Below are 144,179 nucleotides of genomic sequence, written 5' to 3' on the forward strand. Positions count from 1 at the left end.
AGTCTTGTTTTGCATAATTTCAAACTACATATAAATGATGTAAGGCTTGTATATCATTCTATTAAGATCATTTTTGTTCTTCCTCTGAATTTTTAAATAAAACATAAACACGTATCTGATTCCATCAGACCACTTCTACTGCCACCACCTTGGTCAAAACCACAATCATGTTTTACCTGCATTATTGCAATAGCATCTCAATTGGACGCCCTTCTTCTGTTTTTACCCCCTACTCCTAAAGCTCTGTTATTTTTTTATTTTTTAACTTACGAGCTTTTATAACTAAAGTTAAATAGTTCCCCAACCCTCCATAGTCTCCCATCTCACAATCTGGAAGCTCTGACCTGTATGACTCTTTGATTAATGTCCTCACTCACTCTGCACAAACCACATGGCATCCTTAATGCCCCTCAAACCCTCCTTGTTTGACCTTTCTATCTGCTGTCCCTTTTGCCTGTAACTTATTTCCCCCAGATAACCACATGGCTCACTAGCTCACCTATTCCAGGCCTTTCCTCAGTTGTTGACTCCTCAGTGAGGCCTTCTTTGACCACCCTAGTTAAGGTGGGCTCCCCCTGCTTCCTCACCCCATTTTGCTACCAGAACTCTCTATCCCTTCTTCCCATCCTCACCATCATCTGACAAACAGTTCTAAAATCAGTGTTTTTGTTGACATTTTGTTTGTTGATTGGTTGATTTTCTCCCTCCAACAGTGTCCCATTTTGCTAAAGCTTCACTGAAGAAAGGCTAATGGCATCCAGAACACCTCTGTCAGCTGGGAAGGCACGTGGCTGGAGACTGCTGGTCCTTTGCTCCCAGGTAGCATTACTTTCAGCTTCTTATTCCAGTGGCTTTCTCTTTAAGCATCTGTGGGTTCTCACTTAACTTCTCCAGGGCAAACTCTGGGCTTCTTCTCTTAGCTTAGTATCTCCAAATGTCTTTCTGTCTGCATCTCCAAGCTTCTGCATCTGTGCTGGCTCTGAGCTCTCTCTCTCTCTCTTTCTCTCTCTCTCCTCTCTCTCCTTCTCTCTCTGAGCTCTCTTAAGGACTTAAGTAAACTAATTAAGACCCACCTTAAATGGGCAGGGTCACATCTCCATGGAAATAATCTAATCAAACAGTCCCACCCACAATAGGTCTGCCCCCACAAGAGTGGATTAAGAAAACATAGCCTTTTATGGGGTACATAACAGATTCAAACCAGGACAGCCACGAAAATATGAGCCTCATGAGGACAGAAGGGTTTTATTTATTGCTATACCCCAATCATGTAGAATAATGCCTGCAATATAATAGCTGCTCAATAAACACTATTGAACAGGTATTCAAAATATGTACTCTGCAGCTTGCTTTGTTTCTTCAACCCCATATTTATGAGGTTTCTGAAGATACATGTAGCTCTACTCATTCATTTTTAACCACTGATGTAAATGATTACATTGTATGAACATACCAGAATTCATTAATCTGATTTCTTTTTGATATTCATTTAGTTTGTTTGAAAACTATGTATTACCCTTTACATTTTAAGTTGACATCCATTTTTTAATGTTAAATTTAAGAATTGCAAAGGATACACATTTCATCATTTTATATATTTTATTTCTGCTTTAAATATATTTTGGTCAAAACCTGGAAACAGATTTACCTGATCTGATTTATGGAAAATGTTTATCATTTAACTTAAATGGCAAACCAGTCCTCATTGTCAAAACAAACAGCTAAATCAGACTTATTTTCTGCCAAGAATATATGACTTCATTTTTCAATTCAAATAAATGTTCTTTCATACTCATCTCCATGACAACCATCTCATTTTTGAATTCTCTTTCTAAGATAAATAGGAAGAAAGAAGGGCAGATAAAAGCATAAGGGCATGGGGGCTATGCCTTGATTTTGTCTTTTGGATGACAAACCAAGTTTACGAACCAAATTCTTAACTGAGCTTAGTGCTTGCATCCTTGGGCTCTCCCTCTGGAGCTATGTGCATTCTTAAAATGCCTCCTTGGGACACCAGAGTTTTTTTTGTTTTTTTTTTTTTGTTTGTGTTTTATTAACACCCCAGGGCAATATACCATAGTAAGATTCAAAAACGGGAGAGGAGTTACTTTCTTCTTGAAAAGGATGATTGTGAATGGGGAGGTAAGAAAATAGAAGAGGCAGACCTGTGTTCTAAGGACTGTAAATTTTAAGAAGAAGAACTTGGAAGTTGAGGATCTAAAGGATGTTCCCTTTAAAACCATCCATGCCTGCTTAGCCACTTAAAAGCCTTTGTATACTCCCAGTTGTATGGATATACAAGCAGGAAGGAAAATGTTCTTTTGTATTTATTTAGAGGAGGAATTCAGGGTTGAAATTAATATTTTAAAATAGGTTTCCAGAACATTTGTACCATTTCACTCCACAATTAGAGCATGAAAATAGCCATTTTTCTGCTTCCTCTTGTATACTGTCAGATTTAAATATTTCAAATCATGTGGTTTATATGCAATTATATCACATGGCAATTTAAATTAGCATTTCCCTCATGAATAGTGATGTTGAGTCCCTTGTACTATGTTTATGGCAATTATTGTTGCCTAGTCTGTGAATTGATGGTTTATGTTCTTTGCCAATTTTTTTCTTTTGGATTATATGCTTTTTACTTATTGATTTTTTGTTGTACTTCACAAATCCTAGATGTTAATCTTTATCTGATGTACATGTTGCAAAACTTTTCTCCCAGACTATGGCTATCTTCTTTTTTTAAGCCAACTGTTAATTTTAGAACAGTGTTAGATTTACAAAAAAATTGTGGAGATAGTGCAGGGAATTCCCATATTCCCCACATCCAGTTTCCTCTACTATTAACATATTGCATTAATATGGACATATATCCAAATGATTGAACAAATGTCATACATTATTACAAACTAAAGTCCATACTTTGCTCAGATTTTCTTACCTAATGCTTTTTCTTTTTCTGTTCCAAGATCACCTCATGGATATCATATTACACTTGGTCACTATGTCTCCTTACACTCCTCTTGACTATGTCAGTTTCTCAGACTTTCCTTTTTTTGATGACGTTAACAGTTCTAAGGAGTATTGATCAAGTACTTGGTTAACTTTTATACATGTATCAGTACCAATGGTTAATTTCATTTATCTAAAATTATCCATGTATGCATATATATCATTTATAAGTAATGACAATTTGGTCTCTCACTCTAATGCATATAAAATATTTATTTTGTTATTATTTTGTTGCATTGATTAGTATTTCCATTCAATGATGGTGTTTTATTCCCAAATATCTGGGGAATTTAGACATATCTTTCTGTTACTAATTTCTAAATTCATTCCATTGTAATAAGAGAACATACTTTGTATTATTTTACTAGTTTAAACTTTGAGACTTGTTTTATGGCCCAGCATATGTTCTATCTTGGGGAATCTTCCATGTGCCCTTGGAAAAGAATCTGTACTTTGCAGTTTTTGGTGTAGTGTTCTATGACTGTCACTTAGGTAAATTTGGCTGATAATATTTTTTAAATCATTAATATTCCTATTGATTTTCTATCTATTTGTTTTATTGATTACTGAAAATAATATTAAAACATTCAAAATATTTGTGGATTTATCTATTTCTCTCTTCAGTTTTTTCAGGCTTTTTTTCAAGTTCTTGAAGGTTTATTTTCAGAAGCATACATTTTTAGGAAAGCTATGTCTGTCTTCTTTGTCATTGTGAATTGCCTTTCTTTCTCCCTGATAATATTTTTCATTTGGAAGTCTATGTTTTCTGATATTTATATAACCACTCTAGTTTTCTTACGAGTGTTTGCATAGTATATCTTTTTGCATCTATGTTTGTATCTACTCTATATTTAAAGTGAGTGTCTTATAGGGGGCATGTAGTTGGGTCTTGCTTTCTTTTAATCCAGTCTGACAATCTCTTCCTTTTAATTGAAGTGTCTTGTCCTTTTATATTTATTGGAACTGTGCTTGCTGTGGCTGGGTATATATCCTCAATGTTGCTCTCTGTTTTCTAATTTATTCTAGCTATACTTTTTTATGTTTTCTTTCTTCCTTTGCCTTATTTTGGCTTGAGTATTTTTATGAATCCTTTTTACCTCACCTACTGGCTTATTAACTATACCTCTTTGTTTTGCATTTTTTAGTGTTTGGTCTAAGATTTAAAAGGTGCATGTTAACTTATTATGATTTACCTATTATTTGAATACTATACCTCATTATTGGCATGTAGGAACCTTACAAACATTTTACTACCATTTTTGTCTCACATTCTTTATGCTACTGCTTTTATACATTTTACTTCTACATGTTATAAATTCCATAAAACATTGCTATCCAATTTTTTTTTTTGCTTTAAATAATCAATATCTTTTGAGGAAAATTTTAAAATGAAGAAATAAAAGTCTTTTACATTTATCCACGTTTACCATTTCTGACACTGTCATTCCACTGTGGAGTTCCAAGTTTCCAATAGTATTATTTTCCTTCTTTCTGAAGAACTTTCTATAAGATTTATTGAAGTGAAGATGTGCTGACAAAAACGTCTCTCAGTTTCTGTTTCTCTAAAATTACCCATTTCATTTTCATTTTTGAAATATTTTTTCAAGTGATATGGAATTTCAGCTAATAGCTGTTTTTCTTCATTACTTTGAAGATGTCATTACATTGTCTTCTAAACTGCTAAGATTCTGACAAGAAACTTGTTGTCACTCTTACCTTTTTTCACTCTACACAATATGCTATTTTCATTAGCCATCTTTAAGATTTTCTTCTTATCAATGGTTTTCATTAATTTGATTATGTGTGCCTAAGTGTGTTTTTGTTTGTGTTCATCCTGCTTGAAGTTTATTATGATTCTTGAATATCTCAACTTATCTTGTCATTAAATTTGAACATTTTTCAGCCATTCTTTCTTCAAGTATTTTTTTTTTCCCCACACTCTCTCCCCTTTCCTTTGGAGACATATCTATCTATCTATCTATCTATCTATCTATCTATCTATCTATCTATCCTGTATATAGACATATATATATATATATTCTTGTTATCTCATAGATTACTGAGGTTCTGTATTTTTTTTTTTTTATTTTTCTTTGTGAGCTTCATTTGGATAGTTTCTATTGTTATTGCCAAATTTGCTTATCTTTTTCTTCTGAAGTATCTAATCTGCTGTCATATCACTTAGTGATTTTTTTGGTCAATTATTCTATATTTCATCTCTAGAAATTCTACTTTGGAAGTTTGTAAAACCTAATATTCTTTTCTATAGTATGTTCCCATTTTCAATTAAATGTTTGTGCATTCTGAGTATATATACTTATTTTAAAACCCTGTCTGCTAAGTCAATTATCTCTGTCATTTCTGATATTGTTTCTATTGATTGATTACTTTCCTGGTTATGGGTAAAGTATTCTTGTAACTTCTCATATCCAGTGATGTTTTATTGCATGCCAAGTATCATGAATTTCATGTTTTGAGTGTTGGGCATTGTTGAATTTCTTTCATGAACTGTTAAGTATCTGAGGATCAGTTTGATCCTTTGAAGTTTTTTTTTTAAAGAGTAAGTCTCATGTGAGCTTTTCTCTAGGCCAAGTTCAGTCCCACTAAAAAATTGTGACTCTTCTGGGTTTTTTATTGAATTCCCCATTTACTCAGTGAGGTTTCTCCACTCTGGCTGGTGGAAACTTGAATGATTTCCTGCCTTGTGTGAGCTCTGGGAAATATTTGTTTTATAGGTATCCAGTAACTGTTTTTTCCCTAAAAGTTGCTTTTTGCCTTACCTCATGGAGCTTCTATCTAGGCATGTACAAATTAATATTCATTCAAAAACTCAAGGGGACAAAAAAAAAAAAAAAAGAAGAAAACTCAAGGAGCCTCTAAGCAGATCTTTAAAGTCCTATCTGTATATAACCCTCCTCTTTTGTACTCTATGTTGAAAAGTCTAGCCTCCTCAGCTTCCCCCAAAAGCTGATCTCTGTCTTCTCATCTCTGTAAGAACTCCAGTGTTTGGGTTCTCTGTCATCCCATTTGCTCTACACCCCCCACCCAATATCATGGTCTGGAAACCATCACCAGGCAGAAATCTGGGGTGTTCATAGGCTCATTTTGTTAATTTTTTCTTTTTCTCAGGAATCATAGTCCTTTTAATGCCTGATGTTTAGGCTCTAAAAACTGCTGTTTTACATGTTTTGTTCAGTTTTCTAGTTTTTTTATAGTGAGAGGGTAAGTTTGGGCCCTCTTTCTCATGGCCAGAAATCAAGGACCATCTGTTATAGGGTTAAAGTAATTTTTGTTGTTTTTGTTGACATGGCTCTCCTGGAGAGTTTAGGTGTAGCTTCTTTGCTTCAGCCATAGCTTTGATTTGGTAACTCTGGACAAAAGGGATTAGGTTAGCCAGAATACGTTTTCTTCAGATTTTTTTTTTTTTCTGTTGTGGATATGTGATGAAGTCTAACAAGGCTTTTCTTTAGGGAAGCTAAATAGTGTTTATTTTGGGGATAAGTTAGATAATAAAACTTCTCTTTTAATTGAATGTCTATATACAGTCATATAAATAGTTTTTGTTCTAGTTCTTAAATTTCAGAATCAGAAACTAAAAAATTACCTGTGAGATACTATTTTGAAACTAGCCTTTATGATATTCTGCTAGAGTTCTGAAAGCAAAGGAATTACAACTCCATAGTTGATATTGAAATGTAAGCATGAAATGTTGCTTTGGTGTCTAAAGAGATGCTATCAGTGCCATTCATAAAAAATTATAAGCTTTCTTTTGCCTCAGAATGTTGGTTGAAAACAGTTCTGGAGTTTCATTCTTTCCCTAGTAGAAATTCAAGTTTTGTATAACTATTTCAATAACATCCCAAGGGATCAAAATCTATTTTAAATAAAGACATTTTGAGGCATAATCTCATGATAGCACAATCTAAATGAATACTATCTTTCATAGACAGAATCTATTTTAAAATTATAACTATAAAACAGATGAGGAAAAGTTATAAACATGCATTCATTGAGTTATTTTCTTTGCCATTTAGAAATTATTAACTTTAAAACCCACTTTGTGTTAGGTACTGAAATAATTTTAGAAAGTGTATATAGCTTTACTTTCAAAGGTCATGAACAGGTAAAAATATACACGTTATTGCAAGAAAAAGCTTTCCGTCATTCTTAGTTATAATCTTCCCCACATCACACCTCTTCCTCTGGTGCTAAAAAGTAAAGTTTAACTAAGTAATAACATTTCAAGTAGCCACTCATTTCCTGTCATTGAACAAAATTGGAAATATATAAATTGCAATAATTGTGTTCAAAGAGGAAGAGATGAAATTTTATTTGTGTTGGAGGATGACAGTGAACATACTTGGATGCTGCTTTGACTTAATTCCAGAAGCCCACTTTTGTTAGAGGATCATGTCATTTGAATTCAGTCTCTCAGATCCCTTTAGTAACGATATACCATGATCCCTCAAGATGCATTGTTACGTCTAAGAAAAAAAACAATAATAATGATAACAATAATAAACAAAAGCAAACAAAAATAAAACCTGTATACAGCAACAAAAACAAGCAAATAGACAAACAAATAAAAAGAACTAACACAGAAAATACACTAGGTAAGCAGCCAGAAATCTGAAATAATTTTCCACATAAATTATAAATTTCCTTTGACTCCCATCATCATATTTTTTGTTTCATAACGCTGTTGATTACTAATGAGTTTCTGGCTTGATCTATTATTTGGAATGATGGTAGGAAGTGAGAGGAGTGCTTGGAAGAAGTATAGGTTTGTATATGTTAATGTATGAAAGTGCATTGTGATGGAGGGTCCCCAATTTAGAGCAGCATAAGGAATTATGGATTACTTCAAAGGGCATTCAAACACTATGTATTTTAAATCTGTGATAAGACACTCTGTACTTTCTTAAGGGACAAAGTTTTCAGGTAAAATTTCTACTATTTAGATTTTCACAGAGAAGTATTTTGAAACTGGATGGCAGAAAATGTGCAAACTAGAGATATGCTCATTCTCTTGCTTTTCTATCTTTGGAGACTAAAGGTAGTATAAGATGCTTTCATATTTGGTTGAAATCCCAGAGAAAGCAAATATTTTTAAGAGAGCTGCTTATCTGCTGCTTTTTCAACCACTCTGACACTCCTTTAATAGTTTGGCTTTTAATTTCTTCCAGCAGGATACTCCATTCTGATCCCCTTACCTGTGCCTACTAATCCTGCTAGTCCCAGAACACTAGATATCTCAAAACATTAACTCGGTATAGGACCCATTTTACTATATAATTAAAATTACTGTCACTGTGAATATGTTATACTCTTAGAAGGATCAGAAAGAGTTGGTCGTCTGCTTTCCGTATATCTGAGAGTTCTAAAAGCACACTGCAGAGAGTCAGCCCAAAGCCAAGGTCAACCATTTTTAAAACTACGCGTTATTTTTATCTGCTAAGAATGGTAATATATAAGCATTATAGAAAAAGAAGAAAATATGAAAAATCAAGGTTACCTCTTCCTGTCCCATCTAACCTAACTTTATCCAATTAAGGTCTGATAGTAGAAAGACTATCCAATTATTCATTCTCATGGAGTCTCTTAGTTTTTAGGGACTCTGCAATGTACTATTTCTGAGCAGAAGTGAAAGACTTCAGAACGTCAGACTGGGCAAACCTGAACCTCATCAGTAGCCCCCAAAGTTCTGAAGTTTGCATAATTTCACCACTGCAAACAATTCCTGAAGCCTTAAATGCATGCCAGATGGGGGAAATATTTATCCAGACTAGATGAGGTTAGACGAGCCATAGAATATAAATTTTAAAATAAAATTCCATGATTAAAATTCTCCAAGCTCTATTGGAGTCTTTGTTTTGGTATTACATTTGACTTTGGAATCTGTAGTCAATTTTGGATAACACATTTCCATTTATTTGTAAAGAGAAAACAATCACCCTATTTGTCTCTGATAGAAAATTACAGTGAAGGGTGGTGGACAGTTTTCCTCTTCTTTACATTAACAACAACAGGCTTGTTCTGTAGCAGAGGAGCCTTAAATTATAAAGAAAAAGTTTGTCACCAAGAAGTGAAATACTAAATTGGGATTCTTAATACAGTAGTAGGTGATTCTAACAAGATGATGGTTTTGCAAAACTATCGAGACTTCATTCTCTAGTAAATCTTTTGAACATATGGAAACTGCATAGGATTGCCAACTCTGTTTTATCCAGGATAAGTATGTTAAATAAAAGCAACATTTATTTACTCAAAAAAAAAAAGCTGTTATTGAAGGTCTATTCTGAGCCAGGCTCCATGCTAAAATCTGGGGCTGCCATGATGGATCCCTTTCCTCTTGACATTATAGTTTGGTTGGCGAGAGGCATTAATCACACAGACACGTAAAATTTTAAGTGTGGTTAGTGCTATAAAGCCTATGCATATATAAAAAAGACTCTAATTTAGTTACTTTAAAACTAAGTATTATGAAGGAAAAACTCCTCATCAACATCCTTGTGGCTAACAGTTATGAGTACATATTAAGGAGCAGGCACTGCTCTGAGCATCTTGCATGTAAAACATCATTTGATCCCCAAAGCAACTCTATGAGATGGTTTATTTTATTATCCCTATTATAAGTATACGAAAACTCAGACACAGAGAGATTGCTTAACTTGTCCTTAGATTTATAGTTTGCCAGTGGTAGAGCCTGGATTTAAACTCTGCCAGTCTGGCTCTGGAGTTCATGCTGTTAACTACCAGAATGAAGGGCAGTTTTCATAATTCTTATAAAATTATATTTATCAAAATCTTACTACATTGTTGTTAATTTTCTCTTTTAGTGGCAGAATGCTAAAAACTTGGAACTATGGCTAATCATCAACCAGTCATGGAAAGCCACTCTTTGAAGATTGCTTTGCCAATGAGGATACACTGGATGGGATGGCTTAGTGTGATTTCCTGCCCAAGATAAGGGAAAAAACTAGATTGTATTTAAAAGACAATTTCAGGGGGCTAATGCCTTAGTTTTAAATGGATTTTCAATAATACTATATGGAACCTTAATCTGACTCTTGAAGGTGTTACATTTTGTGTCCCATTATTTATTATAAACAAACAAAAAATAAAATGCCAGAAGCAAAAGATACAACCAGGTCTACCATGGTGCTTCTAGTCCAAAAGCAATTTGTAATTTCCTTTGTTTAAAAAGTATTCAATTGTTTGTTTATTTATGTATTTATTTGTTTATTGTTAAAAGGCATCTAAGCATGCATTTTAATGGAAAATGATCCATATCACTTGTAGGTTTTACTCACTTTGAATATGGTTACTAGATGAGCAGATGCTAGAAATAAGAAAAAGCTCTAACACTTTCCAATAAACATTTAATTTGACACTTTAATGGAAAGTATTGATGTGAAGGAAATGAAAATTGATCACCAGATTCCTGAGGATTAAGAACAATCTGAGGAAGAGGCCTTCTGTTTCTATGGATCTGGGATGGAAATGTCCCTCACAAAGAGCCTTCTTTTGGCAGACTTACATTCATAGACCATTTCTAGGACCCAACTCACTTGTCAACAGCCCCAAGGAAGACTGTAATTCTTTATAAAAGCAATTGGGAAAGCATAGGTTTATCTCACTACAATGGAAAGCCAGTTTTATACTGATATCAACAAGCCCTCTGCAAGCCTTGTTTCTAAGATACCTTACATAAATGACTGCTTTTCCCAGTTGAGACTGGCTGCCTATGACATCGATGGCATGGTCAAAAACATGGACTGAGGAACTGAGGTCAGGCCTTAAAAAGCTAACAACAGCGAGTGTTCACTTTGCTTTTGCTCCATGAAGGGAAGGTACAAGCTCACCAGGCAAAACCTGGGAAGGTGGGCTGGCAGGTCAAACGCATCATATTGTTATGGTTCCTTTCTGTATTTTGTATTTGTTGTGGATTATAAACCATGATGATGCCATAAAGGGCTGGGGCCATGAATTCCAATTGGCTGTGTACTGCTATTTCATGGAGGGGCAAGTCCGACTGTAATGAATTCACACAATATAATGATTTCGGTTTCACTGCATTGCTCTGCTCCCTGGGAACCTGAGGAAGATGAGTGAGTGGGCCCCTATCATAAATCCAGACAAAAATACAGCATGAAAATAGCTGGTGAGGCTTTAAATCAATGCAGAATGTTTAGACCAATAAATATGTTTACCATACTATTTGGTGAGAAATATTAATTAACCAAGGAAAGTTGATAAAATACATGTTTTAAAAAGATGAAACTGCTCAAATATCTTCTTTGTGCTTATTTGTATCTGCATGAATATGAAATGCCGTTGGTTTTTTATCTTTAATACCTAAGGGATTTATAAGCATATTGCTTCAATAAAACTTGGTTCATCTGTACAGTATATGGCTCAGATATGCATATTTAATTACTCTAAAAGTAATTTACTTGTACAGATGGTGGTATTAGAGGGTCTTACTTCAATTTAAATTACTTTCAGTGGAAGCAAAAAGTGTTCCTTGGCTATGATTTCCAAGTAAAATTTAACTTTTATAACATATGGAATATACCTGCCTATAGTAATTATACAGGAATAATCCAACACATGCAAAATAAACATTATTGTAACATTTTTGAAACAACTCACAGGGAGTAGTATTATAAGGAGATAATTCAAGAGTCTTTCAGATGCAAAGCTCAGAGTGTGGCAAACTCTAAACTTCAGCTAAAGTATATAAATGAGCTTAGAAAAAGGCATGGGGAATCTAATTTGCAGCTGAATACAGGGCACAGCCCCCTCTGCAAGCCCCTGCTACCAGTTCTTACATTCAGTAAAATCTATCAAACGCCTCCTCCCTGCATGTAACTAAAGAAATTAGGAACTAATATGTGAGCCATATCCCTGGGCAGATCTCAGAGAATCACATAGACCCAGATGCTTCCTTAGCAGAGATGTGAGTCCTTTTGCTCTTTCCTCTCTAGAAAAGGCAAGACTGCCTCCCCCCACCCTTACCCCATGCAGCTTGGTGCCTTCTGAAATGCAACATTCATCCTGTTGAAACAAGCATCCAAATAAAAATCATCATTTTCAAAGGCAAGCCAGTCACAAAGAAAGACAAATGGCTTGTAGCCACATTGTATTGATTATCACACAGTAGCTGCATATTAAAAATCGGAAAAATATAAATGCTTTTGCAAAAAATATTGTTTCCTATTATGAGATTGTAAAAAGTGCCCATGTGTTTGTTCATTCTTCACTGCAAGTATTTCTTTATTAAAGCACTGTATCTCAGAGGCAGCACATGTACCATCCACTACTCCGGTTGCTATGGCAAGGAGTCATGTTTTATTGAAGAGTAAATGGCCACCACCCACATGAATGGCTCCCAGGTGGCCTTAACATAAGTTCCCTCCCCCACTCTTTTTTATTTTTATTTTTTGAGCCATTCTGAGTTTTTTTTTTCTAATAAACACAGATTTTCCCCTTATTTAGAGTAAGACAAAATCCTTTTTGCTGCCTTCTCTCAAATCTGTCTTTTGAAATGACTCTATTCATTCCAGGCTATCAAGAACAACAAAAAAAAGAATCCAATTTAATAAAGAAAACACTATAAGTGTTTTTCTTCTCATTGCAAACTGAAAGAATTTTTCTAATGCTTTATATACATCATTATAGTTTATAATGCTGTTTAATATGCCTGGTTTTATTTAATAATCCTTGCTTTTATTAATCAAGTCACGTCAACCCTAAGAATCTTTGTGATTACACATCCATATATGCACAAAATAAGCATATGCTTAAATACTTTGGGAATTATTTTCCAGGGTTCATTTTAAACACAGAACCTAGAATACAGATAGAAAAATATTTTGGTGCTATGCACACACTTGCAGATTCCATTATAAGGCAGCTCTATTATGTGAAACCATATCACATAATTTTTTAAACCAGCTGTACTATTTACCTGTATTTTGGGCTTACATATAGCATGGAAATATTTGATACATAGTGATAATCTGATTGCCTTGAAGCAAAGTGAGGTTTGAGTGAGGTCCATTCTCTCTTCAAGTCATGACTATTTTGTGAATTACCCAAAAGTGCCCTACCAGAAATATTTTACCAAAAATGTTTGGCTTAAAATTCTAATAAGAGGGAAACAGATCCTTTGAATTAAAAACTCTGCAACCAATCAACAGCATCCAGCTTCCTAAACAAATGCAGCTAACAATTTCTGACCTCTGCCATTTTTCTATTTTTGATTTTTCTGCCTCAAATTCAGCCAGAAAATGACTAGGCTGGATTCCTGACTTGGACCACATCCCTGTGACTTGGTGCAAAGTTTTACTATCATTTGGGGTTAGCTGAATTGTTATTTTCTCACCAAGACTGAAAACTACTCCCATTTCATGAAGAAGAAAAACACAGGGCAAGGTGAGAAGAAAAGATAAGGGAGAGCAGTGGGATGAGAAGCGTGTTACTTAATTATGCTGTAGGCTCTCTCTAACAGATCCTTTTCCTGTCTTGCACTGTGCAAAATAACTGGCACACAATGACTTTTACCGACGGCTCAGCAGTGGCACACACCCAATGGAGCTGTGCCTGTGAGGCAGACAGGAGGTGTCCGCTTTTATTTTTTAAGAAGAAAAGGTAAAGAACGGGAAATAACTTTGACCAAAAAGTTTCAAGATATTTCTTTATTTTACTCTCGTTCCTGTTTATTAGCTATTCTCAATTGTAAGGGGATTTCCCCCCATATAATTCCTTTTATTGATTTTTATATTAAAGCAATTGGAAGCAATGCAGAATCATTTTCTGGTATAATAGAGTCATAGAAGCATGACAGCAGACACTTCACTGGGGAAAAGAACTTGTAAACTGTATACAAATTAGCCTCTTCTAATGCAGTTAATAAAAGAAAATAAACACTTGCAGAAGGAATGGAATTAAATAATACGTTAGAGCTCAGTGCACAGGTTTACTGTAGTTTTCTGCTTTTTATTATAAATGACCATCACTTTTATGCTGTGGTAATGTAGTTTTATAGTTTATATACATTCTAAATACTCCATTAAGGAAAACTTACTTGCCAATAGGTGAAAACTACAGAGGCAATAGAAAGTGTAACTGAGGAACTTGTGACCTCAACTACAGACGACTGTATTAGTATGCACAACCAAATACCAGTGTGTTAAAAATGTGTTAATCCTTAAAAGTGAAAAATACATGTTCACTTCATTCATTCATTCATTCATTCAAATTTTATGCATTGCTTCATATGTGTAAGTGTTAAATGCTATGGAGGGAAAAAATAGGGTTAATAAGAGTTATCGTAGTATGGGTAATAGGATTCTTTGTTTGCCATGTAGCGTAGACTGCTTCTTTAAGACTGATAAAGGTCTGAGGGACCCTGAACCTTCAAAAGAGAACTCAAAAGGGCAATGAGAGTCCATCCATGAAAATAAGTCTGAAGAGAACAAGTGAATACCATCATTACTTCCCACGTTTACCTTTTATTAGCTTCCTCCCAATGTGACCTCATGTTTCTCCACAGACTTTGACTCCCACACATGCTCTCTATTGATTTAATGTTTCTTGTTCCATTAGGCACATCTTCAATTCTGCTTTCCACCAAAGGAGCATGAATGTGGCTTTGCATTTTGATAATAATTCTTCAGTATCCAATTCCTGACCCTCCTCTGATTTTCAGCTTCATTACCCTCACATTTTGCTGACAGGTGGGAGAGGTTTGCCCTGAAATGCCATCGAGATAAAATAAATGAAAACAAATGTGATTCAAGATGCAACACGATAAGTGCCATTAGAGATATATAAACAGAATGCTATGGGGTTTAAGAGCTGGAAAATGCCACCGTCAGGGATATCAGGGAAGACTTGATTCAAGACATACAATATCAGAACTTATATCTGTGAATCCCAAAATGTGTTCCCAAAAAGCTGCCACAAAACAGCTAGGTGAAAATCTTTTATGTGCACAACAGACAATTCTGACCCACAGAGTTTTTGACAGCTTAAGAATGCTTTACATACATAATACCTAGGCCCAAGAAAACACATACAGAGAATTCTCATGTTCTGTTCAGAGGAATTAAAAAATCTGTAAGCCAATTATTTCAGCTTGAGTGGATTCCTATATGCAAGTTAAAATTGTTAATCAAATTGAAATTAACCCTACTAGTACCGAATCTGAAGCAGTTATGTGGTGTTTTTATACTCACAAACACCAGAGTAAAGCATATTTCAAATATAGAAAATGACATACATGTTCTCATGCATTTAGATTGTCCTAGTTTGCTAATGCTGCAGAATGCAAAACACCAGAGATGGATAGGCTTTTATAAAACGGGGGTTTATTTCACTACACAATTACAGTCTTAAGGCCACAAAGCATCCAAGGTAACACATCAGCAATCGGGTACCCTCACCAGAGGATGGCCAATGGCCTCCGGAAAACCTCTGTTAGCTAGGAAGGCAGCTGGCATCTGCTCCAAAGCTCTGGCCTCAAAATGGCTGTCTCCCAGGACGTTCCTCTCTAGCAAGCTTGCTCCTCTTCAAAACATCACTCCCAGCTGCACTCCGTTCCTTCTTCTCTCTGAGTCAGCTCATTTATATAACTCCACTGATCAAGGCCCATCCCGAATGGGTGGGGCCACGCCTCCATGGGAACATCTCATCGAAATGATCATTACCCACAGCTGAGTGGGGCACATTCCAAGCAAATCTAACTAGCACCAAAAATGTCTGCCCCACCACAGACTACAAGATAATGGGCATTTGGGGACACATACACTCAAACTGGCACATAGATGTAACCCTAAATTTTACCAGTTTCATGTTTCCTGGGACAAGGGAGGTGGGCATCTTCATTTTCAGATCACTGCAGGTGATTCTGAGCCAGGAAGTTCATGGGTGCCCTGTTGAGAAACAATGCTTGATAGCCTCCATTTCTGCCTCTGGGACTGGGCTGGCCTGGTAGGGACAGCAGATGACAAGGGCCAGTGTCAGACTGAGCAGGTTTGGGTAGAGCTGTGTGCTGGTTTGGATGTGTTATGTCCCCCAAAATGCCATGTTCTTTGTAGGGGCAGATATATTGCTGTTGATGTTGATTAGATTTGAATTCATTGATTATTTCCATGGAGATGTGACTCGATCAATTGTGAGTGAAATGTTTGATTGGATAATTTCCATGGAGGTGTTACCCCACCCATTCAGGGTGGGTGTTAATTGGATCACTGGAGTCATATAAAGGAGTTCACAGAAGAAGGACCTCAGAGTAGCTGTGAGTGACAATTTGGAGAGGAGCTTCAGCTAAGAAAGGACAAAATGCCCCCAAAGCAACATTTTGGAGAACACCATTTTGAAGTGCAACCTGGGAGCAGACAGACGCCAGCCATGTGCCTTCCAAGCTAACAGAGGTTTTCCGGACGCCAGTGGTCTTTCTCCAGTGAAGGTACCCTTTCTTGATGACTTAACTTGGACACTTTATGGCCTTAACACTGTAACTCTGTAACCAAATAAACCCCCTTTATGAAAGCCAATTCATTTCTGGTATTTGCAAAAGGGCAGCATTAGCAAACCAGAACAATCTGTCTGAGGAAATATCCTACCAAAAGGAGAGAGTTTATTGGGAATCCAAAAGAATGGAGTTAAGGGTTAAGTCCCAGAGTCGTAAATGGAGGCATGGCAGAGGAGGAAATGGAGAGCCAGTCTGGTATGGTTGGTGAGGGGAAAGTGAGCTGACTGGAGCAGCAGAGAAAGTGGGGTGGAACGGTGCTGAAGATAGTCGCTGAACTCTTGCTTAGCTCCTAGCACACCTGACAGTTCCAAGATTGAAGTAGGGCTAGAACCAGGGAGACAAGTCCCTATATATTACACATAAATAATAGGTAGAAATGCTAGGGAAGTACTTTTGTAGACTTTAGTTAGCTTAGCAGAGATCCAAATAAATCATGGAGGAGGATGAAGAATGAATTAACAAAAGCATACTGTACCCCAGGAAAACTTGATTGAATGGTTGAATGTTTAGCACAAGTTGTAAGCACTCTGGTAGACCATGGGAATCCAGTAGATGAAAAGATTGGCAAATGAACACATTGTTAGCTGTCAAAATTTGTTTTTAAGTATGATGATAATAAAGCTGATTTGGTATAATAGGATGTAGTTCCATTTTGGAAACACATTAATGAGTCAAAGCAAAGTATTGTCAAACAGTAAACAAGTACTACAATTCAGATTTAATTGCCAACTGAGTCAATTATCAATTAATTTTGAAATGAAATTAACTTTGAAAAAATATAGATTATTGATATCTGTAGGCAGTCTCAAATAGTCTTTTTTTCCTCTCCCAATAAAACCTTCCTTGGAACTGAACAAGTAGTGAAATTACAGCATTGCAATATTGTCATCTATATAACTGTTATAAGTAGAAAATCTAAAATTGTGTCAAAAAAATCTAAAAAAAATAAAAAACCCAAAAAAAAAGTAACAAAATCTTTTTAGATTTTTTTTTTTTAAATAAATAAAGGGGTCAAATATGATGGGGTCTTTTGACAGGAAGCAAGGTGATAAAGACCTGATTATCTTGTGAGCGGTGCTCCCAGTTTATGCCTAAATGGTGTCTACTGCTAACAGGAAGATGCTTAAAGGCATGGCTCATGACCTGTCTGGGTTAGACATCCCAGGAGTCTATTGGTTGATGGGACAGAGGAGGCTGGTAAGAACCAGCACATCTGCAGGGAAGAGGGAGTCAGGCAGCCTAGATTTCCCCAATTACTGACATGTCATTTGTCAGAGGGATTCTGACTACAGCAGGGTCTCTGTCATTTATTTAGTTTCCTATCTGTGGCCTAGGGAGAAGGAAGATTGTGAATAAAACCTGAGAGATCTATGTTCACTAGAAACTTTGTCATAAATTAAGGAACAAGTATCACAGCTTGGTAGCCTGTTTTAACAAGGCATTGCATTAAAAATGAAGAAGAAGAAAAAGAAAGAAGGGAAGAAAGAAAGAAGAATTCAGCTCCATAAACACTCCAATGTATTAGAAGCACCAGCAAAAGAGGCAGCAACGGTACTAGAGGATGAAGCAGGGAAGCCTGGCATAGCCAGCCGTGTTGATGGGCTTGGATCATTGCTGGGAAGTCACAGACATCTCCCAGAATTCATTTCCCAACCCTCACCTATGCCCTTCCTTTCCCCCTCTTGCTTGCTTGCATGCAGGTGTTTGCTGTTTCCCCTCTTGCTTGTTTGCAAGTGGGTGTCTACTATGTTTCCATTTGTGATTGTTTGCATGCAGGTGTTTGGTCTGTTTCTATTTCCCGAGAGATCACAGGCAGCCATGGGAGATATTAAATCTCGACTATTCCCAGCTTCTTGTCAGGGCACACAGGGTCCCTTTCCCTGGAGTGTATAAAAGCCCATCAGTTGGGCAGTGCAGGTGTCCTTCATCTCCAAAACAAAGCCAGGTGTGTGGAGCTGCCCAGCAGTTAGCCTCCCCATGGGACCAGCCACAACTGGTCCTTCATCAGTGATGTGAAGTGGGGCATGAGGAGCAGCCATCCTCAGACCCTGACATGAGAAGTTGGCCTTCCTGAGGGACAAGCCATGATGGGATCTTTCCTCTGCTCTTTTGGACCCCCTGAGTTGTATAAATAATAAAGTGGTAATTTGTTGGGAGTTTCTGATGTGCTTGAGCCTGTGTTCCCACAATGCACTCTGTAGCTACTCACTCCACAACGGCAGAAGGGGCACAGTCCAAGTACCATACAGGCGGCATTTAAGGGGAGTGACTGCAGTGCCTGACAGAGGCCATCTTGTAGTTGAAGGATCTTATTTCCAAGCACATGTGAGAAATCCCAGAAATTCTTAAGTGATGGGGAAAGGGTTTACAATGCTTGAGGGACCTATCCTAGCAGGCAGGGACCAGAGCAAGCAAGCCAAATATTGGTTATTAATGCCCAAATGACCCATTTTTTTTAAATCAATATGCCCAATGGCTCTCAATATTGATTGAAAAAATTTGTACCACATATTACATAATCACTTTCTAAATAAACGAAATATAAACTTTATGGTTTCATTGATTAATGTAGAGAAACTATTACATAGATGTTTTGAAATAAGTTGAGCAGAGAGCTATAGAAGCTTATAAATACCTTGGACTTTAACATCAAGAACTTTCAGTTTCTTGCTAAGATTTGCTTATTATAAAAAAGGGATAAGAGTCAGAGAATGAAAAACAACAGTAGGCAGCAGATGCTAGAATAAGTGAAAAAAATAATTCTGGAAACAAACAAATAAGCACATAAAATTTCTATAATTGTTAATGCCAAAAAGACCTGTGGCTTATAGAGGTCAAAAGTAGACCTAAACTCAGGGCATTTTTAATGACCAGAAGCTTTGTAAAAAAGAAAATTAGAATTTGCTTGGGAAAAATGGAGAGTCAAAAGTTATTTACGTAGCAATTGATAATAAATATGTCAGAGTCATTATATCCAAGTATGCTGTTTCTTTTAAATTTGGCCAAAAATCTGTTATCTTTCTCTTTCTACATCCTTTTTTCTCTTTCCCTCTCCCTCCCTTTTTTTTCTCCCTCTTTTCCCCTGTCCTTCTCTCCCTCTCCTCTCTCCACTTTCCCTCTTTCCTCCCTCCTGCCTTCCATTTTCTCTCCCTCCCCCACTCCTTCCTTCCTTCCTTCTTTCCTTCCTTCCTTTTTTCCTTCAGAAACACTTAATCAAAGGCCTGAATCTTCTTGCTTACCCAAAGGTCCTTGAAGTGACAGTTTCACTCCAAATTTCAGGATGCCACTACAAAACTATTATGTAGTATTGTGTAATGACCAGATAGTTTCAGGGTTTAAAGAGAAAGAAACAATCCCTGGATGGTCATGATTGGGAAAAAAAAAAAAATTGTCTATGCAAAACTAACTTATTTCAATGATAGTTAATCCCAATGACATTGTAATATAGTTTCTAAGGAATTGAACTCAAATATTTATTTCTAAAATGATTAGTGTTGTCCTATAGAAGGAAAAGAAATAAAAACAAATAATTATTTTTTTTATTTTATTGATTGCAACAAGCTATATGAATTTATATCTTTTACACATGTATTGGGGTCCTCATTATCTTTCCAAGCTCTCCAAATAGTCCTGGCAGTATTGAAGCATTGAAACTTATATCCATGTGCTTTCAATTCAACTTAGTCTCCATCATGCTTTTTCCAACAATTTAACAAATGCAGAAAAGCTAGAATTACTAAAGAAACAGGAAACGAAGGAAGTAAAGAATTGTAAAATGAGACAAACAGTAAAGTCTTACTAAATTGAATTTATTTTGTCACCAATTTCAGATAACCCTTTATTGTTTTACTTTTCTTCATAGGACCTATCACCATCTAACATATTATATATTTTATTTATTTATTTTTAGAGTTTTTTTATAGTAGTTCTCCCTACTAAGAAGCAAGCTCCATGAGGGCAGGGAAATGTGTTCACGGGTAAGTGCATAAGTATATGTGTGTTTGTGTGTGTGTGCTAACCACTGCATCCATAAACACCTAGAATTTTATGTAACACATAACAGGTGATCAATAAATATTTGTTGAATAAGTCAAACTCACTTTTTTGGAATATATGATTATTCTAATGTATTAAAACCTTTTCTAAGAAAATTATTAATACAAAGATTAATAGGAGAAAATTTACAGATAATAGCAAAAAATTGCTTTCAAGCACTTCAGAGAATTAAAGTTATTTAGAAATCATTTAATTCATTATCATGTGTTATTTTGAAAAGTGTGTTTTGTGCTGGGACATAAACTGGGGACTCACTTTTTCAGGGTTGAGAGTAGCATTAAAGCCAAAGTGTCAGTAGTTAGGTTACAAAGCGATATTAATTCATCAAATGTTTCTGAGTGTCTACTAAGTAAAAGGACTTTAGTTGTGCTTTATGGGGAATAAAAATGATAAAAGCATATTCGCTATCTTTAAGGATCTGTTACTGTATAGTAGGCAGGTGGCTAAATAGCTATCATCAAATGCATGAGATGATATGTCATACAAGAAAGGTACAAATGACAAATGAAGTGCCCAGGGAAAACAAAGTAGGAGGCAAGGAATTCATCCTGAAACGAAGTAATATTGAAAAAGGAGGAGGTAATAATAAAATAATGCTGATTATGTTATTAGAATTAGAATGAGTTGAATTTTAACAGAAGGATGCAAAGGGCAAGGACCTACCAGATTGAGGAACCAGCATGAACAAAGACGTGGAAAGGCAAGAGTCCCCGGAATTATTTGAAAAAATGGGAAATAGTATTATATATGACTGGAACGTGGACTGTGTGTAGGCAAGTAGAGTTATTCAAAATGGAATCACCTTTCTTAAATGTACAGGGCATTTGAGCAGAGATTGGGTAATAATCCACCTCAGGGACATAGAGAAGGAGGCTGTTCTACGTTGTCTTCTTACTCTAAGATATTCTGAGACCCTTTGGTAAAAGCATACAGAGAACAAATGCATTTTGCAATCATAAGAGAATTTAGGTTGAGAGATCTGGAATTCTCGCAAGCAAAAGTAATAGTTACAAATGTGTGAAGGCACTTTACAGGTGGTCAGCTTTTTGATTACCATGTTAAAGACCTGAGTGGTTGCAGAGGTATCTGTCAGTTGACAACCTGTTAGAACTGCGGAGTACAAATGAAAGACAGGTCTTCATTCCCAATGGAATCGAGCAGTCTGAGATCCACGGAGTTTTATTATTCTCTAGGTCTCCAAATTTGAGCTTGAAGTAATGACTGCATAATGAAAACGGGCTATTATGTTTCTAGTCACCACCATTCTAGAATCAACAATGTTATTTTTTTTTTAGCTAAATTAAGTTGCTCTCTTCATAAGAATTCATGATATGCGAGATAAATCTCCGAATTCTCATCTTACAGCTATCATTCTTGTCAAATTTATCAACAGAAATAGTTCACCTTTCACGGACTTCTTCTTAAAACATGTTTTATTGTTTTTTTAATACTGATTATGTTAGTAATACATAATGACTATATTAAATTTTGAAAATACAAATAAGTTTTATAAGTTAGGAAAAAACACCTGTAATACCACAGCTGCTAGTATTTTGGTGTATTATCTTCCCTGTATTTTTTTGTGTGTGTGCGTGCGAACCATGTATCACATCCTCCCCACCCCACCCCCCCACTGGGATGGCAAAGGGTTTTATTTCAAATGAATCACGTTTTAACTGAACATGAGAGTGATTCTTTCTCTGAACACTTTCCAACACGTGATATAACTGAAAAAAGAAAAAAATAAATGGGATGTTATCTTAATGTTTGTTTGATTAGTACCTTTATTAGTACTCACATTTCATTTGTAAAGCAGGTGTCTACTGGAGAACTTGTATTTTATTGAGTCCTATGAGTTTTTTAAATGTTAAAGATATTAAGCCTTTATTTGTTATATATGAATTCTTACTTAGAATCACAAAATCTGTACTTCTATCCATCACAGATACAATAATATCTGGATATATTTTGACATTTCTGTTAGATAAATTATTTTACAACATAATTTTTAAAAATAGGGAAAAGCAAATTTTAAAATAAGATATATTCTGCAATTCTCCTGAGCAAACAGAGTCTTAATTGTTCCACTAGAGGTTTTAATACCAGTCTTTTAAGCTATAAATAGCAATAAAAAGGATAATGCACTCCATAAACCTGCTGGCAATCAGAATGCAAATCAGAGGACGAGATATTGCTTCATCAGGAAAGCCACTGACTAGGTTTTTAGTCGACACACCAAAGTTCACACAAATCTGGGAAAATTTGACTGACAGCACATTGGAAATATGCACAACTGGGAAAACCAGGCCTTTATGTAGATAGAATTAATTTTATTTTTCTTTCAGACCTTTGATCAATATTATATTAGTCTAGGAAAAAAGCTCATAAATTAAAGAGAAATGATTCTGATAGCTTTTATTAGAACATATATATTTAGTTATGAGCTACCAAGACATTTTTTAACCTACTAGATTTGGCTGTAGGTCCTTACAGTTGGTTTTTGCTTTGTCTTTCTGCTTATTTGGTTTACTTAACTTTGGATATTAGTACTTGTGGAAATTTAACTTCTAGGAACAAGATATTCCAACAAAAATATCAGGACCTAAACCATCTTCCTCCTTAATTACTTTCTTCATAAGAAAAATAAACTTTTAGAACAAGAAGAAAGCTTTATAGGTGGAGAATATTCTGAACTCATGTTTTCATTTTTGAGTCCAGTTCAGACTCTTAGTTTAAAATATGCATCCAGAGCAGTTAAACAAACTATGGTACTAAGCGAAACTACTCAGCAATAGAAATGAATGAACTATTGTACATGCAATGGCTTAGATGGATCTCAAGGGCATTGTACTGAGTAAAAAAAAAGCTATGTAAAAAGCTACAAACTATATGATTCCATTGATGAAGCATTCATGAAGGACAAAATTATATATAGAGAGAATAAATTAATGATTGTCAGAGGCTAGGGATGGTGGGAGGAATGGAGTTGATATAAAGGAGTAGTATAATTGAAGTGACGGAATAGTTCTGTATCTTGATTGCAGTGGTTGTAACATGAATCTACATATCTGATGAAATGAACTATATAAATACACTGTACTGATGTCAACATCCAGGCTTTGCTATTGTACTATAGGTATATAAGATGTAACCTTTGGGATAAACTGGGTCACAGGATCTCTGTGTACTATCTTTGCAACTTCCTGTGAATCTCTTATTTGCTTCGAAATAAAAAATTTTAAAAACACACCCAAATTCAGGACGGAGTAGAAGAGAACTTTTCTGGAGGTTCAAGGGTGAGCAAACAATTTTTGAGAGTGTAGAATGCCTTTCTATTTTTAAAATAACAAGAAAAACAAGCATTGCATTTAGAAAATACTTACTGCCCCTTCAAAAGCTTGTGCTCATAATTCTCAATCTTGAGGTTTAGAAAAAAGTGTGTGTGTGTGTGTGTGTGTGTGTATACATATATATATATATAATTTTTCTTAGCAAATTTACAATGTATACTTTATAAACACACATATTCTTTTCCTCAGCAAATTTATCTTTCTAAGCTTCAGAGAAGTATCATGGTAAACATAGAAATTCTTCAAAATTCTAACAGGTGCTATATATAGGTGCTGAGTGGCATCAACATCCCTAAAATATAGCTGAAATTATATAAACCTGAAATTCTGATTTGAAGATGTAGTTCAGCATGTTATTTGGCTTTCAGGTAGAATGAATTTAAATAAATTTGAAATCTAGATTTGAAACTATAGATTAGGATATAGGCTGGCTTTGCATAAACTGAATTTATATAAACTTGACTCTTGATTTGGAAAAGTAGTTTAGAATGTTAGTTGGCCTTTGGGTGTATTTGTGTTTAATTTGCATAATGTGGCCAATTAACAAAATTTGCATAATCCACCACTTAATAGATAGATGACCTCAGGCAAGTTAATGTAAACACTCTATGTTTCTGAAATATGTGGATGATAATAATACCTGTCTTACCTTCTTCACAAGGTAAAACACTAAACAAAGGTTGTTATTGCTACTAACAAAAATAATTGTAACAGGGCTGTTCTGTCAACTTGTGGAATGTGATCTGTTAGTAAAATGTGTCTTTTCCACCTCTAAAAAGGAATTTGAATGAAACAAACCAAAGCTCCCTCTTATTAGATCAAAGTAAATACCATCAAATGAAATCCCTAAACAGAGAAATAAAAAAAGACACATATCTAACAACAACATAAAGCAAATATGTTCCTTCTTTTGTGGTAGCTGTAATTTCCTGCACCCACTTGCGAAATTATTTTCCTCTTTCTAGCACCCAGACTTTCAAGTTATGTTGACTCATTTGAAAAGTGCTTATTGATTCTAACTTTAGGAAATAATGGCAGCATTGTTTATAATAGTAAACAAACAAACAAAAGCAGACTAAATATTCAACAAGTAGAGAATGGATAAACTGGTATATTTATTAAAATCACATTATGGCATTTTTGGAAATATAAGAAGATTTAAAGTGAAGACAAGCAGGATATGCAAGTTGTCATCTCAACTATATAAAGGTGTTTTAAAAATTATACTGATCTACTCCAGAACATTAATTGGTTTTCCTTGGGTGGTGGAAATACAAGTGGTGTTTTCTTCTTAACACATTAGTTTCTACATTTTTGGCATTGCTTTTATTATTGAAAAAGACTCACTTGAAACTGCTAATTGTTATTGGTAGGAAGCCTCAAAGATGACCTCCAATGATCCCCTCCTCCTAGTATTCACACCCTGTCTTTGAGTGTGGACTGGATCTAGTAACCTGCTTCTAGAGAGCAGAATATAGCAAAAATGATGATATGTTATTTCCATGATTCAGTTATGAAAAGACTGTGCTTTCCATCTTTGTGCCCTCTTTTGCTTTCTTGTTCATTTTGAGGGAAGCCAGCTACCACGTTGAAAGCTGTCCTATGGATTGGCCCACATAGCAAGAAACCATCAATAGCCAGTGAGGATCTGGTGCCTCACAACAGCCACATGAGTCAGTCTGGAAGTGGATCCTGTCCCAGTGAGCTATGGGATGACTGCAGCCCTAGATGGCACCTTGATTGCAGCCTCATGAGAGACCCTGAGCCAGACTCACCTAAATTCTTTGGGATTCCTGACCCAAAGAAACTTGAGCCAAGAAATGTTTGTTATTTTAAGTCACTAAATTTTGGGGTGGCTTGTTATGCAGCCATATAGAGCTAAAAGAGTCATTTTAAGAATGAACATTTATTGGGTATCTATTCTAAGTTGTTCTCAATGGTGTACTTGATTTTCATTTTTAGCTGTAGTCATTCATCACACAAAGTTTGTTTTAGCTTTTAACTATGCCATGGTTTGTGCTTATGAACTGAAGAGCCAAAAATAAGTAAGACGTGTTCATGTTATCAAGGAATAAATAGTCTGGTGGGGGTGGGAGTGAGACACATAAGTAGGTAATTGTAACAAAACTGAAGGATAATAATAGAGACATGAATAAAGTGCCATAGGAGCACAGTGGAAGGAAGGACCAATTTCCCCAGAGTAAATTAGAAAACAGTCCGCAAAAGATGCTGCATCTGAGCCAGGTCTTGTAGGAACAAAAGTCCATAAGGGGTGGGAGATAGGTTGTGAGCTAATATCAAAAACAGGTAACAATATGTGAAAAAAACAGGATTGCTATTGTCATTGCCATGCCTAGGGTTTAGAGTACATAGCGGAAACAGTAGGAGATAAATTTGATAAAGCATATTGGAGCCAGAATATGAAAAATATTAGAGGTTAAATAAAGGAGTTAAGATATTTTGTTATAGGTATTAAGACATCATTAAATATTTTAATAAAGGGAGTGATCTAAGTTATATAAAGATAGTTGTGATATAAAGTGGAGGGTGGATTGTAGTGAAAGTGGAGGTAGAAACCAGTTAGGGGGCAATTAAAATAATACACTACAATAATACCCTGCTATTGTTTTAAAACACTCTGTAGAAAACATTACATGCATTTAATCTTCATAATTATCTTGCTTCCAAGCAATAATTATGTCTATTTCCCTCATGAGGGATCAGAAGCTAAGAGAAATTAAATGCCTTGTCCAGATCATACAGCAACTATGAGACAGTATTAGCTCAGAGAAATATAAACTACATGAAAGAATCAAATGGAAATTCTAGAACTGAAAAATGTAATATCTGAAATAATAAATTTACTGAATGGCATCAATAGCAGAATAAAGATAATAGAGGAAACATAGTTAGTGAACTTAAAGATAAATCAATAGAAATTATCTAATATGAATAAAAGAGAGAGAAAAGATCTAAAAATATTTAAAAAGCCTCAGGAACCTGTGGAAAAATATTGAAAGGTCAAACATCTATGTAATTGGAATTTCAGAAGGAGAGAAGAAAGAGTATGGGGCAGAAAAAAAATTTTTAAACCACAGCCAATTTTTTTCCAAATTTGGTGATTGACATAGCTTTACAGATTCAAGAAGGTCAATGAACACTAAGTGGAATAAATACAAAGAAAACTTCATCTAGGCACATTATAGTCAAACTGTAGAAAACCAAAATTAAGAGAAAATTTTGAAAGTAGTCAGAGAAAATGACACTCATAAAGGGCCAATGATACAAATGAATAACTAGAAACAACAAGACCAGCAGACAGTGGACTGATGTTTTAAAAGCTCCCCTTTTCTGTACTCTATTAGTGCTCCTTCCTTGTTGCACTAATCACAACATATTTTTTTAATGGGCTTTGATCTCCAAAAGGGCAGGTACTGACTTAATTATTTTTTTATTCAGGGAACAGTTCTGGCACATAGTGGACCTTAAATATATTTTTATCAATTAAACATTTTTAAACAGATTCATCAGGGCATATTGATTGATTAAATCATTTAAGAAGATTTTGGTTGAAAGTAACAGAAATTCCAAATCAAACAGGCTTAAATATTCAAGAGAAGTTACTGGCTTATGCAACTGAAAAAATCCAGAGGGAAAGTATATTAATCAATGTTCATTACAGAGGATGAAGAAAGAGGTATATTGAGAAACCTAGGAGGTATCCTCATTAGTAACTGGAGGAATTTTGATTGAATTAGCATACATGTTCCATTTTTTATTTATATGGCAACCAGCAGAAAGGAACCCTTTACTTCCTTCATACTTCCCAGAGTCTAATGCACACAGGTTATAAAGCCATAAATATTATTGCTTGAAGAAGAATAGCCAGTATGTAATGGTTTCTGATAAATGAATATGGTAATATTTTTCTTTCCTTATTTAATGATCACAAAGATTAGGTGCACTTAATGATGACTGGGTGGGGGGGATAATTACTATATTTCAAGATCCCACTATGTCCTAAGTAGTGTACTAAGAGTTTAACCTACATAATGTATCATTCTTGAGGCAACCCTGAAAGATAATTAGATCAGCCTTAAAAAATATGAAGGTAGCAAACATTTAATAATAATAATAATTTCTCACATTTGTTTAGTGCTTACTAGATGTCAGAAACTGTTTAAGCACTGTACATATATTAATTTATTCTTCATAACAACACTATTGGTTGGTCTTATTGATATCCTCAGTATATAGACGAATAAACTGAGGCTCAATGAGATTAAGATTCCCCCCCAGTGTTACGGGTATTTTAAGTGCCAGATTCTAGGCTTGACCAAGAAGTCAATCAGTATTCAATTTATTACAAAAGTCTACCACTCCAAAAAGAAAAAAAAAAGCAAAACTATATATCTATTATCTCTAGATCTATCTCTAACTCTGTATCTCTCATACATTTCCCCAGGAATCATAATTCTAGCCTTACAAAAACTTTAGTAAAGGAAAAAAAAAACCTTCTAGATAATATGAGGAAATCTTGTTAGTCAAATTTAAGAAAATTCATCAAAATTTATATCCAAATAAAATTTTCAAGAGGTGAAAAAAATGTGCTATATTATATGTCATACATAAGTCCAGCTAAGGAAATCAGTAAAAGGAGATTGTAGGTGAGAACTGCATAGCAGGCCTAAAGAGCAATGGATAGTCATTAAAGTAGGATGATTTATTGGTCTAAGAAGAAAGTCCCTGGTGGGAAAGAAGGGGATGTATTTGAGTGAATTTTCCAGCCAGTTAGAAGAAATATAGAAATCACAATAAAGGCACAGATTAAAAAAAAGAAAAAGAAGGGAAAGGTAAAGAAACTACAGAAATAAAACCTGTGCAAGGTCCAGTTATAAAGTCAATAAAGTATGGCATGGTAAGGAATAATTTGTATAGTATAATAAAAGACAATCCATTTGAACTATATACTTGAATATTGTCCTTTAAGTAGCAAATGGCTCATGATTTTGGAACTGTGGAGAAAAAATGCAACCATAGTACACCTCAGGTCTCTGTAGAGATTAATATTTATATCAGTGTAATAATACAAATACTTTTGGTTTTCAATTGTTGAAATCAATCTGTAGCCAAATTATAAATGATTCAGTTATTGTTCAAAGCAGCAAGTCAACAGATAATTTCTAAAGTTGATAAAAAATGTTAGCATAGGCATAACTTTAAATAAGAAGGAGGTTATGACTAGAACTAAAATTAAAAGTTAAATAGCTTCTGGAGGTTTGGGATATGGGATACAAGAGCTTCACAAAGTAAGCTCTTCTCTGCTCTTTAGTTTTCCAATCATATCCACACACTTATTTGATAAAAATAAAACATTTTAAAAATTAAATATATTTTTTTAAAAAAAAAGCAATGTCAAAGAATCAGTGTAGACTAAATAAGCCTCCAAAAAGGATAGTTGGTAATCAAACCTATTCCCAAGAGCTTAATCTGATCTGCACGGCTCTGGTATCTTGCCTGAAAAATGATCAAACTCTTCCTTTGGTTTCTGTCTCTTGCCTGCTTGAACCTTGATGACCCTTGCTGCTCTTAGTTCAGTATCTGAACACTAGTCCTTGACTTTGCCCCTTCATGGATTCAGCTTTGGTCTTCCACTGACCCACTGGACCCATACTTCTGCCTGTCCCTTAGCATTTGAAGTATCAAGTCTTCAGCAATTGAATTGAGGCTCAGAGGTTAGTGCAGCATGTGCCATCTTTGCCATCTGAGAATTATGTTTGCTTACTTATTCAGCCTTATATTTTATAAAAGATCATAGCATCATGATGAAATCACACTTTAGATTTTCCTGACCATCTCTAACTTCTCATGTTAAAATAATTTTTTATGTCCTCAACAGAAGATGGAGGCAAATTAGAAATGCTACCTCAAGGCCACCTCACGTTCAAACAGGGGAGCAATCACTGGTTATTGATGAACAATCATTGTAATGCCTACAGCTCTCCTCACACCTCCCATTCTCAGGGGACATCTGCTAAACCAACACTGTGGTTTTATTTATAATAGAAAGGGTCAGTAACACAATCTTCTTAAATTCAATTCACAGCCAGGCCAAAATAAAGGGCACCAGCTTCTGAGTGCGTCTGATTTGATTTCTCAAATCCTAATAAGCCCACTTTTAATAGTTAGCAAGGTAAATCCGCCATGTCCATTGAGATTGTAGATGATGTTACAAAATTACATTGAAGGATATGACACACAGCACAAATATTTACAGCAGACCAAACTACTTGTTCCAAGACTCATTTCTAAATGAATTACCTTGTAGGTAATAGTAAAGCTGAAAACTAAGAAATAAGGTCAGATTCCTCCTGTGAAATCTCCTTTGTAAAATTACGCCAAATATAATAATACCACATTATTGACTTAAGCACACTTTTCAGTGACATGCCATTGCTGACCTGTAATTTTTATCCTACATGATGCCAGCCCCAATAAAATGACACTCGTGAATGTAAATTAAGCTTGCAAAGGGGACAGATTGCATGATTCCGGTTTCTCTCAGATGCCTGTAGGCTATCACAGGTTCCATATGTGAAGTAATTATGTTCACTGAAGGAAAGAATAAATGCTGTCAAATTGTATACTGAGAGAGAAAGCAGCTATTATATTTCAGTAGTCGCTAGAGTATTGCCCCCAGACAGTAGCAAGATGTATAAGAAAATAAAAACTATGCTAGTCATATATTACACATCTGCCTTTACATTTGTAGCTCCCTTTAAATGTATATTATACAAAGTCAATGACTTCCCAATGATCGTTTTGGCTGTCTTTGGCATATTTTCTGTGGATCCATTTTGGAATATGTGGCATGATGGTTATAGAAGGGATAATGAATATAGATGCTTCTCAGTTCTGTTCCCCCTTATGTTGTGCAAAGAAGCAACAACACTGATGGATCCCTGACATTTGGACTTTACCTTTTTCCCTTGAATCATCTCTCAGTTCAAGCCCAGCCCTGCACACAGCTATTTCCTTTATAGCTGATGGGAATGGGTGAGAGATGTCTGTTCTAAAACCTCCTTACCTATCAAGGGCATTTTAAAAATGAATTTTAATAGTTAGGATAATAGCTAGAAATGATTTGGTACTCATACTACAGTGTGTAATTTATTAGATGGATTCTCATGCTACTTGTGTGGCAATGATAATTTTTCCTACACTGTAGATGAGACTACAGAAATAGAGAATCTAAATATCCTGCTTTGTAATTCAAGTAAAGATGTGAATGGGAAAGACATTTTTAAAAAAAATGTGTATGATTTCCAGCATAGGGCTAATGAGACATCTCTAAATGATCCTGTCCCTTTCCTACAAGAAAGAGGAGTACTGAGTGACACCATCGACATGCTTAAGGGCTGGACAATCACTGCAAAAGGAAAGTTCTATCTTTTCTTTGGATCTTGTCCCTACCTTCCAATCAATGTAGGTAACTCTGAGTTTGATGACCTCTTATCTCTCTTCTGTGCCCCCTGCTCCCCAGGAGTCTGCTGCCCATAAGGCAGCTTCCCGATTGACCTAAGACACTCATAGTCAGACTTTTCTTCCCCCTAAACTATCTCATGCTCCATTCTTTCTTCCCATCTCTGAAAACAAAACAAAGCAAAACCCTTCAGAATAGATTATTTTAGTTGGATACTAAGATTAAAGTCACAAAAAAACAAAACCAAAACCAAAACCTAAACCAAAAAACCCTGATGCATCAATGGGCAGGTGATGGTTATTAAGTATTTGCAGGTTACAAAGGATTATTTGTCAAGCGAAGTGAATGATTCCAGACTGGGTGATAAAGGAAATTGTGAAATCTCAGGTAGAATAAACATTGAAATCAAATAATTCAACTTGCATTTGTTATAAATCCCTATACAACATTTAGGAGACAGTATTTATCAGTTTCAGTGTCAACAGTTCCAGTGTCTGGGAATGTGAAATCTCAAGGAGAAGCTCATCCTATCCTTAGAAAGCAATGAATGCTAAAAAAGTTCTTCTTTATGATGAGGTAAAATCAAAACTGACTTTGGTAACATCTAGCATATGATACCTGTTTTGCCTTTTAGAGCAGCAAAGAAAATCCAGCTCCCTCTCCTATAACCCTTCAAAGTCGGAAGGCAGTGACCACATTCCCACTTCCTAGGAAGATTTCCCAGTTCCTTCAAAGCTTTGTATTGTAATATTGTTTATAAGCTTTCCCACACTGTGAATGCATTCAGCGAATACAAGGGAGACAATTTTGGAGAACATTGTGTCTTTTAAATTACACTACCTTATTACTCTCTACCATAGAAATACTAGCATTTTGTGCTTTTATCTATCTTGTGTTGTATCAGTGAATGCTGGATTCTGTGAGAGTAATGTGAAGGAAACTAGACTATTTTTTAAACATCCAATTGGCCACCTCTTATTTTTTTTTAGTATCTGTAACTCAAGTAGGATAGCATGCTGGCATGTATGAAAAAACAGTGATGTGAGGTGCCCACAAAAATGTCTACCCTCTTAAAGTCACAAGAGATAGCCTCTGAAAATACATTCTGTCTTGGTAACAAGGAAGAGGTCAAAATCTCTGCTGTTAAACTATATTTTCCTAGTTTATCAAATACCATATTTCACTTTCCTGAAAAAAAAATGAATAGGATGGTCTGTAGTATGTGGTTAGTGATGCTAGTTGACTCCCTGTTGACTCAGTGAACCTCTTGCCTGTTTTTTCTGGGTGAGCTTCTAAATACTTAATTTCAAATCACCCCTGCAATGGAAGTCAGATGGATAATAAAAAAGGGCAGGAAGAGTCTTATTGGAATGAAGTTGAACTTTTCCTGATGTTTTGCATTTCCTATTTGGCATCAAGCATTCAACTTTACAAGAGAGGAATTATCAACCAAGGCTGTCATGGGCAAGAAAGGTCTTTGCAAAAGCATTAAGAACTCAGTAAAATAAAAGACAATGAAGTTGTAGAGCTTGAGAATGGATGTCCCCTAATTTCTGGTATAGAATTCTTTTTAAACTGCTTTATTGAAATAAAATTTATATACCATATAATTTACCCACTTAAAGTGCATAATTCAATGGTGGTTAGTATATTCATTGAGTTGTACAACCATCACCACAATCAATTTTAGAGCATTTTCATCACCCCCAAAAGAAACCCTGCAAACTGTAAAAGAAACCAGTTAGCAGGCACTCCTCATTCCTCCTAGTAGCCACTAATCTAATTGCTGTCTCTATAGATTTATCTACTCTGGACATTCATATAAATGGAATCATACAATATGTGGTCTTTTATGGTTTGAGTTTTTACTTAGCAAAAAAGCAAAATGTTTTCAAGGTGCATATATACTGTGGGTATTATCAATACTTCATTACATTTTATTGCCATAAATATCCTATTTATGGATATTCCACATTTTGTTTGCCAGTCAGTTAATGGACATTTGGGTTGTTTTCTCTTTTAGGTTATTATGAATAATGCTGCTATGAGCATTCTTGTACAGGTTTTTGTGCAGATGTAAGATTTGCTTTCTCTTAAAATTGCTGTTAAAGTTTATATGGCAACTCAATGCTCAACATTTTGAGGAACTGCTAAGCTGTTTCCCAAAGTGGCTCCACATTCTACATTCCCATCAGCAATGAATGAAGCTTCCAATTTTTCTATCTCCTTATCAACATTATCATATATCCTTTTGATTATAGTCATTCTAGTGATATCTCATTGTAGTTTTGATTTACATTCCCCTAATGACTAATGATATAAAGCATATTTTCATGGGCTTATTGGCCATTCATTTATCTTCACTACAGAAATGTTTATTCAAATCTTTTGCCCATTTTAAATTGGCCAATTTGTCTTTTTACTGTTGAGTTGTAAGGGCTCTTTATATATTCTGGATACTAGTACCTTATCAGGTATATGATTTGCAAATATTTCCTCCCATTCTGTGGGTTGTATTTTCACTTACTTGATAGTGTTTTTTGAAGAACAAAAGTTTTTAATTCTGATGAAATCCAATTTATGTATTTTTTGTTCCTTTTTCTCCTTGTGTTTTTGCCTAACCCAAAGTCTTTGCCTAGCCCAAAGTTTCAAAGATTTACTCCTGTTTTCTTCTAAAGGTTTTATAGTTTTCACTTTTACGTTAGAGCTATGAAACAGTTTGAGTTAATTTTTGTGTATGGTATATGGAAGATATCCAGCAGCATCCTTTTGTATGTGGATAACCAATTATTATAGCATCATTTGCTGAAAAAACTATTCTTTCTTTATTGCATTGTCTTGGTACCTTGTTAAACAAAGCATTTGACCATAAAGGTTTTCTATGAACTTTTGACTCCATACTATGAGGGACTGAAAAGGAAGGAGGAAATATTTGTTATGAGTTAGCCAAATTATTAAAAAAATAGATCTAATGTAGAGCTATTATTAGGGTGAGGCAAGTGAGGTACTTGCCTCAGGCACAAAATTAAAGGAGGTGCAAAGCAAATTAATATTTTAATGCAAAAATTTTAAAATCAAAATTAATGCAAAAATCCATGATGAACAAAGTATCAAAATTTTAAATAGGAACCGGGTCAGTTTTTACTGCTTTTTCCTTTTAGCTCAGGCTCCAGTATGCCTCAACAGAACATTATTACTGATCTCATCTTTATTAAACTTTTGATACTTTGTTCATCATGGATTTCGCACCCAAGGCACCTGCTTCACTCCTCTCACTCCCCTTACGTTGGGCCTGGCTCTGCGATAACCACAGATCATAGGTGCAGACCCTGACTAGCTAAACAAGTTGTTTGCAAGCTTGACTAGCTAACCACAAAAAACCGTCCCTTCATCTAGTTAGCTAGACAAATTTCTTTATTTAATAGAGAAGATGCTTTATGCTGTACAATATTTGTAATCTATTCATTAAAGTGACACTCACTATTATGACACCTGATACAGTTTGTGTCGCTGTATAAAAATGCACATTATGTAGATCAAAAGGAGAGGCTAATCTCAAGTTGTATGTCTTGATTAACTCTTCTCTACAGAACTTCAGTAGTTCATTCCTCATTACTAATTATCTATTTGGGCTGACCACATACTGTTCTATGGAAAAGGCCACAGCAATGATATGAAAGCACATAGTAAGAGTGTGCTACCCCTAGGCAACTACACCCCTTGCCCCGGATTACTCTGGGATTCTTAGGTTAGTACAGAAGGCCTCTGCTGTGTTAAACATATATTATGGAGTGTGGCTGGAGTTATGCTTATAGTGGGGAGAAAAAAAGGTTTTTCAATACCAGGAAAAAAACAGATGAAAATGATGGAGTAAAAAGAGATGTTTGTCTTTTCACAGTCAAGTCTTCCTCCAGTACCACAGTAAAACTTCAGTTTTTCTATTAAATTTCCTTGGTTTTATTTGAGCCAACTAAACTATAATTCTTTTTGCTATTGCTTTCGGGCTAGGCAGCCATGACTGGAGTTAACAGAGCTAATGGTAATTTCTAATAGCTATTAACAAATATATTTGATTATTTTCAAATAAGAATAATAATTGTCCAAGTGCCAGAGGCATCTAATAGGTCAGCTTAGATGTGGATATGGAGAAGTTGAAGACAAAGGAAAAGATCTACCAAGGAAAAAGTGGTTCTGAGAGTAGGAATAGCCATGGGAGAATGTGGGGTCTACAGACAGTACAATGACAGGACATCTGAGAAAGGAGGGAGGTCTGAGGCCACAGTCTGGCTCAACCTAAAAAATCTCACTTTTGTACTCAGAGATGGGTTTGCTGGTTCACGGTCAAAATAAAACACTCTCGAAACAAGAACTGGATCTCATCATCCCCACTGGTCTAGTTTCTTCTTTGGTATCAACTCACTTTTAGCAGGTTATCCAGTTTCACTCTTTTAAAATTTTGAGACCTGAGGAAACTAAAAGCAAAACAAAACAGAAACGACAACAAAAAACACTTCTCCCCAAAACTCTTATTACTCCTCATAACATGGCAATTACCAGTTACAGCAGCCTCTTTTCAATGTTTTCTAAAGTGTGTTCTTACTCAATTTGTCAGTCATATACTTTTTGGGAAAGAGAGGTGGAGATTTTTTTCTTATTACTGCAGGGTATCTGAAAAAATTTAACATGTATTGAGAAACTTCAGAGGAGTTAGTGGTGCTGCTGGTGGTGCTAAGAGGGGTGTATACAATATCTTCCAAAAATACTTGACCATGGAATCTTTCTTCATGATCATTTTGGTGAGAGTGTGTTTAAGGTGGACAAGATTGTAGGACATTGCACTGCTTCTGGCCCCGGTTTGGATCATGTGTTCTATCCTTTCTCAAATTTCTTCCATTTTAAAAGATTTAAGTTTCAGAAGTTTGAGGTGAGACTCCTAAAATTCCCAAACCCATTCCCACCCCCAGCCTCATTTCTTATACAAATTACCCTTCCACATTGGGTTCCTGTGAAAATATTCTATTGTTCAGTTGTATTAGTTTTCTCTTGTTAGGTAACAAATTTATCACAAATTTACCTGCTTAAAACAACACACATGTATTGTCCCACAGCCTCAGTGTGTCAGAAGTCCAGTAAGAGTTTAGCTGAGTTCTCTGCTTCAGGGTCTTATCAGTCTTCCATCCTGGTGTGGAAGGAGCCTATGTTCTCATCTGAGGCCCCAGGTCCTCTTCTAAGCTCATTTGGTTGCTGGCAGAATTTATTTCTTTACAGCCATGGAACTCATGACGGCTTTCTTCAAGGTTGGCAGGCATCTCTGAAGTCAGGGAGACCCAGTCTCTTTCAGGGACTTTAACCTGATTAAAACGGGTCCACATAGGATATACTCCCTTTTGATTAACCCCCAAATTAACTAATTTGGGATCTTAACTACATCTGAAAAGAAATCCCCTCACCTTTGCTCTATCCTATTGGCTAGAGGTAAGCCATAGGCTCTGTCTGTGCTGAAGGGGAGCAGATTACAGAGAGGCAGGCGGGTCTCAGCGGGGGTAGGGATGGGAGCCCCGCAGGATGTGCCTGCCTCATCAGCCAAAGTCAATTTTTCTTTTAAGCACAATTTTTTATGTTTCTTGAAAATTTGTTTTCTCCATTTAGTTTTTCTATGAATAAACTAGTAATTATTGTAACCTGCTAAAACCACACCTATGGGTGAAACAAAGCCTTTTGTCAATTCCTATTAATATCATTTAAGGGCCTATACTAAAGCTTGAATTGGATTGTTCAAAGTCTGTAAACATGAGACATAGTCCTATGCTTGCATGTCAATTATGCAAAAACAGACATTGAGGGGAATATCATATTTTGTTATTTAAAAATGTTTCTGTTGGCTTCTGATGAAAATTAAAAAACACACATCAACAACCATCAGCCTTCAGTTTTTGGGTTGCTGCTGCAGTCTGTGAGTTGAGAGAGCAAAGACTGAGGTGATGTTCCATTAAAATGAATGTTTAAACAGAGACCAAATAGGGTTTAAAAAAGTTCTTTTGAGCAAATGACCACTCAGTACAATTTTTTCACTATATTCACTTGTTTGTTTATTGTTGTTGATCTCACAGACAGATTTGCCTCAGGGGAGAAGTCCTAAATAAATTCTTATTGTGTATTCATGGCATAGTTACAAAATAATTGTTTTTTATTTCCAGTTCAAGACCTGGAATTATTGAACCTTTGTTGTGTTCTTTTCCTAAAAAGACCAATTCTATATTTCTATAAGGAGTTTTTTAGGCAATTCAGCATAACAGGTAGTCAAGACAATGTGTGCAAGTGTGTGTGGGTACATAGGCATTAAGGGTTGAATCAGGGACAAAAGGCAAATCACTTTTTACTGCAGTAGTATTTTGTTTTATAAGCAAGAAGGTTTTCTCAGATTCCGTACAGGCAAAGCCTTGGGAAACATGGTCCTAGGTCTGGAAGAAATATGTTGAATTTTCAGATTTTCTGGTTTTTAGAAGGCTGAATTCCTGGATGGTAAGAGATTTCCTATTTTCTGGAAAGAGGAAAGAATTTGGTCCTTTCAAATTACAAAACTGGCTGTCACTGAAATATATGTGGACTTACTGTACGAAACATAGAGACAATAATCTAGTGATGCTCACCAGACAAAATGGTTTGGGCTAAAAAAAAAAAAAAGACATATTAAAAATCAACATGGTGGCAAAAGCAGAACAAAAGAGATAAGCCGCTAATGTGCAGATTATCGTCAGAATTGTGGGGCACTCTTGTTTAGAGATAATATAGTGAGATTTTAACACTCGTAACTACAACTAACTCACTAGATTAACTGACCTTTAAATATGATTGTCCCTTTCATTTGACCAAACAACACTTACCTCATAAAAGAAACTATTCATTCACTTTAGAAAACCAATATATGAAAATATGCTAAACTGACATTTAGAATTATCTCAAAACACCTCAGTAATAACTTATGTTGTTATTTCCATATGATTTGCATTTGAGATGTTAAAATGCACTTTATATCCATTAGAAATAATAGCCAGATATCACGTAGCTGGTAAGGTTATCTGATAATGATATTAGAGTTTTTCTTAATAGATAAGTAATTGCTTCTTTACCATGCTGAAGGCAAGTTGAACTCTCCGCCCTTACATCTGTATTGTATGAGGTAAAGGGGCACAAAGCCTCACATTTTATATACCACAGCACTGTTTTATAATAAGGAGAACAGCTCTGCTCCATTGTCTGGATAATCTGGGAAAGAGAGAGCAAAGCAGCAGAGAGTTATCAAGGTTGCAGACACTAGCTGACCCCTGATTCAGAGCTGCAGGCCTGCCAGCCAGATTCTTTCTTTAGGATATCATTTTACTACACATTCTGCCTCTCCAGTACCTCCTCTGCTTCCTAGAATCTTGCAAGTTATTCAGAACACATTAAATAGAGCCGAGCTTCAACGAGCTTCAGCACTGTGGATATCTGCCTTAATTTGACATAAATAAAAAGACATTGGACACCTTGTAGCTATAAATACATCAAAGAAAACAGAGGCAACTTCTTGTGGAAGTTGAAAGGTAAAGGCCTTGGTATAAAGAGGAATCCAATTGGAAGTGTATTCCTGAATCCCTTACCTCTTAGAGGAATATTTTTCTACATGGTTTTAGCATACTTGACACTAGTGACTTATTGCTCTCACCCTCCAAACACTTTCAGAAATAGGAAATAAATAGATAGATTTACGATTACAGTATATTAAAAAAAAAAAAAAAGCTCAGCCATCAGTCCCTAGAATCTGAATGGATTTGAGTAAGCCAATCACTGCTCTATTTCAGCTGTAAACATGAGATCTGGGCTAACAAGTACAGCCAATAAGGCCTCCTGGGCTCTTTCAAGGTGCTTGGTTATCCTAACAAAGTCTTGGGGGTGGGGGGTGGGGGGTATTCCTGTGCTACAGGAAGGACTCCTGTTGAGTCTCATGAAAAGAATACCTAATTTTAACCATCTAATGAGCTTGGTGGGGTGAGCCAAGCTTGTAACTATTTTCATAGACTTAGAGCTAATGAAAGCCAAGTTGTGAGCTGATTTTTATCAGTGGGAAGCTCTGCTCTTAGCTTGTCTAAAGGATGGGAGAGAAATGTATAATGGCTTTTGCCTTCAGGCTAGCTTTTCACTTAAGTAAAGGTCGTCTTTGTGCCCACAGGGATTCCTACAGAACTATTATATATGGAGGCTTTCTTAAAGTAAGATTATTTTTAGGTTCACAAACAACTGCTTAGAAAGAGAATATTTTAGTCAAATCTTTTTATTTGGATACAGACGCATGGAAACTTACTTAGTTTTATCCCCATCTCTTCATATCCAACTCTGTTTTATTATTATTTTTTCATTTGTAAAGAATGACCTTTACAAATATTCTAGAGAAAAGCATTCAAGGAGTAGATGCTTCAAGCGTGTCTAAGAAAGTGACTTCACACCAGCGTCTGGTCCTGCTGTCCCTATCCTGGAGTTGGTGAGGTTGAATGTTCGTGCTGCTGACCCAGCTCCCCAGCTGGGTAACGCTGCATCTGTAACATTCTCCTGTGTCTTAGGAGCTCAGGAGGCTCTCTTCTTTCAAGTGGTACAGGTGACAAAACTGTTGGATATTTTGAATAATTATACTTCCATATGCTAATGTGGCTGGCAAATCTGCAGCTTCAATTAAAACAAAAAATAGATTGTCCTCTGTAACGACTCTTTCCTATTTGGGGATCCAGAGGTACTTTGCCAAGTACAGAGATCTTGGTAGTGGGATCTGAGAGCTGAAGTTGCTTTACATTTAGGGCAGATGAAGCTGTTCAGGTTCTCCACCACCCTGGTGATGAGCAGCTTTACCTTGTGCTAAAAGCTGATTTTTTCCCGGATGTACGTCTAGAGGAGTGGTGATGATCACCGCTTCATCCTTGGTGCTGAGAGTTACTTGAGGAGAGGTGTTCGTTGGCTGTCCCTGGCAGGGTGTCCACAAGGAGGTCGTGAACTTCTCCCTGAGGCAGGCTAGAGGAGGGCACTCTGGGCTGGTCAGGGGCGTCAGTCAGTTCAAATAGCGGGTCAGCAGACGGAGAACGAGAAGGAGGGGCTGAGCAAAAGGAGGACCAAACCTAACTTCTCAGAACCAGCTGAGACAGACAGGCAGAGGGAGAAAGGAGAGGCTGAGTAGAAAGAACCAAACCCTAATTCTCAGAATCAGCTGAGATAGACAGGCAGAGGGAAAAAGGAGGGGTTAAGCGGGGGTCGAGGTGGGGGTGGGGGGCGGAGAATGGGAATTTCCACCTCCAACCCTGGCCTAAAGCAAAGCAACAGGCTAACATATAAAGCCTGGGCATAGCTCAGCCGGTGCGTCCCCTCTCTTGGGCGGGCTCTCAAGCGTGTGTTCCTTCTTACCAACCTTTGTTATTTCCCTATGTGTGCCGGCTTTTCAAATAAACTTTACTGCTTGCTACTATTCCTCTTGTCCCTGAATTCTTTCTTGAGACAAGTAAACGAGCCTGCACCAGAGCTTACCTTGGGTGCCAACAGGGCTCCAGCAACATCCCCAGACTGTTTTGAGAAGAAACTACTTACTTAGGCCATTTTTCTTTCATCTCCTCCAGATAATGGCATCATGGGAACTGCTGAGCAAAAAACCCACTGGCAGTATGGATGAGTAGAAAAATGGGGATAAAAACTAAAGGACAAGTGGGGTGGGATGGGGGGATGACTTGGGTGTTCTTTTTTCACTTTTATTTTTTATCCTTGTTCTGTTTCTTTCTGATGTAAGGAAAATGTTCAGAGATAGATTGTGGTGATGAACGCATAACTATGTTATCATACTGTGGACAGTGGATTGTATAACATGGATGATTGTATGGTGTGCGAATGTATTTCAATAAAACTGAATTTAATAAAAAAAACAACAACAACAACAAAAAACCCACTGGCATCACCTTGAAGTTGTCTTCCATTTACACTGGAAACCAGCTCGAGCCACCCTGGAGAACATGTTCTCTCTCCAGTCCCAATATGTTAGAAATTGAAGGTCCACATATATCAATGTCTAGAAGAGTAACCTGTGCACTCTTATCTTCTGCCAGGCCATGGCGAGGTGGGCACTGAATGTGCTCTTTCCAACGCTGCCATTTTCAGACAACAAGATTTTACAATTCAGGGTTTCAATTTGCTGTTTGATTTTCTCTATGGGCAGGTCTCCAGAGAGTGCTGGCTCACAGCCACCGGTTGGGCACCCCTGACCTGAGGCCCCTCCGCCCACTAGTATGCTGCAGGTTGGTCAGTCCTGCTCGCTTTGCCGCAGATGCAGTCGCTGGTGTGTATGTGTGTGTGTGTGTGTGTGTGTGTTTCAACTGATCTTAGCTAAATTAATGGGTTTCAAAGACACAGCTTTCATTCATAAATGTGAAACATATTCAGTTGCTTTTAGCTTTCACTGTAACATATTATCCAATTTATGATACATAAATTATTTCTTTCTGCCCTTTGTTGTGAGTTATTTAATATCCAATTGGTACAAATTGGAACCATGGAGTTTCCATGAAAAATAACCATTGCCTCTCTGTGGGTATTGGCATTAAATTTAGTAATATTAACAGCATAATAACAACAGGGACAATCAGAATTATTTTGAGCAAACCATTATCCAACAAGACACTGTGGGATTGAGCCATTTTAGTAGCATTAAATACCTGTCATTTTATTTGCATCACTTTTCAGTGGGTGGTTGATTGGAATTAGTGGGTAGATTAGTCTTTTTATGGAAATGCTTATATGCATTCAAAAAGTACACCCTAAATGACTGTCTGAGTCCTACACTCATTTATATTTAATAGTTATTAAGATGGTTGTCTCTATTGTTTAAGGGAGAAACAACTAGGAGTAGGATGCACTTCAGAGAGTTTTTGGTTCAAAAGATGAATTGGTCACTTACGTTTTTTTCCTCCCTGTTTCTCCCTCCTAAAACCCCAGTAAATGGTAAAAAAAAGATACAAAGGACAATTAAAAATGGAAAGGATACTCTCAGGTGAGAAATGGCTAAAGCAATTTTATGGCAGAAAAAAAAGCAGCTGAAGGAAAGGTGATAGAGTAGAGAATTGACCCAGAGAGGAGCCTACTTGCCCGGTGGAATCCAAACAGCTCAGGATTCAGAAAAAGCAGGTGTGAAGGGAGGTCAACCAGAGAGAGTGCTAATTAAAAGTCTGCCTTATGGGTTGAATTGCACACCCCAAAAAAGCAACATTGAAGTCCTAATTCCCAGTATCTCAAAATACGACCTTATTTGGAAATAGTGTCATTGCAGATGGAATTAGGCAAGTTAACATGAATTCACACTGGAGTAGGGTGGATACTTAATCCAAAAAGACTGTCGTTATAAGGAGAGAGGAGATACAGATAGACCCAGAGAGAGAAGATGGCAATGTGATGACAGAGGCACAGATTGAGTTATGCCACAACCCATGGAGCTCAAGGATTGTTGGCCACAACCAGAAGCCTGGAGAGAATGATGGGATGGATTCTTTCCCACAGACTTCAGAGGGAGATGGTTCTGAATGGCACCTGGGTTTTGGCACTTCTAGCTTCCAGAACTGTGAGACAATTGATTTCTGATGCTTTAAGCTGCCCTGTATATGGCAGGCCAGGAAACTAGCACAGTTTGATTATAGAACCTTTGGACTCCATCACCACCACCAAGCCCGTGCATGGAACATCTGGTAGTTAGGTTTCTTCACAGGACGAAAGAAATTAAATGAGCTGTTTGAGGAGAACTAATGCATCTAATGTGAACATTAGAACACCAGAGAAAAGCTCTGGCATTAGGGGTTCCCAATGTGATAGTGGGTCCTGGCAGTTGACAGAGTCTGCTCATAAATATAGTGCTCTTAAGTAGTGTTTTAGAATCTCATTGTTCATTACAAAGCTAAAAATCATCATTTTAGGAAATGAAAGACCAGAATAAACATCTAGAAAAAATGCACCCTGGAAAATAAATAAATAAATAAATAAATAAATAATAAAACCTCCAAAAAGATAAATCCTTCTAATTTGAACACAAAGAGATTTGAAAAGAAATTGAAAAAAAAAAAAAAAAAAATCTGTAAGATGTTAGACAAATAAATAATCAGAAATTTAGATATCTCTTGGAAAATAAAAATATGACACTGAAATATGAAATTCAATTGGTGTTGAGATTTAAATACTACCCCAGATCATAGAATGACAAAAAGAGGTATAAAATATGTGAGAAAATGTGACACAGAAGATCAATCTAATATATCCACCAATCTAGTTAAGAGAAGTTGCAGAAATATAGAATGGTAATCTGAGGGCACACAATTTATCAGAGGAATAATACAAGAGCATTCTTGAGCGAAAGCATCCATGTCTTCAGATTAAAGAACCCACAGAGTACTTAGCATGATTAATGTATAAGGACTCATACCCAACTACGTCACTGTGAAATTTCATAATCCCAAGGAAAAAGAAAAGCTTCTGAAAGCTTCCTGAGAGAACCATCATATCGTCTACAAAGGAATACTATTAAATTGGTGTCAGGTTTCTCATAAGCAAAATTAATGACACAGGAGGTAAGAAAGAGTTCCCCTTGTTTCACTTCTCCTGAATCTAGAACTAAACATATGCAATCAAACTATCAACAAGTATGAGAGAAAATAAAGGTATTTTCAGATATGCAAGGACACAGAAAGTTTTACATCTTTCATTCTTAGGAAATTACTTGAGGATGGACTACAGAAAACAAGGTAGAAACCCAAAAACAAACAAACAAACAAAAAAGACAAAGACATTTTATCTAAGAAACAATGAACCCAATCCAATTGGACAGTGAAGGAAAGATCCAGGTGACAGCATGGAGAAGGCCAAGAAATCAACTAGCCAAAATCTCTGCAGAAAGAAGGTCCAGGTAGGAGGTCTGCCGGAAATGGGAATCAATCAAATAAACTGAATAATTGAAAAGCTGAAACAACTTGAAAATATGGAGTTCCCTAGGGAAGAGTCATTGAAACCCTTCTCTTCTTTTTCTGTACTCTTTCTGTAGGTCATCTATGTACCTGACCATTTATATAACCGACTGCTTACTCAAAATCTACAAAAGTGTCTAAAAGTCACCTTGTAAGTAAAATGCCCCCAACTGAACTTGTCATCACCACTCCTTTTCCCCTCCAGAAATACGAACACAAAAAACAAGCAACAACAAAAAACAACCACCACCCTGCTTCTTTCCTAGTCTTTCCCAGCTCTATAAATGACAGCTACATTCTACCAAAATCTATAGACTTTGGAGTAATCCTTACCTCTTTCTTTTTTCTCCACATCTCTCTTCTAATACATCAGAAAATAGTATTGGCCCTATGTTAATGTACCCAGCTTCCTTCCTGATCAAAGTCACCAGAATCTTTCACTGAATCCTTGCAGTATCTTCCTAACATAAATCAGATTATATCACTCTATTGTTTAATATTTTCCCAAGGCTCCCCATATTGCTTAGATTAAAATCCAAAACCCACAAGACACTTTCTGATCTAATCTTCTGTTACCTGTCTGACCTTAGTTCCTCTCACTTTCACCCTTTTCATTCTCCTTAACCAAACTGCCTTCCCTTCTGTTCCTTGTGCTCGCAAATCCCTGTCTCCATAGGGCCTTTGCACTTGCTGTTTCTTTTGCCTTGACTTCTCTTCCCATCAATAGCCACATGATCTTTTCCCTCACCTCCATCAGGATAATTTTAATTGTTATTTTATCATAGAAGGCTTTCCAGGCCACCTGATTTAATAGCAATTCTTGCTATTCTCTTACTCCCAGTTATTTTCTTCACAATACATCACGACCTAACATACTAATATAGTTATTATATATTTGTTTGTTAACCCTGCCCCTCCCAACACACACACACACTACAACATAAGATCCATGAAAGCAGGGGCTTAATTTAATTAAGTGCTTGTCCCCCAGAACCTATAACACTGTTTGGTCTATAGTTGGTGCCCACTAAATATTTATTGGATGGACAAATGAAAGATCAGTAAAGGAATTTACTGATGTAAGAAACGTAAGAAAAGGAGAAGCCATTCACACTTGGCTGCAGGAAAATTCACTTTAAGTACTACAGGATTTCTGTTATTAAATCTGTGAATGGAACATAATTGCTGTAAACTCCTTGGCTCTGAAAGGAACAATATTTACATGACCTTAATGCTATAAATGATGATTAATGCTTTTCAGAAGGCTCAATGCACAGACAAATAACAAAAGACTTTCTTATATAAAAAAACAAATCTAAATGAAACCAACTTGGACAATATAAAAGTAAAGCTAGAATGTGAGAAGTGTTTTGAAAGAAGTTGAGAAAGAAAGGTAGAGGAAAGTGTGGATGGGCTAATGTCATTGTTTTCAAAATTTAGACTTAAGAGCTACTGCTATGGGGTAGAAATGGAGGTTAAAAATACTGTTTGAAATTGCAAGGGCGACCGGTGGAAAAACTGAGAATAGTGTTTTAACTATTTGGGGGGAATTAAGGAGAGGGAAATTGGGAAGTTGTTTAAAAGCATTAAACGCTCATCCATCATAGTTTGACGTAAGAGATAGTGTTTAAAGTAGGTAAGTCAAAATAGCAATATAAGTATTCTATTTAGAGGGAGGTGGTAAACACCAGGAGAACAAATCCAGAAATGGTTAAATGTGGAGCCTCTGGGAAGTAGAACTAGGGCAAGGAGGGGTTAAGCAAGGGGAATATTGTTCTCTGTTATTATCTGCCTGTCTTTACATTTTAAGCAATATGCTTCTGTTAATTTGATAAATTAAAAACAGAACTTTATTTTTAAGAAGCTTTCTGTAAGAAGAGAATCATCTGATGGAAAACATATGAGATGGTCACTCAAGATCCTAAGAAAGGTCAGATTTTAGGGAATCCGCTGCTAACTTTCTAGGTGGCCAGAGGTGAGTTATTGAATGATATAAAGCCTACTTCCTCAACTGCAAAAGTCTCAGAACTTTTTCCAACTCTATGATTTTCTGTGGTTCTATGATTTTTTTTTCCTTAACTTTGGGAAGCTGCATAGCTCCTGCACATATTCTGAAGGAAACCCCCAAAGTAAAAAAAATAACCAGCACTTTGGTAATTGCAAAGCAAACCCTGCTCATTCTTTGATACTCCCTTTACAGCTGTAATACATAGCAGAGGACAGACATTTTTGACAAAGTTGTGTTTTTTCTTTTTTCTTTTTTTAAATGCAATTTTATTGAGATATATTCACATACCATACAATCATCCATAGTGTACAATCAGTGGTTCACAGTATCATCATATAGCTGTGCATTCATCACCACAATTTTTGAACATTTTCATTTCTCCAAAAAATATAAAAATAAGAATAAAAATTAAGATAAAGGTAAAAAAGAACACCCAAAACATTGCACACCCCCTATACGTCTATTTATTCATTTACTTTTTGTCTCCATTTTTCTACTTAGCTCACCATACACTGGATACAGGGAGTGTGAACCGCAAGGTTTTCATAATCACACAGTCACACTGTATAAGCTATATAATTATACAATTGTCTTCAAGAATCAAGGCTACTGAATTGCAGTTCAACAGTTTCAGGTAATTCCTTTTAGCTGTTCTAATACACTAAAAACTAAAAAGGGATATCTGTATAATGCATGAGAATAACAATATTTCCACATTGTTTCCCCAGTCCCTCAAGGAGATTTTGCAAATAATTTTTTATTCTCTGCCCAAATTACTCTGGGATATATTGGGGCTTCACACTAACCTGCACAAACAAACCATATCTCACTCCCTATTCAAGGTTCCATGTAATTATGGTGTTTGAATAAACTGACAATATAAGTTAAATGATATGGTATGCTACAGAAAATATAGATTTTGCATAAAAAAACCTCTTCCTTTGGTCTCATACATTGAAGTTTTAAAACACAATCAATATCATCATTTACCCTTTAGTCTGATTTACTTTATTCCTAACCAAGTCCATTTCATTCATATCTCTTATTGAAGTCTGATCCCTTTTTCAGCTTCTTAAACTGTATGGGGTAATGCTGACATTCATAGCTGTTGAATTCTGGCTCTAAGTGTCAGGTGTCACACAAATACCTGAAGTTACAGGGACCAACCAGGTTATGCACAAAAAGCTCAGCATCTCAGAATTTAGAAATAGCCATTACACCTCAGGAATAGATGTGACTGCTGTCAGAGCTTACAATCTAGGAACTTTTACAATAAGCCTTCCCCTGATAACCTATGCTCTTAGATTCAGTTCTCAGAGTTTCCACGTTATAATTAGTCCATAGTTGTGAGGTATTATAATGTTTATCTTTTCATTTGTGGCTTATTTCACTCAACATACTGTCCTCAAGTTCCATACAGCTAGTTGCATGCCTCACAACTTCTTCCTTCTTGCAGCTGCTCAATATTACATTTTATGCATGCATCATAGTTCACCACTCTGTTCATTGGTCAATGCATCCTTATAGGCCACCTCCATCTATCGTAAATTGTGAATACTGTCACCATAAACACCAGTGTGCAAATGTCCATTCGTGCCCCTGTTCTCAGCTCTTCCAAGTGTATACCCAATAATGGGGTGGCAGGACCATATGGCAACCCCATGCTTAGCTTCCTGTGGAACCACTGCACTGCACTCCAGATGGGCTGCACCATTCTACTTCCCCACTAATAGTGAATATTACATCCCTCTCTCCACATTTTCACCAGCACTTGTATCCCTCTGTTTATTTTTTAACAGTTTTATTCATACTCCATACAATCCATCCTAATTAAACAACCAGTGGTTCTTGGTATAATCACACAATTATGCATTCACTACCACATTGAAATGAGGACATTTCCATTTAGCTCTTCATTGTGACCTCAGCTGTTCCACCCATTCCAGACTGGTTTACTGGTCACAGAAGTCCCCCAAACAGTTGTTCCAGACAGTTTCTGGCTATTTACCAGCTTCCCTAGAGGAGTAACTAAATTCCACACCTCACCACTCTGCCATCTTCATGTTTTTTTCTTTTTAAAAAAATAACATTACCCAAGTTCTTTCAGAAATGTAGATCTGTTGTTCATTTGGAGGTGAAAATATGAACCCAGTAGCACAAGCTAATTTCAAGTTTTGGATGGCTAAAATGATAAGTATGTTTGCTTATTTTATAAAAGGCAAAATGTCTTTGACTATGTACCACCACTGTATTAGTTAGAAGTCTCTAGGGAAACAGAATCAACAAGAGATATCTATAAATATCAGATTTTATAAAAGTGTCTCATGCAACTGTGGGTATGCACGACTCCAAATTCTGTAGGGCAGGCAGCAAACTGGCAACTCCAATGAAGATGTTCAATGAACTCCTCAGGCAGCAAACTGGCAACTTTGATGAATGTGTTCCATGAACTCTTTAGGAAACAAACTGGCAGCTTCTATGAACTCATCAGGAAATGCTTCACTGGTTAGGAGAAGAAGAAGTGAAGGTCCTCTATCTGTTTCACTTAAAAGTCTTCAACTGATTGGATTAAATCCAGCTGACTGAATTCTCTCATTGTGGAAGACATGGCCTTTGTTGATGTAATCAGTCACAGCTGCAGCCAATTGAATGATGATTTAATAAACCAGCCTTCTGGTTTATTAACCAGCCACAAATGCCCTTGCAGTAATGGTTAGGCCAGTGCTTGCTTGACCAGATACCTGGACACCATCACCTGGCCAAGTGGACACATGAACTTAACCATCACAACCATACACACAGTATTCTGCAGTTGGCTTTAAAAGACATGCCCTCTATTCTACTAGCGATAATAATGGAGTCAGGCAACACTTACATGTGCACACCTGAAAAGAATTAAGAATTGAGAATTATATTGTGGGAGAGGAGTCAAGATTAGTGTATTTCTGTCTAAGAGCTTTCTTTCTAGTTGCTTGCTGACTTCAGTAGTTAAATGCTTGCTTTTCTGCCAACTCATAAAATAAATTGGAGTTAAACATTCTTCCCTGTGAAACATTTTTTTAGGATGGAAGCTTTCAAACAGCCCTGTGGTTAAGAGACCCTTTTCACACCCAACGGCAGATGTCACACCATGGTCTAGATTCTTTTCCTGTGTGCTGGAAGGTTAAAACTGCACATAAATGCTTTCTTACCTTTCACGCTCCTTCACATCGTTTCTGAAGATAAATGCAATGCATGAAAGGTTAAATCCCCCAAAACTGGTTATGGCTAAGCAGTGTGATGGAACTATGTTGCCTGAAAAGAACGAAATCATTTGAAATAATCAAGCTAAATACATAATATGATTGGTACCAAAAATTACTGAAGTCTCAGTAGTATTCAGCTGTTAATAGATTCTCTTTTAATCTGGCCCTTCAATTTATAAGCTGATTACAGAGAGAATGTTCAATTAATTTTAAAGAATATTTATTGCTATGTCCATCATTTGAATGACTAGAATGGATTCCATAATCCTGAGATGAAGAACCACCCTCAGAGACATATCACAAGTGAAAATACTTAAGAGGCTCAGGGTTTTGGTAATTATTACATGTGAGAACTAAATAATCATTTGGAATCTCTCAGAAGAAAAGCATATGAATCTCTCCTACAGGTTATCAGAATGAGTATTTTCATTATTTCTTTTCCAGGCAATCACTATATCTGAGAAATCAGATTAGCAAATGAATGACTTTGAATTTGTAAGGATATTTCAGAACTTTCTATACTCTAAGGGTCTATAATTGAGATATTTACTATTTGATTGCTACTGTAATAGCACATTATAGGTAGTATATATGTCACAAGAGTAGAAGGACATTGATTATTTAAATACTTTATAAACGAAAAAAATCCTATTATATTATTACAGTATGAAGAATGGCATTTGCATAGACAGATAAAATATTCATAAATATGATACAATAAAAACTGTCTTTAAAAAATAATGATACACATGGTGGCAAATCTTCATTTCTCCAAATTGAAACCGGAGATGCCTTCAGTACATTTGTGTCAAGTTATTGACTGAAAAGTCAATATAGGTTTTCCACATAGAGGACATGCTAAGAGGGATTTTTTTTCCCATTTTTTTTTAAATTGAGATTGTTCACATACCATACAATTATACAAAGATCCAAAGTGTACAATCACTTGCCCATGGTACCATCATACAGCTGTACATCCATCATCAAAGTTATTTTTTTTTCAATTTTTAGAACATTTTCATTACTCCAGAAAAGAAAAAAAGACACACAAAAAAAGGAAACTCAAATCCTCCCATACCCCTAACCCCCCCTCCATTATTGATTCATAGTATTGGTGTAGTACATTTGTTACTGTTGATGAAAGACTGTTAAAATATTGCTAACTGTAGTATATAGTTTGCAATAGGTATATATATTTTTCCTATATGCCCCTCTATTATTAACTTCTAGTTACAGTGTCATACATTTGTTCTAGTTCATGAGGGAGATTTCTAATATTTGTACAGTTAAGCATGGACATTGTCCACCACAAGATTCACTGTTTTCTACACTCCCATCTTTTAACCTCCAACTTTACTTCTGGTGATATATGTGACTCTGAGCTTCCCCTTTCCACCACCTTCACACACCATTCAGCACTGTTAGTTATTCTCACAATGTGCTACCATCACCTAAGAGGTATTTTTTATTTTGCTTCTGCCATGTAAAGAGCCTGTCACTCTTTGAGTCTTGTCTCTTATACCACCACAGCCAGTTGAATACTGTGAGAAACCCTACAATCTTGCATTCAAAGAAGTAGCCCTTTTAAATTGTTGAAACTTATTAAATATTGCCCTACAGTATTTCCTAGTGCCCAAAGAGAGCATCTGTTGCGTGGCTTTATCTTGTTTTCCATTCTGTTTTTTTCTCTCTCTTTCTCTTCAGTAAAACAGCATTGCTATTAAAGGTCACACTGTAATGGAAAATTCAAGTAGCCCTTAAAACCCTGTTCACTTTATGGGGATAGAAACAATGACATTATGACCATGTGATGATCTCATTTGTCCACCATTCTACTGAGCACACTTCCAGTTTAACATCAGGGTGGCTGGGGAACAGGGTCATTAGAGATCTCCTGAGTGTGGTCTTAAGTGGTGATCTGCCTGCAAGAAAGGGTAGGAGCAGCCACTGTGCAATGTGGTAGTGGACAATGGTGCTGGGAGAAGTTTTTGTCACTTGATGTCACCCACATAAAATATGTGACTGTTGTCTTCCACCCAACAAAGATATGTATTTTCCCTCAGGGTTTAAGAAGTGAAAATATTGTTTATCTATTTCAATATACTTATTTCTGGAATATAATGTCTCCTTGAATTCATAATAGATTAAAATTGTTTGTCAGCTTGTATTTTTAGTGGGGGTGGTGGTGTGTGATGGAGTTAGGAGAGGATTAAATTTTCCTTGCTGCATATCACAAATATGATAGCCCTTTGTGTTTTTTCCTTTTTACTCATAAAACTCAGTTTTAAATCTTGGTGGAAATCTGGAACTACCTCTGCTGACCCTAAAGTTTTTATAGATTCTCAGACAACAGGAAAAAAGATATTAAGTATAACGTTAGTGCTAATATCTGAAGGTGATTTGAATCGTATATAGTGACTATAGAAATTAAGTGTTTGAGGTTGTTTCCTTAATCAAACCTAATATTGGTGAAGACATACCTTCCAGAAAAATTCAAATATTTATCATTGGTTGGATTAAAGTTCTATCCATTTCTAAAGAAAGAGACAATACAACATGGTATTGTAAATTTTTGACATTTAAAAGTGAGCCTGGCTCTCTCATGAGGCAGGTGTTTTGGAGGGTCCTAGTGGAGGGCTGAGCTCAATGACATAAATTCCTATTTTATAGTCGTAGAAAGCAATGACAGGAAGGCATCCTGAAGATCATGCAATCCTGCATTCTCTTTTAATAGATGAGGAAAACAGAGCCCAGGCAAGTAAAACAATTGATGCAAGATCCTATGGATAGTAGAACAGAAGAGGGCTAAAAAGCAGTCTCCCCATTAGCACTTTCTGGTGTACCATATACTCTGTAAGTGTGCAATTAATATTTGTCTTTGCTCATCTCTATTTTTCGCTACTTTGTTTCCATTTTCCTCTTTTCTTACTCTTCTCAATAACCTCCTACACATCCTTGTCTTGCAAATATCTTCTATTTCCTTTACCCTTTTCACGAACTTTAGAAAGCAAGGCCTTTTAAAGAAGACATGCTGATTATTTCAGGAATAGGCAAAACCAAAGTAAGGCAGTCATTTTATTTTTTATCATTGGCATAAAATACATTACATATAGATATTATGGTTTATAGTAAAATTTCACATATATTTTCTATTTAATCCTCTAAGGTTAGATAATTTTAGAGTATAAGGCCCATGAGGAAGGGGCCTTGACCAATTTTGTTTTCATTGCTGTATCTTTAGTACCTAAAATAGTGCCTGACATAATAATAGCTCAATAAAGCATTTGCTGAATGAATAATATAATCCATCCCTATTTAGAAATGAGTATTTTCTTAAGGATGCATAATTTAATGGAAGAGCCTGGACTCAAACCCTGGACTTTTGATTCTAAATCCAAATTTGCAAGCTGCAAATCAAGACAGTTAGATATCCAAAATATAAAGAGACGATGTGGAACAAAAGCGGGTGTAGCCCCTAGAGAACTTCTTTTGTTGCTCAGATGTGCCCTCTCTCTCTAAGCCCACTCTGCAGGTAAACTCACTTCCCTCCCCTCTATGTGGCACATGACTCCCAGGGGTGTAAAGCCCCCTGGCAAAGTGGGACATGACTCCTGGGGATGAACCCAGAACTGGCATTGAATGACTGAAAAGGCCTTCTTTACTGAAAGGGGGAAGAAAAATGAAACAAAATAAAGTTTCAGGGGCTGAGAGATCTCAAATGGAGTCAAGAGGTCATCCTGGCTGTTATTCTTATGTGTTATATAGATATCCCTTTTTAGTTTTTAGTGTATTGGAATATCTAGAAGGAAATACCTGAAACTGTTGAACTGCAACCCAGTAGCCTTTATTCTTAAAGACATTGTATAACTATGTAGCTTATACCATGTGACCATGTGATTGTGAAAACCTTGTGGTTCACACTCTCTAGCCAGCGTATGGACAGATGAATAAAAAAACGGGTTCAAAAAGTAAATGAACAATAGAGATGAGATATTTTGAGTGTTCTTTTTTACTTTATTTTTATTCTTATTTTTATTTTGGGGGGAGTAATGAAAATATTCAAAAATTGATTGTGGTGATGAATGCACAACTATATGATGGTACTGTGAACAGCTGATTGTACACCATGGATGACTGTATGGTATGTGAATATGTCTCAATAAAACCAACTTTAAAGAAAGCAGGTGTAGGAAACTACAAAGACTAATGGAGAAGACACCTAAGAACATTGCATCTTAGGTCCTTACTGCGCAGGGCCCAATGAAGAAGGATGATAGTAATGAAATGGAAATTCTGGGTAGAGGGTGTGGGGAATGCAGAACTCAGGCTGGGGAGATTTAGGGTTGAGCTCACAGGAATGTGACAGTGAGAGGGACTCAGAAATTGGAGGAAAGGGTCTTGATTCTCCTCCTCTGCTCCTGACTCCTCACAAGATTTCTCCACAGAAAGAGCAAAGCCACCCAGGTCTAATTTCAGACATCAATGAAGCCTAAACAAACAAATAAGCGAGCAAGCCAAGCGACCAACAAAAAACAAAAGGGAAAGTATATGGCTACAAAAATATTTATTTATGAGGCTGCCGCATCAATAACTCTAATTATACTGTAATTGCCAAGAACTGAAATTAATGTGATTTTGAGGAAATCCACAATCAATCTCAGGCCTAATTTCTGTAAATGAATGCACTCTGAACAAAATTTCAGTTTAGAGAGCATATTTCTTTCTTAGAGTACTTGGCAAAATGACATTGGGGAGGAGAGTTATAAGACATAATAGTATACTTCAATCCTAAACTATGAAGGCTATAAACTCGGTCCATTCAATACTGCTTGATTATAAGGCAGTGCCTTAATGGTTACAGAGTGAAACTGGTTCTGAGTTATCAGACCTTACCTCTAGCCGTGAGAGCATTCTCAAAGTAGCAGACTAAAAGGCTCAGTGATATCAGCATTGTAATAATATTCCCCCAACTATACATAGAGCTACAGTAAAATTGAATTATTTTCTGTTTGGATAACAAGCATAAATGGGAGAGAGACAAAGACGTTCTCTCAATCTGTTTCAGCACATGGAAACTAAATATATTTTGGGGGGTACCTAAAGTAATTGTTATATTCTCTATCTTTGTGGTTCATTTTGAGCACAGTGGGGTCTTGCTTAAGGTTTTATAAATCCATCTCACTTTCATTTGTGAATGTTCCTCATCTAGTGTGTTGCTCTGAGATTATGGAACTGGGATGGAGCTAGACCTCTTGTTTGTATTTCAGAGACTAAACAAGAGCTGCTGAAAATAAGGGACCATATTCTCAACATTCAATTTTAGCATGGAAAACACTGTTTACACAGTCCGCAGTAATGGCAGCTGTTTCAGCTATTTAAATAGTATAATTACACATTTCATTCCAGAGTATAACAGTAACAGTTAGTTTACTAGTAAATCTCAAATTGAATGTACCCATTCCTATATAAACATGTACAGGTAACCTATCAATAGTTACTGCCAATTATATCTGAACTATAATTTGGTCTTTATTGGAGCGGCAGTGCTTGAAAAGAACGTTTTACTTGGGAATGTTGAACCATTCTCCACCCCCCCAAATGATGAAAAAAAAACAGTTGTCAGCCTAATGTCTCGACATTCATGATGCCAGCCTGTCTTTACTGGTGTCAGATGTGAAAATAAATAGATATTAAACTGTCAGTCAATGAAATTGCAAAGTCAAGAACAGCTCTAGCTGTGATCCTGTGTGTTCTATTTGATGGACACAAGTGTTTAAGTGTTATGAATTCAACAGGACCGGGAAACAAGAGAAACATTTTCCAGCAGTTTTCTATTTGCTAAAACATCTGAAATGGACTTTCCTACATCTCAGGAACTTCAGCAGAATCTTGGAGTCTTGAGAAGGTGCCAAGAATTCCACCACTGTTTTTAGTGCTAAAATGTGAAAAATCCGTCCCAATTCCTGGAAGTATATTCTGGCTATGCCTGTGTGTTCAAGGTCTCCAAAGCCAAATAATGGCAGCTCTGTTGGCCTTGAATACAAATTGTGACAGACATCAGAAATGAACCTCATTTATTTATTATTCATAAGACGGTTAAAGCCAATCATCTGACACTAATAAACATTAACACTATTAAAAATTAATGAACATCTTATGGCATGCTGAGACCACTTCTTTCTGCTTGATTACAGAAGCAAAGCCCATCACATTCATTTATAGGCACTTGTAAACATTTACCTTTTGTTGTTGTTGTTTTATTATTATTAGCAATATCATGATATTGGCCCATGTCAGAGGTCTCATTCGCTGCATGTTACAGACTTCTGACTTTTCAACAAGTATCATTAAATTAGCTTGCCTACAAGAAAAGTTTGCTTATAATGGCATCATCAATGAAACCTATATTTGAATACTAGTTGGGGCATGAGGAAAGAACTGGATCCTTGTTACTGCAGTATTCTTATGCTCTCTCACTGACCAATTCACAATGTAGTGTTCTTGAAAATTCATGACTGTAGTAGGGGATGTCTTTGGTGCTAATCAGTTAAGTTTAAATGTCTACATTGGTCAAATGGTAATGTTGCTCAAAGCTGATAAAAAAACATTTATGTGCCTGTTATTAATTATAATTATATATAGAAATCCTAGGCTGAGAGTTTCCCCAATAATTCTCTTGCACTTGATAATCCTATTTTGGCATTTGCTTCTCTAAGGACCTGAACTACATGGTAGGAAATAAAGTTTAGAAAGCTTACTCCTGTGATTAATTGGAAAATGAATTTGACAGAAATGAATCTTACCAGATCATATATAATGCCTGGTCCTGATTTATGTCTTCAAATCAGTATTCATGTTCAGGCACTTCCAAACTTGAGAGTGAATAGTGTTTGTGATGACTTGTAATTAAAAGTGAGATAAGTGCTGAAGGTAGACATAAGCACCAAAAACAGTTGATGATGCAAAACAGCGAAAGACAAACGTTATTCTCCAGCTTACGGGACTAAAAGACTTGCCATAAACCTCCTTTTACATCATTTTACCATTATTTTTACATTGGTAATGGCGGGCAATATTGACTATTTTCACCTCCGCATCTCCCTCTCTTTGGTAGGTTGCAAAAATGGCCACAATTCTTTATTCATCCCTGTATCCTTTTGCAATTTGTGTTTGCCATTCCTCTCATCAAGAAGTGAAGCCCATTTCCCCATCCCTGGAATCTGGCTACCCTTGTGATTTGCTTTGGCTAATAGACTGGGACAGTGATGATAGTGTGCCAGTTCTATGCTGTGAACTTAGTTGTCTCTCAGGTCCCTGAAGAGCTGCCACATGAACAAGTCTGGGCTAGCCCACTGGATGATGCAAGACACATGGCTCAGTTGTCTTCCTCACACCGTCACAGACAACCACAAGAAGGCGACTAGCAGCTAAGAAAAGCATGAGTAAGCCCAACTGAGTCCTGAGAACATCACCCAGCTGAGCCTGGCCTAAATTACTGTCCCACAGCATTGTGAGCTATGAAAATGTTTGTTGTTTACTGCACAACAAAAACCAACTGATACTCCCCTTTTAAACCATTGCCATGTAGTGTTGGTCTCCATCAATCAAGGTCAATTGTTGTAATCACTGACCAGTGACTCCTATGCCAATTTTAATGACCTAATTATGATTCTTGCCCTATGCCCTTCCTCTGCAGCACTGTTATTGTTGACTTCCATTTTATCATGAAGCTCTCTTTCCTTGGCCAGTTCTAGTTATTTCTTCTGGTTGCTCCTTAAGTGTTGGGGTTCTTTAGGGATCCAGTCTTAATCATTTTCTCTACTTCTGTATGTTTTCTTTGGGTGATTCTATTCACTTGGGTGTCTCAAAATGTGTGTTTACTGATGACATCCACCTTCCCTGTCAGGTATGTAGGAAAGCTCAGTCGGGATATCTAGCAAGCATCTAAAGCTTAAAATAAGCTTGAATTTTAACTCATACTTTGCCTTCTCTTCAAATGTTTTGTGATCCTAATAGTCCTAAATTTCCAGTGAAGAAACCTCAGTTACATCAAAACTGCCATCTTTCCTTAGCTTATTACCACAAATCATCAGCTCAGATAATTACAAAAGCCCACTGGTCTCTTTGTCACTGGTCTTTCCCCAGTTCAGCTTAAGTTGTATTTCCTAAAGGACAATACCATCAAAACATTCCCCTCTTTTAAAGGTAAAGTCTAAACTCCTTAATGTGTGTTTTAGAATCAGAAAAACCTAGTTTAAATTCTTAGCCTCCCAACAACAGACCTATGAGTTTGGGAAACTTTGTAGCTTCTTTAATCAACATTTTCTCCAAATGAATGATGTCTTTCATAGTCACTGAGACTGGCATAAAGGGGATAAATTAACATTTTTCACCTAACTTTCACAGTCTGTCTCTAAATTACTTCTCCATTTCTTGCCAACCCTCACATCAATATTTTTCTCTTTACTCATGGTTTTGAATTATCTAATGTGCTGGTCACATTTCATTTAGCACCAGTTCCTAAATACTCTACCCATTTAACTGATTCTGAGATACTTTCCTAATCTCTAAAATAAGAATTTTTACAATTAATGATGTCATAATTTAATTCATAGCTTTGTTTTGTTCAGTTTACTTTGGGTGGCATTTAAATATAGTGTATTTGATTAAATGAAATATGATAATTTCTTCCTGATTCCTTGCCTTTGCCTAGGCTATTTATTTTTTCCTGGATAATTTTCTTTCCTTACCTTCTAGGTAAACTCTTAGGCTTTTCAGACTTGCCCAGATGTTTTCCCACTTCTCAATTTCCCATGATCACACAGACCATTTTTCATAACTTTCTATTTGATTGGAGTTAGTCAACTGTACAGTTAGCGAGACCACACTCCACACTAGGCTATCCTCACTTCTGGCACTAACTGCAAGTTTGGGGGGGTTGAAAATTTGATAGACATACTAACAGAACTCACCGAAAGCTATTATAGTCATTGTCACAGTTTATTACAAGGTGAGAACACAGCTTAAAATCAGCCAAGTTAAGTGCACATCTGGCAGAGTGTGGGGAAGTACCAAATGTGGAACTTCCATTGTCCTCTTCTCATGGAGTCAGGACATGTCCCTTTCCTGATATTAATGTGTGAAATTACACGTGGAGTACTGCCCACCAGGGAAGCTCACTCAAGCCCCAGGGTCCAGAGTTTTTATTGGGGCTCTATCACACAGGCCTGATTGAGTGCTTGATTGACCATGTGGTTGACAGTCTCCAGGTCTATCTTAAGTCCCCACTCTAAATCACACTGTTGGTCTTTCTGATGTGGTCAGCCCCTATCATCTGGTGTGACCAGCCCCCACCCTAAATCACACTGTTAGGCTATCTGGCATGACCCAACGTCCCAGGCCCAAAGACGCTCTCCTCTCGGGCATAACATTCCAAGGGCCTGTCAGGAGCCAGGAACAAAGGCCAAACCTCCTTTTTGGGAAAAGTTAAATTACTGTACACTGTTATATACTTACAACAAATTGTTATTTATTCTCTCTCTCTCTTTTTTTCTCTTTTTTTTTTTCTATAGACTATTCACTTCACATGTTTTAAAGTCAGATAGATTTGTATTCAATTTGTATTCAAATCCTGGATCCATTGACTTCCTATAGTGTGACCTTGGGTAAGTTATAAGGTTTTGATTTTCTCATCTAAAAATAGGTGAAATTATACTAATCCTATGGGATTGTTCTCAGGAATGAATTAGATAATACATATGGAATATTTGTCACAATATCTGGCCAGGTTAATCACTTAATAAGCTGTAGCAAATTATGTGATCATTATCATTTTCCCTTTAGTATCTACATAGATTAAAATCAATACCCTAAGCCTATAATTAGGAAAAGGGAACAAAAATAACAGAAAAAAAAATGTTTATGTAACTGAAGGGCTCTGTCCATTTTCATTAGGTATCATATTTCAATCACATCTAATTCATATTCAACCCATTAGCTACTAACGCTATGTTGTAGATTCTTATTTCTAAAATGAGTCCTATGCTTGTTAGAATATTGATAACACTGTAGAGGAAAACTATAGTTAATAGGTTTCATCTGCATTAAAGAAAATTAGTCTTAAATGATATTAAATCAAGCATATTTAGAAAAGCAAACCAAAGATTCAGGGTTAGTGGTTGAGAGTGAAAACCAAATTTCACGTTAGATCGTTCCAACTTCCCCAACTAAAGTAGAAAATTTTGGAGCGTCTATATCAAGATACATCCAACTTCTACTTGACTACTTCCAATGTAGGCAAGAAAAAGGAAGCTTTGCCTCAACAGGGACTTGACTTCAAGCGTCACATAAAAATCTATGCTGGACTTCCAATTCTGGCAAAATTGTGAACAAAAGATAGCATGAAATTCTTTGTTACTAAAAAAAAAATTAAAATTAAATATCAAAACTTGTGGGATGCCACTAAAGTAGTAATTAGAGGAAGATTTTTATCTTTCAATGTTTGTTATAAAAGAAATAAAAGACAAAATCAGCGAGTTGCACTACCAATTCAGAAAGTTGAAAAAAATAAATTAAACTAAAGAAATGTAACAAAGGAAATAATAAAGATAAGTGTATCAACTACTGATATAGAAAATCAAAAAAAAAAAAAAAAAAGGAGAGGAAAACCAAAATTAAAATTGCTTCTATGGAAAAAAAGAATTAAAATAAACTAAATTCTTGTGGTTCTATGAAACACTAATATAACTGACTAAATTAAAGGTAAAGAAAGGAAAAATGACATTAGGAATGAAGAAGAAAACAGAATTATGGCTAGAGAATTTTTTAAAACTATAATAAAATGCAATGAAAACTTTATGCTTATAAATTTGAAAAGTTGCATAAACACTTTCCCAAAAGAATATGATTTACCAAAGCTGACTTGTAAATAAATTAAAAGATATAAATTGATCCATAACTACTAAATGCATTTAATCAATATTTAAAAAAATAGCCTTCCATATATCCACAAGTAACAAACCTAGGCAATTTGAAATATTTCTAACAATGCTATAAAAGCAGATAACCTTAATTTTATATAAAGTGCTCCCAAAAATAAGAAAAAGAGGAAAAATTTCCCAACTCATTTTAAAAGGCTAAACTTACTACCACTACTAGGCAAGGATATGAGAGCAAAGAAAATTGTAAACAGCCATCAAATTGGGTGTACCCAAGGAAGGAAAGGATGGCTTAAAACTAGATAATCTACATCAATGTAGTTTCTCACAATGGCAGGTTAAAGAAGAAAGAAACATAACAACACCAAGAAAGACAGAAAAATCCAACACACAATAATGTTAAAATAAAATGCTTATAAAAATAGGAATAGAAGGAAAATTCTTCAACCTAACAAAGTGGTATTTACTAAAACCATAGAAATACAATACTTAAAGATGAAACATTAGAAGCTTTTCTCTTTTAAAAGTCAGGATCAAGACAAGTATACTTGCTATTATCATTTCCAATCCATGGTATCCTGGCAGTTCTAACAGCACAAAAAGAACAAAAAAAAAAAAAAAAAAAAAAAAAAAGAAAGAAAGAAAGAAAAAGAAATTAAATATTAAAGGATGGAAAAAGAAGAAAACAAAATCTTATTTTTCAGTGACAATAAGATTATTTGTGTAGGAAACCCAAGGTATTTTACAAATTATTAGAATAAATAAGAGCATTAAGCATGTAATCTGGACACTAGTTCAATATGTAAAAAAGAATTAGAAAATGTAATACCAAAAGTTTTCATTTAAAAGGGACACAAAAAATGGAATGAGCCTAGTAACAAATTTCTCAAAAGATGTTCAACCTTTATGTGGAAAATAATAAACCTTTGTTGAAAGAAATAATGAAGACCAAACAAATGAAGCAGTTCCTTGTGTCCATGAGTGGAAAGACTCAATAATATTACAGCATTTAGTTTTCCTAAATTAATATACAGATTAAATGCAAATCTAATTTTGAAAAGAGAATTTTTTTTTTCATGGAATTTGACAAACTTATCCTAAAGTTCATAGGAAATGCAAAGACCAATATTAGCCAAGAAAATTTTAAGGAGGTAAAATGGAGGATTTGTCATATCAAGCTTCCAGACTTACCATAAAGCTATCATTATGAAATATTCTATATTGGTGTAGAGAAATACTTTTGGAAAACAATAGAATATCTAAAACTGGGCCCATACCTGCAATGGCAACTTACTATGTTCTTGAAGTGGTATTATATATTACAAGGAAATTAATAATTTCTAAAATAACTAGGGCAATTGGTAATGCATTAATTTTATCCCTACCTCCTATCATTTACAAAATTAATTCACACTGGATTTAAAACCAAAATGTGAAAAACATGTTAAAAGTATAAGCCATTAAGGGTGTGTGTGTGTGTGTGACACATTTGATTTTATCTAAATTAAGAATGTCTATGTATTAAATTATATCAAAATATCAAAAATATAGTGGAAAATGTGGTATTCAGCTTGCACTATCTAAGAACTTCTGAATCTTCTTGCATTCTTTTCTTTTATTATCAAATCAACTACAGGTCAGTTAACATATTGTATAACTTGATCTGAGTTCTATTCAAAAGTATTTATTGAGTGTATATTGTGCAAAAGTCTTTGTGACACAGAAAATGGCATTGCACTAACAAGACATATTTAAGCTGTCCTCCATTCTTGCCTTATGACTTTCAGTGGTTACAATTAACATCTTTAAAGATAGGCAGATTATTTTTGAAGCTTTAAATTCTTTTTAAAGACTTCAGTGAGGCAGTTTTGATTTCAGAACCCTGGGTTTTTTGAGCTCAATGTGTGACTTCAGAACGTGATGAGGTGCTGCCTAGCTATTATTTAATAGTTGTTATTTTATTTAGAATGCCCAATAATGCCACATGCTCATCAAACCCACAACATAACAGCTTTATCAAAAGATTCAAAATACCACCACTGTAATTTGCTGTAATTCTATCCATTTTTGTCTAGCTCATTCTCTTCCTTGGTAATATTCTTAATTGAGTGTTTACTTCATTGGGAAAATTCCCAGCTTGAGTCATAGTTGTTTTTCTGTGGGAAAAGAAAGAAAACAAAATAGAGTTACTATGGCTAAGAGATTTAAAAGGGAGTTGGGAAGTCATTCTGGAGGTTACTCTTATGCATAACTAAATGTCACAAACTGCCAAAGTATACAAAGTCTCAAGCACCAATATTCCTCTAAGCCCTAAGGACATCTGAACACCAAAACAAACCACATCCTTATCGGAAACCAGTAAATTATGTAACTGAAGAACATTTGGAGCACTCTGAATATCCACCAATCACAAACAATTTGTTTAATCTTTTTCTTTTTCTTTAAAAACCCTTGCTTGGAGGTGCCAAGATGGAACGCAATTTGGGTTGTTTCCTGAATCTGTGCTCCTAGAATTACAATTCTAGGATCCCAAATAAAGACTTTTGTTGCCTTATAGCTCAATTTGTTATTTCTCGACAGACATCTGAAAAAACTTTACTATTTTCACTCATGTTTATACATGTATGGTTAGCTTAAAAAATCAAGGGAGCATGTATAGGGACAGATATAAACAAGTTTATGTATATGTGTGCATGATTATTCCCATTTACCATAAATATACATAAACAGCCCTGAAAGAAAACCGATAGCTTCTGTTCCTGCTCTCTTCACACCATAAACTTTCCAATATAATCTTGTTTCCCCCTATAGACCTTGTCCTAATTTGTCTTTTCTTTATCTCAAAATTCCTGGGCTGTCAAGCCAAGTTACTCTTAAAAGGACTCTGGGAATTGCAGTCAAGAAAAAGATATATTAAAGTATCATTATTCAAACATAAAAATTTAATAAAAATGTTAACAAGGTTTCCCCAAGGTGGGGGTGTTTATTGCTTACCTTTTTTTAACAGCACAATAACATTTCTACAGATAGCGGTCAGGTATAACAGATAGCACTTGCTGTTTAATGAAAATGTGAAAGAGAAAGAACATTACCTCCCAAACCTTCTATACACAACTTTCTTTCCTGTGCCATTTTAAACTCTTTTAATTTTTCCCCAAACGGTTTCAAAGAGAGGTTCAATCATGAATGATGGCAGTGGCTTTTTCTTTAATTTGTGACAGCTAATCTTTAGTTTAGGCTTTGCCAGTCACATCTCACTATGTCTCATTGCATGTGCTCTGACACAATATATCATGACCAAGATGATCCAATACTGTGTGACACTTTTTAAAAAAAGGATATTAAATGGTGACAGAAGATACACCTGAAACACATCAGTGTGGGCATAGGGGCATTGTTCTCCACTAATAGTTTATTCTCTGAGTCGGGCAAGAAGACTTATTATTGTCCTTTATATATAAACATCCTTATCCAAATAGTCTCCTCTTATGTCTAATATATGCATTCCTGTCATATGACAGCCACTTGCTTAAGCTGCTTTCCTGTCTATTTGTAGTCTGTTCAGACACACAGTCCTCAGCAGGGGTCTGGCTCCATGATTCATTGCCTCAGATTTCCTATGGAGCTTACATGATGCTTTCTAAGCCCCATACGGTTTTGTATCCATTATAACCAGGGACAAGTAAGCAGGGCTCAGGAGTCTGAGCATCCATCTAAGAATAGCTCCCTGATGCCTTGCTTTACTCACAATAAATGAACAATGAACTCTTTACATGCTAACCCCGTATTGTGAAGAGAAATTATAGGAGCTTGCTTGAGTTAAATAAGGGTAGAAGCATTTAGAGTGACGCTCCTTAAATGAGCAGGTCAATAACTAGTTTACAGAGACCAGGGCACCTGGCTAATGGGAGAATAAAGAATTATGCTTGTCACAGAAAAAGAAAGATGCTGTCCTGGTTTAGTGCTAAATAATTACATTCATTATATTGAGACTAGCTCTGCAAGTAGTCGGGTACACTAGTTAATTCATTAGCAAAACTAATCGGCAAACCACAAACAGCAATTGGGGGTAAATGTAACCAATTTCAATAGAAGATTTGGTGAAACAGGATTTTCTTTACACAATAACAGGAAAATAACACTGGAAAACTGCACAAGAGATACAGTTGCTTGTATCTTATTTTTCTCCTGAGTTTCAAAATGAAAAATGGGAATTATAGCTCACAGAGAGAGAGGACATATTCACAAATTAATGACCCCACTGAATTACAGATAACCTAAAATGCCCCAGAATTTCAATGCTAATCCTACTACTAATAAAAGTTTTCCACAATCTTTGCATTTTCATATCTGTGATTATAAAATTATAAAATTAAATATAATATGTATGTTGTAATGTGGGTATTTCTTGAGTGTTAGATATAATTTAGACCCATATAGCAAGAGAACCATGAAGCATTTTTACTTTTTGACCAAACCACTTAAGGATTGTGTGGTTCAACTGTGGTGATTAGAATGTCTTTGTTCTTACTTTTATTGAATTAATTTGTTCACTTGCTCATTCACTTTGCATCATAACCGTAACTGGACAAGAATCCTATAAGGGAAACAGTAATTTGCCCCTGGTGTAGGGAGCAGTGAGTTTTGATTATTATGGGACACCATGAAGTTCTTATGAAGTCTTGGGTTTCCTTCTATCTCTGTCATAAATGGATGTAGGCTTTGTTGTTTTTATTTCTGGAAAGAAGACTTTTCTTTCAGAAAGGAAGAAAGAATTTAAACATGCAATGCTAGGAAAGATGGAATGATTGAGGGATAAAATCTAAGGGATCTACTAAGCTGGATAGTTTTATTCTTTGTCACCATAGAACAGCAGTATTCATTGAGAATTCAAAACAACAACAACAAAATACCCAGACAACAACAAAGAAACAAACAATTCAACTAATGCACTGAATTCAGGGGGAAAAAAAATCACTGATTTGATCCACAACAGATACTGTATTCATCATAGATTCTTACACAAATAAATAGCAAATCTATGGCAGGATCCTTGTAGAGTCCAAATATTCCCACATAGCCCTAGAATCAATATAATTAGATAACTGAATTCATCACTGACTTATCTCTTGAAGTAATAGCCTTTCTGCCAACCAAACACTAAGAGGAACATTGACATTAGAAAACTGGGGCTTTTTTCAGGTTCTTTATTCCAAAACATTTGGAGGAGCATGTGGGAGGCTCGTGGCTTTTCCAGTTCTCTCTTTCATGCTAGCCTAGGGTTTCTTGATCTTGGCATTATTGACATTTTGGACCAAATAAGTATTTGTTTCTTTGTAGGATGCATGCGCATTGCAGGATGCTTAGCAGCATTCCTGTCCTCTGCCCACCAGATACCAGGAGCAATTAAACACATTGTTACAACCAAAACACATCTCTTGGCTTTGCTGAATGTCCCCTGGAGGGCAAAATTGCTCCCAGTAGAGAATCACTGCGATAGCCCCATCTCCCACTATGCTCCCAGTGTACATTCTGTGCCTCAGGCTCCCTGTACTATGCTCTCCCACATCTCTCTAACTTGTTCCATCTAGCTAGAATGTCCTCTTACTCTCTAGCCCACCTCCACATTTGAGTACCTGTCAGCTCCAGATGAAGTTGTTACCCCTCTACTGCGCCCTCCTATAAATACCTTTTAAGTGCACTTAGCACCTCTTTTCAATTATTGATATGCTTGTCTGTCTTTGGTACCAGATTGTAACTCGTTATGGACAGGGACCATGTCTTATACATCCCCTGCACTTGGCATGCTTCCTAGATTATAGGGGGCAGATTCAAAAGAAAGGAGAGGAGGAAAAAATAGTAAAGAAAGAGAGAAAAAGTCAGAATGAGAAGTAGTTTATCAAATGATACTGTTAATGAACAAGTCCATAGAAGGTTATCACTGTTACTGATCTGAAACATTAGGACCAAATTGATAATATGTGTACATTTGTTTGTTCCATGCAACAACCTTAAAATCAATTTAGCACAACTAATTGTTTAGATAAATTTTCTGTGTGCATTGGGTTGGATAAATGTATTTGAGCTTCCTCTTAATACCTAATTTAATACCTAAAGTCCTTGGGGAATCTATCTGAACCACTTGGTGAGCAATTGTGCATTTATCCTCTACTAATATTTGGAATTGTAATTTTTGAGAAAGGGCCTTGAATATTCATGGAGGTTTATAGTTTTTGGCGTTTGTCACTGTGAAAGAAATTTTTTTTAAATTAAGTTGCAGTATGTTTGGTTTGGGATTTCTTAAACCTCAAAGAATTGTACATGTATAACCAATTCTCACTTTGAGTTCACATTGAGAATTTTGCTTAGTATCTAAAGCAGGCAATATTATGGCTATTGCATATTAAAAAAGTTACTACCTTTGACTGAAACATCTTATAAAAACAGGAGAGAGGGTACATGGGAATGCTCAGTTAGAAGAACTCAAACTTACTCCTGCTTGTGATCTCTTTTAGAGTAATTATTCTTAGCTTGCTACCTTCGGGTTGCAGATTAGATCCTATTACTACTTCCCTTTGCACTGCAGTCTTTCAAGAGATCATAAATACATACTGAAGACTTTTCTCTCCTTTCAGGTAACTTTTTAAATACATATTATAAGGAAGGAAAATGAGGAGAACACTAGCAAGGTATACAGTAAAATCGTTACAAATATCCTCTGCTTCTCCCTGTGAGAGGTTTAGACATCCCTACCCCATGACATCATGCTTGGCCAAGTTCATTGCCTTGGCCCAGGAAATGCTAGTGGAAGTGACTTCTGTCATTTCCCAGCTGAAACTTTGAAAGCTACTATGAGTTATACCACTTACCTTTTTCTCTGCAATGAGGCCATCATTTCACAGATTATGGCTATTTTCTTCAGTTGGTTCTCAGAATGAGAAGGCCATGGAGCAGAGCTGCCTCCAGTCCATGAAAGATGAGTTCCTTGACTTTGTGGTTGTAAGCCATTGAAATTTTACCCCATCCATTTAATAATTAGTTTTTTGAATGTCTCCTATGTGCCAGGGACTGTTCTAGACACTAAGGCTGCATAAGTGAACAAAGTAGGCAAAAATCTTTCCCTCATGGAACTTACATTCTCTAATGGTGAAAAAAAATTAAGCAGAAAAAAAAGATGGATAGAGGGGCTGGTAAGGGCTTCATTTTAAAATTGGGTGGTTATTGAGAGCTGACCTATTTTTTTTCTTAACGACATATAAAATTTTTCAAACATTCTTTACCAGTAAATACATTTCTAGGAATCTATCTTAAGGAGATAATCTAAACTTTGGGGGGAAAGTTTAAGCATAAACTATTAATTGCTCTTTTGTCTATAATAGTAAAACACTGGAAACAAACTACATGCCCCAGGAGAAAAGTTAGTCAATGCTTATGGAGAAAATTTTCCTATGATTTTTCTATAAACATTTCTTATGTTACTTAAATAAAGGTAATCTAATTATGTAGAGACTACTAGCTATCTGTTAAAATTATCTTTCCTTTCTTTCCAAAGTCATAAAATTGAAGTTATAAAACTGAAGGCCACACGGCTGCCCAACTGTATGCTTCTCTACTTCCCTTGAAGGTAGATGTGGTCACATACTTCAGTTCTCTTCCATAGAATATACGGGACAGTGATGTGTAGCATCTGTAGACTGGTGTCTTAAGACCTTCATGACAGCTGTCACCTGGATCCGATGTGACCCAGCTACACCAGCAGCAACAGCAAAGCCCTAGGAGACAGTGGAACAGATACCTGGAAAGAATCTTGATCCCTAAATGTGCATGGGTTTTGAGATGGTGCTTTAATTGCCTCCTCTTCACGCAGTTGGTGGGGGAGGGATTCCTGCTCTAGGATTGTGGGATAGCTGAACACACAACACGTGACATTGGACAGATGATATTGATAGCAGTTTATTAGTCCCACTGCATACGATGCTGGGCCAAATGTGGGTTGTATTGGGAACAGAGAACAACTAGGGGACGTGAGAGGCAACCAAGAAGTTGTGTGTTTGTTTGTTTTTTAAATAATTCCCTGGCTCATCAGGGAACTGAAACCTGCTACTCAGGGATAAGCAGAAACTGTGTCTGGTCACCATGATAAGGAGGGTTGTTTGGATAGGAGACCTTATCCATGAGAGCAGAGTGGGGACAAGAACTTGTGGTTAAGCCATCTGAGGCCCTCTCAGTTTTCCCCAATGTCAAGACACCCATATTATTGAGCCTTAATTTTAGACCTCATAACCACAGCTGCTCACCAACAGGTACCTTAGACTATTAAAAAGAGAAAGACATGACTTAAGTCATTTATTATGGGGGAGTTTGTTCGGGAGAAGGTTTAATCCATATAATAAATGCACTATCTTTATATTACTCATTTATTTGGTTGTGATTTGTCTCCTAACTAATGAAAGCAGTGATTTAATTATTCACTATTGCATCTCAATGACCATAAGAGTGCCTAGCACAGAGTAGGGTTCTATGAATGAATAGATGGACGATTTCAACTATTTTTCCAATATGGATAGAAAAATCTTGAAAGGAATATAAACAATGATTATCTACAAGATTAGGTTAAACCATAAAACAAAACATTTTTAAACCTTAATAAGAATCATGCTCTCCGGTACGTACTTAGAATTTACCTCATGTTTATGATGTGTTGTATCTTTTATATATCCTAGTTTTATAGATTTTTGTTAGCAAATAGTTTAATTTTCCTGAATGTCATCAACAATGGATTTTCTAAATCTCTATTACGTACTTGTATATAAACAACCAGACTATTTGATTTTTAATTTAAAATGCCATGTTGTTAAAAAAAAAGTCCCTGAAGAGCAGATGACATAAACCATTATGGAGACAGAATAGCCTAAGAATTGTCTCATAATTAAGTTATACTACATGAAAGTAAAAACACAAATAAATAAATCACAAATTGCCCCAAGTATCATGGTACCAAATTAGTCCTTTATGCATTACTCCTTTATAGTAGTTTCCTGGGGCTGTCATAACCAATTACTGCAAACTGGGTGGCTTTAAAACAACAGAGATTTATTCTCTCACAGTTCTGGAGGTTATAAGTTTGAAATTAAGATGTCCTGAAGGCTCTAGGAAAGAATCCATCCTTGCCTCTTTCTAGCTGTTGGTGACCCTTGGCATTCCTTTGCTTCTGGCAGCAAAACTCCCATCTCCACCTCCATCTTCCCTCTGTGTGTCTCTGCCTCTGTCATACTACTCCAGAGTGAACTAATTTTAACTTCAGTTATTATATCTTCAAAGACCCTGTTTCCAAATAGCTCACATTCTGAGGTACTGCAATAAGGACTTCAGCATGTCTTTTGTGGGGGCACAGTTCAGACCATAATATCCATTAAAATGTACACTCTGAACTAAGTCCATCTTCATCATTCATCATCTTGCTGTCCTATCCCATTTCTTCTACTTTGTTCACTCTCCCTGGTCCCCAGTCTTAGACCTCAGTGTTGCTCTCTGGCCTATGGGGCAATGGGCCACAGGGAAGTGACACGGGCTCTTGGTCAGGGAAAAGTGCATGCCTTCACCTTCTGGCTTCATGAATTTGGTAAGTCATCAGATCTCTGAATCTCAGCCTACTTGTCTGAAAAACGTGGATGAAATAGTAAAGACAGGGAATCCATGGATCTAACATGGTTTCTACCGTGAAGGAGAAAGCTTGCTAAGGTCTCCGGCATGTATTCTAATGAGTACCTTAACTAGTGAGTCTAGCCAACAAGTAAAGACACACCTCTACCTTCCCTCCTCACAAAAGTACACTTATTTGTATGGAAGCCACAGGAAGCAATAACTGTAGAGAGAAATCTAGGAACTATTCTAGACCTCTCCCTTATTCTCCTCCCACAGCAATCAACTAGATGGCTTATATATTTTACCTCCTTTACATCTTTCTTATTTCTCTTCATTTTATTTCCTCTACCTTCAGCAAAAATTAATACCTATATAGCACTTACTATGTGCCAGCAACTCCTAGACATGTTAATTGAATCTTCATAATAATCTTAGAAGACAGGCACTATTATTTTGAACCCTATTTTTCAAGTGAGAGCATTAAGATGGAGAGTTTTGGTAATTTACCTAAGGCAACATAGAGAATGGCCAATTGGGAATGACACCCAGGGAGTCCAGCTCCAGAGTCTGTGTCCTTAATCATTATCCAATAGTCGTACTGCCCTGGTACAAGCTAGCACCATTTCTTCACCTGCATTACAGCAATAGCCATTTAATTGATCTCTCTGTGTCCACACTTGCCTGCCTAAAATCCGTTCTCCATGTTGCAACCAAAATTCTTTCTAAAATTCATTATCAATCTCATCACTAACTTATTAACAACCTAATACATCTAAATGTTCTTCCCTTTGCAAGAAATGTTCATAAAAGCATAAAGACCCAAGCTCCATGGACTTGGGTCTGATAAAGGTAATCTTGCAGAGAATAGATAATAATAGCAGGAGAGTGCATAGTTAACAGATACAAGTGAGAAGCATAGAAGAGAAGTCTACGTGGTCACCAAATTCAGAAACCAAGAGTATATATCCAAGCCAGAGATCAGGGCACAGTAAGGATGATCATGGAACTGTGGTTGAGAGAATATGGGGAGCATTTCTGGCAAATATCCTGGGACAATCTGATATCCACAGCTGGCTTTTCTTATCTCAAAGAGGATGAGTGAGAAGCGATAGATGGCACTGGCTTTGAATCCTAGCTCCAACCCATAGGGCCATGTGCCCTAGAGCAATGTCTTTAATAAATTCATATGGTTGTTATCAGGATTAAATGAGATAATGCACATTGTCTAACATGAAGTAGATTCAAATTTTATCTAACGATGACTAGCTGGAGACCATGGGAGCATAGGTCCAGGGTACGAATGGTGTGGACGAAAGGCATCCATACATTTTAAGGTAAAGTTGCAACTCTTTAATAAATAGGACCCTTTGTGATCTATTAAGGACTCTCTCCATCTCTCGCTTCCCTTCATCCACACCGAAATGATTGCTAGTCCCTAATCCTGTCAGGAATATTCTTCCGCTCTCCCTTGTACATCCTTCCAAAATCAGTAAGTCTCCCTTAAACCCTCCTATCCTACCCCACTCCATGCCCCAACTTTTGATATTTATTTAAACTCTGAACATTGCTCCTTCAAAGCCTCTATTGCCCTGTACCGTGGACTTTGTGTCCTTTCAGCCTGTCTTAGACTATACTCAGCTACACTCCTTTGGCGTGGGACCCTGTCTTTTTCCCTTTGTAACTCTCACTCCTTACAAACATGGGGACCACAGAAAGGACTTTAAGATCTTTGTCTAATTAGTAAATCAACTAGCTGCCAAATATTGTGGATTCCCTACCTAAATATCTCTCAAACATATATGTTTCTCCCAGTTTAATTCCTTCAATCTCTTGTCATTGTTTTCAGAATAAAGACAAAACTATTAGGATGACTTACAGAAAACTTCATGTTTTGGCTTCTGCCTGTATCTTTTGGTTCCATTCTCATCTACCATTATCTTAAAATCTGCGTTACTCTAGATTCCCTGAATGGGCCATATTATCTCAAGTCTCCATACTTTTGAATATGCTGATCCCTCTCCCAGCAATACCTGACCCTCCTTTGTCCAGCAGGCTCATTTCTGTGTTAATTTCAGACTCAGTTCAGACATCGCCTTTCCAAGGGAGCCTTTCCTTATCTCCCAGGCTGAGTCAAGAGTCCTCTCATTTGTATTTCCTTATCATCCTGTATTTTCACACTTAGCACCCTTTCTCAAAAATTGTTGGCTTACTTGCCCTTCACATTCAACACGGTGTGCTCAGTGAGGAGAGGGACCATGTCTTGTCATCTCTGTGCTATATTGTCTGATGACTAGCTGCTCAATAAATGTCTGTTGATCTGTTTGAATAAAACTATAAGGAGTCACAGTTTCGAGGAAATATATGAGGGAATAAGCCCTGTGAGCACACTAGGTCAGGAAAGCACGTTCCTGAAGCTGAGGTTTTGGGCTTGACCTTTGTGAAGTCCTGTTAGCTGTAATATTTATAAGCAGTGATGGGACTCTAAAGTCTGAGTCACTGTCTTAAAACTGGGAAATCAGGAAAAAGTATACATGGAGACCATTGTGAAAATCATTGCAGGGAATGGAAAATGACATTCTAAAGTGAAATACTTCAATATTTGCTAGAACTTAACAAAAACAAAAAACAATATCTAAAAACCTGTCATTGACACCCAGGGTAGTGAATCTCCCTGGCAACATGGAATATGACTCCCGGGGAGGAATGTAGACCTGTCATCGTGGGACGGAGAACATCTTCTTGACCAAAAGGGGCATGTGAAAGGAAATGAAATAAGCTTCAGTGGCAGAGAGATTCCAAAAGGAGCTGAGAGGTCACTCTGGTGGGCACTCTTACGCACAATATAGATAATACTTTTTAGGTTCTAATGAATTGGGGTAGCTGGTGGTGGATACCTGAAACTATCAAACTAAAACCCAGAACCCATGAATCTTGAAGACAATTGTATAAAAATGTGGCTTATGAGGGGGGACAGTGGGATTGGGGGGACCATAGGGATCACACTCCCCTTTGTCTAGTTTGTGGATGGATGAGTGGAAAGGTGGGGGAAGGAAACAAACAAACAAACAGACAAGGGCGCCCAGTGTTCTTTTTTACTTTAGTTGCTCTTTTTCACTTTAATTATTATTCCGGTTATTTTTGTGTGTGTGGTAATGAGGGTGTCAGGGATTGATTTTGGTGATGAATGTACAACTATGTAATCGTACTGTGAACAATCGAATGTACGATTTTTTTTGTATGACTGCATGGTATGTGAATATATCTCAATAAAATGAATATTTAAAAAAAAAAACCTGTCCTTGAATAAAATTCCAAGTTTAGGAGAAAATATCTTGACGTGAGTGTTTCTGTCTTTAAGCATCCATGTACCAAGCGGCAAACAAATGATCTGGGACAGGCATGAACTGAAGCATAGAAGAGTTTAAAGCAGAGTCTTAACAAAAGATCTGATTCTACCAGGTAATTCATCTTGGCTTCCAAATATTTTCAGTGACTGTACAATGGTGATTTCCCTAAATAAACTTGTCTTTTCTTTTCCTGGCTGAAGGCATATCAGGCCTTCTTAGTGTTAGAGGATCAGATCAGAGCTTCTATGAAACAGGGGTCTCATTTGGGTAAACTTATATAGCACATGGTGTCACCCAGAATTAAATGCCTTTTGATGACAGTGAGGGAATGCTCAGAGAAAAGTCCACAGATCATCTAATAATGATTCCAATTTTCAGTTAACTTCTGCTGCCCCTCTCCAGATAAACCATTTAGAAGGAGAAAATAATAAGACTAAAAAATAATTGTCAGAGTGAATAATATAGATATTAGATTTGTGTATGTAAGTTCCTTTCCAGGGCTAAACTTGTAAATTATAGTTTTTCTCAAACAGAACTTGCTTTGGACAAAAGAGTAAAAGACATATTGTCAGTTTTTAGAGGGTCCCCGCTTTCCATTTAGTGTCTATTTCTATTGCTCAGCTTCTTTTAGTGAACCTTAAACCCAGGGATCTCACTAGGTCCCTGTCTGTCTAGATCTTGTTCTCAGTCAAATGACAGTTAATTAAAATTAAATATGTTAATATATGCTTTGAATTTTGCTGAAAACATTCAATAGATGGATACATATAGATAGAGAGATACATGGGTTTACATATGTGAAGGCATATGCACAGGCTGGCCAAGAGGGAAAGACTGTCAAACAATCTTCTTTCTCTTCTATCTTCACTCCCACAAACAAACCTAGTAGATGAATTTCCAAAAATATGATGCTTAATATAGCTGTTCGGAAAGGAATCAACGGCCTGTTTACTGCACTTATCGACAATTTGTGAAAGAAGAGACCAGAAATCAGTCTAATTACAAGAGTGCCAGTTGTGCTTGTTAACACCAGCTTTGTGACCAAATGTTATTCTACAGTTGTCACATCACAAGAGGGTTTCATTACTAACATAATAGTGAACAGGATCACATGAAAAGCTATTGATTGATCTGCTTCACAAAGGAAGGACACACTTGTCTCTATTATAACAGATTAAATCTTTGTCTATGTGCAGCAGATGTAACACAGCCATTTCTCCTGCTAGAGATTTCGATACTGTCCTGCTTCTTTATGCTTTTGTCAATTAGGCTTCCCTTCCTATTTGCATATGTCATCAATGGGCTGAACAGACAGCAAATTATCCTGCTCTCACCCTTCCTGATCTTTAAGCAAGACTTGATCGATTCTCTTGAATTGAATTCAGGAGATGCTTGGGGTGTGCATGGTGTTTACTTTATCAATTGTCATTTCTGGAAATAATAAAAACAAACGGCTGCTTTGTGTCAGGTTGGTTTCACACGTTTTGCAGGAGACTTGGGTATAATTAGGCAATCCAGAAAGGAAAGAGAAGAGGAAGCCAGTTTTGCCTGCAGTTTCTCTTCCCTGAACGGTCAGAGTTAGATGGCAGGAAGGTGCCCATGTCACTGAAGGAACTGAAGCCATGGTGACCCCCATCGTTAAGGGTCCTGCATTTGGGTTATCTGTTTCCCCCAGACCCAACAAACCTTCTTACTCAGTCCACATTTTTCAAAGGAGCAGTCACCTTCATTTTTAAATGAACTCACTGAATATTATAACCTGGAAGTGGATTTGTTTATCACAGGGAGCAAGTGCCTAAACAAGCACAACGCATCATCTTATCTGATGATGAGTGATTTACCAGGCATAACATGAATCTGTTCCTCACCGACTCGATTTTCCTGTTTATGCTTATTGAACAGATACAATTTAGTGAAGAATATAAAGTACTTAAAATCTGTCTCCCATCAATAGTTTAATTAAACTGACACATACTTCAAAAACAGAGCGATGGAAAACATTAATTTTGGCTATAAAGGGCATGACATTATTAAAATGCAATTAAAAGCAACATTCACTTACAGTTAACAGCTAAAACAATTTAATTATTTAACAGTGGATTGTCACTTGTGACTAACTTCACCTCTTTGATATGGGGATGTTCTTTGTCCCTGTTGATTGTTATGGTTCAATCCCTCCAGTTGGGAGTTACAGGTAGCATTCTCCAGTAGCATTCTCAGATCATCGGCTTCTTCGATTTGAATCCCTGCTGGCTAGTATGCACTGTAAAGGATGAATATTGAACCAACTGTTTTGCTGTGGTAACAGCTACCCTACAAGTAAATTGTGATTACACAGCATATGTGAAAGGTTTCACCTAATCTGAAAACATTAGGTGAGGTTGTGCTTTCTCTTCAGGATATTGAATGGTAAAATGCAATGTAGTATAACCACTAAAAACATGGATTCTGGACCTGAGCTGCCTAGTTTCCAATCAAGATCCCTAATTTCTAACTGGGTGATCTCAGACAATGCTTTTAAGCTCAGTGTGTCTTAGTATCTTGGTCTGGAGATGTGGATAATAATAGCACTTACTTAATGGGGTTGTTTTTAGAGTTAAGTGAATTATCAGATTTAAAGCACTTGGAATGTTGCTTGATATATAATAAGTGCTAAAAATATTAACTCTTATTATTGTTATAATAAGTTATGAGAATAAAAATTAAGAACTTTAAGCATAATCTCAAACAATTGAGGACAAAATAGGCAAAAATGAATGTCCCATAACAAGGAGTAGTCTAGCTATCAGGAGCTCTCTAAACCATATGAAAAAAATTTCCAATATCAAAACTGCCAGAAAAAATCATAAAGACATATCTGGTACCTTATGAACTTGTGGGATACATTCCCATTGAGCCTTAATTTGTCTTCATGAATGTATATCTGTACATTGATTTAAAATTTATGCTCCTTGAAATTTTGAATGTTCCCTACAAAGAAAACATAAAATCTAATAACATGGAGCCTTAGTCAATACAGATTGACTCCCTTCTGTTACAGATAAGAGAACCGAGGCCCAGAAAGTTTACAGAAGAAGCAAACAGGCTCAATGCCAGAGAGCTGGCAAAAAAAGGCAAAATTAATACTGAGGCCACATAGCAACCAAGCTAATATTCTTTCCATTACTCACATCTAACATTATTTTCATGGGTGAGAAACAGAGGTAAAAATGAGCTACAAAAATTGTCTTCATATCAGAGTCAGAGGTTTTAGAATCCAGCATCGACTGAAGGTTCTCCAAAGCTGGCAATGTAGGTGAGACATCTGAAGAACTGCTGTATAGATAACAGAAGAGAGCAATGAAGAATACTTGAAAAGGAGGCATATAAGACCCAGACACACAGTGATAGGAACAAGGCATATTAAAGTAGTAAAAAGGCACTTCTCTATTGTGATTATGAATAGGCTGTGGCTACCAGAAAATACAGTTTTCAATATATGATAGCAGAGAGTTGTTTACTGAGAAAAGAAATTTGGATATTAAAAAAGACTTGTATTTTTGGTTTGTAGTGCTCTTTTACTTCTTATATGGCTAAAAATTCAAATGCATAAACATGTACAAACCCTTGTTTCTGGGCACAAAATCTATAAAGATATATTTTGTGACAAGAACTTCATAAAGAGAGGGACAGAGGGATATAGGCACAGAGTATGGTAGGCCATTGAAGTTAAAAGGGTATCAATATAAACTAAACTGCAATAAATTTATGATATTAAATGTAATCCCCATGATAACCATTAAAGAAATCTAAAAAAATTACACAAAAGGAAATGAGGAATGATTCAAAATGGCTCATTATAAAAGATCATCTGAGCAAAGGAAGGCAGTAATGGAGGAAAGGAGGGACAGAAAAAAAGATATGAGCTACAGAAGACAATTTATAAAATGGCAGAAGTTTCACCTTATCAGAAATTACCTTAAATGTAAATGGATTAAACTCTCCAATTAAAAGACAGAGATTGGCGGAATGGATAAAGAAGCATGGCTTAACTATATGCTGTTTATAAAAGACTCATTTTAAATCCAAAGACACAAAAAGATTAAAAGTGAAAGGATGGAAAAATATTTCATGCAAATAGCAAACAATAGAAAGCTGGAGTGGCTATACTAATATCAGACAAGATTGACTTCAAGGAAAAAAAACTGTTACAAGAGACAAAGAAAGACATTGCATATTGATAAAAGGGTAAATTCCACTAGAAGTTATAACTATTATAAACATATATGCACCTCATAAAAGTGCCCCCAAAATATGTGAAGCAAATATTAACAGAATTGAAGGTAGAAATAAACAATTCTACAATAATAGTCGAAGATTGTAATACATCACTTTTAATACTGGATAGAACATCTAGACAGAAGATCAACAGGAAATAGGAGACCTGAACAACACTATAAACCAACTAGATCTAACAAGCATATATAGAACAATTCACCTAATAGTAGCAGAGTATACATTCTTTTTAAGTGCACATTGCTCATTCTCCAGGACAGACCATATGTTAAGGCATGAGAAGTCTCAATAAATTTTAAAATATTGAAATGTTACAAAGTAACTTCTCTGACCACAATAGAGTGAAGCTAGAAATCAATAAAAGAAGGAAAACTAAAAAATTTACAATTATGGGAAAATTAAACAGCACACTCTTAAATGACCAATGAGTTAAAGAAGAAATTACAAGGGAAATTGGCAAATACTTAGAGATGAATGAAAATGAAGACACAATATTAACAAAACTTAAGGGATGCAGTGAAGGTAGTGCTCAGAGGGAAATTTATAGTTAAAATTTCTATATTAAAAAGGAAGAAACCTTGCAAATTATAAAACTAGCTTCACATCTTGAGGAATAGAAAAAAAAGAGCAAAGTAAACCCAAAGTGGCAGGATATAAGATGAACATGTAAATGTTAATTGTGTTTCTATATACCAGCAATGAACAATCTGAAGAGAAAGTTAAGCAAATGCATTTGCAACAGCATATAAAATAATAAAATATCTAGGAATAAATTTAAACAAGAATATATGACTTATACACTGAAAACTACAAAACACTGCTAAAAGAAATTAAAGAAGACCTAAATAAATGACAAAGCATACCATGTTCATAGATTAGAAAGCTTATTTTTAAGATGTCAGTATTACCCAAAGTGATCTAAAAATTCAATGCAATCTCTATCAAAATTCCAGCAGCACCCCCCTTTCTTTGGTTTTTCAGAAATGGAAAAGCCGATCCCCCAAATCATATGAAACGGCAAGGCGTTTGGAATAGCCCAAACAATTTTGAAAAAGAGGAACAAAGTTAGAAGACTCACACTTCCTGATTTCAAATATAGTAATCAAAACAGTGTGTTACTGACATAGAGATAGACATACAGACCAATGGAACAGAATTGAAAACACAGAAATAGACCCACAGATCTATGGCCAATTGATTTTGAAAAGGGTGCCAGGTCAACTCAGTAATCTCTTCAAAAAAAAAAAAAAGGTGTTTGGAAGGCTAGAGAGCTACATTCCAAAGAATGAAGACTGGCCCCCACCTCACACTATGTACAAAATTAACACAAAATGGATCAAGGACCTATATACAAGAGCTAAACTATAAAAGTCTTAGAAAATAAACAGGGGCAAATCTTAATGACCTGGAATTTGGTAATGGATCCTCAGATATGACACCAAAAGCATGAACAACAAATGACAAAATAGATAAGTTGGAATTCATTGAAATTACAACAAAGGATATTATCAAGAAAATCAAAAGGCAACCTGCAGAATGGAGGGAAATAGTTTCAAACCATAAATCAAATAAGGGCTTAGTATCAAGAAAATAGAAAGAACTCTTACAACACAACAACAAAAAGACAAATTAAGAAATGGGCAAAGGATTTGAACAGACTTTTTTCCAAAGAAGATATAGAAATGCCAGTAAGCGTATGAAAAAATGCTCAACATCATTAGCCATTAGGGAAATAAAATCAAAACCACAGTGAGATTCTACTTCAAACTCACAAATTTTCCTATTATTAATAAAATGGAAAATAACAAGTGTTGGAGAGGATACAGATAAATTTGGAACTTCAGGGCATTGTTGGTAAGAATATAAAATGGTGCAGCTACTATGAAGAGCAACATGATGGATTCTCAAAAAGTTAAATATAGAATTACCACATGACCCATGATTTCCAACTCTAGGTATATACCCAAAGAAAGTTACATCAGGATCTCAACCAGATACTTGTACACCAATGTTTACAGTGGCTCTCTTCACAATAGCCAAAGGTGGAAACAATGCAAATGTGCATCAATGAATGAATAAACAAAATGTGGCCCATAAACAGAATGGGATAGTATTTGGCCATATGAAAGAATGAATTTATGAGACATGGAAGAACCTTGAAAACATTGTAGTCAGTGAAAAAGGCCAGACACTAAGGAAAAATATTTTATGATATAACTTATAAGAGATATCTAGAAATGATCCTTAGAAACAGAAAGCAGATTAGAGGCTACCAGGGAATAAGGGGGGAGAGGGGGTGGGGGATGGCATGTTTGGTGTGACTATGGCATGTGTGTAAATAAAATTAATTAAAAAATTTATTTTGGGATAACCTACAGTAATAACATGTATATAAAATTTGTGTTCCAATCCCTGAAGGTTGTTAGTCAGTGATCCTTGATATATAATGTCTGAAAACTTGGCAGTTCAGAAAGGACTTTAAACTGGCACACTTCATGGAAATATATGCTCATAGTTTTTTTTTTTTTAATTTTTATTAGGATTGTTCAGATACCATACAATTATCCAAAGATCCAAAGTATACAGTCAGTTGCCCCTGGTAAACTCATACAGCTGTGCATCCATCACCACACTTAATTTTTGTTCAATTTTTAGAAACTTTTCATTACTCCATACAAGAAGTAAAGTGAAAGGTGGAAAAAAAAAAAAAAAAGGAAACTTGAATCCTGACATATCACTAACCAACCCCCCTCAATTGTTGACTCGTAGTGTTGGTATGGTACATTTCTTACTGTTTATGAAAGAATGTTGAAATACTGCTAACTGTAGTGTATAGTTCGCAATAGGTATATATTTCTTCCCTATATGCCCCTCTATTATTAACTTCTAGTTGTATTGTCATACATTTGTTCTGGTTCATGGAAGAGTTTTCTAATAATTGTACAGTTAATCATGGACATTGCCCACCATAGGATTCAGTATTATACATTCCCATATTTTGATCTCCAACTTTCCTTCTGGTGACATATATGACTCTGAGCTTCCCCTTTTCACCTCAGTCATGCACCATTTGGCACTGTTAGTTATTCTCACATCTTGCTACCGACACCTCTGTTCATTTCCAAACATTTAAATTCATCCTAATTGAACATCCTGCTCATAGTAAGCAAACACTCCCCATTCTTAAGCCTCATCTTATATTTTGGTACCTTATATTTCATGTCTATGAGTTTATATATTATAATTAGTTCTTATCAGTGAGACCCTGCAATGTTTGTCCTTATGTGTCTGGCCCATTTCACTCAGTATATTGCCCTTGAGGTTTTGTCATCAACTCATTTTTTTTTTTAAGATGGTTTTGTTCACACACCATACAGTCCATCCTAAGTAAATAATTGATGGTTCTCTGTATGGTCACAATATTTATGTGTTCACCACCTTCACCACTATCTATATAAGGGCATCTACATTTCTTCCATAAGGCAGGAGGGAGAGTCAAAGAAGGTAGAGAGGCAAAAGAAAGAGGAAAAAAAATGACAGCTAGGAAGCAGCAAAAGGAAAAATAACCTTAAATCAAAGTAGAGTAAAGAGTCAGACAACATCACCAATGTCAAGTGTCTAACATGCCTCCCTATTCCCCTCTCTTATCTGCATTTACCTTGGTATATTGTCTTTGTTACATTAAAGGAAGCATAATACAATGATTCTGTCAGTTACAGTCTCTAGTTTACGTTGATTTCATCCCTCCCCCAATGCCTCCCCATTTTTAACATCTTGGAAGTTTGACATTTGCTTTTTCTCCCTCATAAAAGAACATGTTTGTACATTTTATCACAATTGTTGAACACTCTAGATTTCATCAAGTTACACAGTCTCATTCTTTACCTTTCCTCTTTTCTTCTGGTGTCTCACATGCTCCCAACCTTCCTCTCTCAGCTGTATTCATAGTTATCTTTGTTCAGTGTACTTGCATTGCTGTGCTACCATCTCCCAAAATTGTGTTCCATACCATGCACTCCTGTCTTCTCCTATCACTCTGTAGTGCTCCCTTTAGTATTTCCTGTAGGGCAGGTGTCTTGTTCACAAAGTCTCTCATTGTCTGTTTGTCAGAAAATATTTTGAGCTCTCCCTCATATTTGAAGGACAGCTTTGCTGGATGTAGGATTCTTAGTTGGTGGTTTTTCTCTTTCAGTATCTTAAATATATCACACCACTTCCTTCTTACCTCCATGGTTTCTGCTGAGAGATCTGCACATAGTCTGATTAAGCTTCCTTTGTATGTGATGGATTGCTTTTTTCTTGCTGCTTTCAGGATTCTCTCTTTGTCTTTGACATTTGATAATCTGATTATTATGTGTCTTGGCGTAGGCCTATTCAGATCTATTGTGTTTGGAGTATGCTGCACTTCTTGGATCTGTAATGTTATGTCTTTCATAAGAGGAGGGAAATTTTCATTCATTATTTCCTCTATTATTGCTTCTGTCCCTTTTCCCTTCTCCTCTTCTTCTGGGACACCAATGATAACACACATTCTTGTACTTTGTTTCATCCTTAAGTTCCTGGAGACGTTGTTCATATTCTTTCATTCTTTTCTCCATCTGCTCATTTGCATATAGGCTTTCAGGTGTTTTGTTCTCCAGTTCTTGAGTGTTTTCTTCTGCTTCTTGAGATCTGCTGTTATATGTTTCCTTTGTGTCTTTCATCTCTTGTGTTGTGCCTTTCATTTCCATAGATTCTACTAGTTGTTTTTTTGAACTTTCAATTTCTGCCTTATGTATGCCCAATGTTTTCTTTACAGCCTCTATCTCTTTTATGAAATATTCTCTAAACTTTTTGAATTGATTTAGCATTAGTTGTATAGATTCCTGTATCTCAGTTGAAGTGTATGTCTGTTCCTTTGACTGGGCCATAGCTTTGTTTTTCTTAGTGTATTGTAGTTTTCTGTTGTCTAGGCATCTGACTTCCTAGGCCACCCCAATCAGGTTTTCCCAGATGAGAACAGGCTCAGGTCACAGAAAGAGGAAATATTCAGTATCTGGTTTCCCTGATGGTTTTTCTTAGAGGATTGATACACCTGTGCTTTTCTGCCCAGCAGGTGCACCTGCCAGCCTGTCACTGACTGGTGTAAGAGGGTGTGGCCTGTGGGTGTCCTCCCCCAGGCTTTGGAGTCTGGTTCTGGAAAGGCAGGCAGTAGAGCTGGGCCCCTCCCTTTCTTCTTGGGAAGCTATGCCCCCTCCAGAGATGTCATCTGAATATCAATAAGTTCTTTGCTTCTCTGACTGTGCTGATCAAAGTGTTTTGATTTTAAAATGACTGAGGCTGTCTTTACTGCAAAGTGCTGAGGGCTGAAAATGGCTGAGGTTTTCTCCACAGAGAAAGAAAGGGACAGAAAAGCTCCCAGGTTCACCCATCAGCCAGAGATAGCACTCAATCCTTTGGGCTCCCCATCCTGAGACAGATATGTCCCCCGACTCTCCCAAGGTCACATGTCACCAAAAGCCTCTGTCTGCTTGTTGCAGATTTGCTGTCTGTATTAAAAAGTTAACATTAAAACCCCAGTTGGAGCTGGGCTGAGAGAGTGCTGCTCTCTAGCACCACAAGGCTTCTGTGAGGGAGGGGCTCTCGGCTCTCAGCTCTCAGTGCAGGTCTGCAGTTTTACTTACAGATTTTATGCTGCGATCTCAGGCATTCCTCCCATCTCAGATTGGTGGATAATAAGTGGGCAGTCACGTTTGTCTCCCCACAGTTATTCCAGGTTATTTATTAGATTTTGGTCATTTATGGATTGTTCCGGAGGGGGACTAACAGTCTTCCACTCCTCTCTATGCTGCCATCTTAGCTCCTCCTTCTGCTCATAGATTTTTATTTTTCATAGTTTACCTAGCACCCAGGGGCAAAAGAGCTTCATTAGGACTCTTTTGAATGGACTCTCATTAATGACCTAGCATTTATTAAGCACTTTCTATGTCTCTTCAGGGACAATTAGGCTCCTCTTTCCTCACTTCCCTATGTCCTGAAGATGTTCCTACCTGCTTACAACTAGTTGTATAGACCTGCTCACACTCTGTGACCCATTTGGAAGCTGGTCCTTATATACTTGTAATCATAGACCCAATATCTCTTAGTACTTAGATCCTTTTATTGCACATGGTCTTGTGCACACACAGGACCAACTGATATGGCACATATCTAAAATAGAAATATATGAAAGAATTAGATAATCAGGCAGGCTTATAAGGTGTTCTGTTGCACATGATGGCAAATAAACAATAGAAGAGTTGTAGAAGGGAGTGATAGATATGGGTTAGCTATATCTGGGTGGGCTTCTCAGAGATCGTATGACTCATGCTAGCCTTCAAAAGTGCTCACAGTCTTTTGACAGACAGAAACATCATAGATGCTTACTACATTAATTGGATTCAGTACAACTGAGAGAAACAACAAGAATTAAGGCACAGAGGCAAGAGTAAACATGGGTGGGTGGAAAAAAGAGAGGGAAAGAAAGGAGACACCTGAGATTAAAGCAAAAATTTGATATTGAGAAGTATTGGTTAAAGTTGGACAAGGTTTATGGGGTAGTTAATAATAAGTTGTTCTATTTAATTATTTCCAGAACATAATTGAAGAATAAAATACAATACATAAAAGTTCATGCCAATAGAGCCTCAAAAGGGCTTTAGGGATAGCCCAAAGCTATTCCCATGTGGATTTCTCTTGTAAAGTCCCTCTGCCTAATGGATACAGCAAAACAGTGGTAATTAATTAAAATATGAGTCATGTTCTGGCGCTTCCTGGCTGTGCTATCCTCTCTCACTTTTCCTTATTGAGTGCATATAGCCATTACAATTGACTGCACAGCCCAATTTAGAGCACAAGAGGCTGGGTTAACTGATTTAATTTTACCCAGACAATCTTGCCAGCTTACTCAGTGAATCAAACAATAATCCTTTAGTTTGCAGATCAATAAGAAATTAAGAAGCAATTAACAGGAAATGGGAAAAAAACTTAAAAATTTACATTGACCTGGCTATAAGGTGTTTTCCTCCCAGAAAATCAAGCTTTAAAAACAATATAACCCATTCTACTGTGCTTGCACATTTCCTGTTGGTTTGACAATTTTCAAAATAAAAAGTTAAAGAAAAAAACCCCAAATATAAAGAACTTTAAATTTTAAAACTCAAACACAAATAGGGTAATTATATTTATATTGGGATATAAAATACATTCTTTTCACACTGATTTAACCAAACAGCTAAATGGACACAAACAGTTTATGGAAATAGCTGTGACTATGTAGAGCTGCTATAGAATAAGAATCAGTTTTCCAAATAATCATTTCATTTGTGGCACAGAGGCAACATTTCAAAATTAAAACTGTCACTTTCACTAAGATCATTCCCGCTCCAGCCTCTCTCTCTGAATAATCAAAGCTTAAATACACTATTTATTTGCTTCATCTACAAAAACAAAACAAAATCAGGATTTTTTTTTTTAAACAGCAACCCTTCATACAGTATCCAGTTACTACTATCTTTCTCAGGTCTGGTAATTATAGCTGCAAGTTTGGAAGTAGAAATAGGAGATTTAGTCTTATTTCTCCAACTGAAATGCTGGCTAACTTTTGATAAATTGTTTAACCACACTGTGTCCTTGGATCTACCTCTGTTTAAATGGTGAATTTAAGTTGTTGCCTACTTATGTCTGGTGCAAGTGAGTGAACACAAGTCTATTAAGCACTCAAAATAGAGACATGATGTGACAATCAAATAGTGTGATTTTTAAAGCAAATCTTTAATTCAGGTTTTGTGTTTGTTGTTGTTAAGTGTGATTCCCTCTCTTTCTGCCCCAAAGGGAGACACTTAAGGAAGTCATCTTCTTTTACTCAGAGAATTTCTTCCAGGATGTCTTGGTTAGTAGTTTTGTCATTTATTTTTTCATTTGGTTGTCTTCTAAAGGAGGTCCTGGGAAGAAGATAGTAGGTCTCGAGGCTTGTGTACAAGCAGGTTCCTCCATTGTGCTCTGCTGCTCTAATTTCCCTGCTATGGAATAAAACAGCAATTACCAAGCATTAACTATTTTATGGTCATTCAAGGCTGTGGGGACACACTGCAGAAGGTGCTGACATTGGATGAAGTATTGCATACTGTAAGTGACTGTTTCCTCTTCTGATTTAAAGGTGTTTTATTAGACAATATATGCCATCTTTTCTTTATGTTTCACACTTCATCCTTCAAATAGAGAGGTATTATGTGAGAAGCTGTGTGGGATGTTTAAAGACCTGCAGACCATCAGTAATGCAATTAAAATTGGCATTTATAAAAGCATATTTTGATTCCTAATCCTGTTTTTACAAGTGCAAAATCACATTAGAAAACAATGTGATGCTAATTAAAGCTTTGTCACCCATAAGACCTTAGTGAATTGCATTTGTAATAGGATCTGATGCAGAAGCAATTTCTACTGGGGAACCTTAACCAGGATATGTGACTACATTTGTTGTTACTCTATTAAAATCATTGCTACAGTTGTGTATATTACTCTCATGTTTTTATCTCTAAACTGAGCTTGAAATGTCATGTCATCTGAAGTTAAATTCAAAAACTGAAAACATTATTGCTTTGTATTTGCATATTAAAAAGTAATCAAAAGTTCTGGGATACTATTGATTTTCCTGATAAAGATTAAGAGGATTGATTAAAACATCAACATATACTTCAGATTAGATATGAATTCCACCTTGCAAAAACAAAAGTGGCTATTGGAAAAAAAAAACAACTAATTGGTTCTTGTTCTTGTGTTTATATAAAATTTATCTATAGGGTTATGAAATCTGAATGAAATAAACTTTTTATTCATACTGAGTTTAATGATACGAGTTTTTCCAGGAATCTTCAGGCCAGACCTAACCCACTCACACCAATTAGTAATTAGTAAAATCCCTGATATAATTGACTCTCAAACATAAATGTCAGTTCAGTTCATTCCTCTTGATTCCAAGAGCTATCTATCACTAGGGCTCTGATTGAGGAGGGAGAAGGAATCCACACAGATTAGAATCTGAAACTGTCCAGAGCTTGCCTTGACCTTTGCAAATGGTCACTAACAATGTAACTTAACAGCTACATTAATGTAGATGTCTGTGTGTGTGCAATTTAAATAGCCCTGGGTCCATGCCATTTTTATATTGAAAACCCCACTAGAGTAATAAGTAACTAAGCCTATAGAATTTTTGATTCCTTACTCAAAAAGCACAGTTTCAACCATCAAGAATAGAATTAATGTGGCCTGGTGGAAGCAAATCAGACATGCATAATTGATATCTATGAGAATAATTTTATGGAAGTTTTATGCTCTTAAAGTTTTTCAGAGAGTGATAAGTGCATTAAAATTATTTCCAAATATTCAGACATGAATCCGTGAGATTTTGTTGTAATATGTGGTTATAGATAACTATCTAAGCAATAAGAGAGAATCCAGTCCACCATGCCCTCCAAAAAAGAAAAAAAAAACTATGTATATGTATAGTTTGATCTTGAAGAGTCACAGAAGTGGGTAAATGGAGATACAAAATTTGAAGGAGGTGAAATGATGTAACTTTGGACAGAAATGCACACCGTAGATAGGGCAGCAATAAGTGCCACCGAAAGTGACCAAAATAGGAAGGACACAGTGAATACAATTTATAAAGAGGACCAAAAAGGTCAGGAAAGGAGGACAATGGTACATTAGGGACTGTGAATTAGAGAGATTTGCCCAAGGAAATAAAAATAGCCAGAAATTTAATGCAAGATATGAACAAAGATGAAAAAGAAAGAAAACATCAAATGACTAAGGAAGAGATGATCTCTGGTAAGATGAAGGATAGGGCACGGGACACTAGGCATAAGACTAAAGAAGGAAAAAAGTGCACATTTCATCTTGTGAGGGAGTGGCGGCTATCGAAAACACATTCCATAATTATAGAAAACCCAATAAGCAAAGCAAGTATAAAGAGAAGGAGAACTGGAATTAGAAAAAAGAAATTATGTGGTTATTTTCTACCCTTTAAAGCTACATTGCTCTTTCTATTGTATTCTGCTTTTCTCATCCTTTTATCTCTTCAAGAGGAACAAACAAGCAAAAATAATTTACAGTCATAGATTAACAGAACCCACAGTCCATCTGTTTAGTTTAAACATACCAGAATGTGTGAGAGTGTTTGTATTTGGGAGAGATGGATGGGCACTATTATGAACCAATGAAACAATCCAATGTATAAAACCCAGATTCTGTTCAGTAATAAATTCCACTCTCTATGTTGTAATCCTGCTTGAAAATGCTCATAGGAATTCGACCTAAAGAATCTCCTTTTTTTTTAATTTTTTTTTTAAGAAGTCAATTGTTTCTACAATGAATATTCACAATACATATCCCCACAAAGAACAGCTAATGCATCCAAAAGTGAAACTGGTAAACAGCCACTGGCAATAGAAATTTATGGAATTAGAAAAACCGGACTGGTTAAAATACATGACTGCATTCATTGTTGCAAAATGATTGGATTCATGTCTCATCAAATTTACATTGTGCAGACTGAATATAGTATGATTAGGCATTATTTTAACAACTACATTAAAATACAATTTAAAATAAAATGGCCCTTCATATCATACTAATATCAGTGTTTTAAATAACAAAGGGGATTTTTTTAAAGGAAAGGATTAGCATTTTGTTTCAATCAGTACAAGCAATGAGATTCCAGTTGGGGTCTCAAAGATTCAGGATTTTATTAATATTCCAGAGATGCATTTGTGTTGCCTCTGGGTACACTGAAAAGCCACTTAAACCGCACTTAAAACAGCACTACAGGATCAAATTGATGTGCATCAACCATTTACAATAAAACTTGATTATTATAAAGGCATACATATTTGCATAATTACATGTTTGATTTTTTGATAATGCAGCATACAGGACAAAATTTGCTTCATGTAGAAACACATCATCAAAAAGCACCATCTGCTGTAGTATTTAATGCACTGCACACTGATCAAAAATGTGGAAGATGGATTTCTGAGTATCAAAAGGAAAAAAACAGCCTAAGTTGTATTTACACAGGCACTATGGCTGGCTGGATCATGCAGAAAAGAAAAATAAAATTCAGGCAAAACATGGTATAAAAAAGATAAGAACCACGCATCCTCAAAAAGAGAGACAAGCACTTTCAAGAATATGGCACAAGAGATTCGGATATCTGTTTATGTGATGTCATGCTTGCATTTAGTAAATTTTCAGATTCTATAGTCTATATTTAGAAATGAAATACTTTAGAATAATTGCTCATGAATGAAGTTATCCTTGGAGAGGCATCCATTATGTGTAGCTGTAGATTTGGAAAGGAAGAAAAAAACCATCCATTTTTCATTGTGCACTAAAATGAGGCAAACAGCAACGATTATCTCTGGATAGTGGAATTATGGAGGACTTTTTCTTTTTTTCTTCTTCTTTATTTTTACATTTTGCTTTAATAGTCTTTCTAATTTTATATAATATATATTTTAAAATGGTGTAAAGGGAAAAAGTAAAAAAACATAAAAATATAAAATTGGAGATCCATTTTTCTAAAAGAATTCTTCTGAGGAAATGAAAACAAAACAAACAAAATGCTCATAGAAAATACTAACATGCAAAACAAAATTTCAAAAGTTCTTTTCAGAGCACTTAGATAAGAAAACGTACCTGTGGGTTTACTAGACCCTATCTGGTCACAAAGATGATGTTGTCTTACTATTGGTGAAATAAGCCTACAGACCATGCAGGCACAGGGTCAAAAAATGGAGTTGCACTTTTCATCAGAGGTCCATTTACTCAGGGCCTTCCGGACTAATTTAAAATTGCAAATATTCTCCTCTAAGTCTCTTCTTATGTGAGTCTCCAAAGAGGTCTGACTTTAGGAAAAGAATCCTACAGATGAATAACAAGTTAAGAATTAGGGGAAATTGAGAAATAGTGAACTTGAGATTAATTAAATTGGTGTCTTACTGTTAGTTCCAAGCCTCCACTCCAAAAAACAAACAAAAACAAATAAACAAACAAACAAAAAACTGAAGCATTACTGTAATCACAGAATTAATATTATTATCCAAAGAATCCATGTCTATTTTGTATTGTACAGTCTTGAGAATTAACAAATAAAAGTTTTATAACAAAATTTAATAATGCTACCTGATTATCAGTCCTAAGGGTGGGGAGAGGAAATGTTCTGAGGAAAAGTTCAAAAAGCTTTCCAAAAAGGAGCAACCTGGGACCCAAGAGAGCAAGGATCATAAATCTAATACTGGATAGATGCCACTTTGAAACACTGATTCTGGAAAATTCTACAGTTAATGCTCCTTTGACATTGGGCAGCTTTAGCTTCATTCTGTTTCTTGTCTGGAATCCACCTGTGCCAGTTTGAATGTATTATGTCCCCCAAAACACCATTATCTTTGATGCAATCTTGTGTGGGCAGACATATTAGTGTTGATTAGATTGTAATTCTTTGAGTGTTTCCATGGAGATGCGACCCACCCAACTGTGGGTGATGACTCTGATTGGATAGTTTCCATGGAGGTGTGGCCCCACCCATTCAACATGGGCCTTGATTAGTTTACTAGAGCATTATATAAGCTCAGACAGAAGGAGCGAGTTTGCTACAGCCAAGAGGGACACTTTGAAGAATGCACCGGAGCTGAGAGAGGAGATGCAGATGAGAGACAGTTTGAAGACAGCCGTTGAAAGCAGCTTTCGATCTGGAGAAGCTAAGAGAGGACAAACACTCCAAGAGCAAGTGAGAGTGGGATTTTGGGGGAGCTTACAGAGACAGTTTGGAGAATACAACCCAGGAGAAAGCAGATGCCTAGAAAGGAATGCTGTGGGAGAGCCATTTTGAAATCAGAACTCCAGAGCAGATGCTGGCCATGTACCTTCTCAGCTAACAGAGGTTTTCCAGACACCATTGGCCATCCTCCAGTGAAGGTACCCAATTGATTGCTGATGCCTTATCTTGGACACTTTATGGCCTTAAGACTATAACTGTGTAACCAAAAAACCCCCTTTTAAAAGCCAGTCCATTTGTGGTATTTGGCAAAAAGGCAGCATTAGCAAACCAGAACAGATTTTTCGACTCCCTGGACCCCAAAATGACATGCTCTTTCCATATACAAATACATTCATCCCATCGCAATATCACAAACCCTTAAATCATTTCAGTAACAATAGGTAAGTACGAGATCCCATCAGAATCAGTTACAGGTGTGGTTCTGTCCTAAGGCATAATTCCCCTCTAGCTATGGACCTGTGAAACTTAGAAAAAGTTATGTACTGCCAATATACAAAGGAGGGACAATCATAGGATGAACATTCCCAGTGCCATAAGGAGAAACAGTAAGTCATCATTTCTCCCTTTCAGGCCTTCAGTTGATTGGATGAGATTTGTCCCATTGTTGATTGTAGATATAATTGGCTATACATGCAACCAACTGACTAATGATTTCAATCAATGAAATATTTGTACAGTAACAATTAGGCCATTGCTTGTTTAACCAAAACAGCTGGACACCATAACCTAGCTAAGTTGACCCATGAAATTAACCATCACAATCCATCCTTTGTCAATCTCACACTTACACATCTCTTTAAACCATATTTAATCTTTAAATAAGAACAATGACAGTCATTCTTTAACCTAACATAATTCAACTGTCCAGTATAGAATCAGAAAAAATGCACTATTTACCTAGAAGAAGATGAAAGCCCTTGGGTAATATTCACTTGTAAACTTGATATCATGTTCCTTAAATACTATGAATGAAGTTAATACAACTTATGTTATAAGGGGATTAGACAGCAAAGAAAACAAAGATATCTGTTTTCTGTACTTCTTCATACTCATAACAAAACAAGGAAGAAATACTCATAACCATTGCAATACTTGTTTCTGTAACTGGACATGTGATCATAGCTCATATTTATACCTACCTTCTTCTACTGCCCATTCCATATTCCTTTTACCCTCAGCAAGAACCACAGCTTGTTGTAGTTCTTTGCCTGGTGGGGTGACCTAAACCTTCATTCCTGAAGGTTCTGGGACATTGATAGTCCTTATTGGATTGGGTTGTTACAGTTTTCTATTGACTTTAATCATAGAGCATGGTAGCACTAACAGATATCCTAAGGGATCTTCTGTGTTCCAGGAATACTCTTCTTTACCTCCACCATGTAGTAGCAGCCCTATTTACCCTTGATAACCAAGATCAATCACTGTAGCTATTACAGCAATGCTCTTCTTTGCCTGTTGATTCAGAGGCATAAGGAACCCAAAGTGGACAGGTGGCAGTCTTAAATTGCAGTTCAATGGGATCATTGTACTGGTGGAAGCACTCCTCTTTTGGAATTAAGGCCTGTAGATCAGCAGAGCATAAGGTTGTAGGGATAGGAAGCAAAGATTTTTCTACTGGATCACTAGTGGTGATGGTGAGTGGTGCCACTTCCATTTCCACTCCTTGATTCATGGACTCATGAATCCTAGCCATGGGAGAAATAGTGCCATAGAGTGGATGCTTATTTAGAGCATAAATAGCCTTCTGGAGAACATTGTTCCAGGCTTGTAAGATATTACCACCTAATTGGCACTGTATTTGAGTCTTCAAAAGACCATTCCACATCCTGAGGAACTGCAGAGAAATCTGGAAATGTTAGACCTCCCCACCTGGGTTACTGCTGATTTTCTTGCAGACATTCAGAATTGCAAATTTGGTGGGCCGAGCCCTTGATCTAGGGGCTTTCCCTTGTGAGGCTTGTTGTTGCACAGGAGAGGCTAAGCCTACTTATAATTGTGCATAAGAGTCTCCCCCAAGGGCCTCTTTGTTGCTTACATGTGGCCCCCTCTCTCTCTAAGCCCACTTAGAGGTGAACTCACTACCCTTTCCCCTACATGGGACATGACTCCCAGGGGTGTGAATCCCTCTGACAATGTGGGAAATGACTCCTGGGGATGAGCTTGTACCCAGCACTGTGGGAATGAGAAAATCTTGACCAAAAGAGGGAAGAAAGATGAAACAAAAGAAGGTTCCAGTGGCTGAGAGAGTTCAAGTGGAGTCAAGTGGTCACTATGGAAGGTATTCTTATGTGCTACACAGATATCACTTTTTAGTTTTTAGTGTATTGGAATGGCTAGATGGAAATACCTGAAACTGTCAAACTGCAACCCAGTGACCTTGATTCTTGAAGACAATTGCATAACTATGTAGCTTCACAGTGTGACTGTGAGACTGTGAAAACCTTGTGACTCACACTCCCTTTATTCATTGTATGGACAGATGAGTGGAAAAATGGGGACAAAACTTAGATGAAGAATAGGGTGGGATGGAGGGGATGGAAAGTTTTGGATGTTTCTTTTTGCTTTTATTTTTATTTTGGAGTGAGGAAAAGTTTCAAAAATTGATTCTGGTGATGAACACACAACTGTATGATGGTGCTGTGAATACTTGGTTGTACACTGTAGATGACTGTTCGGTGTGTGAATATATCTCAATAAAACTGCAAAAAAAAAAAAAAAAAAAAAGAAGCTCGTTCCATCATTCTATCAATCCTGCTTCAGGATGATGGGGAATGTGATAAGACCAGTGTGCCAGTTTGGATGTATTATATCCCCCACAAGAAAACATATTCTTTAATGGAATCTTGTGAAGGCAAATTTATTACTCTTTTGATTAAGGTGGAACCTTTTGATTGTTTCCATGGAGATGTGACTCACCCAACTGTGGGTGATACTTTTGATTAGATTATCTCCATGGAGGTATGGCCTCACACATTCAGGGTGGGTCTTGATTAGCTCACTGGAGTATTTGAGAGAGAAGCTAAGAGCCAACAGAGGCCCAGATGCTTACTGAAGCTTAGAGATGCTTGGAGATGCAGACAGAAGAATATTTGGAGATGCTAAGCTAAGAGATGAAGCCCAGAGTTTGCCCCAGAGAAGCTAAGAGAAGACTCCCAGATACTTAGAAAGAAAGCCACTGGAATCAGAAGCTGAAATCAATGCAACCCAGGATCAAAGGACCAGCAGATGCCAGTCATGTGCCTTCCCAGAGAACAGAGGTATTCTGGACACCATTGGCCATTCTTCAGTGAAGGTATCCCCTTGTTGATGCCTTACTTTGGACACTTTTATGGCCTTAGGACTGTACATTTGCAACCAAATAAACCCCCTTTATAAAAGCTAATCCAATTCTAGCATTTTGCATAATGGCAGCTCTAGCAAACTGAGATGTCTTTTTGGGGTCCAGGGAGTGGAATGTGCTGGTTTGGATTTATTATATCCCCTACAAAAGTCATGTTTTAATCCAATCTTGTGGGATATTTGGATTAGATTGTTTCCATGGAGATGTGACTTACCCAACTATAGGCAAACATTTTGATTAGATATTTCCATGATGGTGTGGTCCTGTCCATTCAGGGTGGGTCTTAATTAGAACACTGGAGTCCTCTAAGAGAGATCAGGAGCAAACACAGGGGCTGATGCTAAGAGATGCTTGGAGATGCAGACAGAAGGACATTTGGAGATGCTAAACTAAGAGATGAAGCCCGTACCCTACAGAATTTGGATTTGCCAATCCCCATCATTATGTAAGAGCCAATTCCTTCAATAAATCTCTTAATATTTATATGTATAATAATCCTGTCAGTTCTGTTTCTCTGGAAACCCTAATACAATAGATTTGTGATAATGCAAAGTACACCCAGAGAATGAGGACCATGGTGATTGATCTGATGCCACATGAAACAAGGTTGAAAATAGCCCAGGAAAGAGCGGGTTAGCTAAAAAAAATAAATAAATAAAAAAAAGAGATGAAGCCCAGAGTTTGCCCCAGAGAAGCTAAGAGAGGACTCCTAGATGCTTAGAGAGAAAGTCACTGGAATCAGAAGCTGAAAGCAAGGCAACTAGGGAGCAAAGGAACAGCAGCCACCAGCCACATGCCTTCCCAGCTAATAGAGGTGTTCTGGATGCCATCAGCCATTCTTCAGTGAAGGCATCCTTTTGTTGATACCTTAGTTTGGACACTTTCATGGCCTTAGGACTGTAAATTTGTAACCAAATAAACCCCTTTTATAAAAGCCAATCCATTTCTGGTATTTTGCATAATGGCAGCATTAGCAAACCAGAACAACCAGTGAATTTCATGAGCATGTTCCCATCTCCACACTTCATTTGCTGTGTAGTGTGTTCCTTGATCAGCAGCAATGCTGTGTGGAATACCATGACATTGGATAAGGCATTCTGTAAGTCCATGGATGGTAGTTTTGGCAGAAACATATAAAGGAGGGCATTTCCATATTTGGATTCTGTCTATTCCAGTAAGAACAAGATGCTGCCCTTTCCATAATGGAAGTGGTCCAATATAATCAATCTGCCACCAGGTAGCAGGCTGAGAACCTTAAGGAATGATGCTTGTCTTGCTGATGGTCTCTGCTGCTGGCAGATTGGGCACTGAGCGGTGTCTATATCCAAGTTGGCCTTGGTGGGTGAAAGTCCATGTTGTTGAGCTCATGCATAGCCTCCATCCCTACCACCATAGCCACTTTTGTCCATGAGTCCATTGGACATTAAAATTGTGGCTGCTGAAATAGGCCAACTGTATCCATAGAATGGGTCATCCTATCCTCTTGATTATTAAAGTCCTACCCTGATGAAGACAACTTCTACTGAAATATCCTCATGTTCGTTGCCCATTCAGAAAGATCTATCCAGATACCTCTCCCTCAGACCTCTTTGTCACCACTTTTCTAATCGTGTTCTTCCTAAGTCCCTGACCAACCTGCCAAACCATTGGTGCCAGCTCATGAATTAGCATACAATGCACCTACAGCCTTTTGTCCTTCCAAACAAAAGGAAGAATAATTTGTACAGCTGTTTGTCCTTCTAAGCAAAAGGAAGAATCATGTGCACCTCTGCCATCTGGGAGGTCTTCCCTTCACCAATGTCTTTCAGTGATGTCCCAGAATGAGTTATAGTGCTGCAGCTGCTACTTTTGGGTAGTACCTTTATACTGTGAGGAACTTTCTATAAACTATGCCTGAGATTTTACTTCTTCATTCAACTGATTTTAAGGAACTCCACAAGAGGCCATAACTGTAGACTAGGAAAGATAAGAAAGTCGTTAAGAGATGGTTCCATGGGAGTTTGGGCCACTTCCTCATGTAACTTCAGAGTCTGTTTGATTCTAATCTCATATATACCATTTCCTTTTGATGACCCAGTGCTGCTGTACACACCTAACATTACGGCTTTGTGGATCAGACAACATCCAGTTCATAATGGGCCACTCAGTTCTTATGGTAAATTGGTGGCTTGTGGTTAAGCATTTGGTCTCTACTAAGGCCTAGTAATAAGCCCAAAGATTTTTCTCCAAGGTTAGCTGCAGAGGATGGCAGGGCTTTCCTACAAAATTCTAAGGGTCTGTACTATGAGTCTCCTATAGAGGCCTGCCAGAGACTCCAAACAGCATCTTTATTTTCCATGGAAACTTCCAGCACCATTAGATCTGCTGGATCATATGGCTCAAGTGGTAGAGCAGCTTTCACAGCAGCCTGGATCGATTGTAGAGCCTCTTATTGCCCTAGTCTTCATTTGAACCGAGCAGCTTTTCAGAGTCATTTGGTAAATGGGCCAGAGTAGCAAACTCAAATGAGGAATATTTTGCTCCAAAATACAAAGAAGATTGTGCTTCATTTTTATCATAGGAGGGGCTTATCCTTTACCTTAGAACAGATAGCACAACATGCTCCACACCACTGGACATCTAGAAATTTCAATGAGGTGGAAGGCCCCTGAATTTTTGTTGGATTTATCTCTTCTCCTCTGACACACAAATGCCTTAACAATAAATCTAGAGTAGTTGCTACTTCTTGCTTACTGGGTCTAATCAGCACAATGTCATCAATATAAGGGACCGGTGTAATGTCTTGTGGAAGATAAAGGTGACCAAGAACCCTAAGGATTAGGTTCTAACATGGGGATGGAGGGTTGATATACAGGCATATCTCGGATATATTGTGAGTTTGGTTCTAGACCATTGCAGTAAAGCAAGTAACACAATAAAATGAGCCACATGATTTTTTTGGTTCCCCAGTTCATATAGAGGTTATACTAACACCATACTATTGTATATTAACTGTACAATAACAATAGGCTTAAAAAAATCAATGTACATACCTTAATTAAAATGAGATACAGAGACATGAAGTATTTAAACGCTGTTGGAAAAAAATGGTGCTGATAGACTTGATCAATGTAGGTTTACCACAAACCTTCAATGTAAAAAATGTAGTAACTTCAAAGTGTAATAAAGCAAAGTACAATAAAAAAAAGGTATGCCTGTTCCCCTCATGTAGGGACTGAAAATGTATTGCTGGTCTTGCTAGCTAAAAGCAAACTGTTTCTGGTAGTCTTAAGTAACAGGTATTAAGAAAAATGCATTTGCCAGCTCAATAGTTGCATGCCAGGTACCAGAGGATGTGTTCACTTGCTTAAGTAATGATACCACATCTAGAGCATCAGCTGCACCTGGAGTCAACACCTGGTCATCTTCCAATATACACTTGTTTTCTGCATAGGCCAAATAGGAGAGTTGAATGATGATGCAGTGGGAATCACCACCCCCGCAACCTTCAAGTCTTTGATGATGGCACTAATCTCTGCAGTCCCTCCAGGAATGTGGTATTGCTTTTATTGACTATTTTGCTAGGTAGAGGCAGCTGTAGCAGCTTCTACTTGGCCTTTCCTACCATGATAGCCCCCACTCCACATGTCAGGAACCAATGTGGGGATTCTGCTAGTTGCTGAGTATGTATATTCCTATTATTCATTCTGGAACTGGAGAAATAACCATAGATTGGTTCTGGTAACCCACCAGACCCACTGTGAGACAGACCTGAGCTATTGATCACCTGACATCCATAAGCCCCTACTCTGACTTGTAGACCACGGGTATGTCTTATGTCTCCTGGAATTGAGGTCAGTTCAGAACCAGAGTCCAAAATCCCTGAAATGTCTAATCATTTCCTTTACCCCAGTGCATACTCACCCTGGTGAAAGGCCATATGTCCCTTTGGGGAAAATTGAGAGGAAGATTTAAAGTAAACTTTTGACAGTGTATTAGGGTCCTTCCCCAAGGGGACCCAGCCTTCCATTCATTCAAGGGGCTCTAGGTCTTTAAACTGTCTCAAGTTTGGAAATTGAGGGACCATGAATCTGTTTTTTGTGATTGAAATTAAACTTTTGTTCACTTGACCAAGAACATTGCTTATACAGTTCAAGAAAGAATTTGGTAGACTGCCCATCTATTTTACTTCTAGGAATCCCATGATCTGCTAGCCAACACCCTGTCTCTATGAGTCAGACAATTCTGATTACTGCTCTCACTCTTTTGTCCATTGTGGTAACCACACATAGCTTAGCCTTGGCAACTAAGTGCTGCCACTTGGCTTCTGCCAACCTGAGATCTGATCATCCACATTGTATTTAAGTATTGAAGTTCAATGGTAGAATTTCCCACACTAATATCTAACCTAAAAAGAAGAGTGACCACAGAAATCTTTGGGGATGATGGAGCTGCTCTCAAAAATTTATTCCTCACAGTCATGGTGAAAGGTGTGTCCTCTGGACATTCCTGGGGTAGTTGAACAGGTCTTATGTGATAAATCCATTCTAATATTCCAGTCTCTCTAAGCTCTTGGATCCCTTATCTATATTATTTCAGGGCAGTTCTGCCATATCAATTTCAGGCAATGTAGGCCACCTTTTGGTTCATGCTTAAACCAAACACCTGAACAAACTGTTACCACTTTTTCTAAACCCTCAAGCTACATCAAATCTAGAATCTTTGCTTAGTTAGCCCATATCAATAAATGCAGCCTGATCCAACTTTATGTTCTTTCCACCATTATCCCATACCCTTAATATCTATTATCAGGTGTGTTCCCCTGATTTCTTCTATAAGGAGAAACCATGCAGTTCTTTTGAAATGTAGTGCACCTCCTAATAAGTAACATTTTTAACCTTATCTTTTGGGGTCTATAGGGACTAGTTATAGATCTGGAAGAAAAGAGGGGTGGTTGGAGTAGGTCATAAGAGGAATTAGCAGTCTTACAAGCCAACCTCTTCAGGGGATTCCATTACAGTTTCATCTGGCAAAACAGGATTAATCTCTTCAGTTGGAGGGATGAGGGCTGTTTTCTTGGGAGAGGCAGTTACAGATTTATCAGGCACAGCAGTGTTAATCTCTTCAGGTGGAGCCTGGATGGCTGCATTCTCAGGGCAGACCATTATAGGTTTATCTGGCAAAGAAGACAGCTGAATCTAAGGTTCTCATTATTATCTGTCCATATGTCCCCATTCCAATTTTCAAGATCCCATGCCTTCCTAATCAATGCTCTCTCTTTAACAACAGGCACCCTGCAAGGTTGAGAATTCAATTGATATTTGAATTCAGCCACTTGTACAATGAGACTCTCAGACTAGTTTTCAGAAATCTCAAGTCTGCAGCTATAAAAAAAATAAGAGTTTCTTTCAGGGCACATATAGAAAGTTTCATGTCCTTCAGGCAGCATTTAAGCTGGCAATTTAAAGTCTTGAGCTCATCCTTAAAACAAACAAACAAAAAAACAATATCCAGCATATTTAGGAACAGCCAGTCAAAATCATTTTACTTTTTCACTCTAAAAATCTCTGTTAAGGTATCAAATACACTGCCACCCAGAGCCTTACTTCTTACAAGCATTTGGGTAGCAGTAGCCAATGGTGATATTTTGCATACCTCTTGCCAATTCATGCCATAGACTATTAGTGCCATTTGATCATTGGCACCTTTTAATGTAATCATATTAGAGACCCAATCCCCAAAACCCCCAAACCATCTCAAAATCCTATCCTTATTTTTTCTCGAAAACCACACCTGGCACCAAAATCTGTATTAGTCAAGGTTCTCCAGGGAAACGGACCTGTATGTGTATGGATGTGTAAATAGTGTGAGATTTATTATAGAAATCCATTCTTCTGACCTCAGGGATTGGCAAGTCCAAATTCCCTAAGGCAGGCCACAAATTTGTAACTCCAATGAAAGTTTCAGTGAATTCCCCTGGTGAACCTGAATGGCTAAAGTAGAGAGAGAAATTCTTTCTGACTGCTGAAATCATCAGTATTTCCTTTAAGGCCTTCAACTGATTTGATGAGACTTCTCTCATTGTTGAACGCAATTTCCTTTGTTGATTTTACAGACAATCAGCTATAGGTGCAGTCAACTGATTAATTATTTAAATCCATGAAATATTCTCACAGTAACAATCAGGCTAGTGCTTGTATGACCAAACAACTGGACACTATAACCTGTCAACTTGACACATGAACTTATACACCACAAATAAGTGGCTGGTTATAGTTTTTTGCAATATAAATTGGGTCTCAATTATATACTATCTTCATAGTTACAAATTGCTCTGCCTGTATTCATTTTCTTTAGTAGTTATAACCTTGTTGAGACAGGATTACTCTATTATATATATATAATATATACATATAACATATAAAGTACCCAGGCTAAAACTGAATATAAGAGTGAAGCCCTAAAAAACTATTATAATCAGATCATTAAAAGACAGTTTATCAGAATAATTGGCTATTTCAAGGACCCAGAAAATTAAGCTTATTTTTTATTGGAAAAGTTATTACTCTCCTTCATCTGGTTGAGAATTTTCTGCTAAGGAAATCTATAGGGAATCACCTTTCCTCACCATCTTTTAGAAAGACTGTCCCAGTTAAGGGATTGGATTATATCGGGCAGGATTTCTCTTACACCTAGACAGGAGGGGCCCTTTCCTGGGTCCACACTTTTAATAGGTGGAACTTAGCAGTCTGAAAATTCTAAACTTAGATCTGGCCATCCAAGTCATTATGACATCTATTAAGGAAAGAGGATAGAACATACTTCATTTAATAATTTGTTGACTTGATTTATAACTCTTAAGCATTTTTGCACATTAGATATGCAGCCAACATGTATTCTTTTGTTCCTAGAGCTGCAAATGTTAAGGACAGACCTGATGATGATGAAGAATCTTTTCAGTAGGGTTTCCTGAAGGAGAATGGCAGCAGCTTAGTTCTGAATATTCCCTTTTCTCCCCAGAAAACAAACAGAGCAACAAGAGAATATACAAAAATAGTCACATATTCAATTTTCACTGAAACTAGGCAACAGGAATAAACATAGTCATCCAAGATAACTGATATAAGTGGAGCTTGCAGGCTGATCTTGTAGAAAGCTGAAACAGAACGATGGGTGGTGTGGGCAACATGGAATGGCTGAGGGATGCAGCTTTCAGAAATTCCCAGAAAATATATATTCCTAAAAGGAAGAACCACATCCTGAGCTCAGCTGGGATTGGACAGGACTCAAATGCTGGAAGAGGCAGAATGAGAGGTAAGGGACACACCCAGCAGAGCCCAAAGGTTGGCCTTGGAATGCTACAGCACAAATAAGCAAACAAATAATAAATAAATAAGTAAATAAACAAAACTCCCTCCTATAAAGAGTGACTCTTGAAAGGCAAGGCCTGTTGTAATGGAGGCAGTAGCTCATGAAGGAAGCAGAATGTAGGGCTGGATGAAGAAGTACTACTGAATTGACATAGGTTCTGCAAGAAGGAGATGCCAATTTAAAGGAAAATATTTATCTCTGTAGCAAGAGAAGAGGGATTCTTGACCTATAAAAGCTGGTAGGATATGTTGCCCTATTCTCCCTTTCCCCCAGCTCCAGGAAACTCTGGCTATTATGTACCCCAGAAAAATCCAGCTTATTCAAAATGAGTATACCACTTTGGGAGAAGGCAACTTTTTTTTCCCGTCATAATCCAGAAATAATTATTACAAAAATAGCCTTTGTAAGCCAAAAAAATTAAGTTGAAACTGTATACAAAATGGGGTCTGTTTCCTACCCAGTATACAAAAATAGACACAATACATATACAGAGACATTACAAAGAAAAATGTTTGAACATATTAGCCTAACTTTCCTGCAGATGAAGAAACTTCAACAGGAAAGATACTATCCACAAAACAGATGAAAATTATAAGCTGGCATTAAACAATATGGAAGTAATTGCTGCTATAAAAGACCATAAATCAGACATATTGGAAATCAGAGAAGGCATTGCTTAGATAACAGGAGTCAAAATAGGAGGAGATAAAATAGTTACTAGCAGAAATCCAGAAGTAAATAGATGAATAAGATAAATTATTTCAGAAATGAAGACTAATTATTAGCACATGGGAGAACAGATACCACAGAGAAGAAAAAAAAATAGAAGAGCAAACAAAATGAAACAAATGAAGAGACTAAAACATAAGCCAGAAAAATGATAAATAATGTAAGACAGTCAAAGGAGATGCAATTCATATATGATTAAATCCTCTCACCCCCAAAAAACAAAACAATTAAAAAATATTTTAAATATAATTTTTGAAGCATTTTCTGAAATAGAAGAAAACTGGACTCTGTAAGGTGGAAAGGCACCAGAAAAAATTTACCCCAAATGATCACCAATAAGACTTATAAGTAGTTTTGATAGATTGAATTATGAAACCCAATTTAGGTATGTTCTTAACTGAATCCCCATTCCTATGGGTGTGAACCCATGGTAAATGAGGTTTCTTGAAGATGTTAAGGAGTAGTCTACTAAAGCGGGATGGGCCTTAATCTATATTACTGGAGTGCTTTAAAGGCAAGAAATTCAAACATAGTAAGTGAAAGCCACAGGGAAGAGCTGGAAGCCTGAAGTCAAAGGAATCTGAAAAAGAAAAGAAATGACATGGCCATGTAATGTGAGGCAGGAATGCAAGCCAGAAAACACTAAGGGTCACCAGCAGTCATCACCAGAAGGTTTTGTCACAGACTGTGGTAAGAAAGCATTGTCTTGCTGACACCATGATTTCAGTTTCTCCTGTCACCAAAATTGCAAGCCAATAAATTCCCATTATTTAAGCCAATCCATTTTGTGGTATTTGTCATAGCAACTGTACTGCTTTGAATCTGTTACATACCCCAGAAAAGCCTATATTCTTTTATCCACTCTTGTGGGGGCAGATCTATTGTGGGGGGGGGACCTTTTGGTTAGGCTACTCCACCTGAGATGTGACCCTGCCCATTCGAGGTGGATATTAATCCTTCACTGGAGTCCTTTATGAGAGGATAAAAGACAGAGATATTTTGGGGAGGGAGAAAGTCACAGAAACTAGAAGCTAAACCTGGAAGAGAAGGACCATCAGACTCCGACCATGTTCCTTCCCAGGTGATAGAGGAACCTCAGATGCCATCGACCTTTCTTCACAGAAGGTACCCTTCTGTTGATGCCTTAATTGGGACATTTTCATGGCCTTAGAGCTGTAAATTTGTGAACTAATAAACCCCATTGAAAAAGCCAACCCATTTCTGGTATATTACATTCCGGCAGCTTTAGTAAACCAAAAAACAGTGGTCTAGTAAACTAAGACAGTAGTTAAACGGGGATTGCAATTCTAGTACCTGAACTTAGGGCCAATAAACATACAAGATGAAGAAATTTATATAATGTTTAAGGGGACAATGAAATTATAACAAATATGAATATAAATGCATAAAAGTGGCAGCAATTGTAATAAAGCAGAATGTGGAGGAAACCCCCAGGGAAATTGAAAAACACTAATCATAGGAGGCTCCAGTTTGCTTCCTTCAATCTTAGACAGATCAAGTGAACAAAAAATAAGTAAGAATAGAGAGAATCTAAACAACATAATAAACAAGGTAGAATAAAATTTGTTCACATCACTGAGAATATTGGGTAATTCTATCCTTCCAGTGACTCATCTCTGACATGAATATCTACAAGAAAATATTTAATGCGGCAAATCTAGAATCATTTCCATCAAAGTCAGGAACATGATATACCTCTTGACACTATCCTCTAAAACCATCACTATTTAATATTATGAGAAGCATTCATCAATGAAATCAGAAAAGAGAAAGAAACTGGAGACAAAAATTATAAAGCAAAATGTAAACCTTTCATTATTACGTATGTTTACCCATAAAGTGCAAGAGAATCAACTAGACTACAATGAACATGAGAGAATTAATTATTTAATGTGGGCTAACAAATTTTTCTATCTACTTATTTCTATTTTTATGGCTTTCATATATGCAAACAACAATCAGATATAAAATATCAAATAATTAAAGACCCTGTGCCAGTTTGAATGTATTATGTCCCCCAGAAAAAGCATATTCTTTGATGCAATCTTGTGGGGCAGAGATTTTAGTGCTGATTATATTGGAATTCTTTGAGTGTTTGCATGGAAATGTGCCCCACCCAACTGTAGGTGATAAATCTGATGAGATATTTCCATGGAGGTGTGGCCCCACCCATTCAGGGTGGGCCTTGATCAGTGGAGTCACGTAAATGAGCTGAGAAACAGAAGGAACTCAGTGCAGCTGTGAGTGACATTTTGAAGAGGAGCTACAGCCAAGAGGGACACTTTGAAGAAAGCACAGGAGCTGCAGATGAGAGACAGTTTGAAGATGGCCATTGAAAGCAGACTCTTGCTCTGGAGAAGCTAAGAGAGGAAAATGCCCCAAGAACAACTGAGAGTGACATTTTGTAGAGGAGCTTTAGCCTAGAGAGGAACATCCTGGAAGAAAGCCATTTTGAAACCAGAACTTGGAGCAGACACCAGCCACATGCCTTCCCAGCTAACAGAGGTTTTCTGGACACCATTGGCCATCCTCCAGTGAAGGTACCCCATTGCTGATGTGTTACGTTGGACACTTTATGGCCTTAAGACTGTAACTGTGTTAGCAAATAAACCCCCTTTTATAAAAGCCAATCCATTTCTGGTGTTTTGCATTCTGGCAGCGTTAGCAAACTAGAACAGATTTTGGTACCAGGAGTGTGATGCTGGTGCTGCTGAGTTTGCAAATACCAAACATGTTGAAACGGCTTTTTAAATGGATAAGGGGAAGATTCTGGAAGAATTGTAAGGAGTTTGATAGAAAAGGCATAAACTGCTTTGAAGAGGCTCTTTGTGGAAATATGGACTCTAAAGATACTTCTGACAAGGCCTTGAACAGGAATGATGAATGTGTTTTTGCGAACTGGAAGAGAGCCGATCCTTGTTTTAAAGTGGCAGGGAATTTGGCAAAATTGAGTCCTGGTGTCAGATGGAAGGAAGAATTTGAAAGTGACAACCTAGAATACTTAGCTGAGGAGATCTCCATACTACATGTGGAGGATGTACCCAGGGTTCTCCTTGCAGCTTATAGTAAAATGTGAGTGGAGAGAGATAAACTTAGAACTGAATTCTTGGGTTCAAAGAAACCAGAAGCTGATGGCTTGGAAAATTACAGGCTTCCAGGGGGTGAATCCCCAGAAGCTGTAGCCCAATGTGAGAATGTAACCAAACATGGAACCCAGCTGCCCTTTCAGTACAAGCCAAGATTGGAGATGGAATTATCCAGAAAGGATTTGTGGAAACTCCTATTGTCTGATGGCTTTGACCACTGTGTGCTTCATACAAAGCCAACAGAAGTTTTGCGAGATCTTTATAGACAGAGCTGCTTCTGGTCTGGACTGGAGGAGACAGACAAGGAACAAATTGAAGGAAAATTTTCTTCAAAGACAGAGCCATGGAGGTTGAGATCTGGAGTCAAGAGGCCTTGGGCTGGGAGAGCGGAGCAGCCCACACGCATGGAAAGGGTGAGTTTGCCCTGGAGGTCGTGGGCGGGCTTTCCACCTCAGTGCTCTGGAAGAGTTTTGCCACCCCATGTCCCAAAGAGGGTGGAGCACATTCCCAGGGAATTGGGGAGAGCCTGGCTGCCACCCCACTGTTCTGAAGCGGTTGAGCATGTGCCCTGGAGATGGAAGGGAATCCGGGTGCTGCCCTGATGTTTGAAGAGGGTGGGGCCGAGAAGGTGGTCTCCCCAATGTGTGGATATGTTGAAGAACTCATCTAAGCATTTGGAGAGGAAAGGGCTGCCACAAACGCCCTTAGGAAGGGTTAGACCCCCACTCTCTCAAGCCCCAAGGATGCAACATCTTTCTGTAAATGACTCTGAGACTTTCAAATCTAATGGAGTTTGTCCTGCAGGTTTTAGGAACTGCCTTGGTCCTGTTAACCCTGTTTCCTTACTGTTTCTCCTTATGGCGATGGGAATGTTTATACTATGACTGTCCCTCCTTTGTATATTGGAAGCAGATAACTTGTTCTAAGTTCACAGATCCACAGCTAGAGGGGAATTATGCCTTAGGACTAACCATGCCTATAGTTGATTTTGATGGGATCTCGTACTTAACTGTTGTTACTGAAATGATTTAAGTTTTTGTGATATTGTGATGGGATGAATGTATTTTGTATTTGGAAAGAATATGTTTTTCTGGGGTCCAGGGAGTGGAATGTGGCAGTTTGAATGTATTACGTCCCCCAGAAAAAGCCATATTCTTTGATGCAGTCTTGTGGGGCAGAGATTTTAGTGCTGATTAGATTGGAATTCTTTGAGTGTTTGCATGGAAATGCGCCCCACCCAACTGTAGGTGATAACTCTGATGAGATATTTCCATGGAGGTGTGGCCCCACCCATTCAGGGTGGGTCTTGATCAGTGGAGCCATATAAATGAGCTGAGAAACAGAAGGAACTCAGTGCAGCTGTGAGTGACATTTTGAAGAGGAGCTACAGCCAAGACGGACTTTGAAGAAAGCACAGGAGCTGCAGATGAGAGACAGTTTGAAGACGGCCATTGAAAGCAGACTCTTGCTCTGGAGAAGCTAAGAGAGGAAAATGCCCCAAGAGCAACTGAGAGTGACATTTTGTAGAGGAGCTTCAGCCTAGAGAGGAACATCCTGGGAGAAAGCTATTTTGAAACCAGAACTTGGAGCAGACGCCAGCCACATGCCTTCCCAGCTAACAGAGGTTTTCCGGACACCATTGGCCATCCTCCAGTGAAGGTACCCTATTGCTGATGTGTTACCTTGGACACTTTATGGCCTTCAGACTGTAACTGTGTAAGTAAATAAACCCCCTTTTATAAAAGCCAATCCATCTCTGGTGTTTTGCATGCCAGCAGAATTAGCAAACTAGAACAGAGCCCATTTATAATAGAAAGACATAAGATATCATTGAGAAATGTATCTGGAAAAGTACAAAACCTATATGAGGAAAACTGAAAATCTCACTTGAAGGACACAGAGTAGATGTGAACAAATGAAAAGATTTAGCAGGTTCCACAATTAGAAAAACTTTTTTTTTTTAAGCCTGCTCTTTCTTAATTGACTTATACATTTAAACAATGCCAATCAAAACAACATTTTTTTTTTCCTGGAACCATACAAACTGAATCTGAAGTTTATATGAAACAATAAACAAATCAGAATAACCAAATTAAAAATGTGCAAGGAACATGAACAGTTATTTCACAGAAAAATGAATATATGAATTAGCTGCTCCACCACACTTATAATAAATTAAAATGAAAACACATTAAAATTTCATACTTTACCTAATTAAATAGAAAAAGCCCAAAAGTTTGGCAACACATTCTATTGGAAAGGCTGTGGGAATAAAAGACACTCTCATACTTTTTTGATATTTATAAAAAATTAAAGACTCATTTATACTTTGACCCAACAATTTGTGGGAATTCTCATCTTTTTTTTTTTTTGTACAAAGATTTGTAAAAAATTAGAAACAACCCAAATATCAATCTGTATGGTACTGGTTAAATCAACTTTCATATAGCCACACAAGGAAATATCATGCAGCTGTGAAAAAGAATGAGGATTATCTTTGAACACTAATATGGAAGGATCTCTAAAATATATTAAGTGAAAATTATAAGATGAAAAGAAGTGCATATATTTTGAATAAGAAAGGAAGAAAATAAAAATGCATATTTGCATTTACTTATTTTTACCAAATTGACAACAGAGGGAATATTTAGGAATCTAATAAATATAGTTTCTTATAGGGAATGGGAGATATGTTGGCAAAGGTAAATGCAAGATACATAAATTATACCTTTTACCAAGTTTTCTAATTTTATACCCTATGTATCCATTGCCAATGTGCTATATATTGCAAATGAAATACAATGTTAAAAAGAATCTTTTTATACAATCAAAGATAATCAGGATATTATTTCTTCTGAGGATGAATTTTTAAATGTTAAACTTCATGTATTCATGATTCCAAGCCACTTTCTATTTTATTCTTACACTAAAGGTCAATAAGAAGAGATGTCAATGTACCAAAATAGGCTAGAGTATGTAATGGCATAATAATTCCAGGAATGCTGGAGACTTATTCGTGAGGAGTTGCTGACTTTGAAGTAAAATTTTATACTAGTGTAGTGCTATCTTCTACACCCTACTCTTTGATGCTACATGTACCTTTAAGGTGATCTATTTTCAGTCAATTACAAAAAACCTTATAAGACTGTCAGAAATCATTATTCAACAAGTAAGTATTTAGTGCTACTAGGTGAGAAGCACTCTGAAAGGCACTGGATATATTTTGGTCAATTACACCAAGCCTTTTACAGAGTCAGGTAAAAGGGACAAATAGCAAAAATGAAGCAAATAAATACATAATTACACATTATAGAGACAAATAGGACACTAAATTAAAGAAAAAATGGGAGATTGACTAAAATCGGGTCACTAGGGAAGGTTTGTCTGAAAAGATGATATTTAAGCCAAGACCTCAGGGAAAGAAGCAGTCCATCTTGAGAATGTCCTGGGAGAGTGGAATTCTAACCAAGAAGGGATCACTGTGCATCACATGTGAAGGCTTGAGAAAGTGACAAGAATCAGTGAGTCTGGACTGTGGAGGGTTAGGGGTTGCTGGTGGAGGGAGACCTTGGGGAGGTGAGCAGGGGCTGATTAGTCATGCTAATTTATCTGGTCTTAAGACAAAGTGCAGAGATTTTGTTGGTGAGTGTCATGTAGCGATTCATGTTTCAGGAAAGACAACTTTGTGGCTGTGTTGAGAATCAATCGGGTAGGAGTGGGTAAAGCAGATCAGCTTGGAGGTTGGGGGTACTACAGTAGTTAAGTTTACAATGATAACTTAGTCTAGGGTGTGGCAGTGAATAGAGAGAACTGGATCACCTTGAAATACATTTAGGAGACTGAAATGATGGACAAATTGGTGAATTCGATGTAGAGGAACAGGGACAAGGGGGAATCATGAGTCATACCCAGGTTTCAGGCCTGAGCCACGAGATGGGTGATGGTGCCAAAGAAAGGGAAAACTGAAGGAGGACCAGGTTTTCAGATGGAAATAGAAACTGGATCTTGGGTATATTTAAGGTGAGATGACCATGAAACATCCATGAGAGGTGAACATGAAATGAGAAAGTGAAGACACTTTGTGCAGGCAACTCTTTCGTGGAGTTTTATTGTGAAGGGGGAAAAAACGGGATGGTAGCTGGAGTGGGCAGGGGCAGTGGAACAATGGAGAGTGTTTTTTTTTAGGACTAATACTAGATTACATTTGCACGCTGATATGAATTTCTCACTAGAGAGGGTGTTTTGGTTTGCTAAAGCTGATGAAATGCAATATACCAGAAATGGATTGGCTTTTAACAATGGGGATTTATTAGATTACAAATTTACCCTTCTAAGACTGTTAAAATGCTCCAATTAAGGCAGCAACAGGATGATATTTTCTCTGAAGACTGGTTACCAATAAACTTGGGCTCCTCTGTCAGATAGCAAGGCACATGGTGATGTCTGCTGGTCCTTTGCTCCTGGGTTTCTTGCTTTCAGCTGCTAGCTGCTCCATCACTCAGCTTCTCTGGGACCTTCTTCTGTGAGCTTCTCTTAATTTCATCTCTTAGCTTCTGGATGTGTTTTATCCTCTTAAAAAGGACTCCTGTAAGAGGATTAAGACCAACCTTGAATGAGGTGGGTCACATCTCAATTGAAATAAGCTAATCAAAAGTTCCCACCTACAATAGGTCTGTACCCACAGGAATGGATTCAAAGAACATGGCCTTTTCTGGAGGAACCTAACAGCTTCAAACTAACACAAAGTGCAAAATTAATGCAGGAAAGGGAAGGTATAAGGGAAAGACTGAAGTTCCTGAGAAGTGGCAACAGGGATGGGCCTGTGATTAAAAAGACACACTCAGTTATAAGGAAGGAAGGAGAAGATAGTAACCAGCAGATGGGGGCTTTCAGATTTCTGGTAGGAGGTGCCTGTTTTTTCAATAAAGTATGAGGCAACGAGAAGGTGGGAGGTGGCACCTTCAAGGAGGAGGTGATGGTTTAACAAAATCTTCAAAGAGTAGATGTTCACCCACAGATGTTAAGATTAAATATATAATTTAATAAGGCTAGACCAAAGGGTGCAAGAGCTAAGATTATGGGCCTTGGATACAATGCTGAGGAATTTGGACCAAGTTATATAGGCATTGTGTAACCACTAGAAACTCTGAGCAATCTTAAGAAAAACATCTTCCAGATTACAATGTGGATAGTGGTTTGAGAGACGTAAATCTGGTGACAAACCATAAAGAGATTACTGTAGTGGTCCACATTGAGAGACGGTAATATGATGAATTGAGACAGTAGCAGCAGGAATAGCATGGAAATCATAGATCAGAAAGATGTTAGGAAGATTCATTTGTCAGGACCTAGTTATCAAATAATGATAATCATATATGGAGAGTAAACAGTGAGAGATGAAAATTTAGGGTATAATCCTGGTGAGCAGCAACAATTAAAGTGCAGCCAAAAGAAGGAACAGTCAGAGAGCTGGTGAAAGTATCAGGGGAAAAATGAATTGTCACAGAATCAAGGCAAAATAGAATTATAAGAATGATCATGTCAAAGGCACCAAAAGATAAAGACGATGGGGTATGAAACAGGAAAATATCCATTGTAACTATATGTAAAAAGGGATACAAATACTTGGCATTAAAAAAGTAATAATTGGAAGAGAGAACCTACAGAGTTAGTAATAAGGAATTCTATGAAAATAAAAATCAGTTTTGCAGAATTCATTGTTATCAAATTTGTTCAGCATAAAATAAAGAAAATGTCAACTGTATCTGTATTATTTTGTTGGTAAATACAAAACAATGATGATTTTTTTTTTCAGATTCTCCCACTACCTTATTCCCCAAACTCTAATTTCCTCTTCAGGTCTTAAGTTACTCAAACATAATTTCTCCTTACCATGAGGATTTTTAGGGAAAGAAATACTATATCTGAGAATAAGTTCTGCAATCAGTTAGCCACCAAACCTTCCTAGGCTTTTGCTTATTCGTAACATGAAATATTTGAATTAGATGACCTCTAGGGTCTCTTCCATGGTGAGATATCTGTGAGTCTATGAATTTAACCTTTAGCTCTATAATGTTCCTGTGACTCGTATTACTCTTAGCAATAAGACTAAAAGAGACGAATCAACAAATCATGGCCTTCCTTCCTTCTTTATTGTTTACATAAAATAAGTTTCTGTTCTCTTTCTGTCTCAATTTTCATTTTTATGAAAATAGAGACACATTTGCAAAGACAAATCTTAGAACTGCAGAAATTGAACAATCAAGATGCCTTGCACAAAGTGAACCCTCATTAAGTATTTCTTGAGTGGATGAATTTGGAAATAAATACTCAGAGTTTGAGAGACTACTAGAAATCCTTCTACAACATGCCTGACTATCTACCTCTCTTTGAATTATCTCCAGACATTGGGGAACTCCTAAGCTCACTCGGGTGCCAGATGTGTGCTTACGGCTGACAGGAGTCACAATAGTGAGCTGGAAGTGAAAACCAGAAGCAGGTAGCAGTTCTATCCAGCCTGGATAGGACCAGAGGACATTGTCAAGTGTCAAAGGTATAAGTGGCGGCAAAGACCAGTCCTTGAAGTTGAAGTTAGGTAAGGTTGAGGGGCTTCAGGGACACAAAATGAGAGAAGAGAAATCAAAGTGAGGCCACCAAGAACAAAAGCTTTATCAGGATATGTCTTGGGATCTTTGTAGGAGAAAAGAAGTAACCCTTCTTCTTAAGGCAAAGATAAGTAAACTATATTTCCACTATGCTTTTCTATCCTTGAATACCTGAGTTCAATTTTCTCCTTAGCCATATAGGGAGATCTGTTCAATTTTAAAGGACCCTGTAGGTTTTTCCAAAGAATGAGCTAAAATTCTGCTCGTATAATCTTTGCCCGCTAGTTGTGGAACACTCTGCACCATCAATATGCCAGATTTCCGAGTATCTGAAGATGCCAATTATAGCATCTATTTTTTAAAATTATGAAATATTTCAGGCATCAAAAAGATTTTGACTATTTGAAAATCAATGAGCCCTCTACTCAGCTTAACAGAACAGTAGAGTTTCAATTTAAGTTTTCTTGTACCCCTTGTGTTGTTATTTCCTTTTTTTCCCTAATGTAAAGAATCTCCTGACATTTCTCTTTACCATTCTCATGCATATTTTATGTTTTATTATACATGGATATATCCATGAAAAGACATATGTTTTTGTATACTTACAAACTTTTCAAACATGGTACCATTATCATACTATACCTATAATTCTGCAGCTTCCTTTTCTTCTCAAAATTCTACATTTGAGATTTTTCCATGTTGCTACATGTAGCTCAAGCATGTTAAATTTTGACTGATGCATGCCACTGTATGAATACACCATAATTTATTCATTATTTTCCTGGACACTTAAACTGATAAACTACCATCCTTGAAAGTGAAAATCTTCAATTGCCTAAACATTACTGAACCCTATAGTGGTGTTTTCTTTCTCAGTGATTGGAAGACTTATGATGGAGACACCCAGCTGCAACCTACAGAGAAACATGAAGATTTGGTTAGGTGAATAATCTAGTAAAAGGAGGAGGCATTTTGATTTTTCCTTATTTTACTCAAGTGGAAACTAGTGCACGGTGAAGTGTATTACAACTATCTTTAATCTTATTTATGACATAACAGGATGTTTTTCCCTATTTTTGTGTACATAAATAAGAGCAAGAAAGCAAGGTACCTCAAAAAAAGAGAGTTAATTAAGCATTTCGAAGATGTTATTTATCTGTCTAAGGGCAGATAAGGAATGATCAAATATTAGAACAATCAAGGGCAATGGTCCCAATGTATTATTCTCATTCTCATATGGTATTGCCATGAGTTTCCCACATATACCCCTTAACAACTGTCTGAATTGGTATTTTGTAAAGCAAACTATAAATAAACGTTTATGCACATGGGTATGTATGTGTATGTATGTTTACACATACATATGACGGGAAAGATAGATACTAGAAAGTAATAGTGATCATTTACTGGTATTGAGATCATGTGTGATTTTACGGATGCTTAGTGTCCTGTATTTATGCATTTCACATACTCTGCTGGCATCTCACTGGGCACAGGAGATACCATGGAGAACTATACAAGTTGCCTTGCCCTCTTGCCTGTGTCTGAATTCTCTAAATGGTATTCTACAAACATGAATTAATTTCAAAATAAGAAAAGAAAAATAAAAATTAATCTTTAAAAGAATCTAACAGATATGCTACTGAATTAAGCTATGGAGGGAGAGAGACAATTTGTTTTAATTTCAGCTCTCTCACTGACAAGATAAAATTGCATAATTTAAGATGCTCCTAATACAGTTAAGTAAATCCTTTTGTTGGAATTGTAGCCATTCAAGGAGAACATATTTTGGACACAGAGGATAGAAAGGATCTTTGCCCACAGCTGCTATTTTTCTGGGGATGCAGGCAGGCTTGAGGACATTTACTACACAAACAGGATATATTTATGTGGTTTGTAGTTATGTTTTTTTTTTTTTTTTATTTTATTTTATTTTTTTTATTATTTTTTTTAATCATCATTTTATTGAGATATATTCACATACCACGCAGTCATACAAAACAAATTGTACTTTCGATTGTTTACAGTACCATTACATAGTTGTACATTCATCACCTATATCAATCCCTGACACCTTCATTAGCACACACACAAAAATGACAAGAATAATAATTAGAGTGAAAAAGAGCAATTGAAGTAAAAAAGAACACTGGGTACCTTTGTCTGTTTGTTTCCTTCCCCTACTTTTCTACACATCCATCCATAAACTAGACAAAGTGGAGTTTGGTCCTTATGGCATTCCCAATCCCACTGTCACCCCTCATAAGCTACATTTTTATACAACTGTCTTCGAGATTCATGGGTTCTGGGTTGTAGTTTAATAGTTTCAGGTATCCACCACCAGCTACCCCAATTCTTTAGAACCTAAAAAAGGTTGTCTAAAGTGTGCGTAAGAGTGCCCACCAGAGTGATCTCTCGGCTCGTTTTGGAATCTCTCTGCCACTGAAGCTTATTTCATTTCCTTTCACATCCCCTTTTGGTCAAGAAGATGTTCTCCATCCCACGATGCAGGGTCTACATTCCTCTCCGGGAGTCATATTCCACGTTGCCAGGGAGATTCACTCCCCTGGGTGTCTGGTCCCACGTAGGGGGGAGGGCAGTGATTTCACCTTTCAAGTTGGCTTAGCCAGAGAGAGAGGGCCACATCTGAGCAACAAAGAGGCATTCAGGAGGAGACTCTTAGGCACAAATATAGGGAGGCCTAGCCTCTCCTTTGCAGCAACCATCTTCCCAAGGGTAAAACTTATGGTAGAGGGCTCAACCCATCAAACCACCAGTCCCCTATGTCTGTGGTCATGTTAGCAACCATGGAGGTGGGGTAGGCGAATACCCCTGCATTCTCCACAGGCTCCTCAAGGGGGCACTACATCTTTTTTTTTTTTCCTTGTTTGTCTTTTTTCTTTCTTTTTTTTTTTTTTTAACTTTCCCTTCTTTTTTAAATCAACTGTATGAAAAAAAAAGTTAAAAAGAAAACAAACATACAATAAAAGAACATTTCAAAGAGACCATAACAAGGGAGTAAGAAAAAGACAACTAACCTAAGATAACTGCTTAACTTCCAACATGTTCCTACTTTACCCCAAGAAAGTTACATAATATAGCAAAATTTCAGTGAACTTGTTCCTACTACATCCATCAGAAATTAACAGACCATAGTCATTTCTGGGCGTCCCCAGAACGTTAAATAGCTTATCTGTTCTTCTTGGATTATTGTTCCCCCTTCCTTAATTGCTCTCTACTGCTAGTTCCCCTACATTCTACATTATAAACCATTTGTTTTACATTTTCAAAGTTCACATTAGTGGTAGCATATAATATTTCTCTTTTTGTGCCTGGCTTATTTCGCTCAGCATTATGTCTTCAAGGTTCATCCATGTTGTCATATGTTTCACCAGATCGTTCCTTCTTACTGCCGCGTAGTATTCCATCGTGTGTATATACCATATTTTATTTATCCACTCATCTGTTGAAGGACATTTGGGTTGTTTCCATCTCTTGGCAATTGTGAATAATGCTGCTATGAACATTGGCGTGCAGATATCTGTTCGTGTCACTGCTTTCCGATCTTCCAGGTATATACCGAGAAGTGCAATCGCTGGATCGAATGGTAGCTCTATATCTAGTTTTCTAAGGAACTGCCAGACTGACTTCCAGAGTGGCTGAACCATTATACAGTCCCACCAACAATGAATAAGAGTTCCAATTTCCCCACATCCCCTCCAGCATTTGTAGTTTCCTGTTTGTTTAATGGCAGCCATTCTAACCGGTGTTAGATGGTATCTCATTGTGGTCTTAATTTGCATCTCTCTAATAGCTAGTGAAGCTGAACATTTTTTCATGTGTTTCTTGGCCATTTGTATTTCGTCTTCAGAGAACTGTCTTTTCATATCTTTTGCCCATTTTATAATTGGGCTGTCTGTACTATTGTCATTGAGTTGTAGGATTTCTTTGTATATGCAAGATATCAGTCTTTTGTCAGATACACGGTTTCCAAAAATTTTTTCCCATTGAGTTGGCTGCCTCTTTACCTTTTTGAGAAATTCCTTTGAGGTGCAGAAACTTCTAAGCTTGAGGAGTTCCCATTTATCTATTTTCTCTTTTGTTGCTTGTGCTTTGGGTGTAAAGTCTAGGAAGTGGCCTCCTAATACAAGGTCTTGAAGATGTTTTCCTACATTATCTTCTAGGAGTTTTATGGTACTTTCTTTTATATTGAGATCTTTGGCCCATTTTGAGTTAATTTTTGTGTAGGGGGTGAGGTAGGGGTCCTCTTTCATTCTTTTGGATATGGATATCCAACTCTCCCAGCCCCGTTTGTTGAAAAGACCATTATGGCTCAGTTCGGTGACTTTGGGGGCCTTATCAAAGATCAGTCGGCCATAGATCTGAGGGTCTATCTCTGAATTCTCAATTCGATTCCATTGATCTATATGTCTATCTTTGTGCCAGTACCATGCTGTTTTGGCAACTGTGGCTTTATAGTAAGCTTCAAAGTCAGGGAGTGTAAGTCTTCCCACTTCGTTTTTCTTTTTTAGAGTGTCTTTAGCAATTCGAGGCATCTTCCCTTTCCAAATAAATTTGATAACTAGCTTTTCCAAGTCTGCAAAGTAGGTTGTTGGAATTTTGATTGGGATTGCATTGAATCTGTAGATGAGTTTGGGTAGAATTGACATCTTAATGACATTTAGCCTTCCTATCCATGAACATGGAATATTTTTCCATCTTTTAAGGTCCCCTTCTATTTCTTTTAGTAGAGTTATGTAGTTTTCTTTGTATAGGTCTTTTACATCTTTGGTTAAGTTTATTCCTAGGTACTTGATTTTTTTAGTTGCTATTGAAAATGGTATCTTTTTCTTGAGTGTCACTTCCGTTTGTTCATTTCTAGCATATAGAAACATTACTGACTTATGTGCATTAATCTTGTATCCCGCTACTTTGCTAAATTTGTTTATTAGCTCTAGTAGGTGTATCGTTGATTTCTCAGGGTTTTCTAGATATAAGATCATATCATCTGCAAACAATGACAGTTTTACTTCTTCTTTTCCAATTTGGATGCCTTTTATTTCTTTGTCTTGCCGGATTGCCCTGGCTAGCACTTCCAGCACAATGTTGAATAACAGTGGTGACAGCGGGCATCCTTGTCTTGTTCCTGATCTTAGAGGGAAGGCTTTCAGTCTCTCACCATTGAGTACTATGCTGGCTGTGGGTTTTTCATATATGCTCTTTATCATATTGAGGAAGTTTCCTTCAATTCCTACCTTTTGAAGTGTTTTTATCAAAAACGGATGTTGGATTTTGTCAAATGCTTTTTCAGCATCTATTGAGATGATCAATTGATTTTTCCCTTTCGAGTTTTTAATGTGTTGTAATACATTGATTGTTTTTCTTATGTTGAACCATCCTTGCATGCCTGGAATGAACCCCACTTGGTCATGGTGTATGATTTTTTTAATGTGTCTTTGGATTCGATTTGCAAGTATTTTGTTGAGGATTTTTGCATCTATATTCATTAGGGAGATTGGCCGGTAGTTTTCCTTTTTTGTAGCATCTTTGCCTGGTTTTGGTATTAGATTGATGTTAGCTTCATAAAATGAGTTAGGTAGTGTTCCATTTTTTTCAATGTTTTGAAAGAGTTTGAGTAAGATTGGTGTCTGTTCTTTCTGGAAAGTTTGGTAGAATTCCCCTGTGAAGCCATCTGGCCCTGGGCATTTATTTGTGGGAAGATTTTTGATGACTGATTGGATCTCTTTGCTTGTGATGGGTTGGTTGAGGTCTTCTATTTCTTCTCTGGTCAGTCTAGGTTGTTCATATGTTTCCAGGAAATTGTCCGTTTCTTCTAAATTATCCAGTTTGTTGCCATACAGTTGTTCATAATATCCTCTTATATTTTTTTTAATTTCTTCAGGATCTGCAGTTATGTCACCTTTTTCATTCATTATTTTGTTTATATGGGTCTTCTCTCTTTTTGATTTTGTCAGTCTAGCTAGGGGCTTGTCAATCTTGTTGATCTTCTCAAAGAACCAACTTTTGGTGATATTTATCCTCTCTATTGTTTTTTTGTTCTCTATGTCATTTATTTCTGCTTTAATCCTTGTTATTTCTTTTCTTGTACTTGGTTTAGGATTGATTTGCTGTTCATTTTCTAGGTTCTTCAGTTGATCCATTAGTTCTTTGATTTTGGCTCTTTCTTCCTTTTTAATATATGCGTTTAGTGCTATAAATTTCCCCCTTAGCACTGCTTTTGCTGCATCCCATAGGTTTTGGTATGTTGTGTTCTCATTTTCATTCGTCTCTATATATTTAGCAATTTCTCTTGCTATTTCTTCTTTAACCCACTGATTGTTTAGGAGTGTGTTGTTTAACCTCCAGGTATTTGTGAATTTTCTAAGTCTCTGATGGTTATTGACTTCTAATTGTATTCCATTGTGGTCAGAGAATGTGCTTTGAATAATTTCAATCTTTTTAAATTTATTGAGGCTTGTTTTATGTCCCAGCATATGATCTATTGTGGAGAAAGTTCCGTTAGCACTAGAAAAGTATGTGTATCCTGGTGATTTGGGATGTAATGTCCTGTATATGTCTGTTAAATCTAATTCATTTATCAGATTGTTTAGGTTTTCAATTTCCTTATTGGTCTTCTGTCTGGTTGATCTATCTATAGGAGAGAGTGATGTGTTGAAGTCTCCCACAATTATTGTGGAAACATCAATTGCTTCCTTTAGTTTTGCCAGTGTTTCTCTCATGTATTTTGTGGCACCTTGGTTGGGTGCATAGACATTTACGATTGTTATTTCTTCTTGCTGAATTGCCCCTTTTATTAGTATGTAGTGGCCTTCTTTGTCTCTCAAAACATCCCTGCATTTGAAGTCTATTTTATCTGAGATTAATATTGCTACACCTGCTTTCTTTTGGCTGTAGCTTGCATGAAATATTTTTTTCCATCCTTTCACTTTCAGTTTCTTTGTGTCCCTGTGTCTAAGATGAGTCTCTTGTATGCAACATATTGATGGTTCATTTTTTTTGATCCATTCTGCGAATCTATATCTTTTAATTGGGGAGTTTAATCCATTTACATTCATCGTTAAAACCGTGAAGGCATTTCTTGAATCGGCCATCTTATCCTTTGGTTTATGTTTGCCATATTTTTCCCTCTCTCTATTAATATCCTTTATTGTACCCATACCGAATCTCTTTAGTACTGAACCTTTCTCCAAGTCTCTCTGTCCTGTCTTTGTTTCTCTGTCTGTAGGGCTCCCTTTAGTATCTCCAGTAGGGCAGGTCTCTTGTTAGCAAATTCTCTCAGCATTTCTTTGTCTGTGAAAAATTTAAGCTCTCCCTCAAATTTGAAGGAGAGCTTTGCTGGATAAAGTATTCTTGGCTGGAAATTCCTCTCACTCAGAATTTTAAATATATCGTGCCACTGCCTTCTCGCCTCCATGGTGGCTGCTGAGTAGTCACTACTTAGTCTTATGCTGTTTCCTTTGTATGTGGTGAATTGCTTTTCTCTTGCTGCTTTCAGAATTTGCTCCTTCTCTTCTATGTTTGACAGTGTGATCAGTATATGTCTCGGAGTGGGTTTTTTTGGATTTATTCTATTTGGAGTTCGCTGAGCATTTATGATTTGTGTATTTATGTTGTTTAGAAGATTTGGGAAGTTTTCCCCAACAATTTCTTTGAATACTCTTCCTAGACCTTTACCCTTTTCTTCCCCTTCTGGGACACCAATGAGTCTTATATTCGGACGTTTCATATTATCTATCATATCCCTGAGGTCCATTTCGAGTTTTTCAATTTTTTTCCCCATTCTTTCTTTTATGCTTTCATTTTCCATTCTGTCATCTTCCAGGTCACTGATTCGTTGTTCAACTTCCTCTAGTCTTGTACTATGAGTGTCCAGAATCTTTTTAATTTGGTCAACAGTTTCTTTAATTTCCATAAGATCATCCATTTTTTTATTTAGTCTTGCAATGTCTTCTTTATGCTCTTCTAGGGTCTTCTTGATTTCCTTCATATCCCGTACTATGGTCTCATTGTTCATCTTTAGTTCTTTGAGTAGCTGCTCTAGGTGCTGTGTCTCTTCTGGTCTTTTGATTTGGGTGCTTGGGCTTGGGTTATCCATATCGTCTGGTTTTTTCATATGCTTTATAATTTTCTGTTGTTTTTGGCCTCGTGGCATTTGCTGAACTTGATAGGGTTCTTTTAGGGTTTGTAGACCTATTGAAGTCCTTATCTCTAATTTATCAGATCTACAGCTTCGTGGAGTACACTTTCTCTAACTAACCAGCGGGTGGCGTCCACGAGCCACCTGTTCTCCACAAGCCAGTTCTCCCCTGCTTAGCCTTTTTGGTGAGTGGGGGAGTGAGTCTTGTGGGGCCCAATTGGTGTACCAAGCTTGCGTGTGTAGTTGGTGTTGCCTGCCCTGTATGTGGGGCGTGTTTCTGGGCAGTCGGGGAGGGGGGGTGGCCCTAACAATCAAATCTCCCTGATGATCCTAGAGTTTTAAAGCTGCTGCAATAGTCTAATCCTTCAGTTCGGTCCTGCCACAGTTTGTCTCTGCCACTGACCCACAAGTCTTTGGTATTGGCGTATGGCTCCTGAGACTTGCAAGTGGGCCCCTCTTCCAGGCCGTGCAGCCCGGGTCCTCTGTTGAGGGATGACTGTGCTACGTCACAGGTGAGTGCCGTCCCCCCAGGGCAGTTCTGGGCTGCTGGGCTGTGTAGGGAGGCTCCCAGTCTGCTCAAATGATGGCTGAATGGGGCTTTGTTGATTCACACTGCTCCACCTTCCCAGCTCTGGGACATTCAGCTGAGGTTGCAGGGAAGGCTAATGTCCACGCCCAGTTTTGTGGTGTGTGCCTGTTATTTGAAGCACTTCCGTCACACTGGGTTGTCTGGGGCAGCTCTGGGCTATGGGGCTGGCGATGGGCAGGAGTGTTTCCTGTCCACCAGGATGGTGGCTGTGAGCGGACACCCCCCTTTTCTTGGGAAGTTGTGGTGTTTAGTGAATTTTCTCAGCCACTGGATTATTGCGTTTTGTCTCAGAGCTCTCCTAGTTCTGCTCTTGACTTGACGTGCCCAAATTGCAATTCTTTGAAGCTTTCTGTATTGGGCTTCTTAGAGTAATTGTTTTAGAAAAAGAAAAAAGGATTTAAAAAAAAAAAAAAAAAAGGCCCTCCTCAGAGATCTAATGGGTTATTGAAATGCTAATAGGGAAAGCAACCAGGGCCATTAAGGAAAGGTCCACAGGGCAGAGAGATCAGCTTTTCTTCGGGATTTGCATATGCGCCTCAAGGCCTGAGCTCCGCCCTTCCCCTTTCTGTGTTCACCAGAACTCCAAAAATCCTCTTCTTTTATTTTGGAGTTTTTCGTGTTGTTTTTTTTCTATGCCTGTCTCCTCTCTGCTGGGCTGGCTGCTCTCAGAGTCTCTGGTGTCTGGTCTCAGTCTATCTATGGTTGGAGTTTGAATCAGTAGAATGAGTTTCCTATAAGAGCAGCCACTGCAGTTCTCCCTTCTCCTTCCCGGAGCTGACAGCCCCTCCTCCCCCGGGACTGAGCTTGGCAGGGAGGGGCGTGGGTCCCCTGGCCGCAAAAACTTACAGATTTCGCTGATCTCAGCAGTTCGACATTTTCATGAGTGTTGTATGAAGTATGCCCAAAGACAGATTGCTCTGTGGTGTCCAATCCACGCAGTTCCTGGCTTTTTACCTACTTTCCTGGAGGAGTAACTAAAACTTACAGCTCACCAGTCTGCCATCTTGCCCTGCCCTATCTTCTCCTGTAGTTATGTTTTATAACAGTAGTATTCTTAAAGTATATATCCTAATTTGACTTAATGAAAAAATACTACCTTTTTAAAATAACAGATTCTCAGGTCTTTATTTGACTTAATTATGTTATTTAAGTACTACCCAAAGCAAGAGTTCAATTTTTTGTTGTTGATGTTAAACCCTCTTTTGGGTTTCAATAAATGAATGAAATTTCATTACCTTAAAAAAAAAGTCCTCTTTTGCTTGGTCTCTCCATTAGCAGCCACAGTTCTTGACCCCACGTCTTTAAGGTTTTATTTATTTATTTATTTTTTGTGTATTTCATTCATTCTTCTTACTCTGACTCCCCTGTCTTTGAATTACCATCACCACTACCTCAAACATTTAAATAGAAATAATTCTAATATTATCAGTTATTTTTACTGAAACTCATTTATATGGCAGTTTTAGCACTTCACCTGTGGATTTGTATTTTCAAGGCTTTTATTTCTAGGGTAAGAATTCATTCTTGAATCCTGAAAGCAGCTATGGAAATTTCATAGGCACCCAGCCAGGTGAGCCCCTTTCAGCTAGGAGTGGATTAATCTCTGAACTTGCCCACTACTTATCCATTTCTTCAGATAGACAACCTTCTATTGTATCCCATTCTCTTTCTCTCACTTTTCTGTTTAAACCATACACTCTCTGAAGGCAGGACCAGGTCTAGATTTGCCTTCCATTTATTTCTAAAGCCTGGAAGTCCTGGCTTAGAGTAGGCACTTAATTTTATTTATTGAATCAATGATTGGCAGTTGGCTTAGGCACTTTAGTGGAAAGTAAGGAGAGGATGCAAAGGATATATATATATATATATATTTAATGCAATTATATTGAGATATACTCACACACAATATAATCCACCCAAAGTACACAATCAGTGGCTCATAGTATCATCACATAGTTGTGCATTCATCACCACAATCAATATTCAAACATTTTTATCACTCCAAAAAGTAAAAAAAATTAAAAATTAAACTTTAAAAATAAAACTAAAAAGAACACCTTAAACATCCCATACCCAATACCCCCCCATTATTTATTTATTTATTTTTTGTCCTTATTTTATTATTCATCTGCCCATATAATGGATTCAAGGAGTGTCAGTCACAAGGTTTTCACAATCATACAGTCACATGATAAAAGATGTATAGTTATACAATTATCATCAATAATCAAGTCTACAGGATTACATTCAACAGTTTCAGGTATTTCCTTCTAGCTATTCTAATAACACTAGAAATTTAAAGGAATATCTATATAATGCATAAGAATAAACTCCAGAATGACCTCTTAGCTTTATTTGAAATCTCTTAGCCACTGAAAGTTTATTTTGTTTCATTTCTTTCCCCCTTTTTGTAAAGAAGGCATTCTCAATCCCACAGTGTCAGGGCCAGGCTCATCCCTGGGAGTCTTGTCCCATGTTTCCAGGGAGACTTACACTCTTTCGGCTTATGTTCCATGTCATGGGGAGGGTAGTATGTTAATTTGCAGAGTTGGCTTAGAGAGAGAGGCAACATCTAAGCAACAAAAGAAGCTCTCTGGGGGTAACTCTCAGGCATAATTTGAAGCAGACTTAGCTTTGTTGTTGGAGAGATAAGTTTCATAAGGGCAAGCCTCTAGATTGAGGGTTTGGCTTATTAAATTGGGATCCCCTATTGCTTAAGAGAATATCAGGAATTCCCCAAGTGGGGAATTTTAATAGTTTCACATTTTTCCCCAGTTCCTTAAGGGGACTTTGCAAACACCTTTTTATTTTCTGCCCAGATTACTCTAGGATATATTGGGGTATTATGTTTACCTGTACAGATTAACATGATCTCATTCCCTATATTTTAGGTTCCTTGTAATTATGCTGTTTAAATAAACTGATGCACAAGTTAAATTAGATAGTGTGATACAGAGAATATAAATTTTGGACAAAATAAACCTCACTTCCTTTGGTCTCACACAGAAGTTGGAGTCAGTATCATCCTTTACTCTGTATTCTAATTTAACTTAATTCTAACCAAGTCAATTTCATTCATATCTCTAATTGTAGTCTTATCTCTTTTTCAGCTTCTTTAACAGTTGCTGTATGGAGTAATGCTGACTTTCAGAGCTGCAGAACTCTAATTCTGAGTCTCAGGTGTCACACAGATACACAAATTACTAAGGAACTCTGAGATTATTCATAAAGAACTCAGAATCTCAGAATTTAGAAATGACAGTTAAAACTCAGGAATAGATGTGACTGTTGTAAGAGCGTACAACCTAGGAACCTTTATAACAAGCCTTGTTGAACATTCTGTACTCCTACATCGATCGTCCAATCTCTGCCCATGTTCTATCCTCTCATAACCTATGCCCTCAAATTCAGTTCTTAGCATTTGCTCATTATAGTTATTTTATATTAGTGAGGCCTTCCAATAGTCGTCTTTTTGTTTCTGGCTGATTTCACTCAACATCCTCAAGGTTCAACACCTAGTTGCATTCCTCACAATTTCATTCCTTCTTGCAGCCACTCAATATTCCATTGTATGTATACATCATAGTTTGCCTCTCCATTCATCCATCAATGTACCCTTAGGCCACCTTCATCCATTGCAAATTGTGAATAATGCCACCATAAATATCAGTGTGCAAATGCTTATTCATGTCCCTGCTTTCAGTTATTCCAAGTATACACCAAACAACAGGGTTTCAGGATCATATGGCTGCCTTAAACCCAGCCTCCTGTGGAACCACCACACTGCCCTTCAGAGGGACTGCACCATTCTACTTGCTTACCAACAGTGAATAGGTATATCTCTGTTTCCACATCTTCTTCAGCACTTGTATCTTTCTGTTTATTTTTTAAACAGTTTTCTTCACACACCGTATAATCCATCTTAAGTGATGGCTCCTGGTATAATCACATAGTTATGCATTCACCACCAAAATGTATATGAGATCATTTCCATTTCTTCTGCAAAGAAAGATGAGAGGAAAGAAAAGAGAATTAACAAAATAAAGTATAAAAAAGTAAAAAGGAGAGACAACCATAACAACAAGAATCCCATATCCCTTCCTTATACTCCCTTCTTAAATGATATTTAGTTTTAGTATATTGCCTGCATTACAGTTAATGGAAAAACACTACAATGTTAACTATAGACCCTAGTTTGCATTGATTGCATTTTTTACAAATACCATCCCATTTTCAACACCTTGCTATGGTGACATTCCTTTGTTCTCCCTCATGTAAAAACTTTCTTATTTTTCTACATTTAATCACTATCATTGTCCACTCTAGTTTTCTCTAAGTTATACATTCCCAGTTTTTATCCTCTATCTTTCATTCTGCTGTCATACATGCCCCAGCCTTCCTCTTTCAACTTTACTCACACTCAGCTTTGTTCATTATACTTACAGTATTGTGCTACCATCACACCAGATTGTGATGTCCATTTCTGAATCTTTACAATCTATCCTGTTTAATATTCTGTCCTCCTTCAGCATCAGATGTCCAATCTCCACCCTCTTTGTATCCCCTGATAACCTGTTTTCTTAACATGAACTCTCAGAGTTGGCTCATTATAGTTAGTTCATATTATTGAGACATTATAGTGTTTGTCCTTTTCTTTCTGGCTCATATTGCTTAACATAGTGTCCTCAAGTTTCATCCATGTTGTTGTATGCATCATGACTTTATTCCGTCTTACAGCTGCATAATATTCAATCATATGTATATACCACAGTTTGTTTATCCATTTGTCTGTTGATGGACATTTGGGCTATTTCCATCTTTTGGCAATTATGCATAATGCTCTTAGAAACATTGGTGTACAATGAGTATATACCTAGTAATGGGATTGTTGGACCATAAGACCATTCTATTCTTAGCTACCCGAGGAAAATAAATGTACAGAGCAGTTGCACCATCCTTCATTCCCACCAACAGTGAAAAGGGGAAACTATTTCTCCACATCCTCTCTATAACTTGTAGTTTTCTGTTTTTTTTGTTTTGTTTTTTTTTTTTTTTTGTGGCCATTCTAGTATGTGTGAGATGATACCTCATTGTGATTTTGATTTGCATTTCCTTAGTAGCTAGAGAAGTTGAGCATCTTTTCGTATGTTTTGAGCCATTTGTATTTCCTCTTTGGAAAAGTGCCTGTCCATGTTCTTTGTCCATTTTTTAATTGGGGTGTTTGTTTTTATGTTGTTGAGTTGTAGGATCTCTTTCTTTATTCTGGATATTAAACCCTTATCTGATATGTGGTTTCCAAATACTGTCTCCAATGGTGTAGGCTGACTTTTTACTTTCCTGACAAAGTCCTTTGATGTGCAAAAGTGATGAAGTTGAGGAGATCCCATTTGTCTATTTCTTCTTTCATTGCTTGTGCTTTGGTGTAGGAACCCACCTCCTATCAAAATATCTTTAATATATTTCCCTACATTTTATTCTAATGTTTTATGGTCTTAGCTCTAATGTTTAGGCCTTTAATCCATTTTGGGTTAATTTTAGTATAAGGAGTGAGTTAGGGGTCCAAATTCATTCTCTTAGATATGGGTATTCAGTTTTCCAGGAACCATTTGTTGAAGAGGCTGCTCTCTCCCAGTTGAGTTGACTTGATCACCTTATTAAAAATCCATTGTCCATAGATGAGAGGGTCTATTTCAGAACACACAATTCGATTCCACTGGTCAGTATCTATCTTTATGCCAGTACCATGTTTTTACCACTATAACTTTGTAGTATGCTTTAAAGTCAGGTAGTATGAGACCTCCCATTTCATTTTTCTTTCTCAGTATATTTTTAGCTATTTGGGGCACCATGCCCTTCCAAATTAATTTGGTTATTGGTTTTTCTGTCTCTGCAAAGTAAGGTGTTGGGATTTTAATATTGGTATTGCAATGAATCTATAAATCAATTTGGGCATAATTGACATCTTAACACTATTAAGTCTTTTTATCCATGAACACAGTATGTCCTTCCATTTACTTCAATCTTCCTTAATTTCTTTCAGCAATTTTTTGCCGTTTTCTGTGTATCGATCTTTTGTGGCCTTTGTTAAATTTATTCCTAAATATTTCATGGTTTTGGTTGCTATTGTAAATGGAATTTCTTTTCTTGACTTCCACCTCAGATTGCCTGTTACTGGTGTATACAAACACTATTATTTTTGCATGTTGATCTTGCACCCTGCTACTTTGCTGTACTCATTTATTAGCTCTAGGTGTTTTGCTATAGATTTTTCAGTATTTTCTACATATAGGATCATGTCATCTGCAAACAGCAAAAGTTTTACTACTTTCTTTCCATCTAAGTTGTCTAGTTTATTAGCATATATTTGCTCATAGTATCCTCTCATTATCTCCTTTATTTCCATGGGGCCAGTAATTATGTCCCTTCTCCTATTTCTGATTTTACTTATTTGCATCCAATTTCTCTCTCTCTCTCTCTCTTTTTTTTTTTTTTTTTTTTTGGTCAGCCTAGCTAAGGGTCCAACAATTTTATTGATTTTCTCAAAGAACAAATTTTTGGCTTTGTTGTTTCTCTCTATTGTTTTCATGTTGTCAGTTTCATTTATTTCTGCTCCAATCTTTGCTATTTCATTCCTTCTGTTTGCCTTGGGGTTAGGTTGCTGTTTTTTCCCTAGTTCCTCCAGGTGAGGAATTAGTTCCTCATTTTTTGCTCTTTCTTTTTTAATATAGACATTTAGGGTGATAAATTTCCCTCTCAGCATTGCCTTTGCTGCATCCCATGAGTTTGATATGTCATGTTCTCACTTTCATTTGCCTTGAGACATTTACTGATTTTTCTTGTAATTTTTCCTTGACCCACTGGTTGGTTAACAGTTGTGTAGCCTCCATATATGTGTCTGTTTTCTAGCCTTCTGCCTTTTATTGATTTCCAACTTCATTCCACTAGGATGTGAGAAAGTGTTTTGTATAATTTCAATTTTTATAAATTTATTGAGACTTGCAGTGTGACCTAATATGTGGTTGATCCTGGAGAATGATCCATGAACACTTGAAAATAATGTGTATCCTGCTGTTGTGATGTGCAATGTTCTGTAAATGTCTGTTGAGTCTAGTTCATTTATCATGTTATTCAAAACCTCTGTTTCCTTATTGATCCTCTGTCTAGGTGTTCTATCCATTGAAGACAGTGGTGTATTGAAGTCTCCAACTATTATTGTAGAGGTGTCTACTTTGCCCTTCAATATGGTCAATGTTTGCTTCATGTATTTTGGGGCACCCTGACTTGGTGCATAATTAGTTATGATTGTTATTCTTCTTGATGAATTGTCCCTGTTTTAATACATAGTGTTCTTCTTTGTCTCCTTCTAATTGCTTAACATTTGAAGTCTTTATTTGTCTGATATTAGTATAGCAACTCCTGCTCTTTTCTGGTTGTTTGCATGAAATATCTTTTTACCAACCTTTAACTTTCCACCTATTTTTGTCTTTGGGTCTAAAGTGATTTTCTTGTAGACAGCATAGAGATGAGCCCTGTTTTTAAATCCATTCTGTGAGGCTTTTTTGATTGAGGAGTTTAATCCATTAACATTTAACGTTATTATTGTAAAGACAGTACTTTCTTCCACCATATTGTCTTTGGGATTTTATATGTCATATCTATTTTTGTCTCTTTTTACCTTTACTGAGAATCTCCATTTCTACACTCTTCTCCAAACCTCTCTCTCCTCTGTTTTCCTATCTGCCTGTATGCTCCTTCTTGTAGAGTAGGTCTCTAGTTCACAAACTCTCTGTCTCTCTGGAAATATTTTAAAGTCTCCCTCATTTTTGAAGGACAGTCTTGCCAGATATAGAATTATTGGTTAGCAGTTTTTCTCTTTCGGTGACTTAAATGTATAATACCACTTCCTTCTTGCTTTCATGGTTTCTGCTGAGAAATATACACATAGACTTATCAAACTTCCTTTATATGTGATGAATCGCTTTCCCTTGCTACTTTCAGAATTCTCTCTTTGTCTTTGACATTTGACAATCTGATTAGTAAATGTCTTGAAGTAGGTCTACTCAACTCTGTTCTGTTTTTGGTATGCTGTGCTTCTTGGATTTGTAATTTTATGTCTTTCAGAAGAGTTGGGAAATTTTCAGTGACTATTTCCTCCATTATTCTTTCTGTTTTTTCCCCCCTTCTCTTTTCCTTCTGGGACACCCATAACATGTATATTTGTCTGCTTCATGTTGTCATTCAATTTCCTAGGACCCTGCTCATATTTTTCCTTTCTTTTCCCTATGTGTTCTTTTTTTTGTATAGGATTTCAGATGCCTTGTACTCTAGTTCACTACTCCTTTCTTCTGCCTTTTCAAATCTGCTTCTGTATGTCTCCATTGTATTTTTCATCTCTTCTACTGTGCCTTTCATTTCCATAAGTTCTGCCATTTTTTTTTTCAAGTTTTCAAGTTCTTCTGTATGGACACTCTGTGTTTTCTTAACATCCTTCATCTCTTTTGCCACATTTTCCTTCAACTCATTGAATTGATTTAAAAGATTTGTTTGAACATCTTTAATTAGTTGTTCTGACTCCTGTATCCCAGTTGAAGTGCTAGTTTTTCCTTTGACTGGGCCATATCTTCATGCTCCCTAGTTTGACTCATGATTTTTTGCTGGTGTCTATGTATCTATTTTCCTTGATTAGTTTATTCTGGAGTTCATTTTCTCCTTTTTACCTAGGGTTTTCTTGTTGCTTGGCTTTGTTCTCTTTTTCTAGACCTCTAGCATAACTTCTGTTTAACTGATCAGAATTTCTCAGCTCTTGTTTCTGGTTCTTGACATGCCTATATGGAAGTTTTTTTTTTTGAGGAGTCTCTCCCTAAATTGGATTGAGCCCACCTCAGTCAGATTTGCCTATACAAGACCAGCCCAGGACTCAGGAAGTGGGTGTAATCAAGTTGCCAGTATTCCCTGTGAAGCTTCTTGATTCTGTGCTTTTGCTATCCTGCCCAGAAGGTGGCACTTGTCAGTCTGCAGCTCCCCACTGGTGTAAAGTGTTGTGATGCCTTTAATTCTTGGTAGACTCTGCCCTGCCAAGGTTGTAGTTAAATCAGAGGCTGAGACAGAGGGCAGGCTTAATCTGTTTCTGTTTTCTAGCCCCTGAGGTCTGAATTCTCTGAATGAGAGCTGCCACTTGTGCTGGGCCCTGCCACCTCCCCTTTTGGGGGAAAGATATGCCCTTCACCTGACTAGTTACTTTGTTCCTCAAGCATACCTTAACCCCACATTGCCTGGAGCAGTGCTCACAAGTGAATATGACTGAGGTTCTCTTTGATGGGCTGCTAAAAAGCAAAAACAAACAAACAAACAAATCCTTTTCAGAGTTGGTCCCCAGTCCCTCGGATTCACCAGTCAAGAGCTGGAGTTGGTACCTGGCTCTATATGCTCCTTTCCTTGGGGCACAGCCCTTTTCCTGTATTCTAAGCACATTCAATTCCAGTAGTGTCTTTTCTTTCTTTTTCCCATCATCCCCACCTCCTCTCTGCTGAGGCTTTACCTCTGGGTTCCTCTTATATTTGCTTTAGGTTTATCATATCTGGAACTTGTATTCAGCAGTCCAAACTTGTTAATTAAATCCACAATTGGAGCTTGCTTAAGCTCTCCTTCCCTTACTCTTATTAGAGATTGCTTCTTTTTCCCCCAGTGAAGTGAATCCAAAACATCCTGCTGTTCTAGTGGAGGAGGGGTGCCAGACTTCAATGATTAGGAGAGTTACTTACAGCATTGCACTATGATCTTGGCCCTTCCACCCATTCCAGACTGGCGTATGATGTGTGTCTGGTCACAGAAGTCCCCCAAACAGTTGATCCAGACAGTTCTTGGCTATTTACTAGTTTCCCTAGAGGACTAACTAAATTCCACACCTCTCTATGCCACTATCTTGCCCCGCCTCTCTGCAAAGTTTTTTTAAATACCAAAAACCATTTTAAGTTATAATTCTTCCCTTAATGTGTTTGATTCAATTGTCTTAAAATCAGAAAGTGAATATACCCTTCTGGTCTCTGAATCATAGCCAACAGCACATGTTGGATGAACCATCAACTCCCAAGCAAGATGGTGTCACTCTCTAGTGAGAGATTCTTTACTGGCATGGCTCTATGCTACTATTGAAGTTCTTTCAGCTGCAAGATTATGCAGATAACCTTTCTGGGGGGAGTTGCTTACTGGAAAACTGTATCTACCTTAATTCAGAGCTGGCTCCAATGGGGCAAACAGTGGGTGTTCAGATGTGTCTCTTCTCTCTATTCCTTAATCTTAAGTCTCTCCCAATATTCTCTGAAGGAAGTTGGGGCTCTAGAGTGTTCTTTTCTCCTGAAGCTACCTCAAACTCAGAATGTTCTATATTGAATTTATTACTTTGCCTCTCTCTCAATGGCTACTCCTTCCATATGATTCATCTTACCTCAAGTCAACTAACTGAGCAACTTTCAGGTCATCCTAATTCTTTCTTATTCTTCAACCCTCATCATTCAATGTGGGCTAGTGAAAACCATAAATCCTGCCTATGCTATTTACCTAGGTGTCATGATAGAGCATTTACTTAGCATTCTGAACCTGTTAGGTTTCTTAGTTCCTAGCAATAGAAAATAGCACTAGCTAATTTAATCAGAAAAGAAATTTATTAAAGGTAGTAGTGGCCAACAAAAATTACAAGAAGGTCAGAGAACCAGCATGAAGGTTACTACCCTATGGAGCCAAACACCATATTAAAAGCCAAGACATGGAATAAGCACAAGAAGCCATCTCTCCCATCACCAGGGGTACAACTGCTTAGTGTACATACCAAACCCCACCTCACAGAGCACCCCAAATTGCTGCTGGAATCACTAGGATTCCTGCCTCTGAAAATTGGTTGCAGTATATGGCTTCTGTTATTTCTGTCACCAGAATACTTTCTAACACAGGCCCTCTTTCTGTGTATCTTTAAATTTGGAGTTAAACTCTGATACAGACACATCTGTTGGTAGAGGCTCTTCCAATACCAGAATACTAGAGAATAATTATTTGGTATTTTCAACTTCTATATTGGAAGTTGGTCTTTGTGTCTCAACAAGACTCACTAATAAGGCAGGACATTCTCCAAAATTAAAAAAGAGGATCAGATGCTGGGCAGCCAAAAGCAGGAAAACATACCGCATCTCCTCTAATTTTAAGTGACCATATATGTTGGTTAGGCTCATGTGTCAGTTTGGCCAGGTGATGGTGTCCAGGTGTCTGGTCAAGCAAACACTGGCCTAACCATTACTGCAAGGATATTGGTGGCTGGTTAATAAATCAGAAGCTGGTTTTATTAAATCATCAATCAATTGACTGCACCTGGGACTGATTACATCAATGAAGGGCATGTCTTCTACAATGAGAGAATTCAGTCATCTGGATTTAATCCAATCAGTTGAAGACTTTTAAGGGAGTAAGAGAGAGGACCTTCACTTCTTCTTCAGCTAGCCAGCAAAGCATTTCCTGAGGAGTTCATCAAACATCTTTACTGGAGTTGCCAGTTTGCTGCCTGCCCTACAGAACTCGGACTCATGCATCCCCACAGTTGCATGAGACACTTTTATAAAATCTTATATTCACAGATATCTCTTATTGGTTCTGTTTCCCTAGAGAGCCTTAACTAACACACCATATGTGTAACATATTTCTAGTATGAATTCCTACTTCCTGGGGTTATCATTGGCATTAACAATATATGAGAAATCAACATGTGAACAGTGTGAACATAGGAGGACACAAACATAAAATACTCTTAATTTCTCTCCAATTACGGCCTTTGTTGTGCTATTATAGATCTCCATTGCAATGGCTTAACATCTTGGGCAGATCCCATAGTTTCCTAGTCACTTTCTGTTACTAAAAACAAAAAACAAAATAAACAAACAAACAAAAACCAGTGAAGGTCAATTCATTACAGTATATCCCCATTTAAGATTGGAATCACACTGTCATTTTAATGTGTTTGAGATGGCAGACAGTCTTACTTGGTTAGGTCAGAACCCAAAGATAGGAGTTTCAGCAGATCTATGGGTCTTCATTTTGTCAGCATCCTGCCAAAAAGGCATGTTTAAGCAAGGACACTGCTAGATTCGCTATGTGGCTCTGATCCAGGAAGAGGGGTCCCTCTGTTGTTCTCCTTTTTTATATGGCAAGTGTGCAAATAGCTTTGCATGTGTGATAAATATTTTGGGTTCATGCATCAAACATTCTTACCTTAGGTGTCAGGTGGTTAGGAGAGTGTTGGGAAATACTAGCTGCCCTGCAGCTGGAGACCTTGGGGTCCCTTTCCCCATGAGAAATTGAGTTGGAAGGCATATTTTCCTTTGTGGAGGGAGAAAAAGTCCCAGTACCAGTTAGCTCATTATCAGGCAACCTGGAGACAGCTTTCAGGATAATTTAAACTACTGGACAATCTTACTTGTCTTCACTAAAGCTTTTCCTCTCTCCCTGGAGCCCAGGCCTGATCTCTGGCTCCAGGGTCTGTCCCAGGGAGTGGGGCACAGGCTGCTCTTATATTCTAGCTGAGACTGTTTTTTAAGGCCCTTGATCCTCAGGTGAGTTGAAGCTTGTGGGGAGCAGATGGGGAAAGGGATAAAAAAGACTTTTATGCTAACTGATGCTGCTGTAAGAGTTCTATTGACTGGTGATGCCTGCTGCATGGGGGCATTTGAGGTCATCTCCTTCTAGGGGCATAGGAGTATTCTTCAGAGGCCCCATTCTAGGAAATCCCCAAGGTAAGAATATGTTCCAACATAACCTTTGCTTGCCTCCCCCCTTAGTCTCTGCCACTAGAAGTACCCATTTTTGCCTCTTGCCCAATGACAGCCTTCTTAGACATGATACTAACAAGACAGATTGGGCTTGGCTAACTTCCATGGAGTCCACTTATCCTCAGGATATTCATGCATCCTTGCAGTGCCAAAGACCAGGAGTACAAGTTTCCCCACAACTGCTCCCATCTTTGCCTCACCTTTTCTCTCTAATTTCTTTTCCCTTGATCAAAAAGGCACATTGTGGAGATTAGCAAATCCACTACATAAGCAGACACTCAACTGGGGATGATTGCTACTTTTCCCTTAAGACAGGTACCAGGACCCCTGGAATTGTGTCCCTTGGAATCCATTCCATCACTTATCTTGAAAGGAGCATTCTCTACCTTTGTGCACACAGAAATGGGAAGAGAAAATCACAGCCTTGTTTCTTTGACTGCAAGTTCCGTCTTACCCGAGGTAGGTCATTTGTTTTTCCCCTTACCTGGGCTATTTGCTGTCTGTTCTGTATATTCTATCCTAGTCATATACCAGGAGGATCATAAGCTTCTGTATCAGTTAGCTTCCCCAAAGTGTGTCTTGATTGAATCATAGCGAAGTGAAGAAAACTGACATGGTTTTAGTCGGTTTAAGTTCAAATTGGGTTAAGAAGAATTTCTAATTTATTCCAAAATTGGGTAATTATAGCTCATTGAAAGAAACCAGGTAATATTCACAGAACATTATTAAGACTTTAATACCAAAGGAAGCTAGATTATTTTAACCATAGTTAAAATAATCTAAGTCAGAGGTGGGGATTCCACATGGTTCAAGTATTTTTGGATGAGTCCTGATGAACTAGAGAACTTGACTAGGGAGCCCCGGGTTACAGAAGGCTCCTATTTGAGCTACTATTTATTTTGAAATGAAAGAGCTTTACATTATTTGATAAAAGGTATTCTAGAATTATGTCACTATCTACAGCGTTCATGTCTAGGTCTCAGGTGTCTCATGTGGGTATAATTAATAACAGTTAATAAATGTAGTGATAATATAGTAATATACACAGCTACTCTCTTCCAGAAAGCATATAGGAATAAACCCCAAGGTGAAAGTGATGCTCTCCTACAAATAGCTTCATCACTGACATTCGCACTTCAAATGTCATCTCAGATGAATGATGACACTGATGACGATAATAGCTCAAATTTAATAAGCACTTACTCTATGCTAAAATATGTTGTAAGTACTTTAGATATATCAACTATTAAATCCTCTAAACTGTCCTCTGAGACAGGCACTTTAATTAGCACCACTTCACAGCTGAGAAGACTGACGCACAGAGAGGTTAAGAAAATTGCCTAAAATCACTAAGCTGAAGTGGAGGGGCCAGGATTTGAACACAGGCAGTCTGACTTCAGAGTCAATGCTCTTAACCTCAGCTAAAAATCATTCTATTCCTAGCAGACTGATCAGTATTGTGGTTAACCTAATATTGAGGAATGCATTAACTAACTGATTTTTTTTCTCAAATAAAGATCTACAATACCTGCCATTTGTAAGGCATTGCACACTTTTAAAAATACTTTTGGACACATTATTTCATCCAGTCCACACAAAAGCCTCCGATGATTAACCGAAGAGGAAAGTAAACCTCAAGCGACTTGTCATTTATTGCACTACTCATAAGGGCAGACACAAGAATAAAGCAAGCAACTATAGACAGGGCTTCTAAATCTTACTTCGCTGCCTTAATCAGCATCAAAGGGAGCACTCATGCTATTGACTCAACCAGGAGCTCAGGCCAGATATTTTCTCAGCATTGAAATCTCAGACAAGCCTGGTAAACACCCATTGCAACCAACATTAATAAAATTAAGGTGCTTCCGGAAACCTGTGCCACAGGTAAAAATTAATCCTTCCTGCTGTTTTTGTTGCCTTAGAACCAATGGTACAAATGGCAATGTATTCTCAATGTGAAGAACAGCATCCTTTTGACAGAGTTAGGGTCAATCTTGTTGATAGACTGTCAGAGAGATCAGACAAGCCAGAGTGGGTCCTTTCTCTCTCAGTTCATTACCTGGATCCTTTCGGTGACAGATTTTGAAAATTACCAGAGGTGAATATAGGCTCGGAAACCCTCACTGTGAAGGAATTGACTGTAGATGGCAGCCATTTCTCTGCAAAAGGGATATCTGTCTTAAAAGGGAACAGCTGGCTGTTTTACGTACTATTCTTGGGCTAGCTAAAAGCCTCCGGCTCACCTCCTTCTCAGATGGCCTCAGAAACTGCAGGTGATAAATGGCAAAAAATAAAGTCTTGTTTAGTCTGGCAGTCTTCTTATATAGATAACATTTCATGATATCCAGTTATGAACAAGACAAGCAAAAGGACCACATTCCACAGTAAGTAAAAAAAAAAGCAAAAACAAAAACAAAACCTCCAGATGTGAACTATTGAGATTGGGTTACTACAAATGTTTCCAAAAATGTTGCAAATGACATCCAATGGCTTATAGGAATTCGTCTACACATTTGAATGGGAACCTTAACAAAATCGTCTATTTTTGCATTAATTATCCACCCTCCTGGCTTTTGTGCTTTTCTGCTGAATCCAAAAAAGAGATTGGTGTGAATTATTGCATGTAAATGTGCTCCAAGTTTATTGAAAGAAGAGAATGAGGCTTGGCATGAACTTTTGTCATCTTAAGGAGAAAGCTTCCTCATATTTTATTATTGCTTTTCCTAACAAGTTGAACCTCACTGGCTGACTCAGGAGGTGACTCACGTTCAAGGGAAAGGAGCCAAATTTGAAGAATTGAAAAACTGGGAGATAGACACTCCTTTTCCTTGAATCTTCACAGTGGGCAGCTTTGCCAGTTGTCTACTGAAGTTGCCATATACAACACTGCTGTAACCATCAAGTACTACATTTTTCTTGCTCTTTATGCATGAGGTGGGCAGGATTCTTTATTGCATATATCGTGTACAGCTTCTTCAGAGATTCTGCAGAGACAGACGGCTTTAGAAAGTTAATGAATGAGAAATGTGCTGGTGGGTTATTTCTGTGGGGGGAGGTGGTGGAGTTATTGAAGGTGTAACTCCAGTGTCTAAGGCTAGCTACACTGGCAAATCTGCACGTGGGTATACCACTGATTTCCTTTTCATTGCATGGACTGACAGGTTATGATAGCAAAGCCATTTATCTTAAGTTAATAAATCAGAAGGAGGTAAAAAAAAAAAAAAATAGCTTTCTGTGATGCTTCAGGCAGCAGCTTTGGGAAGTTAAAGGACATGGGGGTTTTTTGCCTGATCCTGATTTGTGCCTAAGAGGACAATTATTTATCTTCGAGTTGTTAATTAAGCAAGAAAAGGGATATCCTTTGTTTGACTATTCTGTCGCATCTAGGGACCCTTCAGAATAACAAGCTGCCTGAGCTGTTACATCTGCAGTGATTCACCATTCTAGCCCCCAACTGTTGAACATTTTTCTCCTTTCCTTGTGCTTTCCACTACAGTGATATCTCATCTGAATAGGAAGCGATTTGTGCTAATTGTCTGCCACTAAGACTGGTGAGAAAACTGACAAACATAGACAAAGAAGAAAAAAATCTCAAGAAAGAGATTTAGCCAAAGCTTTTACTGTTTTTTTCCTCTCCATATACAATTCTTGCTATTATTATTATTTTGAAAGTGAATTTTCTAGTTTATTGAACTGGTTTGCAGAGAAATACTCAATAGAGGGAGTACTGTCCTCATCTACAAGTTTTGATGCCTCAAAAGAATTCTGTGCATGCAAATCACACCTTCTCCTTTCTTCACTTTAGCTCATTCCACAATTATTTTTAACTAAGCACAACACTGAGGATGTACATCCACTTCCAGGAAAGAAGAGGGGCTGTAAAATCACTGCTATGATAAAAATGAAGGTATTGTAGCAAGTTATTGCAGCTGAGCCTGCTATCCTGTGATATCAATATCTCTTGGCATAGCTTAGGAGAAAGGCTATCTATGGACTGGATAGAAAAGGAGAAATGGAATATAATGGTTAAGCCACTGAGAGAGATTCTGAAACTATTTTCTTTATCAAGATAGCAGATTACAGCTGGTCTGTCTACCACTTCTATTTCAGTAATTAACTTCATTATGATGGGAATAATACTGTACCTGAAGGGGCATAGAGAAGTTATGCCCTGCTTCAATGTCCCAGAAAAAATGTGGATGAGTCTGATAGAAAGAAATCATCTGTCTTCTAAAAGTTTTCAAGGGAAAGGAATAAAGCCAATGATTACAGAGCCTTTGCTATGTGCTAGGTCCTTTCTCACAGCACTCATGAAGTTGATATTATTACATCTGATTTTATCAATGGAGAATGAGGCCTCTGGATATTAGACAACCAGGTATCAGAATGTCAGCAAATAGGGCAGGGCACGCGGACTAAGTGTTATGTATTTTATAGCTTCCCTCAGTGTATGCTGTCTTTTACTTTTAAAGGAAATGTGTATTTTTCAAGGAGCTCTGTACTTGGCTGCTCACAAATGCTTGGTGTTAGAGTCTTATAAAAGATGAGGAGGTGACCAAAATGGACAAAGGATCTATTTTGACTGGGGTCAGTGTAGTTTGCAAGAGCCCCCAAAGTGCTGAAAACCATTTACAATATTTTCATCACAGCATGATGAAATTTCAGGAAAAGTCATTACCTAAACAAAAGTGGGATAAGATATGTTGATTTAGAAATACTCCTGAGATTTTCCCCTTCTCCTTCTGCTGCTGCTGCTTTTTTTTCTTCTTCTCCTTTCTCCTCCTTCATCTTTAACTTTCAACCTCTGTGATTAAAACACTACAAAAGGTCTCTAGAAGTCATATTTTCAAGTGATTTTACCAAGATGAGACAAATGATTGCCTCAATAAACAATCTTGACAACTCTCTTGCATTTGAAATCATCTTTCTTCTAAAAGTTTTCAAGGGAAAGGAATAAAGCCAATGATTACAGAGCCTTTGCTATGTGCTAGGTCCTTTCTCACAGCACTCATGAAGTTGATATTATTACATCTGATTTTATCAATGGAGAATGAGACCTCTGGATGTTAGACAACCAGCTTAAATTTATAGATGTGGAGCCATAATTTGACCCCAGATCTAACTTTTAAATTTCCATTGGTTCTAAAAGATGCATCACTCCCCTATTATTCAGAAATGCTTTTCTCACTAATATGTAAGAAATTCCAGTGATGTCAGTAAAGGGTCACGAAGTCCACTTAAAAGGTGGGGGATCACAGCACAGAGATTTGTGCTAAAACAGCTTCAGGACAGTTTCTTAAAGGTAGCACACCTGGCAAAGTCTCTTGGTCTCCATGACTTAAGTCAATCCCTCTGCCACTAATTACCTCCTCTCTCTCATGCCAGGATTATACCTCTGTGTCCTGTAAGACTCAAGTGGTTGCTTATCTTGGAAAGAATTGTTGACCTCTGTAAGGTGGAATCTGGTGCCCTTCATTGTGCTCTTTTGGAACACTGTATTTAGTGCTATTACCCCATAGTATAACTAGTTGATTTTCTTATCTGAGCTCTCTGTCCCTGATGAGGTTTTAAGCCATAGGACCACACACTCTGGGAGTTTCTCCCAGGTACGTAATGAGAACTGACCTTTACTGATCTCTTAACTATGTCCAGAAACTGTTTATGTACTTTTTGTGATCCATCTTTTCTAATCTTACTGTCAATCACAAGTTTTTGTTTGTTTCTTTGTTTAAACCCAGTTTTATAGGTTGGGGCCCCAAAGTATAGAAATGCAAATTGCTCAAGTTCACATATTTAATAAGTGGTCTGTCAAAATTTGAACACATACAATCTGACACCAAGCCCATGCTTTTAACCATTAAACTACACTATGGTGTTTTTCAAAAGGGTTCAAAAAAGTTTGTTGAATGAATAAAATAAAGACATAAAAAATCTAGAGTAAACTCTTCAAAAAATTGGGGCCTAAAGAAGTCAAATGAGGACATTGGAGATATGACATGCAAGGAGCTTCCCTTCATGAATCTAAGTCAGATTGAGCAGAAATCCACAGCTAATGTCAGAGCACAGAGTAGAAACCACATCTCCACATGCCCCGCTGTAAATTATGAAGGAGAACCTATGAAAGGGGTTATCAGATTGCACACCACTGTTCATTATATTTTCTGATGCTTAGCAAGCTTTTAGTTTTACACATCTAGTTGGCTATGGATATTTTTGAAAGACAGGGCTGGCAACTTTAATCAGACTTTAACCTGATCACATAGGAGGTTCACTTGCTAGTTAACCTACTCAGAATCCACTGATTGCTTTCATGTCTGTGGGGCTTCTAAGTCTTATTCTCCATGTCTCTCCCAGTTGTCAGAATACCTGTTCCTCGCAGTTTCAGATGTTTTTGCTGTATGATTCACGCTGCTCTCCACAGCCAACAACAATAGGGTAAAAGGCAAAAGAAAATAAAGCTGGATTTTTGAAACTGCCAATGTTAATTCTTCATTTCTGTTTGTACAACTTGACAATGTACTAAAGACCAGGTGATACAAAAATAAGTAAGATCACACTTTCTTTGCCCTCACCGAGCTTATAATTTAAGGGGGCAGGGGAAGGATTGTTGATCACCGTACTCAGCTATATTACGTGGCAGCAATGTATCTATACATATTCAGAAGGGGTATAAACAAAGTTCTTAGGAAGGGAGAAGGATGGGTACAGCTTTAAGATAATGAAAGGGCTGGCAGCTGGAATAAGAAATTGAGCTATCAGATAATAAATGCCATTATTAATGTTTACATAGTCCAAAGATGGATGCATGTCTGGAGAACTGCTTGTGGGAATCCTTCAATTAGAAAATGTTAGTGCTAGTTTAACACTTTGTTTTACGTATTGAGGAACTGGAAACTAATTATTTCTAAGGAGCATTTCTTGAGCACTTACCATGTGCTTTGGTATTTGACTCCTATACCAATCACTCAGTACATTCTAATTGAATGTATTAATGTTTTACTGTGTTCATTCATTCCTTCATTCAACAAATATTGAGTGCCAACTCTGAGCCAGGCACTGTTCTGGACATTAGGGATAAGAAAGCAAACATATCTCTGCCTTATGGGTTTGACTGTCAATTATATATTATTAATTAATATAATTTTAAATTGCAAAACATGCTATGAAAGAAACAGGCAAGGAGACAAGACAGAGAATAACAATGGATTGTTTCCATAAATGAATGGAAAAAAAGGGATATCTTTCTGGATTATTATTTTTAAGGGAACTAAATTTTCACATTCAAAGTGCAACAAACATATCTTTTGGCCCAATAGAGAATAGCCAATTGTAAAAGCTGATAGTCAACTGAAAGTGAATGTCACCATCAGGAAACAAATTCCTGCATAAAAAGAATAAATTTGACATTATATCAAAATTTTAATTATGGTTACAATTTCATTATTACCTTGATAGTTCTAATTTTTAAAGTTGAAACAGTCATGCAAGAACAGTATTTTAAGAATAGTCAACTGCTAGACTGCGTTGCCGTCACTACACTGCCCATCTGTGACACTAAAATATGCTTGCTTTATATTGGCACATTTACTAATACCAATATCCTTTGGCATCCAGCAAAAAGAAATTTAGAACAAGGTTTTATAGTAATTTCATTTATAGAAGGAATTTTGTTTCTTGAATTAATAGCTAAGACAACTTTCAAAAATCCTTCCTGTTCAAGTACTGAAAATGGTCAACAGTCTAGAACAGTGATGCTCATGCTTCAGCATGTGTCCACATTACTGGCAGGTCCCTTACTACTATGACTTTGGGGTCCACTCCCACAGTTTTTGATTCTACTCTCTAGGGCAGAGTCCAAGAATTTCTGTTTCTAAAATGTTCCAAAGTGATGTTGGCCCGTTGGTCCAGGGACCACACTTTCAGAATCAGTGGAATAAAACATTCATTTTGACAAAAATTAAAACCATATTTAACCTCCATAAATTCAAAATTAAAAAGAATTATCTTCTTAAATTTGTCTTGCAATGTCTGTTGCTTAGAAGTTTGATTTGTGAGAAAAAAAATGCGTGGAGTATTTTTAAAAATCTTCATATCATTCTCTTTATGGTGTTTGGATCAAATCTTATGCTGGATACTGTTGAAGCAATTTGGGAAATTTTCCTCCTCATACAAGTTTTGAGGTGGAAATGTTGACATTCTACTTTCAATTCATCCTCAAAAATTATGAAGAATCCAAACAGGACTTGTTTTTGAAAGGCTTCTCGGGATAAGGGGAATGAGATAGCTAGAGCTTAAATATAGTGCTTCAATACTATCTTGTTTAATGTTATCAATACTACTATGTCAAAAATTTTACAAAGATTAAAATTATGATTCATTCTAATTTCAATTATTCTGCCTTTTATTGTTATTTAAATTTTATAAACATGTGTTGGCTTGAAAAAGGATATGTTCTTCCTATCCAAATTGTCTATCCAACACTATTAATTTTCACAAGAATCGTCAATCTGTTTCCCTATTTGACTCTTTGAAAATGCCAAGTAATTGTTTCTGTAGATAAAATTAACTACTTTCCCAATAATCACTAATTATTGCAGCATTTACTTTGGCAATAATAAATATACATTTGTACTTCATTCTTTAGAATATCATAAATTTTGCATCTGAAAAGTCAAAGTCTTTTTCACATAAATCCCAATGATCTATGTCATAGAGAGTATATCAATATCAAAACTCAGGTGAAAATTTTTCGCCATGGCTAGAAATCTGTCTAGTTTGAGACTCTGGATTTGCTTAAATGGGAAATTATTCAAACCATCTAAATTTCATAGAAGGAACAAGACACATTAACAAACCTGAGAAAGGAAATTATATCTAGGAATCAAAATATAAGACTGTTAAGGAGGAAGAATAAAGGTAAAAATGCTTCTCCAGAAGAAATTAAGTTACAAAGCTTAGATGCCTTTTCCTAAAACTGTATATTCCTCCCTATATGTATTCTCAAAAGAGCTGACCAGGACCAATAACAACAAATAAAATTATATTTACTTCTGAGGAAGGAGGCTTACCTCACTTTTCTTTGTGCCTTCCTGAAGATCTATGGGTTCCTAACAATCATATATTCTGAGTATCAAACACTCAACCAAAGGCAAGTTCCTGAAAACCCAGCTATCAAAAACTCAGTATGCTTTAGGAATGAGTGATAATTCTTTTCCTTCAGTGAAAACTTGCTGGTTCCTCAAGTATACAAATAGTTTTTTTTTGGTTAACAGGCAGGAGAGGGTTAACCACTAATTATACCAACCCATGCTGACCTGTAATTTGGCCATCTTCTCTGCATTGATTTCTTGCATCCTCCAATTATCCAGCCTCCTGTACTACATACACCTGGTCGTCAAAGTCCTGTCTCCGCAGTGCAGGACGCTGGTATGACTGCCCTAAAAAACACCTGTTGCCAGCAGATTCCTGCAGGTTAATTTCCACTGCCAGGGAAATCGCTCTAAATTGCATTGACTTTCAATGGAGTCCCACTGGCAAACACCTGGAGGCAATCGCCTGCAGATGACTGCCCAGAGACCCAGGTGTGTTTCCGGAGTCTGGCTTGCCCCAGTTCATCCTGATGAGATGTCTTGGTGCTCAGAGTGCAAAACAACTAACCCACGTTAGTAAGTTGCAAAGACACAAAGAAAATGAAGCCTTAAAGGCAGCAGCCACTGTCAGCCAGGGGAAAAAAAAAAAAAAAAAACAACACTTGCTCAAGAGAGAAGAATTAAGCGTGAGGTTTCACTCTAACAACCATCCCCAGCCTCTTCCCTGCCCCTCCCCTTGATGGAAGCAAGAAGTTTCTCAGCAATGGCAGTCCATATGGCAACCGTCGTTTCTGGATATTACTTGCTAATGAGTTGAGTGCCTACTTGTGCACACTTGAAATTATTTTTCTTTCCTTTTTTTTTGTCCCCTGCATACAATTTCCAAGTCATCTGATTTTTTGAAGACAGATTCTAAGAAAATGTAGACCAACAATAAATAAAAATCCCTTAACATATCTGACTACCATCAAGATTTTTAAAAAACATACCCTTTCTTTTATGATTAAATGGAAACGTGATTCTTGTATTTACAATTATGATTTTCTCCCAAGTTAGCTACAGAGAAATTAGATTGTCTACTGGAGATAAGACAACAGACATGAAATAAGTCCATCAGATTCAACTTCTTGCAAAGGTTGTATTATACACAGACTGCCATGGTATTTGATGTTTGGTGATAGTGACAGTTGATGTTTAGATCTCAGCCCAAAATTGGTTCCTCTGGCCACATGAGGGTGAAACCCTGGCTAAAAATAAAAATAAGAATACTCATGATAATAGCTAACATACTGAGGATTTACTCTGTGACCCACACCACTGTTTTTTTTTTTTTAACTCAGTTTTATTGAAATATGTTCACATACCCTACAGTCATCCACAGTGTACAATCAATTGTTCACAGTACCATCATATAGTTGTGCATTCATCACCCAAATCAATGTTGAATATTTTCATTACTCCAGAAAGAAAGAAAGAAAGAAAGAAAGAAAGAAAAAAATACAAGTAAAGAAGAACACCCAAAACATCCCATACACTGGATAAAGGGAGTATGAGCCACAAGGTTTTCACAATCGCATAGTCACACCATGTAAGCTACATTATTATAGAATCATCATCAACTATCAGGGCT

At 37.0% G+C, this 144,179-nt stretch overlaps 1 pseudogene; it reads right to left on the reverse strand.

Moving 5' to 3' along the window:
* Window positions 1-40,040: 40,040 nt before the first annotated feature.
* LOC119513543 lies at window positions 40,041-99,257 on the reverse strand (annotated as a pseudogene).
* Between the last annotated feature and the right edge of the window lie 44,922 nt (window positions 99,258-144,179).

This window comes from Choloepus didactylus, chromosome 2, assembly GCF_015220235.1.
Source record: "Choloepus didactylus isolate mChoDid1 chromosome 2, mChoDid1.pri, whole genome shotgun sequence".
In the NCBI taxonomy this organism is placed as follows: Eukaryota; Metazoa; Chordata; class Mammalia; order Pilosa; family Megalonychidae; genus Choloepus; species Choloepus didactylus.